Raw genomic sequence first — 111,415 nt, 5'->3', positions numbered from 1 at the left:
CATTCTTATAATTTGTTTATTTTATGTAATTGTATTTTTGCACAACTCTGTTGCTTGTGAAGCTCGCACACAAGAATTTCACTCGCATGTACTGTACCAGTGTACCTGCACATGTGACGTGACAATAAAAGTGATTTGATTTGATTTTAGATAATAAGTCATAAAGTAAGTGTGACCTATCTGTCATGCTGTTATTATTGCCAAACTACCTAAATGTTCACAGACCAGAGAAGCTGCACACATGTGGCAATAGTTGATGAGGGTTATTGATAAGGCTGATTGGGTTCAGTCTCTGTAGTTCATTGATCAGTTTATTGTGGACACGCAGGGGAAAACCCTCCACTATCCTATGTGCTGATAGGCTCTTGCTGTGAGTGGGGGAGGTCATTGCAGCTAGCATACACAGAGGCTCTCCAAACACACCCGAGGAAGTCAATAAAGTTGCAAATGAGCATCACTTTCACTTTGATTTCTGCACGGGAACCTTGAAACAACGCCATGAGTTCCTCTAACCCTGCGGTAAGCTCCAAATTATCTACTAGCTTCCGACACATCACCCTGTGTAGCACCAAAATATCAGCCTGCTAGCCCGTTCAGCTAACGGTTAGCTCATGCTAACGCTGTTGTTGACAGACCTCCAAATACCAACATACTTAGCATTAGCTCTGGGCTAAGCTTGCTAGCTACTGTTTTAAGTTTAAATTTGCAGTTTCGATTGTGAGTCGATGTCTTTCACTCGGACATGGAATAAAATTTCCTACTGTAAACTTTGCGAACTAATGTTTAACTCAGAATTGGAGGGTTTTAAGGGGAAACGGATAATAAATAATTATGGAAATTACCCTTGTGAGTTGCAGCCCACACTGCAACACAGACAATGGTACTGATGTATAATGTCTGTACGTGTTAGGTTTACCGACAACAATTTAATAACACTATAACACCCACTTCTAGGGCCCTTATTTGGGACATATGGTAAAGTTTTTACGGTTTTATTATGCTATCAAAGACGAATGAGAAGAGTAGCTCTATTTTAGTATTGAAACAGTTTATAAGGGCTGCATTAGGCAATAAAATATGATCACTTCTTAGCATTATGGGAATGCCAATATAACAGGTAATTACTAGTTCGCATAGCTGATGTTGTTATGGAGTAAATGGTTAATATTTCATCTGCAAATTTACTGTAATTGTTTTTTTTCCTCAAACATTTTGTGTCCAAAGCACACCAAAGGGCAAACCTTAAGGCACGCATGCATTCGTATACGCAGGAAGTTCTCTTGATGTCTTCTGCAGTGTCATCAGTTCTTTTTAGTTGCACTGGACTTTACCTCCTTGCTGTCAATCAGACTTTTTATTCTACAGTGATACAATAAATTTAACGCTCATTCAAGGGTTTTTGGGCCGACATGCATTAATGCACACGATTTGGGAACTACCAGTGATCTGCAAACACTAAAGCCGCCTTTGGTTAACTTAATCAGTATTATTAAACCACTGAAGAAGAAAAATACTGGCTATTGTGCCTTTATTTATGTTCGTCTTTTTTCAGTTCCGTTTTATTTATATAGCACCAGTACACAGCAACAGATGCTTTATAGTGTAGGGATATTAGAAAGACACCCAGCAATCAGATGACCATCTCTGAGTAAGCACTTGGCAATAGTGGTAAGGAAAATCCCTATTTAATAGGAAAAAAACAGTTGAAACTAGGCTCAGGGAGGGGCAGCCTTCTGCCATTACCAGTTGGGGGTGAGGGGAATAAGAAACAGGACAAAACTATATGAGAGAGTAGAGTTTAATAATTACTAATGATTAAATGCAGTAGTGGTGTGTAAAAATACAGGGAGATGAGTGAAGAAGAAATGCACAGTGCACCATGGGAATCCCCAAGCAGCTAGAGCCTATTACAGCATAACTAAGGGATGATTCAAGGTCACCTGATACAGCCCACACACTAACCTTTATCAAAAAGGGAAGTCGTAAGCCTAATCTTAAAAGTAGAGAGGGTGTCTGTCTCCTGAATCAAAACTAGGAGCTGGCTCCACAGAAGAGGGGCCTGAAAACTGAAGGCTCGGCCTCCCATTTGACTTTTAGAAACTCTAGGAACCACAAGTAAACCAGCAGTCTGAGAATGAACTTCTCTGTTAGGACAGTGAGGTACTATTAGCTCTTTAAGATAAGATAAGAAGAGAAGGATTTTCAGTTCACGTCTAGGTTTAACAGCTAATATGGAAGAAATGCGCTCCCTCTTTCTAGTCCCTGTTAGTACTCTCGCATCAGCATTTTGGATCAACTGAAGGCTTTTCAGGGAGCTTTTAGAGCTAACTTCTAATAATGAATTACAAAAGTTGAACCTAGAAGTAATTAATGCATCAACTAGCTTTATTGTTCTCTCAGTTTATGCCAAATAGAACATAAGAGCGTAATTTGTAGCTCCTCTGAACACTTACCCTGCCCAAACCTGATGTGACCCAGCTAAACGCCATGTTTTTTTCCATACCTGATATCAGCTGGTTCAATATATGGCTATATTTGTGTATGGTTAATCATACATCACAAATTGCTAATAGCATGCACATTATATACCAATAAAACACTAATAAAATGAGAGAGACCATATTAAATCACTTTTTACACGTTCTTTCACACATGACGACATTATGAGTCAGATAAACAGTATCTTAGTAGCCATTGTTTGAGCAGTGACCGATAAGGAGGGAAAACAGCCAAAAAAAAAGCTGCTTTGTCAGCATTTGTTTGATCCTTTCTTGCAGACTATCGGGGAGTTATTCCTCGTCCTTAGCGAGATGGGATTCACAGAAGAGCAGATACAAGCGGCTATGCAGGCGGGGCATTTTTCTGTGGCTGAGGCAGCTGATTGGTGAGTAATCAGCCCTCTGTTTTGTTTTTTGTTTTTTTTTAATCTGTGGAGCTAGCTAGCTATGATCTTTCTGTATAATAGACCACTTCTTTCAGCCACTTACTTCTGTGTCTCGCTCTTGCATGTTGAAAGGCTTGTACAGGGTCAATACCTGCGACACACGTTGGTCCCGCAGCCTTCACAGCCAGCTGGGACAGCTTTTTCTGCATTCAACCCACCCAAAGAGGCAGCACATGCTTCAGAGTCTCGCACATCTCCCACTGACAGCAGAGGTAATACCCCACTCCAAGCTATATAAAAACTGTTTCTTACTGTTGTTACTGCTCTTAATCCATCGGTTGGACTTCGAGTAAAGTTTTCTTTTATTATAATATCCTAAAATTGATGATTGTAATCATTCATTTAAGTATAACTTAAGGAATTGGATAGTGTAGTGTGCATCATGAGATTTTCTTTTTCTGTCTTTAACAGCGGATCCTTCATTGGTGCTAAGGTCACCGCAATCATGCTCCCAGGACCCACCACCGCCAGTCGAGTCGCGGATCAAATCAGACAAAAGTGACTTTGAGGAGAAAGAGAGACAACGCGTCGCTCAGGAAGTCAGAGCAGAGAGAAGGCAGAAGAAACAGGTGAGCATTGCTGAAAAGACTTCTGGTGCTTAATCTATCTGACTGGCAGTTGTCTTATTATCACACAAGGAAGAAAGTCAAGTGTTCGGCAGATTTATAAGGCTCTCGATAATAATGGCTTAAGCTTTAGCTCAATCCCTGTAGCTCTCATTTCACTTTTATGCTCACTGCTTACCCTATCGCATGGCGGCGTGTGACAAATTTGACGTCACATGTGCTGGGGTGTGCCTCCATGCTGGTGTCGCTTTGGCCAGTTGTGCATATCTTAATTTGTATAACCTGTCACATTGTAGCTCTGCCAACATAGAATGTGATGCTTATTTGCATCGAGTGTACGATTAAACAAACATCGGTAATTGATCATCTGCACCTTTTATTGTCCACCTCTGCCTCCTTTTTTTCGTCTTGTCTACGTTTAGATATTTTTCCTGCTGTTTTCCTCTTTTCTGTTGTTTTCTGTTTTTTACTTGAGCCATATTTCTTGTTTGCATTTGCCACCTTACTAACCTACTGCAGCACGTCTGTTTTTTCCCATCACTCCTGAGGAAACACTTTGGAAAGGTGCTTTTCTCAAACACTGTTGTTTCAGTTTTTTCAGCTGGAAATTCCCCTGCTTTTGCTTTAGATGTGCCGCCTCTGTTTTTTGAAGATCACTACTTCCTCCTTTACATCTTGAAGTTAATGTGTTTCCAGATAAAGACAAAAGGGAGTGTGGAGGTATGTGAATAAGCAGATAGTAATACAAGCCTGTGGATTAAGAATGAGTCTCATTCACTGACGTTACACGTGGTGGTAAGAACAAAACTGGCCTGTGGGCACATTTCACAAAATGGTAAATTTGCCAGTGCACTTATTTTTTTGGAGCTTTTCACATATTAGTGAATGAGGCCAATTGCATCTCACTTTACATGCGGTCCAGAAACTTTGTTTGGGTGATGCTGGTGCTGGCTGAACACTACACGGGGAAGTATGCTGCTCTATGAGCTAGAATAGGAGCGTCCATACATTTTTCTCTGGGTGCACATTTAAAAAAAACAGATGTGTACTACAGTGTGGTTGAACTGAAGCATGATGGTCACTGTGGGGAGTAAAAGAGGTGTCACGTGCTCAAGCTGAGTTTGTTGTTGTTGTTTTTTATACATGAATAATACATTTGAAAATTAATATTTGAGTATAGACCTCCTGTTTTATTGTTCTTAGAACATTTTGTGTTCTTCTGCATTCGCAGGAGCGTGAGTTGGTGCTGAAGCGGATCGCTGAGGATCGGAGGAGCCTGCAGGATAAGAAACAGACCAATGCTGCTGCAGACGCGTCTCCTCCCAGCAGTGAAGGGCAGAAGCTTGGAGGAAAGATTCAGACAAATGTGGACAACAACTGCATTCTCATGGTGGGCCTGTGAAGAACCTTAATCATGATAGATTCAGAATTTTAGTTTTCAGTTTAGTCTCAGTCATTTTGCAGAGTGTATTATATTCTTTTATTTTACTTTTTATTGTTTGAAAATGTTTAATTGAAGTATACTACTTATTAGTTTCAGTGTCAGTTCAAAGATGGTGTTACAATACAAACAAACCACTTGTGAAGACAGTTATTCTTTGCACAAAGGCCTTTGTTGGTGATGACAGCTTCAAGACACAAACTAGTTGGATGCATCGCTGAGGTTTGATTTTGGCCCGTTCTTCCAAATGAACAGTTGTCAAATCCTGAAGGTTCTGTGGGCCTCTTCTATGAACTCTGACCTTAAGTTCTTTTCATATATTTTCAACTGGATTTAGGTCAGGTGATTGGCTGGGTCATTCTAGCAGCTTTATTTTCTTTCTCTCAAACCAACTGAGAGTTTCCTTGGCTGTGTTCAGGATCTTTGACTTGCTGTCCACTCTCGTTTCATTTTCGTAGATGGCAGCAGAGTTTTATCAAGAATGTCTCAGTACATTTTTCCATTCATATGTCCTCCAATTATATGAAGCCCCCCCAGTACCATATACTGAAAAAAAGCCCCACACCATGATGAACCCACCTCCAAACTTCACTGTTGGTATGGTGTTTTTGTGGTGATATGCAGTGCCTTTGACCTCCAAACATGGTGTGCACTAGGGCTGCTCAATTAATCGAATTTTAATCACGATTACGATCTGGGCTTTCAACGATCATTAAAAATGACTGAGCCGATTATTAGCCCCTCCCTCATTTATCCGCGACACCTTAAAGGTCGTCTGTGAAAATATTGTCGGGCATAAACCGGTCCGTGGCGCAAAAAAGGGTGGAGACCGCTGATTAAGAGGACCCGAGGGAAGCTCGGAAAGCTAAGCAGAAGTTATTTGGAGAGGAGAGTGACTGCCGCTGGTTGAAAAGAGTTTAAAAAAAAAAAAAACTTCAGTGGTGTTGCACACCATTTTATATTATTTTTTTAAAGTCATTGTTAACCCTTTAAAGCCGGTCAGAGCAGCACGCTCCGTTTTGCGTAACTATTTTTAAATCCCTGTAGAACCTGAACCGTGTAAGCTAGCGCAATAATTTGTTTTGCATATGAAACCGGAGGAGTTGTACTTACATCTGATGCCATCAGCTTGTCCTCGGTCACGGTTTCGTTCCACATATAGCTTTGCAAAAATTGCATAAAAAGCGCTTGCAGGAACAAAAACATAATATTCCAGAAACACGCTTTGCCGTTCCTATCAGCTGTTCGTAACACTTCCCACAGTAAAATGATGCACCTGCTGTTTTCTTTGCAAATTTGCATCATAGGATTGTTTTTTGTTTTTCCTGCAGTATATAAAAATTGGTGTATCTCCAAAATAAAACTATGAAGACACTCAAAATAAATTTCCTGTGGTGGGAAACTATTTTTTTGCAACTTTATTGTATTTAAAGTTTTGAGGGATAAACCTCTTAAATTTCTCCAAGTAGAAATATATGTAAACAAAACAAAAGCGATTTTCAATTTTTTTTGTAGTTTATTGCACTTTTTTGCAATTTATGTAATTACTATGGACTTAATACATACATATTATTAAAATATGGGCTATAACAGTTGTATTGATGTATAGCAACTTGAAATGCTCCCACAAATGGCACTACAGCATGTAAAAAAATAATATAAGCTCTGGTGGACTTGGTTCTATGGTAGGTCTTAAAGGGTTAAATAAATATCGTCAAATAATCGTGATCTCAATTTCAGTGAAAATAATCGTGATTATCATTTTTGCCATAATCGAGCAGTCCTAGTGTGCACTAGGGCATCCTGTTTAATAGGCTTGTCTAAATGTTGTTCAGCAACATGTTTTTTCTTCAGCAATGGAGTCTTGCTTGTTGAGTGTGCATACAGGCCATGGTGGTTGAGCGCATTACTTTTCTTCGAAACAACTGTACCTGTCTCTTCTACCACTTTCTGTGGCTCACCACAAGTGGTCCTTGGCTCATACGCGACACTTCTGATAACTCTTTTCAGTTGTCTGTCTGAAATCTTGCATGGAGCACATGGTCAAGGGTGGTTTATGGTGAAATGATGTACATTCTACTTCCAGATTATGGCCCCAACAGTGCTCACTGGAACCTTCAGTAGTTTAGAAATTCTGCTGCAACTAATGCCTTCAGTATGGTTTGCTAAGTTGTTGAGAGAGCTCATTTACCCATCATGAGATGTTCTTTTTTAGGCCATCAGTTGGAACTGAACCAGCTGATATTAATTTGCACTGAGTGTCAGGATTGCTTTCTAAATACTGACGGATTTCAGGTGGCGTCATGACTTTAATGATTTTTGCACGTCCCTTTCGTCATGTGTTTTTTCCCTGTGTCATTTCTCTATTACGCATAACTTAGTTTATGGACATCTATGGTTTAATTTCTTTGCATGTGTGGATTGGATGGGTTGTAACCGATATCTGGTGAGAACTTCATGGCAATAGTGCCTTTTTAAATACATTTACCTAGAAAACTGGTGATGTGTTCAGTACTTATTTTACCTGCTGTATGAGTTAATACTAATATATTAATGTGTTGAAAGCGTGACATTATATTGGCAAAAACTAAAAATATTTCCTCTTTATATATGTGTGTGTGTGTGTGTGTGTGTGTGTGTGTGTGTGTGTGTGTGTGTGTGTGTGTGTGTGTGTGTGTGTGTGTGTATATATATATATATATATATATATATATATATATATATATATATATATATATATATATATATATATATATATATATATATATATATAATTTTTATTTTCATTTTGATTCCGTTTTTAAGGACACAGTATCGTTTCTAGTTTTAGAAATGAAGTTGACTGTAATAACCTTGTCATGTATATTTGTGTTTTGCTGCAGATTCGACTGCCGTCTGGTGAGTCCATGCGTGAGCGCTTCCCAGCTGATGCCCCTCTGCGCAGCGTTGTGGAGCACATCACCGGACGTCACCCCTCCCTACCCTCCTTTTCTCTCCTTCAGGGTTTCCCACGGAAGCGCTTTGGGGAGGCTGAGCTTGCCTGCTCCCTCCGCTCTCTCGGCCTTACGCCTAACGCTGCACTGTGTATTCAGACCACTCCTCCAGAGACGCCTCAGGAAACAAGTCCAGCAGGCCACAGTGCTGAGCCGCCTCCTTGTGTTGCGCCTCCTCAGCCTCCTCCTGGCCAGGACATGGTGGGAGATCAGGTCCCTGTTATACCTCCTCCACTACCTAACCAGCTGTGGGAAGAGGCAGTGAATTATGCAGGGATTCCTGGAGTTCCTCCTTTACGGCGTGGATCCCATGACTGGGGTAAGTATGATTTACTTTATTTAAACCTAATATAAAAAGCAATAAAAATAAACGTACTAAATGGAATAAAACAAGTAGAGATTTGCTTTTTTCCAAACTTTTTTTATTGAACGGTTTACTAAATGTTGGGACTCTTCATGATGATGTTAGAATCCTACAGGACTACAGTCACAATCATTACTTGCAGTAACATTTACGCTTTACTTGGCAAATCATGTTTCAAAGGTTAGTTTGTCAGATAAATAACAGAGCAGTGAGTCTCTCATCCAGCTACACGATCGGTGGAGTCTTTGTTCGCCTCTGCAACCTCGGTGTGTGGTTAGAACGACCCTAAAGTTTGTAGTGGACGTTCAGAGAGGAGTGACGTAATTGTTCTGCTCTTAGTCAGTGGAGTCCATCTGTGGAAGCAGCTGGCTGGGACCGTCGAAATGGTCGAACGAGGGGATTGTCCACCATACATTTATCTTGTCCCATGGACAGCTTTAATTATTACACATAATTGACAAATATACTTTGACAGCCGTTTCCCACCACATGTATAGTGTTCCGAAGGTACATGCTCATATTGAACATTTAAAATAATGAAGTCAGTAAATGTACAAGTATGAGGTAAAAGTTCATTTATTTATTTTCTTGGATCAGGTCTGAGTCAGCTAGAGGGGATTTCCTTATATGGCCATTATCTGTGCTCTAAGCCAATCCACCTGCTCCCTTTGACTTGTATTACAACTACTCTGTTTGACAGATTTTTCTACCTCTATTGTGCTGTATGATGTCTGAGAGAGGGCATATACTTAGTATTACTTCATATGCACAGCTTTGACTGTGAACACGGAAGTCCCACCCACCTGCTGTTGGCTGGGAGGGGCAGACAATCAGTTGGTTTAAAGGAGCTAAAACTGCTTAAGAGTGGGTGAACTGAGGGGGCTGCACGAGGCCCAGGATAGGTCGTCGTGCAAGTAGAGTCCAAAAATAAAAGTAAGGAGTATGAAAAAGAGTATAATAGGTCACGTTTAATACACTTGGGTGGCCTGATCAGATGACACATTGTATATCAGCCAATGGGATTCTTTACACCTGTAACATCGCACCTCTTCATGGTTGTTTGGGCTCAGTTATTTGATCAGCTGAATGTGTTAAATGTTACTTAAATGGCTATGGAGTCATTGGATGACATTCTGGGGGTTCGACAGGTCAAGGCCAGAGATTGGTTCCTGGTGATGCTGAAGATCCTCCCATAGATGTTGATATGGACCAAGAAGGAGAGGAAGAACCGCTTCACATGCCGAACGGTACTGCTCCAGAGTGTGGATACTTCATCCCTCCTTTGATCTACATTTTTCTTGCTTCCCTCCTCTCCCTGTTCCTCTATTACTGTTTCCATATGTTTCCATTATTCATCCGCTGTGAACAGAAACAGCTGACCCTGGCCTCTTCCTTTGAGCTTGATTTTTTTTTACTATTACACTATATAGTGGCCTAGTGTACAGATTGGCCTGCTAATGTGTGTCACGCTGTAAGAGAGATTAGTATTAGAAAATATGTAGGTTAATTCCCCTTTCTGCCAAACGTACAGCACACAAGTCAGAACTGCTGAGTTTACTAAGAACCTACAGGTGGGGTCAGCCAATCAGTGTGTGGTTGTGGTATTGTATTCTGAATGTGAACCAGACACAGAGAAGAGCTAGTTCAAGGAGAATCAGAGATGTTAATCAGAGGTGTGTGGTATAAAGTTTTTTTCTCAGCATCTGTAGCTTCAGCTCAGTGGCATTAGAGTATTTTTGGATGGATTACAGTTTTCGTTTGTGTAACTTTCACAGGAATGCCCAGGCTGCCTTTCTTTCCAGAGAACAGGATGCGAGGAGGATTTGAGCCCTGGCAGCGCTGGCCAGGGCAAGGAAATCGACTCAGGCAAGTGTTTAAAAAGAATGGCACTAGAATGGTATTATAGGACCAAGGACTACGATCATACTGCTTTGTAATACAAAATAGTGTTAGGGGCCACATTAAGAGAAAAATTTTTTTTTTTAAATTTTGCTTTTTGAAAGAAATGCTGTGTTGAGAATCTTTTTAAGCTAGAAAGACATTATCTTTCTTTTAGGACCCAAAATCCAGTGTGAATAATACAGTTACAAACCCACTATTACTTGGTGGACAGAGTGAGATGACCTTACTCTTGAAATTTACACTCCATTCTCAAATGACTGTTTCAAAATATTGTTTTTGTTAATGTGGCCCTAACACACATTACACACATTAATCATGCAATCTGAAGTGTTTTGCAAGTAGATGCATTTAATTAGTTTGAAAGTGCATGCACATTTCAGCACTCCAACTTCTGTTGCATCCAGAATGATCCGTTTTATAATAACACCCTGTTAACAAAAGAAAAAAAAAGATTAATATTATTTTGGAGCTCCAGCTCAATCTGTGTCTGGGTATAGTCTGAAAGAAACTCTTTACTGTTGTGGAGATAGGGAAAGATGCTTTAAAGCTTCTACCAACATTTTAAAAAGATAAAGTTTGTATGAGCTGCACAGCAGGAAGAAAAGAGCCAGAGAGAAAAGTGGATACAGAAAATAATATGTGAGAATCAGCAAGAAAAATGGATGCTTATGTCTCATTGTGCAGCAATGGTCAGTAATAAGCTAACCATCCAAATATTAGTTTTGGTTTTTAAAAACAATTTAAGTTAAGCTAAATCAATTTGACTGTATGCATCTTATACAAAAGTAAATGTGGATATTTCAGCTCATCAGAGCCTTTCCACTTATTGTTTATTGTATTGCACAGAAATACAGCAGGGGGTGCTCTGGAGATCTGCTTTATCTGTACATTAAAATACAACACGTGGACACAACTTGTGTTTGTGTGTCTCAGAGAGGGCCCAGAAGAGGAAGCGGCAGACCCTGAGAATGCAGGAGGGCCGCTGGCGCCCGCAGCTGCAGGTCAGGCTGCTGTTGAGCGTCTTCAACGAGCCGCACAGCAAGAAGACCGCCACGCCAACCAAGGACAGCCATCACCCCCTAAAAGACCCTTCAGAGCACCCAGCGTGCCCTCACTATGTGCCTTGGCTATCCGCGCAACGGTCCACCTCATGACTGGTAAGAGTCACAAAACTTCACAGAACTGTGCCTCACAGCTTTGTTTGCTCGCTGCTGTTTGCTCACTCTTGACTCTGTGTCTCACAGCTCCCAGCATGCAGTACAGCAGCAGTCTAGCAGGTCTGACCCCAGAGCTAGCAGAACTTCTGCTCAACCACATGTCTCATGAGAGGCTGCTACATCCACGCACCCTGGAGCTGTTCTTCGGCTGCCCGATCCAGAAGTTTGTCTTAAACAGCTACCCGTACTCCACCAATGAGCTCCTACGGCAGTTGCGGGCCTTCACTGCCCTGAAGCACCTGAGTTTAGTCAACTCATCTCTCATCACTGGTAAAACATTTTATATCTGGTAGTTTTTAGGCTTTTTATCAATTTAGTTGTCAAATTTCTGCAAAGTCTGCTCTTCAGTTTGTCCCTGTCTTTGTATTTATTTATTTATTTTTATTCCCAGACTCTGGCCTCTGTATCTTGTCCACCCTGGTCAAACTCCAGTACCTCAATCTGGCCTCCTGTAGTAAGCTGACTGACTCCTGCCTGCAGCATATCACAGGTTGGACACACACAAACATCACTGTTGACAACATTTACAAAACTGGATCTCAGAATAAGCTGTTCTTATTTAAGTAGTTTTATTCAACATACATATTTCCCTTCTGCTGATGCCTTTAAGGTTTGAAGAACTTGTGTTTCCTGTCCCTGGACCAGACCAAAGTGACAGATGCTGGGATGGTACTGTACCTCCAGTCAGTGCCGTCCTGCCTCTCTCAGCTAAGCCTGAACCAGACAGCAGTGACTGAAACCACACTAGCTGTGCTCCCCACCTCTGTGCCACAGCTGCGACTTCTCAGCATCAAACAGACTAAAGTACTTTATCTCTGTTAGCAAGGTCTATTCAGCTGGTGACACTGCTCTGATCTTCAGTGATATTTACTCGACTTGCTGTGCGTTTTTCTTTCAGGTTAAGGATTTGACGGCTCTAGCAGCGATGTCCAGCCTGCAGACGCTCAACTTGGATGGGACAGGTGTGACTGAGGCATCTCTGGAGCACCTTGCTACCCACCCTGCCCTGACTTCCCTCACTTTGGTGGGAATCCCTGTAGCAGATGGCAGTCATGCCCTTCAGATCATCTCAGGTTTGTAGAGCATAAAGCAAAAGAATTAAAAGAATGAGGGTAGGCATGGAGTGAGCTTGCAGTATGAAAGTCTGTGGTGAATCTGTGAGGTGTCTACTTTACTTCTAGGTCTGAAGTTGACTCGCATCACCCTCCCTGGACGCCACTCTGTGACAGACAGTGGGCTGTCATTCCTCTCCGGACTGACTCTGCTCTCAGAGCTGGACCTGACAGACTACACACAGGTTACAGACCAGGGAGTCAGCCACCTCTCCACCTTGACCAGGTCCTTTCCACACTCACTGACACCATCATATCAGGTGTTTCCTTGCGATTAAAATGCTGACAGGAGTTTTGTGTTTACTTTGTGTAGATTGAAGAAGCTGTCACTTAGCAACACTCAGGTGACAGATGCAGGGCTTCCCTCCCTGCGATGCATGCAGGAGCTGCAGGAGCTCTGTTTGGATCGGACTGCAGTCACCAGCCGAGGAGTGGCCGACCTCATAACCTGTCTGCCGCACCTTCAGGTGACTATCCCAATAAGTACTATCCAGGTGTTGCTTTATCCTTGTGCGAGTGCAAGTGTAAATAGTAGCCCTGTGATAGATTGGTGACTTGTGCCTGTGACAACTAGGATAGACTGACTCTGAATTAGATAAAGAGAATGGATTTACAAAATAGACTCAATATTTTATTTAGTGTGACTTAAAATGAGTGTCTGATCTCATAAACTTACCAGGTAGGTGATTGTTGAGGTCAAGTCAGAGAGCTGTTTTGTTTCCTTTTGTAACCACAATTATGATCATCTGGTGGGCATTAAAAAAACAGGCATTTCTGAACTGGATTCACTCTTCAAACACAGAAGCTACATCTGTCTTTATACTGTCTATGATTGAATGTGACATCGATCTATGGTACATACATGTTTGATTAAATTAAACCATGTTAGTAAAGTCTGTGTGTCTGATCATCGATGTGATTCTCATTTCACCGTTTGACACCCAAGCTGTCTGACCAGATAACCTGCTTATTTTATACTAGCTGGGCTTCAATTTATTATTTTAGCATCACAGTTAAACTCTTTTGCAGAATGAAATCGATCATTGGGCATTCAGAGTAGGCCGAAATCAAAATGTAAAGACCAGTTTATGATAAAAAATATTTGATGCAGAGGTTTTAATATTTTGCTATTTTTCTATTTTTTTTTCCAGGTGTTGGGGTTAGCCAGCACTCAGGTGGGGGACAACGTGGTGAGGAAAGGTCTGATCCGCTGCAGTCAGCTTGTTAAACTTAATCTCAGCCGCACGCGGATTACAGATCACGGTAACGTCCAGCTCTAAGGTGGTCTTTTTTTTTTTTTTTTTTTTTAAGTTAACATGTTCTTTATTTCTTTTCTTTTTTTTTGGCCTGTCCCGTTTGGCTCTTTTGCCATCAGAATTGTTGTCTAAAGGCAAAGGTGGTCTTTGATTTTATAGTTTTGTTTGCTCAGATGAACAGACCCAGTATATGTTCTTCTCTTCCTTTCAGGTCTAAAGTTCCTGAAACAAATCCACCTGGCTCAGGTGAACCTGGACGGGACCGGGGTGAGTCTGATGGGAATTGCTAGTCTCGTCTCCTGCACCAACATCAACAGTATTCGGGCCAGTAACACTCGCATCCTTTCCCCTGACGACGTCTCAGACGAGGAGTTGGAAGCCCAGTGAGCATCACGAGTTTCGGCTGCCGCTCTGAGATGCTGCCTCCAGGATCATCTGGGCAAAGCATAATTGATGAAACACTCCTCCTACTTGCACTGTTTCAACCGCAGCTAGTGCCACTAATCTGTCAATCATGCGCGCTGAGTTGAAACCTTAAACAGGAGCGTTGTGTTCAACAGCTGTTTTTTCCAACATTTACATATACAGAATTAATCACTATTTAATACTCTGCAGCCCCAAACGCCACCTGAAAGACTTTATAGCTTTATGCGCAGCTTTACAGGTTGGAGCAACCTGTGTTTCTCCAGGGGCCTGTACTACGAAGCAGCTTCAACATACCCCCGGAGATCTTTTCCTTATCTGGCTTCACTTTGCGCCAGCAGTCAGGCTAAATGATCACAAGAAGGTGGTTGTTAACTGGAGAAGTCCACCCAGGATGTGTCTGTCTCGACATAAGCACGTTCACGTGGCTGTGAAATATGGATGGGTGTCCTGGCAGCAGAGTGACATGTTTTATGAAGATGGTAAAAATGTAATGCTAGAAGAATGTGAAGGAAAAAAAACAACCACACAGCGTCTCCAGCCAAAGCAACACTACTATATTACTGTAGTTTAGCCCCTCTTAACCCAGGATGAAAAAAATGGCTGTAAGTTATTAAACTTTTTAGTATTATAGCTCTGTCAGGTAAGGCCTGCATCATGTCACCCCAGTAAGAAGGAAGCATCTTTGTAACCCTGAAGCTTCGCATTACAGACATCAGGTTGGAGCCAAGTGGCAGAAATATACTTTATGCTGGGAATGTACAACAGCATGCGATGACTAACAGACTTTATCTAAGGTATTAAATGAGAATCTAAACAACAAATAGCCAGTTAAACCAAACACGGTTCAAATGTTTTAGAGGGACATGAAGGCAGATAAATGTCTTCCACTGATTATCTGCGTTGAAATTAACTTTCTTTAATTTTGAAGCTGTATTCAAGTCATACTGGATGTACCAGTAGAAGTAATTGAGTTTTTTTTATTTTTTTTTTATTTTTTTATCTTGACCGTTTGAAAGTAGTATTTGTATTGTTAGTTGTGATTAGGCAAGAGTTTAATAAAAATGAGCCACCATACAGTGTAGAATACTGGAATTAGCCTAAAAATTGGATGGCTAAATTTGATGTGAATGCAGCTTTAAGCTAAAAACAAACAAACAAACAAACAAAAAAAACAACCCACATTTAAAAAGGTAAAAACACTGAAGTCAAGGTTTTTATAACTCAGCCTGCATGGATGTTAGCTCTCATCACCTGAAACTAGTTATTTTAGCTGCATCCTGGTAATGCACTGACCTCCGCTTTCTTTTATAAGTAGCCCTCTTATTATCAATTATGCCAATGTTTTAGGGTTTGTTTGTTTTTTGGAAAGTTTAGCCATTTTCTGCTACATCAGTGAGCCTCATTCAGTGCAGTGTAATGGCTGTAATATAACATATCTATGCAGCCATGGGGCTCACTCAGGACCCAAAGCAACTTTAATCCCTTCCAAGCTTTTTTTCCCCCGTTTACACATATGTAAAATAGTTTATTTTCCTTAAAAGCTTTTGGTTTTTTTGGATACAAACACTGTATTCGTTACAATTAACAATAAAGTCTTCTCAAAGGAAGTTGCTGTTTTTTAATGTTCCGTTTATTCAGACAAACTTATTGCATTACATTGTTAAATAAGGCAGAACTGTAATTTTACATGGGGGGAGAAAGAAGTCAATTTTTTAAATATAAAATATGACCTAAAAGCTGCTGCATACATGTTGGGATAAACAGAACGTGGAAAAATAAAACTTTCCTATGAAGACAGCACAATGGAATGCATTCCAAAATGCACCGAGATGCTTCGGGTGAATCAGCCAATCAGAGAACAGCGGAGGGGGTTTGGGTCATGTTCAGCACGGTGCAGCACTGTCAAACCGATGGAAATACAGTACAACATGTACAAGAGACCGTTTTAGTTCTGGCTTGGACGTTTCCTGCTCATCCCTTCAGGAGTTCGCAGGTCAAATCTGTGATGAGATAAAGGAGTGGCTCAGCATGAAGCTCCTCTAGATGTCATGTGCCTGCTGTTTTTCGATCTTTGATTTCAGATGCTCTTTGTATGCCAGGATGTCTCTGTTCCACTTTGTGATGGTCTGCTTCTCACAGACCCAGATCTCTTGAGCCACCTGCAGGAAGGGAGACCATTAGTATAGCGACACTTCTAATCAAGGTCTAATTGATTGCTTTAAGTGATCAGTCCATACCTGCTGAATTAGCCTGAAGTCGTGGCTGACTAGCATCATACCACCCTCGAACTCGTTGATCGCTTCTGCCAATGCATCAATAGTCTCGATATCCAGGTGATTAGTAGGCTCGTCAAGGAACAGCATATGAGGGTTCTGCCAGGCCAGCCAAGCAAAACACACTCTGCACTTCTGACCATCTGACAAATTTCTGATCGGACTGACCTGGAAGATGTTTCAAATGTTAGAATGGTAGAGAGGAGACAAAATTAATAGTAGTTCTGGGAAAGTATCCCCTTCCTACCTGCTGTTTCCCAGTTAGACCATAGCGACCGATGATCTTCCGCATCTCCTCCTTTTCTTTGATCTCAGGGAAACACTTCATCATGTACTCCAAAGGAGACAAGTCCAGCTCAAGCTGCTCAGTCAGGTGCTATAGAGAAAATTTTAAAAACCCACACGTTTATCTTTAACTGTACCAGCCACCACCAGTGTCTAACGCCATGAATCAGATGGAGCCTGTGCAGTATGTTCAAAAGATTTGTTTTACCTGGTGATATCTGCCAATCTTGACATGAGAATGTTTGCGGATCATACCATCAGTAGGTAGGAGCTACAGAGACAAGAGAATAAACCTCATCACTCTGAAATCAACTGGGAGTAGATCTAAGCTGATGATAAAGATGCCTTACCTCTCCCATAAGCAGCTTCAGAAGTGTAGATTTCCCAGCTCCATTGGGTCCCACCAGAGCCACTCGCGTGTCCAAGTCAATACCAAACTCCAGGTCTTTATATATGTACGGCTAAAGGAAACAAAAATCACTAAGTGTGCCAAATAAATCCATATTTTAAAAGGAGGGGAAAATATAAATGCATTATACTCACTGTATTCTCACTGTACTTGAAGCTCACATTCTGAACCATGATAACAGGAGGAGGAATCTTCCCACAGGGAGGAAAATAAAATGACAGAGTCTGTGGGAAACAGGAAGGGTTACTGCTAAGTTGGTAGGTTTCACCACTAACCACAGTCCCTAAAAAACACATACATTACTGATCCAGAAGTTGGAAAAACAACTGCCTGGCTGCAAGCTGAGCAACAGTTTCAAAGGTTGTAGAATAGGAGGCAAAACATTCCCTCTTGTCAAATCAGCTCTCATATTAGATTCAGGAAACCTGTTAAAGGGAACTTCTTCCTTCCCACTGTCACCAATTGGAGCTCCAAGAATAATCTGATTGACTGGGTTCTCTCCCCGATATTTCAGGCTCTTTACAGTTTAAACTGGCTTGTGACAACCATTGTTGTGAACTGATACTATTAAGTTAAAAAAAGAGAAAAAAAAAAAGAGATGAAATTTAATAGGCCACAGTTACTGTACCTTGTCATTCACGACTCTTTCAGTCAAGCCTGATGCAACCATCTTCTGCAGAGTCTTCTCTTTGCTCTGTGCTTGTCGTGCCAGTTTTGCAGAGCCGTGACCAAACCTGGCTATGTAGTTCTAGAAAATTGGGATACAAAAAAGATAATTGAGTGCAAATGTTACTGTGTGGCTATAGCAACAGTAACTGCTTCATAAAAGGATGCCTAAGTCTCTGTACCAATCAGGCAGTGACACGTGGCCACATGATGTCCCTTTTTTACCTTCATGTGTGCTATCTGGTCCTGTTCCCAGTTAAAGCGCTTCATCTGGTTCTCTTCCAGTTCCTGTCTGGTCTTCACATACTGGTCATAGTTACCCTTATAATGAAAATAGATTTGCACTGTCATCCAACAGGGTGGCACACATATATTTAGTAATAGCCTGCCTCTGGTTTCCTTATTCAGCATTATGTGATTACATGTATAGCAATCTATTCATGATACTTGGAAGCCTACAAAGCATGCTCAGGGTGTTTTCTTTTCTGGCAGTCACTTCAGCTGCATGCCCTTACCGTGTAGTACTTCAGTTTCTTCTGATGCAGGTGGATGATATTGGTACACACACCGTTCAGGAAGTCTTGAGAGTGTGAGATGAGCACGAGGATTCGCTTAAACCTGACAAAAACCATCAAGTTGATCAAAAATGAGTCTTAATCCATATCCGACTTAAATGAAGGAAGCAGAGGGAAAACTTACGACTTAAGCTCCTCCTCCAACCACACGCAAGCATCCAGGTCCAAGTGGTTAGTGGGCTCATCCAGCAGCAGCATGAAGGGCTTGATGAACAAAGCCCTACAAAGATGTCAAACAGCTGAATTTAAAGCAATACTGATAGTTTGTTTAGATTAACTCCTCAAATCTAAAGCTCAGAACTAGTCTTGAATGCTTGTGCTTTCACATTTTAAAATTACAAAAATCCCTGTGCTTTGTGTGCGATGGATGAAGATCTTCAGGATCAAAGATCTTTAATTGGTCTTTCTGTACTTTGAGATTTACACCAGGACATATATCCAACTCCAGCAACTGTGTCTGAGTGCACACACAAGTAATATGAAATGTGTTCTTGAAGCACCTTTATTATGAAATGAGCAAAACAATAGGATTGTTTGTTTTGGTTCAATATTATAGTGAATTTGAATATCAATTTCACACTAGTTTATCTCCTCTCCACATTATAACACAATATTGTATAGGCAGGGCACAATGAAGATCGAGAGACAGGAGAGATATTTTACACAAAACAGACTGAAATGTTAGGACTTAATACCACTCTGGCTATCATGCCAATACCCTATTAGTCATCCAAATGATTCCATTGTCAAACCGGAGATGCTAGAAACATGATAGTCCCCAGTCTGTGTCACTCACACCAGATCTACTGAGACCACTGTTGCGTTTCTTGTATTAGGGCAACACGTTACACATCACAAAGGGTTCATACTGCTACCTTAATGGATACATTATCACCTCATTCCCCTCCCTGTATTGGTTATCGTGACTACACAGAGGAAATTATAACTTATGCCCACTTTAGTTTCCTGTATCTACCATACAGGAAACTAAAGTGGGAAGTCAGGACACAATGCTACAGTTTGCTTTTATCGTGTGCGTTTTTCTGTCATTTGGACAAGGGACACAGGATCAGTCGAAAGCTGGAGAGACGAGGATGACCGTAACTCAGTGGTACAGTACTATACGAGCTGTGTCTACCTGGCCAGAGCAACACGCATCCTCCACCCTCCACTGAAGTCCTTCAGTTTCTTCTGCTGCATCGCAGTGCTGAAACCCAAACCGTGGAGGATCCGAGAGGCTCGCATCTCCGCCTTGTCTGCATCCAGCTCCTCCAGACGCTCATACAGCTCCATCAGCTTCTCACACTCAGCTGTTTACAAAAAAAAAAAAAAAAAAAAAAAAGGCATTTATAATATAGCTAAAGCAAAATTAGAGAGATTTTTCAACTTCCTGCAGTTTATTTGAACACTCACAGTCTTCATGGGCAAGTCTTTCTGCCTCCTTCTCCAACATGATCCTCTGTTCATCCACCTCCATGACACACTGCAGAGCAGTCTTTTCGCTCGGGGCCATCTCTCGGGTCAAGTGGTAAATATCTATGTGCTCTGGAATGGGAATCTCACGATGTCCGATGGCTGACAACAGCATGGATTTTCCTGGCAGAAAACGGGAAAATAAATAAATAAATAAATAATAGAGAGAAAAATGTTTTGTGGGATGTGATATAAGAACATTTGACAAATGCAAGCTACACAAGGAAGTGTAGCAGAACCAGTGTTGATAAGAGATTCCCTACTGGCCACTCCCATGGGCCTCAGGTGGGCCATAAAGCTGCCAAGATTTCTGCTTCAACTTTCTAATGCTTTTACACCCTTCCATCTGAGGTGTCAGTCACCAGCATCTTTCTCTCATTGGTACTTGCTTCAAATCCTTAAAACTCAGGAAGGTTTAATTTGGGTTCCAACCATTTCATGTTGTCATTTCCCTGTCATTGGTTGAAGCCTAATGTCAACTTTATATAATTCCTGTAATATGAACCCTTTAATATCATCAGTTATTCAGGTTTTTCCCTTTGGCCTAAAGGGCCAGATGGCCAAATGAAATACTAGGTTTTGAAACAGCTGGGGGGGGGGGGGGGTTTCCTTTTGGTTTCTAATGTCTGTGTGTTTAAAGTCTTAATAGAAACATACTGCTCCAGGATAAATTAGTTACCTGTGCCATTAAGACCAATGAGGCCATAGCGTCTGCCTGAGTTCAGCTCCAGGCTGGTGTCTGCAAGCAGCTCTTGACCATGGAAGGTGAGCGACAGGCTGCTTATATGGACATCAGTGCTGTTAGGGTGGGAGGCAAGAACACCCGTCACTGCCCGGGCCTCCGTTTTCCGCAGCTCAAACTCATCCAGCTCCTTTGTCAAATTTTCAACACCTATCAAATATATTTAAAGAAAACAAGAGAGCTTCAGTTAGAAAATTTACCACAGGCTGACAAATCCAGTGAGCAATCAGTGCTTTTCCTCAGTCATCTTCTCACCATTGCTCTCTGCTCCATTAAGCTGGGCCTCTTGTTGTTCACTCTCCCCATTTACTTCTTCAGTTTTCTTGGTGCGCTGGCGAGCTTTGGCAGCCTCCTTCTTCTTTGCTGCTTTCTTCTTAGCCAGGTCAGACGGCATGGTTGTGCAGTGCTACATTATAGGAAAAGAAAAACACAGAAATGATATGGATGAAGAAGAAACTAAGACCAAAATAGAATCGCAGTGTGTCAGGAGAATCGTGATCATAGGTTGTTTAACGGTTTCTCAATTTTCCAATTGGTCTTAGTCTACCAGTTAAATGTCAGAATATAAATAAGGGTAAAAATGACTAATCGCTTACATAATGAGGCGCCAGGACCAACCTCGGTACACTTGCCTGTTTACCATAATGTTAAAAATGTGCCGGTAATTGAACTCACCGTATAACACCATTTTACAGATTACATTAAAAAGTAGGCTAACTTTGAGTATAAAGGCCTAAAATGTCTAAGGACAACTAAATGACAGTAATAGCGGGGATAATGCTCCCTCCCCAAACCCGCATTTTGTTTCCTTTCAGTCCCACCTGCCCGCACGTTGGGCTTTTTGCGGTATAACGCATGATAGCATAGCTGTTAGCAGCCTACACGTCACACTTTGTCATTTCACAGTTAACCAACCATAATAAATATCATGGTCTAAGGAGCCCAGAGTGTCAAACATAAAAAGTAAATCGTAATAGTTTTTATAAGCCGGCTATTTAGCGCGTTAGCCCCTTAGCTAAGCTAACAACGGTAGCCAGGCCTGAGCAGCTAAAGCTAACTTGACGCAGGGCCCCAAGTAGCTTCGAAAAACTCTCAAATCGGCTAACTAGAGCTCACCCCCACATCTGTGTTTATCTTAAAATAAAACAGCTTACATGTCATACAACCGTGGCAGCTCTCATACAGTGTTATTCCCTCTCTTACCTAAATAATGAACCACTGTTCTCCTGAACACACCGACAGTCTCGTGTCCACTTTCGCCGGGTGGATGTAGCCGCTCGCCAAGCCGCCAGACGGACCATATATGGTCAAGGAGGGCGGTGAAGATGTAAGTTCCCTCCTCTTCTCGTGGGACTGCAGTAAAAATGTCCCTTTACCCATCAACTGAACCTTAAATTAACTACTAAATAAGCCAAATTTATATATTTTTTAGGTAGAACTAAAGAGACGGCTTATGAGTTGAAAACTGGCACTGACTAATGGGTAGATATTGTATTTATGAGGTTTTGCCATCCTAGTAAGGCTTCTTTTGCCCTCTTATCACTAAGATGTTGTGTTGATACGTATCTAACACATTCGTGCGTTCAATGTGATTTTCTAGGAGGAATTTATTTTTAAGTACTGTTTTCACTAAGAAGAGATCTGCCGGTAGCTGCTCAGTCGGGGGGTGATGCTGCGGCAGCACTCGGCGGTCGGTGATGAGGTTGAAGAGGGACGCTGTTTCAGCGCTGTCTGTGTGGCACTCGGATTTTTTGAGGAAGTCAGGAAACTGACGGAGATGGGCGACAATGTGCACGGCTGTGCTTCGTAGCTTTCCCCCCCGGTATGAGCTGTGTTACATGGGATCTCCTTCGAGTCAGCATTCGTGGAGATGGATCGTCGTTTGTGTACGGAAACAACGGACTCGACGCTAGCTCGCTAGCTCGGCTCCCTAATGCTTTCCTCTGGTGGAAAACGATACTGTGGAGTTCATACTTCCGAGTATTCTCGCTTCGGGTTGTCTTTTATTACTGGTAACCAGATAAACGGTTAACTTTACTAGTTCATCGTCTAGCTGCATTAGTTAGCTGACTTTGGCTTCTAGCTAACGCCATCCCAAACTAGTTAAGCTAATTAAGGTAACGGTTAAAAAACCACCAGAGTAACGTTACACAATTTTTATGACAACGACATTTCTGAGTTTTTCTTCCCTTTTTGTTATCTTAAAATTTTGACTCGCAATGACTGTTAATCATGCGAAAATATCTGTATGCATTTCATCTTTCAGATGAACAAAGTGCTTCATTCCGGTAGCTTTACAGTTTGGTCATCTTCCGTTGTGACGTTGGATTAAAAACGACATTTCTTGCATTTGTCAAACAAAAAAAACATTTAAAAAGTGCTGTAACATGTAACGTTTAGATTTAATCATTCGTTATAGGCTGAGTAGAAACTTCACTACCTCGCTGAAAGGGACTGGGAACAGACTTTAATTTTAAGCCAGTTTTCTGTCATTTTCTTTACTCATTTCGGTTCAGATTTATCAAAGACGTGTTAACATATGGCAGGAGTGTTGGCACTATCAGTGCTCTAGTTTTTTGTTGTTGGGATTTTTTTTAAAAAATTTTCCCAGCACAGCCACAATAAGTGTAGCTCATAACTGCCAGGGATGCGTCTCTCCTCATTTTTGGCCCTGTTCAGGCCTGCTTTACCCCTTATCCTGGGGCTGTCTCTTGGATGCAGTCTGAGCCTTTTGATGGTGTCCTGGACCCAAGGAGACACGGAGGACTCCTGTGGAGATGAGCTGGGCAATGGCAGGCGGTTTTTGGGTGGGGGAGAGGGCCACAGAGATTCAAGAGATGGAGCTGGAGACGCAGACTTTCAGCCACGCATAGTGCCCTATCACAAGGACCCAAACAAGCCGCACAAGAAGGTCCTCAGGTAAGTGCGGGAGGTATGGTCCCTGTTTCCAGGTGCTTAAAGAAGGATCACAGGAAGCATTGCTCGACTTTTAATTGAAAGAAGCTGGAGACTTTTTCCACACAGTGTGGATTTGCATTTAGTTAATTCCCCATTTTACATTCTTACATTTAATTCCCCCCTGCAATGCTCTCATTGCACTGAGGGGGGTACAGAGAATAAGTGGCCTGTAGATTACAGATTATGCCACAAATTCCTTCAGAAAACTCACTGATGCAAAAGATTGCATCCATTTTCTTTTTTCAATTTTATTTCTTATCTTTTTTATTTATTTCTACTGGCTCTGATAGTCATCCCATAAGGATGATCAGGTTTTCTCTGTCAGTACAACCATTCCTTGGAATAATCTCCCAGATGAGATCTGATTGGCCAGCTCACTGTGGTCTTACAAATGCTTCTTACAGACATATTTTTAAAAGCAGGCCTCTCCTGTGCTTACACTTTTTATTTCTATCAATCCTCTTTAATTATTGATATTTACGTTCAATTTGATGTTTCATTTGCTTTTTTCCTTTTTTCTGTTGTGAAGCACTGTAATTATTATTGTCATTATTTAGCAGGGTTGCCAATTTTGGAGGGGGGAGATATAATAGAACACCTCATCGATGGGATTTTGTGTACAAATTTAATCCTACTATCATTGAATTTGTTCTTTTTACAGAGATGATGAATTTCAAGCAAATTCAAACTTTTAGAATTTTATGTGGAACTTTAGCTACTCTTTTGAAACTCCTTAAAGTAGCAGGACCTCAAAACTTAACTGACATAGCTTAAGTAGTTCTCTAGATATAGTTGTGTGTAAATGCCCCCACAGAAAATACTGCCCACAAAAGGCTTAAAAATACCACTGACATCATTGCAAAAATATATATTTTATATAGTGTTATTTCAGCTCATTTACTGGTTCTTTTGAAAACATCATGCATGCTCATTTTTACTACTTAATAAAATGTATGATTTACCAAGCCATTCCTAGAAGTGAAGGAGTCAAGGATGCTTTCCAGGGATCATCTGCATACATTTGGATATTAACATTTTGGGATACAATAGGTAGATTATTGCTATAAAGTGATAATAAAAGGGGACTTGGTACGGAGAAGTGTGGGACTCCTGTAGAACACGCAAAAAAAAGGAGATTTGATAACATCCATAGCATAGATTAACATTTTCTGCAGAAAAATTATATATATATATATATATAGTGCCAATTCAGATAAAATAACTTGGTATCAAATTCCTTCTTTAAATCCAAAAAGACACCACCTACACAAACATTTCTATCCAATTATCTTTTATTTCACAGCCACTTAGTATCTGCATCACATTAGTATCTTGTGATGGAAACAAGTTCACGCTTATGAGAAGATACTTTTTATGCATCGGTGTTCTTGCTGTTTGCTGTAATTGCTCCCTCTTTGCCCTCTTTCTTCAGAACACGATACATCCACACTGAACTGGGCATCAGAGAGCGACTCCTGGTGGGCGTGCTCACTTCTCGGGCCACCCTCAACACGCTGGCCGTAGCGGTGAACCGCACAGTTGCCCACCACTTCCACCGGACCTTCTTCTTCACAGGCCTGCGCAGCCCCAAGGTGCCTCACGGGATGACTGTGGTTGCCCATGGCGACGATCGCCCGGTGTGGCTGATGTATGAGACGGTACGCCACCTCCACCAGCACTACGGCTCGGAATACGACTGGTTCCTATTAGCCCAGGATGACACGTACATGCAGGCGGATCGGCTGTCGGAGCTGGTGGGCCACCTCAGCGCAGGTCAGGACCTGTATATGGGCAGGGCAGAGGAGTTCATCGGTGGTGAGGAGAAGGCACGTTACTGCCACGGAGGCTATGGCTACCTGCTGTCCCGCAGTCTGCTGGCCCGTCTGCAGCCCCATCTCGACACCTGCCGCAATGACATCCTCAGCGTGAGGCCTGATGAGTGGCTGGGCCGCTGTATTATCGACTACCTGGGTATGAGTTGTGTGGAAGTGCACCAGGTAAAAACACAGACTTTGAAATAAGTAGCTTAATCAGTAGGAGGATTGTCCGCTATATTAATATTTATATGTGCATGTTTTTCGCAGGAGATGACCTACCGTTATTTTGAGCTTGGGAAAAATGCAGACCCAGAGCGTGAAGATAGCCCAGAGTTTAAAAATGCCTTCACAGTGCATCCTGTGTCTGACCCAAATCTCATGTATCGACTGCACAAACGCTTCAGCCACATTGAGCTAGAATGGACTTACCTGCAGATCCAGCAGCTGCAGGTTTGTAATACAGGTTTTGTTTTTCGCTCCTATAAACATTTTTTTCTGCCTGACTCATCACTTCTTAGTCAAAATTTAGTATACAGTTTGTTCTTATTTCACCACACCCTCTTCAGGACCTGAGTCAGTAATTCCTGACTGAAACAATATTTATATGCCAGAAAACCAAGAGAAGGGATGTGGTGTTGTGCCGAGTATGATCTGCCTGAGAAACCTTATGTAACTAAAGTAGCTGCTAATGACAGTTCATTAGAGTTGTTTTGACTTAAGGTTAAATATAGCTTACCGCACCACAGAGCTATAAAATAAGTCATGACTTTATTAGACATAACTTATTGTTATAGCTAATTTTTGTGTATACTGGTTAAAGCGCAAGGAACACTTGATACAGTACAGTACTGTGCAAACGTTTTAAGCCACCATTCATTTACTTACAGTTTACTACAAAAGTGGGAAATACTGCAGCATGCAAACATACATGGAAATATAGTATAAGGCAAAAACAGAGTTTGTACAATTCTAATGGCTTTTAATGCTTTTAATTCAATTACAGTGTGGTTGGAATCATGGTCATGCTGAAAAACACAAACTGCTGCCAATTAGATATTTTCCACATGATACTGTATGGTGGATCAAAACCTGATGGTACTTTTTTGTGTTCATGATTTGACAAGATCTCCAACACCACTGGCTGAAATGCAGTCTGTATATATTGACAATGATTTAAACCAAAAATGTCAAATTTGGATTCATCACTCCATAAACTGTTTTCAGTTCGGTTAATGTGTAATTTGGCATTTCCTCCCTGTTTCTCTTCCTTAATCAGATGGATAATCAAAAAAATGACCTGTGACATCCTTTTCCAAATCAACTTCGCTCGACTGTGATGGAAAAAACTGTGAGGGAAGGGCCGTAAAAAGACTTGGCTTAGACAAGGCTATTTAATAATTTCATGATGGATGTTGATGACAAGTGTCTGCCCATCTTAGATACTTTGCCCAACATGTTCTTACCATCTTCTTTTCTGCAGGTCATATAAAAGAACCACGGGGGAAAGGGGCTGCATTTTCAAAGGACATAAATAGATGTTAGTTGCTCATCTTGTCAACTCGTGTTTTCTCTTTTGCTGGAGAAATGATCCAGTCTAACTCCCTACATTCCTCACGCAAGACAACAACTTTATAGGAAGCAGGTTTTATCACAACAATACAGCGTTCCCCTGTGGGTTTAACAGCCTGTCACTGAGGATGTTAAACATATCAGGTTATGTCATGAAGCACACTTTTAATTAACATTTACATGATCTGTGTCACCTGTCAGTTATGTTGATTATCTTTAGTGATAGTTGGGTTGCTGTGAATTCTTTTCCTGTATGCTCTGCTAATAAAGGAAGAATGTTTCATTTATATTTTGAGAATTTTGAAGCTCTTATCTCCTGCATTTTGGCTGTAGGTGACATATTGCTAGACACCTCTGATGCATTTCAAATTTTTGTGTGCACTCATCAGATGCAGATCAGTAACCTGAGTGACCTGACACCAGAGGGCAAGGCTGGAGTGACGTGGCCGATAGGAATCAACCCTCCCTTCAAACCCAGGACGCGTTTTGAGGTCATAAACTGGGAGTACTTTACGGAAGAGCACATTTACTCCTGCGTCGATGGCTCCCCCAAATGTGAGTTGAGAGGTGTCAACCGCGCAGACGTCAATGCAATTCTAGAGATTGCGGTCGAGCGTCTCAACGAGCGCTACCAGCCACAGCTACGGTTCCGCAAGAGGCGTCTGCTTAATGGGTACCGTCGCTTTGATCCCACACGTGGTATGGAGTATATACTGGACCTCGCGCTGGAGGCCTACACCCAGAAAGGCCACAGCCAGGTCATTGCCAAACGAGTCAACCTGCTGCGACCTCTAAGTTCAGTTGAGATTATTCCCATGCCTTATGTGACAGAAGCGACACGGGTGCAGGTCATCCTGCCTGTCACCGCCCAGGATCAGGACTATGTTGGGAACTTCCTGGACATGTACGTGATGAACACTCTGGACACCCATGACAATGTTTTACTCACGTTCTTGTTCATCTACGATCCTTTCGATGCGCAGAGAGTCAGTCAGACTGACGTGTTTGCTGGCGTCAAGGCTATGATTGGGGAAGTGGAGAAACGCTACGGAGACGTGAAGATCCCCTGGATCAGTGTGAAGACCGAGGTGCCCTCGCAGGTCAAGCTAATGGACATCATCTCCAAGAAGCACCCGGTGGACACACTATTTTTCCTGGCCAGTGTTTGGACAGAGGTCAACGCTGACTTCCTGAACCGCTGCAGAATGAATTCCATCAGCAATTGGCAAGTCTTCTTCCCCATCCACTTCCAGGAGTACAACCCAGCCGTCCTCTACCGTGACCAGCAGCCCTCCGCTGCCTCCTCCTCCGCTGCTTCGGAGTCACTGCGAGACGGCCACTTTGACCGGCACGTCTTCGACGAGGCCTGCTTTTACAACGCCGACTACATGACCGCACGGACGAAGATGGCTGCCGACATCCTGGATAACGAGGAGCTCCTGGAAAGCATGGACGTGTACGACATCTTTGTCCGTTACTCGGGCCTGCATGTGTTCAGAGCAGTAGAGCCGGCGCTGATTCAGAAATACGTGCGGCGGACGTGCAATCCCCGCTTCAGCGAGGACATCTACCACCGCTGTGTTCTCAGCAACCTGGAGGGTCTGGGGTCACGCTCGCATCTAGCCATGGCTCTGTTTGAGCAAGAGCAGGCCAACAGCACATAGAGCACATAGAGCTTGGACTGAAGGACACTGAATGTGATTTTTGTTTCCTTTCTTTCTTTCTTTTTTTAAACGTGGTACTTCTTGCATCCACACACTGAAATTCTCACCCCTGAACAAGGTGGAAAGAAGTCAGGACTGTTTTTGACACTCCAGCAGCTGCAAATAAACCCTCTGACTTATGACTGTGTAACTTTAAACCTGTCTTGTCCAGACCTGTTGAACCATTACTGATGTTAACGTCACTTTGAGAAGCCGTTACTTGTATTCCGGTCGAACAACAATATTTATAGCCCCCCCTTTTTTTTCTTTTGTTTTTTTTAAAGACAATAATAAATTAACACAAGCCTTTATTGTTAGAAATGAATAAGAGGGGGAAAAAACTTGAGCCATAAGTCTTCCTTTTGTGAGGATTTTTTAAGTAATACTGAAACAAGCTGCCTTTTCTTTAAACTTTGTGCTCTTTAAGAGGTATTAAAGAGTGATACTTCTGCTCAGAGTTGTTGCTTCATTCATTCAAGCTCACAGTGTAAAAGGCTCAGTCTCATTAGTCAAAACGCAGCGTGCTTGGACAGTTATTCCTGGAGGTATCTGTTGTCTGCTTGGCAGAGCTGAAGAAAAGCCAGAAAAGATTCTGTGGTCAGTAAAGATGGTGTGTTCACATTCACAATAATGCGTCTTGTAGTGTTCTCAGTTTTCCCAAAAGCTGCGTTACAGAGAGCCCCAGAGGCAGTGAACAGTTTGTTCCAAAGCTGCCTGCTCGTCGCATTAAGTCAGTGAATCTCCACCCCTGCCCGGGCCTCCTTGAGTTTTGGCAAGCGTTCTGCATGCACATCTTTTTTTTTTTTTGGGGGGGGTGAACTCAGTGCCCGGAGGGAGGGTCGGGGTCTGCAGCGGCTGAGGTGGTTAACCTTGACATGGCGGTGGTTAAACGGTCTGAAAGGCTTACTTCATTCACCTTTCTCCTGTCGGCTCGGGAGAACAGAGAAGCAGCAGAGTTAAAGGAGCTCTTTCTGAGACGGGAGCAAAGCTGCAGTCAGCATTACAGCCACTGCTGCAGCTCCCCGTTGGAAGCGCCTCCACCTGCTTCCTCGTGGTGAGGCCAGTGAACAATAAAAGGCCTGTGTGCCACCTCTGAGGAGCGCCTGGCTCATGGAAGAAACGAAACCCACCAATGAGGCAGGGCACAAAGCCAGAGTGTACGGCAGGGCTGTGCATTCCTCCCCCCCCCCCCCCCACCCCGCTTTATTCTGCAGCTAATTGAAGAAACTGAAAAATTCAAAAGGCTTTTACAATGACAGAGCTCACGGAGACTGGATTCCCTGTGATCACGTGTGCATTAGCTAGTGTTTGATTGCAGGGGTGAAAAGCAAAGGAGTTCACACAATACAGAATCACTCTGCTGTTCACTAAGCCAGTATTAAAAGGACACTTAACCCTAACATATAATCCATGCCTTTCTCCTCTGCCCTGTAGTTTAGAGTTCTTTCCATTTTGGATGTATCACCTGTAGAGATGTCAGCCTTCTATTGAATATAATAGAACTTAATGGCACTCAGCTTGAGTTGCTCAAAGGGCCAAAAATTACATTTAAATAACTCAGCAGCTAAACCTGATCATTGGAAAAAAAAGTCACAAACCCAGCGGAAGGCACTTTCTTCAACTGCAAGCTGGGAAATTAATAAAATTTTGAATTCAGGTGAAATTTGGTCTTCTACCCATCAACAAAATGACTACAGTGCAATGTTTTGTTTTGCCTCTCAGCCCATCTTTGTCATGTAGTCACATCCCTCCTCACCAGGCTGTGGCAGCTTTGCGTCGCTTCATATTTACCCATTAGCTTTTAAAAATGTTAATAATAATGATTAAAGTTTAAGGAAAGTCCAGATGATTAAAAGGCAAGTTTTGTCTTTTATACAAACTCTTTGCCTAATCATCTTCTTCCTGATGTTTACCTCTGGGAGTCGCCACGGCAGATCTTCTGCCTCCATCTCACTGTAGCCCGCAGCTCTCTCCATGTCCTTTCACTACATCCGTGAACCTTCTCTGTGGTCTTCCTATTTTCTTCCCACTTGGTAGCTCCATATTCAACATCCTTTCTCTGATATATCCACTATCCCTCTCCTCATGCCCAAAACATCTCAGCCTTTGTCTCCAAACCAATGAGTCTGAGTTTCTACGCAGTGTAACCGATACGGTTTCACGTATCTTTGAGCCAAAAAACTGCAGATGGACCACAGAGTTGAAGACTTTTCTTCTAACTCCAAAAAGCTATTTCTATAATTAAACGTTTAAGTAAAACCCTAAAGTCTGAGAGCTTTACAGAGTCACATGCTAAACTCATCTCACTAAGTAACTTTTGTTTCACTGCACTCAAATGAGCTCTAGTCACCAGATCAAGGATGTGGTGGGGTCAGGAGATTCTGATCATGGCCGTGCAGCACCTGTGTGATGCTGTCATGTAACCATGGACCAAACTCTGAGGAAGGTTTCCAGCACCTTTCAGTGTGGAGTTTCCCTGCTCTCCTGGTACTCCGTCTTCCTCCTTCAGTCCAAAGACATCCATGTTAGGTTAAGTGTCAACTGAGTGTGAATGAAGTTGTTAAAAAAAAAGACACATTAGATCTCATGTCATTTACAAACTTTGGCAAGCGCTTCTTTATTTACATCCAGGCTGTCTCGCAGTGTCACAGCTGTTTTCCCTTTTTTTTTCTGTAGTATGTAATCACCAAACAAGATTTGCTCTTTACAGATATACAGCATTATGTATACTATAACCTTCCTGTCGGCGACCCTCTGACAACAGTGTAAACAGAGAAAAAGAGCAGCTCCCGCTCTTCGGGAACACATGCACGGATCGAGACAGACATGTCAACAGCACACCAGGGTTTAGTGACAGAAGACACAGCAGTTTGTTAACACTTTTATCAGACGCCGCTTGAAGCCGAGGAGCTGCAGCTCGTAGATTCCTCCACAAGAGGGTGCTAGTGAACAGCAACGTGAAGGCCTCGGCCATCCATACAAAGAAAAACAAAATCATAATAATAATAAAATAAAATAAAAAAATCACTGGGTCAGACACAGGACCGAGATACTACCTATGACTACTTTTTCTCCTCTAAAGAGTGCAGTTAATATAATTTAGTCCTAGTAACAAAAACACGCTCAGAAAAGTCACACCTACAGTTAGTTGCTGGTAGGGTATGTTGGATTTTTTTGTAGTTTTTTTTTTGGCAAAAAAGGTTTTCAGAAGGCATTTCAACAAATGTGACGGGTCTCGCTCTCGTCACACACACTCTCACACACACACACACTGGTATGCCAGCTTTTCATATTTACACAGACCGTCTCGCAAGGTGTGATAGTGATAGTGAACGTCCATGGAGCATGCATAGGTCATCGTGAAATCGTCCAATTGCCTTTTTGAGTACGCTGGGATGATAAAAGGGGTCTCAACCGTGACGAAGAGAGTCCCGACAAAGAGTTACAGCACAGTGCAAAGAAGTCCCCCCCCCCCCAACCCACCCAATCTAGAAACTGCAGAGAAGAAAATCCTCCATCCTGACATTACAACATATACATACAACTCATGTGTCATTTAAAAAAACAATAACAAAACAAAACAGGTGTAACATGAGAACGGTGCAGATTATATCACGAGTTACAGCTACTGAGACTCAGCGCAAGGGAGGGCTCTCTCTCTGTTGCAGCTTCCAGCTCCCACGATGCACACGGGATAGACCTAAAATAAATCATCCCGAACCCAAGATAGTACACAGAAGAACACTAACATTCCTGCCCTACTAACTCAAAACTCATGGAGCTCCCATACTGCAACACCCCCTCCCGAAATCCTCCAAAACAAACACACACACACGCTCGCACACACACGCGCACACACAGATAGTCTGTCGTATACTGTACAGCTGGCCCTCTTAAGGGGAAGAAAAAAAAAACATATTTACATTCACATCTGTAGAAAAGAAATTCATTTCTCTCTTTTTTTTTTAAATGCGTGTGTTTGTAACATAAAAAAATGCAGAAATAGACAAAAATCCACAGAGCTGAGCTTAAAAGTTCACTGATGCAAGAGTTCAAGAGTTAAGGAAAGCTTTTGGGAGCACTTTTTTTTAAAATACTCTGGCGTGTTTGGATTTATTCAGTCGTTTCTGTTAAACCCAGGTCTGGGATTTTGCCAACGTCTGTTTCAGTGATCGCTCTCTCTTCTCGCTGCAACCTTTGGTAAAACCTTCGGGACGCTAACGGGCAAAAAGTACGACGCGACAAAGAGGCAGTGAGTGACGGAACATTTAGAGGCGTATCTGTTTCTCTATGATTATTATGTTCAGGATCAATACTGTTTGTTTTTTTTCCCTTCATCGAAACACTTATTCTTACTACAGTATAAACAGATGGAGCTGATAATGTCATAATACTTCAGTTTGGTTAATTTACTGTAAAAAGAAGTCTTTTTTTTTTTCTATTCTTTTTTTTCTATCCACACCTCTGGTTTACGTGCAGCATCCTGTGCAACCACCCGGTGCGTCACGCTGCCGTCGCGACTTTGCTGGTGTAATTAATCGACAATTGGAGCACGCTCTCCCCCTAACGAGGACAAAGGAAAAGCACTCTCTCCAAAAAGAATACGAAAACAAAATAAAGACTCATCCAGAGCAGCCGCGGGGCTCTGACTGTGTCAGCGGGTTACGTCATGAGCGTTTGTCACTGCACAGTCTTGAGACGAGAATCCGAAAACACAGTGGCGTGCGAGCAGCTGGTCGAGAAGGAGCTTTTCTAGTGACGTTTATTTACAGAGCGGAAACTGGCGTCGTCCTCCGAGGGGATGAATCCACGCTTTCAACCGCGATGCCTTCGCAGTCCTGCGCTAACACGGGACGTGGAGGAGATGGGGGACCACAGTACGCTGCTGCTGTCTGGTGAACCCCTCCTCTGATTACACTTCAAAACACAGCTATGAAATTGATTAGTCACCTCTGAGATGAAGCCTCCTTTAGACTGTAGAGGTTTAAGGAATCACCAGACATCAGCAATGACCTCACACACACACACACACACACACTCTCTCTGAAATCAGACTCAGGAATCCAGGAGGGCCTCTTTTGTTTAGGTGTTGCGGACCGCTAAGGCCTGTTCCAGCTCCTGTCTCCTCTGCTGGATCTGTCACGGGGAAGAGCAGAAGGAGGTAAATCTGACTGCTGTCATGCGAACATATGGAAGCAGAGCTTGCAGGTAAAGGTGTCCGCAAGTCACCTTGCAGTAGAAATAGCGGCTGACGGCCTCTTGGGACCAGGGTTCGTGGTAGAACGCCGCCCTCCGCTCCTCTTCAGGGTTCCCCACCACGTCTGTCATTAACTGCGGCCGAAGAGACGACGAAGCCGTTACAAGCAGGTCTATTTTTAGCATTAATTAACAAAATAATCTATGAAGTCTGCAGCGGGCAGCGATCGAGCCGCTTGTTCTCCCGATAGTTCATCTCAAAAACTGCCAAACTGAAGCCTTGAGGGCACTCCAGCTGGGTTTGGGCTTTTAGTTTGTGCATTTATTGCTAAACAGTAATTATAGTTATTAATTGAATAAAGCAAATGAATACTCATTAGTGCAATTAAAATGTCAGCCAAAGACAAATCATCACTATTAAATGACCCCCCGCCCCCTTTAGTTTCTTTAATTTTCATTAATGAATTCTTCTGCTTTTTATTTTCCACTTTCATTCAACATCCACAGGACGTCTGTCGGCTAACATGCAGGCTTGATAGATATGAAAAGAAGTGTGCAACCTTAAAGTCTCGGCTCTGGGATTTGAGCCAGTCCTGGATGTAGCCCTTGGGATCTCTGGAGAAACTCAGCATGAAATCCCTCTGGATCTTCAGCTGATTGATGGACTCGATGGTCTCATGGATCTGAACGGAAACACACACATCACACACGTCACAGCGCTGTTGCTGTTTGTTCATTTGACGCTGCAATTATCCTGTGAAAATGATACAATATCTAGCAGGAAAAGCAAAATATCTCAGGAAAACTGACTTTATCTAACAGTGGGAGGAGGACGGAGACTTCTGATCCGAAGCTGCCGACCTCAGCAGCACAGAGGCTAACAGCAGACCTCTGTGTCAAATCTACGCCGTAGGCTGGAAATGTTATAGAGCCTGTACTCTACTGTGATTGGCTTATTCAGTCAATTCCTCCTGTGCGTTTCTGGCTACTTTTTTTGTCGCAATTTTTGAATTTTTCAGTGATTTATCATCTCCTCGTTGCAAGAACTCACAGATGACAGCAATGTCCTGGGAATAAATGTGAAGGACCATAAAATGTGGGGGAAAGTTGAGAACAAATAAGTTTGCCTGAGAAAAAAAAAAATCTGACCATGACAAAGAGCGGGAGGGAACAAAATCCCAGCATTTGTTTCTGTCGTGGCAGGCTCTGCATATAAAGATCCCGAAGTCTAACCCACCTGGAAAAGCGAGTAGGGTAAATTTTCACTGATCTGCCTCAACTGACTCGTGACATGCTGACAGGTATTCTCTTGTATTACAAGTTTTCTTGAATTTTATTGATCAAATATAAAACCGAGGGAATCTAAACACCCGATAAAGGCGAAGGATTTTACACATTTTCTTATCTTTTTAAAATTCACCATTTTAACCAAATTTCTGGTGAGTTTAAAGGTACTTTGGTGTATGAAGGTGGCTCGTGATGTAAGAAAAAATACACACTGTATATAAAGGATGGAGGTAGTGTTCATTTGTTAAGTCTCAAGTTGAGTGTTCCTAGCGTTAACCATCTTTCCGAACACTGCACGCTCTGGACTCACAGGGTCCCAAGTTAGTCGTCGTTTCACTCTGATGGGACCGTAGTTTTTCAAAATAAAACCACACCAAGTTCAATCTGGTCTGCAACCTGCGATTGAGCCCATAAACTTGTGTGGAAGGTGTTTACTGAGACCACAGATCAAGTGGGAAATAACACTGACTTCTCTGCAATAGCCAGAGGAGTCGCCCCCTGCTGCTCATTAGGAAGAATGAAGATTTAAGCACCTTCACTTTTCACACCCAGAAGCTTCATCCATCTTTTCAGACTTTTTGGGGAAACGTGAGTAGTTTTTAATGTGTGTCAGTGGGGATGGTTTTTCTATTCATTTCCCCAAATTTATTGTTGCCTATATTTGGAGTTATGGTTAGCTTTCGAGCCATCACAGACAAACGTGAGAGTATTTTTACGCTTTAAAGGTCAAAATGTTAAGTAAGGTAAAATGAGAACCATAACTCTGAAAACAAAGCAGGTTTTAAATGTTGATAAAAGTGTTGAATTTTAATATCAAGGTCATAAATATTTATATTTTCTTCCTGCTACAGAAACATGTGACACCAGGGAGTTAACTCATTATTCATGATTATCCATCCTTCAGTGCTTTTACAGGTCACTTTAATTGATTATTTTACATAAAAACATACTGACTCGTGCTGACTCGGGCCTGTATTTGATCATTCTCTCACTGGTATGTCTTCTGACACTCTACTTGGTATTAGAAAAATGGCGAATTTAATTAGGTGAACACGGAAATTGATCCATCCATCCATCCACCCATCCATCCATCTCATTAATAGCTTGTCTGTTTCAGGGTCGCTGAGGAGCGGGAGAGTATCGTAACAGCTGTCACTGAGCAGGAAGTTAGATACACCGTGGACAGGTGACCAATCCACACGGCCAGTTTAGAAAAATCATTTTACCTAAAGTATGCGTTTGGACTGTAGGAGGAAGCTTGAACACAAGAAATCAACTGTGTTAATGGAAATGCCGTTTGCAAGACTTGCATCATGTAGTATCAAGAGTATTCTCAGAAGTTCAGAAATAGGTTCTCTGCTATTATTAAGATACAACAACTGTGCAAAAGACTTGACTCACCTATAATTTCTTGGTACTTTACTTCTAAGGAGCCAGACTTTCTTATAATGTTTAAAGTAGTCTCGAGGAAAAGCTCTCCAGCTTTCAAGTCTTTCAAAGGTTTTTCTTCAGGCATTTACTGCCATTTCACCCAGTTTCAGTCCAGTTCTTGTACCTGAGCTTTTTCATAGGAATTTCTTTCCCTTGTTCAGCCACTTAACACCGACTTATGAACCATTCAAGCACAAAAAGGCACCAAAATTTACTGATTTTGTGTCTACCCATAACAGACAACTGAGCAAAAAGTCCATTTTAAATGAGCGGCTTGTCATAAAAAGACATATTTTGTTTCCATTTCTTGAGCTGCATCTACAAAAATGCCAGAGATACCACAGCTTGACAGGCATAAAATAGGATTAGCTGAAAATATAAAGAAAATTTAAGAAACTGGACAAGTGGAGGACAAAAGAAGAAGCTGTAAGAATAAAAAAGTGTGTGCACGTTTCAATAAATCCCTGCACAAATTTCCATTTTTCAAAATAAAGGAAACGAGGGGTGACTCAAGGCTTTTGCACAGTAATATATAAAATGGCTTTAAGCTGGACAAAATATTGTAAAAGACAAAGAAAACTGGGTCTCGAGCAGCAGTACATGTTCTCAGTGTGTTTTCTGTCACGTGTATTTCTGGTTATTTGTCCCACCCTTCCTTCCTGCTCAGCTCCAACAACAATGTCGGCTATAAAGTTAAAATCTGTCAGAAAAATATAAATAACAGCCTTCGCGCTTATCACAGCTGGGTGAGAAGTCCACAGCAAACAAACTACTGCAACAATAAAACCGTTCTCTTTGTTAGCTTAAAAGTGAATTATTCCCAAACTTCAACCACAGTGTGTAACACGAAAGAAGACGTGTGCTATACAGAGAAAGAGTATTCTGCGACGATGGTGATCTCACCTTGTTGTCGAGTGAGGCAATTTCCTGCTGGTTGGCGGTGGAGAGGAGGAAGCTGCTCATCTGGCTCTTCAGGGGGTCGTCCACCTCCACGTCAATGTCGTAGCAGGCCGTCTTCTTCTGGTCGTTGGGATCCACGCTGAAAGAAAATGTGAAGTGAGACACATCTTTAAAAAGAGGAAGCTTTCAATAAATCCACTTGGGAGTCCTCAAGTCCGTTCAACACATTTCCCAAATTAAGAGTTTATTTTCTTATTTTTCTTTTGTGTAGAAAACAATAACCTCCCATAATAAGCTTGCATCACACATCCCATTACTCTGGTGTGAACTCACCCAGTAATGGTTCAACATTGTTTGGCCTTAAAATATTCTTTTTTAAAAAATGGTAAATGATGCCGTGCTTAATTTATTTATAATGAAAAAGCCAGTAGAAGGTTTCAAGGTAAACACATTTTCATACTATAAAGCTATTTGAATTTAATATCTCTTTAAATAGCATCTTTCCTGTACTAATGCAAGGATAAATATGCAAAGCCTGGTGTAAAGATGCTTCTCAGTTAGTACTTGGTTGTGTTATTTATCTTCTGTGATGCATATTTCATACAGGGGGAAAATCTACCTGATAACGTGGTTGATGACGATGGGGTCAGGGGGCAGGAGGAGGTTGGTGAGGCGCTGAGGGATCTCAGAGAACTTCAGCCGAGGGCAGTCAAAAATCTAAAAATAAAAATAACTTTCCTTTTAAAGTGAACCGGTTATGCTTCTTCCTTATTTTCTGACATACACGAGACAGACCGAAGCGTTGGACCACCTACACATTACACATACAGGAACTTTTATGACATCTCGCTCTAAATTGGTGCTCCCTTTGCAGCTATATCTGTCAGTACATGTGTCCACTCTTTTAGGAAGCCGGTGGAAATTTCATCCAGAAGAGCATTTGTGAGGTCAGACAGTGGTGTTGGACCAGAGAGCCTGGCTTCCAGACTCCATTCTAATTCATCTCAAAGGTGGGCTCTGTGCAGGCCAGTCAAGTATTTCTACACCAAACTCATCCAACCGTACCTTTACGGACTTTGTGCACCGTCTCAGTGATGCTGGAACAGACAGGGACCTTTCTCAAACTGTTCCCACAAAGCTGGAAGCACAGAGTTGTCCAAAATATGTAGGTGAGGTGAAACAATAAGATTTCCCTTCACTGGAGCTTAATTGATTTATTAGTCGGCTACTGGGTCTCCAGCTTTCTGTGTCCGCAATGGAGTTGCGGACACAGAAAGCTGTGTCCAGGAGGTCTGGAACCTTGTTTTGAAAATTTTATGCCAACCAGAAGGGAAAATTCGGGGTTACTATTACAAACCTATAAGAAAATAACATGAAATTGAGGAAGTAACTTGAAATGTTGAGTTACTAAGTTGAAATCAGGCTGCCAGAAAAAAAAGTAGAACATATTATGATGAGGGCAGGAAAACCTATGCCATGAAGCGCTCGGCACACAGTTCTTGTGCTGATGTTAATGCTGTGGTTCCTAAATTTTTCCACTTTGCAACAAAGCTACTACTTTTTTCTACTCTTGGCTCTGTATGATGTCATAGCTCGTGATACTCCACCGACAGACATAGAGCTAACATGGAACAGACTAAATATGAGCCTTATTAAAAGAACCAACAAATCCAAAGTCTAGAGTTAGTCCAGAACAACTGGAAAAAAAGCCCAAACCATAAAACAAAGCGCAGGAATGCATGGTTGGAAAACACATGATCCCACAAAAGGGAAAAAAGGAAAACCAGAAGTAAAACAGGAACAGGAAGTAAAAGCAACATAAGACACATGAGGAAAACTAGCTTTAAAAGCAAACCAGAATAACCCTACCTATGACAGAGACATGAAAGCTAACACTAAACATAATGTCAGAGAAAGGGGAACACATGGAAAAGCTACTTTCGTAGTATCTAAGAATAAAAATATGGAGCGCTCATTTGTTCCTCTGCCAAAGCGAGAGCTGAGGTGGAGGTATGTGATCGCTGCTGTTTGACTACCCAGAAGCTACTGAGCCAGATTTTATGAAACTATGAGAGCGCACGCAGAGGAGGAAGCAGTTCAATTATGGTGCTGATCCAAATCCCTTTCTGCAAAACTGTAAGATAAGACTCCTGCTTTGGTGGAGTTTATATACATACTGCTCATCTTGCCCTGGTGCGATCATATTTTCAGCAACAGCAGGAGTCCACACCTGTTGGAAATACTTGTCACAGTTGATGTACTCCTTGTCATGCGAGTCCTGCAGCTTGTTGGTCTTCACGTACTGCCAGAGGGCCTGGATGATGCAGGAGCGAGTCTGAGTGTGAATACCGAGCAGGCGAGCCAGGCGAGGGTCCAGCTTAAACTGGGGAGGCTGCGGAGACAACATAATCACATTACAGCACTTTCTACAGCCGCCCACATCAGGGGCTTTACATCAGCTCCATCACATCATTCACCCTTATCGTATTTCTCCGGCTTGGAAACAGATGTCAGGTTTAAATGGCGTCTTACATGGACTGTAATGTTTGTGCAGGCCGGTGTTTATCGGCAATGTGAGGCCTGCAGGTTGTCACTACAACAGCTGATTTCAAGGCACGGATTAGTCACGGCGTAGTAACGGACTATTTATGGGCATCGAAGCGAGACGGCGTGCCGCCCTCACCTGGTATTCCAGCATCAGCAGCAGAGTGCAGCGCACGCTCACGTCTCCTGGCCGCTTCACCTGGAAGCCGTCCGTCTCCTGGGTGGTGGGCGTGCGGTGCCACTGAAAGAGCAAAGAGAAGGCCACAGTTTGACCAAACCAAACTCAGCTGGTCTATTAATCATCGGCAGCCTTATGAAATTTCCCCTTGTGGGACTAATAAAGGTATATCAAAACAAATCAAACTACCAGACGACTGAAGTATTCCCCCGACTTCTACTATAGAGCCATCATGAAGTTGAAATAACAATAGCAGATTTTAGTAGGCATAAGAAATGAAAATAATGTAGTTTAAAAAAAAGAATTAAGTTAACATGTGCAATGCCAATTAATGGTCCAGATTTCATGAAAATCGTTAAAGGATGGCTGTGAGAAGCGGTGGAAAGAATCTCTCGTTGGCTTTGGTTTAAGAGAGGACACGAGCTGTGCTGCAGTAAGGCTGGAGATCACCTGATGACCTTTAAATCTATTTAAATGAATTAAATGTTATGAAAATTACACCTAAGCACTTTTACTGTAACACGCACATACTGATGAATGTGTCAGGGGCAACCTGGGGTTCAGTATCTTGCCCACGGATGGTTTTACTAGAGGAGCCGAGGACCGAACCACCAACCCTCAGATTAGCAGACATACTCTACCTAAGCCACAGCTCTTGTAAGCCACATCCTCAGGCATGATTTTGTGGGGTAGTGAAAACTGAAAACTGAAGAGCCATAAACTGCAGTTCCTCTAGTGACCACTTGAGGGTGTCTCCAAAAGTTTCTTGTGCCACAAAAGAAGAAATAAACACGTTTCCATGTTTACCGTTTTGGCCTCTACAGACAGTTTCCCCCTCACAACAAGGTAAAGGTGAATTTTTTTTTTTTTTGCAACTCATCGATGCTGATAGTGGAGTGGAGGGTTTTCTTTGGCCAGGCCACAGATTTCCCTCTTGGGGGTCCAAAAAGGCAAAGCTATGCCGTGGGTCAAACATGGGCTAGCATACACGGGCCTCATATAAGTTTTCTATGGGTAGTGCACACTGGGTTTGCCCATAGAAAACTCATTTCGGGGCCCCCAAGGGCAAAACTGCTGTCGGCCCTGTGTGGGTGCATGCAATTGGGGCCCAAATGCAAATGTGCAGAAAACAAGGATGTTTTCAGCGTTTAGGTCATCTAACAGCAAGTTGTTGTTTTTTTTTAACAGAAGCACTAACTTAGTAGGTTAGTAGGTTAGCTTAAATATCTGCAAACTAACCACGCACAAGACAGAAAGGGTGAATATTATCAACCTCTGGAGACAGTAACATCTATCGCTAGCAGAAAAATTCCATAAGCACCTGGTCACATGCAACTATCTCAATATTATTCTGTCTTTAAGTCGTTTTTGCATTTCAGAAGCTCTTACGCATCTAACCTCTGATGGTATTTACATCTCTGTTTTACTTTAACCACTCAGAAAAGAAAAACACTTTAACACTCAGTCTTGCAGTACCCTGGCAAGCAATCCAAAGTGATGTTTTCCTGCAACCACTGGCTGATTCAGAACACATTACGTGCTTATTGTACCTCAAGGTAGAAACAAAATTCTTTTGATGGAAAGTCATTCAAACAGAAGCACCTGGGCGCCTGGGTAAAACACCCTCTTAAAAAGAGGAACCTTGAGAAGTCATAATTTTCACTTTGAAAGTCCTGAAGTGTTTTTTTTTACGTTTTTTAAGTTATGTGAGGACACAAAGTGAAGGGCAGCTAATGGTTGTTTTTAATAAGTAAGCAGTTGTTTTCTCCGGCTCTCGCATGTTTAAACAACCTTGTGTGTTGGAAAATTTAAAAACCCATCTCCTTTCTGCTGTTACACAAAAGAAGAAGAGAGAGGGCAATCCACTCTGCCACTCTGTTTTAGTTTGAATGCACCCAACGGGAATATGAAAAGCAGCAGGTCAGCTGGGCTTATTGTACCACGAGATTTAACCAGACGTGACAAGATAAAAATTTTCACTGAACATCTCTGGACTGCACGACCAAGAGGTCGTTACTGACCCTGACTGCACGGCTGAACGGGGAAGGTTCAATGATTTCTGCTACGCATACAAAAGCCTCACACAAATCAGTGGAGCTTCCAAGACTAATGGACAGCAAAGACCTTCCTTTGTTCTGCTGTGAACGTTGTCCAAACTGGCTGAGAAGATTAAACAGCATTAGAGTTCACTTCAGAAAACTGCCTCAGCTTTGAATTAGCTGTCTTGCCAACAGTTAGACTGATGCTTTTCTCACATTAAGCCTCTTATAAAGGTAAAAACAAGCCGTTCTAATGATACGTGGTCCGGCACATGAAAAGTCGGTCAAAGATGCCAACCACAAAAAACCCAAGCCCATTTCTAATTTGGATTTCAAATTTTTGCAGTGTTTGCTATCTTTGCTTCACTGTCTATAAATATAGCGTCTGATGCAATTGCTCACTTTTTACCGTAAACCCTCGTCCAGCAAGCCTCTCGGCTATGAAGAGAAAACCCCCACTTAGTGTAGCCACACATGCCTGGGGGTGTGACCTGGCCTGTCAGCCAATCAAATGTGCTGCTTTAATGATGCTGGCAACTTCTCCATCTTTAGCCCGAAGCAAAAGCACTGTGTAATCATTATTAATCAACGGGTTCTTGTAGTCCTTGTGGAGTTTCATCGGAAATTGAATCTACACTGTGACTGATATATCAGCAGGCCGATATTAGTTATAAATGCTGATAGATATATCAGTATCAGCATTTATAACATAAATTCCAAAAAGACGAGAGAAACATCCTTCAACCGTGTTTTGAGTGTTGATGTTGCATAGTTTGCCCACCAGAGTGCCCTCAGGCTCTAGTTTCATCATTTACAAATGTGCTACAAGGGAGTATTTATCTATTTGCATTGTTACTAAACCAGAATAATTTAATGAACGTGCATATTTGGACAACTTCAACTTAAAAACCAATAAAAAATGAATAAAGAAAAACTAATTTGTTGCATTTTATTGACTTTCCAATGCCGTCACGTTCAAAGGAGTAATTAGTGGAATCCTTTGAATGCATTTCATTGCATTTTAAGGGACAAAAACCCCTGAATTTTTCCCACATAAGGAAATTAAAATTAAGTCTTACATGAAAAAAAGTGATTTATTGTTACAGGCGGTCGTGAAAACAGGATCCAAAGAAGTTTGTGTTCATAATCCAAGCTTACGCTTATTTGTCAGACAGCACGCTGAACAAATCTGTTTTCTTATCGACACACTGCGCTGCAGCTAAGAAACTCTGAGCTGTGGTTTTCAGGGGTTGTGCACTGGACTATTTCTTGACTTCCTGGTTGCCTCATAGGTACAAACTGACCATCCTTTTCTGTGCGTTTTCATTTCAGCTACTGAACGTAAATGAGCTGGGTTCACTAACAGCTTAACTATATTACAGAAAGTCAAAAAATCATTAGGTTTTTATTAGAGGTGCTCTTTAACCTATAAAATAAAAAACCCTCCAAGCTACAAATCACTGTGTAGCGAATTCACTGTGAGTGTGAATTAGAATATTATTTTGACACACAAGGAATCATGGCTATAAGAAAAGCCTGCTATCCTTTAGTTTGATTTCACTCGTATTGATCAGACACCTATCCCACATGATCATATGACCCTTTAAATTTTGCTCAGAAAGCAAATTTTGAAGTTTTCTCCAGTGAAAACAGATCAAACATCAAGGGTACCAATGCTTGATTCTGCTCCTCCATCATAGACATTAAATCGGTGCAGTTTTTGCATTGAAATTATGATGTATCCCACCGTACTGATGCACAAAGTTGGTTGTAGAAGGAAAATTGTGAGAACTGTGCAAATTGTGTGAACAAAAGTAAGATTTTGTTGTTTTTGGATAGTGACACTGTGAGTAAATGTCTTTTGTGTTTGTTTTGTATCGTCTGTACTCGTGAAATTATGAGGGCTCAAATATGCTGAAAGCAATGAAGCTAATTAAAAGCACTGACTTTTAAATGAACTCCGAGGGCCTTTAACTTGGAAAATCTCATCATAAAAAGGTAAAATTTTGCATTTCATCATTAAATTGATGTTATTGTCAGGTGGGCAACACCGATTGACCGACTGACTGATTGATTTGTAATAACTATACAGGGTTGAGTTATTACTACAAGTTTTGTAGTGTTACCCACCACGGTCAGGTGTTTATTTTTGGTAGCTGCCACATTTGACGTAGATTCATCATAGCAGTGCTCGACATTTTTAGTTAGCCTTTTATAACTCGAAGTGTGTGTGAATAACACGTTAAATACACCTGTGCTTACCCTGCTATGACATGTCAAACAGCCTCCAGCAGAAAGGAGTGTATTAGGGCAGACTGAGGAGGTTCAGTTAACAGAACGTTTTCACAGCAGATGTTATCAGATATCTTCTGGTTTGGATTTGCTGCCATTTATCCAGATTACATCGCTCAAATTGAATTAATCAATCAGTTTAAAATCTGCAGGATTTATTTAAAGTGTCAGTACATTATATGTCTGTTATTTTTGTCCTTGTGGCTATAAACAGATGCTTGCTGTGCTGTTTGGGGGTAAAAAGCTAAAATGGCTTCTTAAAGCCCCTTTTTGGTAACAAGCTACTTGGTGAGCTGCAGGTCACCTGAACGCAGCGAGTAACAGCGGCGAAACAGTGCATACGTTTTTAAGGACTGCAATTACTCTTCACACACATTCGAAGAGAAGCACTTATGCTCGTTTTTGTGTGTTTTAAGTGACACGCTGTCTGCCAAGGGGTGCGAGAAACAACAGCTAAGACAGGAAGCGAATTCGTTCAACATCCGAATGGTCTGCCACAAAGAGAAGCTGCACACATGCACTCCATAAATCAGGCGGCAGGGACAGACCGTTTCGAAGTGTAAGGACTGTGAGTGTGGGGGTTGTGTGTAATGCTGCAGGTAGTGTTAACATCAAGCAAAGCATGCAAAACTTGTAGATCTTTGCATGGCAAATACTTTTAAAATTTAAAAGTTAGGAAAATTACTTTCCAAAGAGATAGATGTGAAAAACTGAACTGTGTCTGGCCGATGTGGGTGCAAGAACAGTGGCTTTTCTTAAAGGAGCCGTTTTAGTCCAAAATCATATGTGCACATTTTTCTTCTGGCCTTTTTGTGCCGTTTGTTTGTCTTTACCGTTCTGGTGCTCAGCATTGGTCTGGAAGCTTGTTTCCTCCACTGAAAAACACTTTTTCCCCATCTATGAGTCAAAATGTTCGGGCGTCTTCTTTATAGGTCAAATTTTCAACTTCTTTCTCTGCAAGTTTGAATTAGTACGTTGAAATTTTGAGATACTTAACCCCAAATTTACACTTACAGATGGCACAAAAATGTGTTTTTCCGTTGAGGAAATATGCTTCGATAGCTTTGGAGATACCTCCACACACATATTACGTATTCATCTTTGTCTTCATTTGTATTTTCTGTTTTCATTTTTGCACTCTCACGGTATAAGGCCCTCACACTGAGCTTCTGGCACTTTTATTTTAAATATGTTGTTTAAAAAGTATTCTAGACTGCATAATTTTTATGCAGTAATAAAGTACCTATATACCAATTTAATTTCCTGCTTTATTTTGAAATTCCTTTTCTTGTTTTATTGCTGCTCCTTCCTTCCTGTGTCCCAACAGCTAATTACTCAGCGAATGTATGCATAACCTTACAGCTCAAGCTTTAAAGTTTCAGTGATTCTGTTGTGCACGCTGACCTCTGTTTTCTCCTTTGCTGAATTTTTTTCAGACCCTCTGTGCAACCGCAACCCTGATCAACAAAACTGAGATGTGGACTTTTATCCTGTGTACCTTTAAATCCAGTTTCCAGTCCATTATTTGGTTCAGCCACTACGCTGCAGAAAAGTCTGCCTTGTCTTGAATATAATGGAACTAAAAGCCTGCTACCTTGTGGTTTAAAAGTGCCAGAAAAACGTATTTTAAAAACTCAGCAGCAGTAATGTTCCCACACAAACTCTGCAACACTTTCGTAGGCAGGCACAGAGACACTTTCTCCAGCATGTGTTTCAGCCCTGAGGTCACAAGGACCGAGACATAAAGACCTGCTTCACAGCCTTTGTTACATTTTTACACGTTTATCTCCTTTTTGTAACAAATATTCCATTTGCATAACTTTCTAAATTGTGTAACACATTAATATAACAACTTCTGGGTTTTCGCCTGCGTCCACACTATCGTTTCAGTCGTCCACATTTAAACGGCCGAAAACGCCTACGTTCCAGTCCTGCGCAAGACGATTCGACCTGCCTCATTTCTGTCTGCCGTTTATAATGCCCTTCGCTATCTTAGTTTGATTGGTCACATGACTGCATCACATGACTAAAATGTGTCATAGTTTTCGAAAAAGCTCCGGGTTTGCTGTCCACACCGCGACACAAAAACGGCGTTTTCAAATGTATCCGCTGTGGAGAGCGTTTTCAAAACGCAGCGTTTTCCTTGACCGAAAACGCCGTCTCAGTGTGGACGGACGAAAACGTATTAGTGTGGACATGGCCTCAGGGTTCAGTATCCTAGCCAAGGATACTTCAACATGCAGACTTGACCTCTGACTTCGATCTCGAGTTCACTGAAATAGACACTAATACTACCTGTGATTACAAAAAATACATAAAAATCATAATAATAATAATAAAGGCGTAACCATGTTTATTTTATCATTATTAATATATGTTTTACAATGTTACTGGTACAGCGATGTTACCGTGAGCGCTGCCAGGTGATTTCTGGAAACCGGCCCTGACTCTGAGTTTTTCTAATAGACTTTTTAGGTGATTTGATGACCACAAGGTGAGTACCATCTAGTTTCATTATATTCAAGTGAAGCTCGATATGACTACAAAACTCACACCAAAACCATGCAGGTGGATACATTTCGATACAAGCCAAAGGGAAACACGTATATGTGATTTCAGGGTGAACTTCTACACGAAAGCGGACACGATCGTGGCTCAAGAGTTGGGAGTTCGCCTTGTAATCGGAAGGTTGCCGGTTCGAGCCCCGGCTTGGACAGTCTCGGTCGTTGTGTCCTTGGGCAAGACACTTCACCCGTTGCCTACTGGTGGTGGTCAGAGGGCCCGGTGGCGCCAGTGTTCGGCAGCCTCGCCTCTGTCAGTGCGCCCCAGGGTGGCTGTGGCTACAATGTAGCTTGCCATCATCAGTGTGTGAATGTGTGTGTGAATGGGTGGATGACTGGATATGTAAAGCGCTTTGGGGTCCTTAGGGACTAGTAAAGCGCTATATAAATACAGGCCATTTACCATTTACCACACACTTTTAGAAAATCAGCTTTCAGGTTTGCAAGGTTGAGTATTTTGCACTTGAAAGACACTGGGGACCCTTTTGAAGGTGAACATCTGTTACATTTAAAATCCACTGCAGTAGAGCAAAAAGTGTGTTTTTACTTTCGTGTTTTGTGCAGGTAAAAGTGTAAAATTAAAGCTGCTGTTCATCCATTTATTGATCTGAAAAATGGATGATTTCTGAGATCAATGCAAATTCCGCAGGTGAGTGTGTGGTTCCTCCTCTGTGTTTTGAGCTGACCTCGACCAGGTGGTTGTCAGGACCGTACAGGTCTTTATCCAGCTCGATCACCAGGCTCTTGAAAAACGAAGAGAATTTCTTCTTCTGCTTCCCCGGCTGCAGAGCAAACAGATAGCAATCAGAAAGACGTCGGTTAAGACCCATAATCAGTCACACACATGCATGAAACACTCATAAGCAGATTCACAAACGCAAACTACTGTTGCCATGTCTTTGCTTATAGCAACATTACTCATCAAAAACCCACGAGAGGCGGGGTGAGATCAGAAAAAAAGAAAAAGAAAAAGAAAGACGCAAGACATTCTCAGAGTCCACTTCCTCCGAGCTCAACCAGAAATATTTGTGGTCTGTGAAACCTAAATGCTTTGTGCCGCTGCTCTGAGAACATCAGAGCTTTTTGCAGTCAAGCTCACGGCACAAGAAAAATGCAAAAACCTTCTGCTTTTAAGACACTCACGGTCCCTCAAGACGCTCTTCTCAACATCAGTCGTTCATTTCATATTCTGAGCCAGACGATACTTTTCTGTCCGTAGTCGTTTGAGCGCATCATTACCGAGCCGAAGACGACCGAGAGCAACTACGAGATCAAAGAGCGGCACACTTTAATACCAACCGGGATGATTTAGATGTGTTATTATTTTAGAGGACAAGCAGTTATTTGACTCATGCTGAATTCATCTACACCCAGCCGCGACAGCTCAGTATTCAGTTATTTTCCTTAAAAAAAAAAAAAAAGGACTGTATTAAAACTAAACCCATGCATGACTATGAATAAAACAAACTCACATCATCCAGCAACTTCCCCTCTACTCGCAGTTCCCATGACGCAATGCTGCCATCAGAGTCATCTGCGTCAGGTCTGGCAGGGTTGAAGGTGTTGGAAATGTAAAGCCTCAGTTTACGCTTCTGCTGCTGGGACAAGGCCATGACAATAACACAGTTTAAAGGGAGATCTCTGTCTGTTTCTCTTTGAACTGCAAAACTATCCTTAAACAGCATTTTCTCGTTTGTCCTGAGTCCTGATTTCTTTTCGATACCTTCATTGGCCTCTTCAGGGCCTCCTGGATGTCCACGCGTTTGCGCATGATGGTCTGGTCCAGTTTGCGCTCAAATGCAAGCAGGTCCATGTAGGCCTGAGACTCAGGGACCAGCTCACGGATCTGCTCAGAGGGAGGACAGGCTTAGGTTAAAATCAGATAAAGTTTCACACCCTGGATTAAGAAGTAAGATTTTCTTTGCATATCTAAATAGCACTAAAGAATTTAAGCTGATAAGCTGTCTATTCTGGTGCGGGTGCTGGTAGGGGGTCTGTTGTCTACTTTAGCCCCTTACATTCAGTATCCTGTAATTTAACCTTTAAGAAGCTTTAAGGTTAGAGAAAAAAACCCATATTATTCCACTCTAACTTTAAATATGGAGAAACTATGGCTATATGGCTAACTGCTAGCATAGAACAACACTACAAAAATGAGAACTTTAAACAAAGCCTCCAGAAAATACAGCTAACTGCTAGCGTAAAACAATACTGCAGCTTATCATATAAGGTGATAAAAAACACACACACACACACACACACACACACACACACACACACACACACAAATGAAGATAAGAATAGGTGGGAAAGAAATAAAGTTACCAGATTATGAAAAACAGCAATAATGCACTGAAGCTAGTTAGCTAAGCGAGTGAGCCCACTTGCAGCTAACGCTAATGCACGGTCATTCTAAGGCTTTAAGTATCAGGACAATCATCTGGTCTTTATCAGTTCTTAAGATTGAAAAAATACAACCTTAGATGACCAACACATGACTTGTGATACCTTTTAATTATTTATTTAACAAAAACCCAAAATGGAGAAGCAATGTGTGAAAAACTAAGTACATCCCATAAGTCAGTATCTTGTAGAATCAATGTTAGCAGTGATAACTTGAAGTAACTGTTTTCTATATAACAGTTATCAGTCCATCATATCCTTGTGGTTGAATTTTGGGCCACTCCTCTTTACAGTGTTGCTTCATTTTAATGAGGTTTGCGGGCATTTGTTTATGCACAGCTCTCTTAGCATCCCTCCAGGACATTTTAGGCAAGTTGGGGTCTGAACTTTGACTTTTACAGCACCTTGAGTGATGATGTTAAATTTGGCTTTGCAAATGTAACATACACAGAGCACACATCCTAACTGTCTGAACCTCTAAATTATTTAAAAAGTATTTTACATTTTTAAAAGGTTTGTGCACTATAGGGCTCTTTTATATGAAAATTAGCAAGTACGATTTTTTATTATCTGACTGTATTTGTACATAAAGTTGGCATTTTTTAGAGTACCTAATGTGTTTTATAAGCGTTTCTTTTGCAAACGAACTGAAGCTGAAGTTCATTATCCCCGCTGAATTTGAATTGAGGAGTGGCATGACAATGAAATATTCAAACAAAGCACAACTATCCTGAATGCACTCCACCACTGCTCCACAGTCTCTCATTATCGTGGTGGTCCACACCAGCCTCGTGACACCAGGGGATCAAAATTAGATGCAGGCCGTGCAGCCAAGCAGCCAGGAGTCTCAGGCATTACCATACTGATGAAAGTCCTCGGAGCATCAAGGGCTGCTGCTCACCAAGCTGGGCACACATGCTCCTACAGTTCCTCCCTCCCTCTTCGTTCACGTTTCTTTCTAAAAGGCTGCCTTCATTGTGCTTCTCATTCCTCCTCTATCTCCATCTCGCTCCCTTTCACTGGGCCGAGGTGCCGAGCTGACGGAGGAGTGTGGCAGACATTCCCCGTGCCTGACTCATTATTGTGTAGTGGCTCCCCAGCTGTGCCTGCAGCTATCTCCCCGTCTGGGCTATGTCAGGGGATAAGACCTAACCTCTCAGTCTCCAGATCTGTAAAGCGCTCTGTGTGCTGGCCAGGACGTGGTGTGGCACGGGGCCGAAAACCGAGAGCACGGGATGCAAACCACAGCCGGCACGGACTCTCACCTGTGGCAGCATGGTGTTTCTGCTGCCTCCTTCAGTTTTACTTGTGGTTGCGTCTTTTCAACATCCCGCTGACTACGCCGATTCAAAAAAGAAAATCAATGAGCAGCTGTCCAAGCAGCAAAATGAAACCCTAAAAAAAAAAAAGCCCCAAAACCTTCAGATCTGTTCCCCTCATCCTCCCTCATCTCATTTGGAAATAACAAATAATCACCTGGCCCTCTGCGCCTCCCAAGAACCCCAAACATCAAAAAAACGACCGGGATTTTTTCTGTGCAGCGCACAAAGGATAAAAAACACACACAGAGAAAAACACACAGCAACAAAGGTAAAAATATGCAGCCTCACCCTTTGCGGAAGAATCTTGTCTGCCATTTTCCTTCTCTTAGCACTAGAGAGAGAGGGAGAGAAAGACAGGGAGAAAGAGGGAAAAGAGAGCATGTTACTATGGTGACTGATAGCGTAGCACCCAGGCCATCTGCTAAAATGCTGGGCCATATCCAGCACCCCAGCGTCCCAGCTGTGTGTGTGTGTGCGTGTGTGTATCATGTGTTTGTGTGTTCCCTGAGATGGAGCGGTACACCTGGAGAGCGAGAGCCTCTAACAGCCAAAAAAGTGTCACATCTCTTCCCTGACATGTATTCACTGCACACACACACACACACACACACCTTCTGCAGAATCGCTGAGGCCGCCGCTGCAGGACTCGGATGGTGACAGGATGTGTACCCATGACTTTTCAGGATTTATGCGTGTGTGTGTGTGTGTGCAGCTCATTAGATTCATTAATTCCTTGCAGCGTGAACACACTTCATATATTTTACTTACCAAGAAAGGGCTAAGAGCAACAAGAACATCTGTGCCAAGTTGTCAGAACTTTCTTTCCAGGTGACGCTGATTGCAAAAACATCACTACACCTTCCTACACCCCCCCAAGATTTCCTTAAATATTTAATCATCTCCCCGTGTAAAGTGCTCTGTCGTTGATGCCTGCAGGAGGACGCTGCCTAAAAACAACAAGACGGCACTACACTGCAAAAAGAGCATAAAAAGAAAAATAAAGAAATAAACTCGTCTCATGAGGACGGATCATTTCAACTCACTTTTCTCATTAAAGATAATAAATAATCTTGCCTTTAGGGTGATACGTCCTTGGGGCGATTTGATTAATTTGTAATCTTGTTTTAGGATATCGAGAGCTAAACTGAGCTTTTTTAAAGCTGAATATTTTGATTTGCTTCCTTGCTAAGAGTTACATTAGAAGATGGAGTGGTAAATATAGACAGCCGGGCTTTGGCTGAGATTAGAAACAAGAAAGGTTCACTAATTAACCACACTGTGGTTTTATCTCTCATAATCAGCTGTTTTCTGTTTATTTAAAGGCCTTTAAAGTGCACTATTGACCCCTCAATGACCCCTCAAGTTCATAAGTAAAGGAGGTATCAACCTGAAATGTTGAAAAATGGATTTAAACAGTTAAAACCAGCAACTAAATCAATTTTACTAGATTGTAGATTTATTAGATACTTTATTAGGTAGCAGGAGCGGCCGACATGAATTCAATTTATTTACACTGATCAGCCACAACATTAAAATCACCAGCCAAAACCGGTTCGGCCCACCAGGTTACACACAGTTGGTGTCCTGTGGGGGTTTGGCACCGGGATCCATCGGGTCCTGTCAGTTACTGGGTGGAGGCCGCTGCCGTTGGGGAGTGCCCACGTCAGGTTTGAGTTTCATGGCGTTAATGTTGTGGTTGATTAGTTTACACTGTGATGACATTTGAGTTTCAAGGAAACAGTCCAGTAAGGAATCAATTTAACAGATTAAATGATTAACTGATCACACAAATCTAAGTACAGATTGATTTTTCCATAATTACATGAAACTTTAAGAGTTTAAACACTACAGGATCTCTGGAACTTTGCAGTGTGTTTTGAGTTCTCGCCCAGCTCTCTCTGTGGGTGGAAATTTCTCTAGTTAGTTAGATTACTTTTTGTATCTAGAAAAGATTTTTTGCAGTGTAGTGAATTTTTCTGTCACAGTGCACTACAACGGTCTGTGAAGCAGTATGTTACATCAGCATGCCAACTACTGAAACAAGCCTGCTGCAAGGAGAATTGAAGGATCCGGGAGTGCATTGGAAAGGGGAAAAAACAAAAGAAACACAAAACAACCCGCCATTTTACACTCTCTTAAAATGGTTTGAGACTGGATTTCTATTCTATTTATTTTTCTGCTCTAGCTGCACAAAACCGTTCCCATCATGCCATGCTCCAGCCCAAAGCATGCACCACTACATTTCAGGAGTCGGCTTCTACGACCTCTACGTTTGTTTTCTCATTCAGGAAGTGCTGGGCTCAGGTGAAAAGGCAAGAAGGAAAAAAAAATAGGCCAGAGTCATCAAACGAAAGAAAACGGACATGCAGCAGAATAAAATCCTACTTTGATCCGAGCGTGGGATCTGATTGGGGCTCTCTCATGTCCATCTGCCTCGCCGGCATCTCATTGGCTCCGGGGAATCCGACTGGCTTCCTAAGAATTGGTGAGGATTCGAAGGTTGTCCGATTAGAGTTGTGGCGAGACACACACTCAGTGGCAGCAAGTACGAGGGTAAACACCTGGTGGTTCTGTGTGTGTGTGTTGGATGTGTGTGTGAAGTTCAAGGGTCTGTTAGTAGGTGCAGACAAGGGCAGGCACTGGGGATGGGTAACGGTGTCCATGCATGCACAAAGTGCAGCAGGGGAGGACCTGGGAGGCGTCCTGCTCGTCTGAGGGACACGCTCATCCAACAGTTTCTCAGTGAACCAAAACAATCATGCTTCACACACAAAGACAGACAATACACTGATAATGAACACAATGGGAACAGACAAGCAGCGTGTGGTGGTTTTACCTCTTTGGGTTCAGCTCAGGATGGCCCTATGGTGCATACATGGTTGGTGATTTATGGATAAATAAGAGCTTTTTGTCATTTCCACAGCCAGAAAAGTAGCTCCTGACCACAAAACTCAGCCTTTTTTTAACTGCTGCATAAAACCTCACAATCCTCCTAAGCAACATGAAGTGTCCAAGGTAACCGTGCGTTATGAGCAGTGAGGAAAGTTTTACTTCAAGGACCAACATTAATAGCAAAAACCAAGGTTCGGGGGTTTATAAGTAATGTGGCACTCAGGGGAAATAAGAGATAAAATTGAAGACAAAAAAAAAAACCTAACCAAAATATAGCAGGGTGTGGATAAAGCTGGGGTCTGAAGAACAAAGAGGCAAAGCTAGAGGAGGGAACACGGCACGTAATCTTTAAATCTTCTATTTTACGGCTGCCGGCAGTGGTTTCAACTCTCCTGGGGCGGAGTTTGAGGTGCAACACTCTGAAATCAACTGGAAGCTGTCATTCATTCAGAGGATGTACAGAGACGATGCAGTTCTTCATCTTTGTGCTGCTTTAAAGTGGAAAATCTATTCCAGAATGAGGTTTGAGCCTATTTTTGAGGCAATGGTCAAAGCAGTAGTGGCCAGCCAATCGTACATTACGTCATGTTGCAATATGCGAAGTGTCTGTGGTGAGCAAACAAGGTTTTTTTCAGTTGTGGTACAACAAAACAAATGTTTCCCCTTTCTGAGAGAAACGGAGCAGAAACGCACTCGCAATACTCAAACGTAGGATTCTGTATGTTTTTCACACTATATCATTAATATACAGACCATAGACTGTATATAAAAGATGGACGTAGCCATCCATTGGATGACACTTCTACTCGAGAGCTATCATCCTGGACAAATGAGTGTTTTGAAGCCAGATGTTACGAGTGAGTGGCAGAGCTGACTTCTTTTCCACAAGCACCCACTCAGCTCAACTACACTCTACTGGACTCGGTTTTGATCATTTTCCATTATAACTGAGTTCCACCTCAATGTGGCTGTGGTCACAACAAGACAACAATGGAGGACATCGTGGCGCCATCATTGGCGGGTTTGACTCTTGTGAAGCAGTCAGTCTTATGACTCATGACTCATGAAGTGACGTCACTGCCTGGCCAATCAGTGGCATGCAGTCTGCTGGCGTCACATTTTCAGCTCAGAAACCCAGCTGCATAGGTTATAAAAAAGTACCAGTCGAGTCAAGTAGGTGAATGATGCAGTGACTTGTCAATCACGTAGTAGGCCCGCCCACATCCTGCATTTTGAGTCGACTGGAGACCACACTAAACATGCGATGAGTCCATAAACTCATCAGGAAGGTGTGTTTTTAGGTCATAGATTCAAGTGAGCTTTCTAATAGACTTTTATAAAACAATATTTCTTTTTGCAACCACATAAGTGGCTTTTTAAATGCTGGCATGGAGAATAAATCCAGGATTAATGCACTTCTGCTTTGACTTGACTTTTTAAGACCTACATCCAATTTTGGGGGGGAGAGCCCACCAAAAATACATCAACAGAGTCACAACGTTAGCTTATGGTGTGTGTGTGTGTGTGTGTGTGTGTGTGTGTGTGTGTGAGTTAAATTGTTCCTTTCTGGGTCCAGGAATTTCCAAAAATATGGCATCTAGTGTGCAGTCACCATGTTTAATTTAAGACAGATTTACGCTTTTGAACTTCATGCACCATATAAGTGAGAAGTTTACACCTACATGCTAGTTGAAGTACCTGAATTGAGACATGCGTGTGAGTTACATATAAAGATAATCTGTCCTGTGGTGCTTCTTCACGAACTTTTTAGGAAAATATATACAGACTTTCTAGGACAAAGGGTTGAGTATTTGTACCAATTAATGCAAAGTATTTGTAGCAGGACAGCGTAAGCTCTGCAGAGCACGTGTAGCTGGGACCATAAGGTCTCAATGACACTGCAAACACAGGTGGCCCGCCCTCGGCTGGCAGCAGCAGCAGCGTGGAGTCTGAGCTGGATGGAGGCGCCGGACCATCAAAGCGTTTGCCAGAGGACGCGCACTCCAACAGAGCAACAGGGAGCGAAAAAGACAAAGACACCTGAACAGGTCACCCTGCACCATTGATCAGAGCCTCCACAGCCGGCTGGGCTGCTGTGGGGGTTGAGGCCTCGATGCAGTGCAACATTTCCCCTGACCTGTTCGACAAGCCTGCTAAATTATAAGTGGATCAATCGTGCTGCACGTAGCAGGAGAATGAAACAGAGGTCCACAGAGTGTGCATATTGATCCCCTTTCTAATGACCAAACCTGGCACGCACTCGTCTCCTTGTAGTCATGAAGCTACTCTGTGAGCCTCTGTGTGTGTGTTTGTGTAGCCTTGAACTTTTCTGGACATTTCCTGGAAGGATCTGTATGTGAGATCATAAATGTCTGAATCATTCGGACCAGAGGCGATCCGTGCTAACTCACTAACGGAGATTTGCCGCGTTAATGCGGTTATGGCGTTAACGTCATTTTAATGAGATTAACGCTGACAGCACTAATCCAAATATATCTAGATTGAAAGTATATCACTTTAATTTGCAGCAGTGGGTTTATTTATTAGAATTTCTATATAGTAAAACGACGTCTATGCAAATTAGTAAGTAATGGTTTCAAATAAACAGTATAGAATACAAAGTGCTACAATTGCACCCAAAACAAAGTGGATTAAAAGCAGGTGCGACCTGTGGTTAACAGGACTAAGCTAAACAAAGCATTTCCAGTAGTAAGTAAGTAGTAAGTGTGAACAATTTCCTGTTGTCTGCTACATGTGCGAAAGGGCAACGACAAACAAAGTGTGAAAACGAACCCGTCCTCTATTTCATTTGATGGCAACTTCCACTACAGTTGTGGAAGAGGGGGAAGCACGAAATTCGACCTGTTTCGGAAAGTAGAGAAAACGAGCCATACGTGGATATTCAGCGTATCGCTGTAGCACAAAGCGTTTGCATGGACAGATCAGCTCCGTTTAGATTTAACCATGTGCGCGTCAAATTACCGTAACTCGTCACTATTTTGGGAAAGAGAGAAAATTAAAATTGAAGCAGAGAGAATGCTGCTTAGGTTTTAAACAGAAGGTCATAGGAAGTAATGCACAACTACTCCCGGAGGGTGCTGGTAACGCACCTGGAAGCTATTTGCAAACTGACATCAAACAAAAAAATAGAGCAAGAACAACTTAGCTAGCAGAGGGCGGACTTAGAAAACGAATAGAATAGTTAATGCTAGTTAAATTTTCCTACTCTAATCACTTTGTTTTATGAATACATGCGTTAAAAGCATGACAAGACACAGAATACATGTTTCTCATACAACTAATTAGAAAAAGCAACAATATGCGAATAAATTCTCCCAAAGCACTTGACGTCCTGCTTAGTCTCCTGCACGTGGCTCTCTCTCATCACCGTCTCCTTCACTGTGGGTATGTCTGCATGAAGCCTCGAGGAACATTAATGTAAAAGTGACCTATGTGTGAATGTCAAATGAAGCCTGCAATGTTACGTATCCCGGTTTGACAGTAGATAGCGTAAGGATAAGCCAAAGAGACTACCAGAGCCTGAACGTCTGCAGACAGCTGTGAGGATGCCACGTTTATGCGATGGTAAAAATTTACACTACAAAGACGCTGAAGACAGCTAGAGGTCGAACCGAGAGCCAACATTCAGTCGTGGCAGCGACTGTGATGGTGAGAGTGGATGTATACAGCAATGAGCGAGGCGAAGGATGCAAAACGAGGCGAGCAGCAAGAGAAGGGGAAACGACATGAAATGGAAGCTGAAAAGTGACAAACACGCACAAAGGTCATGGTTTCACTCGTCACCGGTGGGATTTTTTAAGCTGGATTTGAAAGATTTTAGGAGATCACAGTGCGCAAATGTTGACGTACACGTTGGAGGTACTTCGCTAACATTTTTTAAAATGATTTCACAACTGTTAAACTATGTCGGCGTTAAAAAAAGTAAAGAAAAAAAAACTAAACAAAGAAATCACATGATTCATGTCTGATCTCCAGTCAAATAGTTTCAATTTACAATGAAATTAAAGAGAAAAGCAGCAAATGATACATTTCATGATGGCGGAGCTAGCAGTTATGTGGTGTTTTTTTGGTTAGTTGCACTAGCAGTGCAAGTCTGCGGCGTGGCTCAGTCCCCCCACTTTTTATCAAGAGCATTTCTACAGTTTTTATAAGGAATGCAATGAAATTTCGTGCAGTCATGAATCGTGATCACTTTAAGCAGCTACGGTAGCCAACATTTGCCCAAAGGTTGAGCATTCAACACCCTCAACCTGTTGGCAACAACTTTTAATCACAACATGAATGAAAGGGTCGTCTAGTGGGAGGCAACCTGTGTTCAAAGCAGGTCAGACTCGGACTGACTGCATTTACTTTCAGACAGACTGGCAAAGTTTTGCAAATCATTGCTAATTGCACCCTTTGGTTGCAACTCGTCTGCAATATACGTTTTGCAAAAAGGGACTCGACTCAACTGGTTGCCAACCAGTTGTATTCTGGTTATTCCTTTATAAAACTACTGTTGTTGAGTGCCAGTTTCACGTTACAGTTACACTGGTGTCCTGCAGCAGCTACGTCACTATTTATGTGGGAATTTCTGAAGTTCTTTTTCAAATCTCTGAGATGGACAAACCGGACTCTGAATGCAAGAAGTCAGTGCAAAATTAAATGGGATTTTTTGTGTACGCAGACTGTGACAGGTTTGTGATTTTCCATGTAATTTCTAACCTGACCTCATTGAAATGGAAGCTGATAGCACGCGGACTCTCTCTTATTGCCGTACTAACGGCACCAAAGTTGCTTTGAAAGCAGCATCTAGACTGCGAGTGGTCTCAGACCTGGTCCCCATCTCCAAAGCAACCACTTTAAAAGCAACAAGATTGAAAATTTATTGCATGTTGTTGCAATAACTTTTTTGTCAGTCCTAAAATATAAATAAAATAAATTTAAAATAGGTTACAAGTATAATATACATAATGTTACATAATACTAAGACATTTAATTTAAGATATACAGTTATATTTCAGATTTTTGTAGAAAAATCTCTCCTTCCCATTGTTAACGCATACTTTGATTATCATCAACATCTCAGGAGAATCAGCTTTTCCCAAATCTTCATCCAGATGAAAGTGTAACCACTGTTGAGCTCTTCGATCACATAAAAGCAGACACACAAAGGGTCATTCATTGCACACCATGCAGTGTTTTTGGCCGTTGTAGGTCACTTGGATTCAAACTCACTTTCTGGCACGGTTCTGGACGGCCTGCTGCTGCTGCTGCTGCTGTTGCTGCTGCTGCTGCTGCTGGACCTGCTGGGAGGGGGCAGGCCTCTTACGGCTGGGCTCCATCACTGGGGAGGGCAGGCCGGGCCGCACCGCCGGGCTCCCTCCGTACGGCGGGCCGGGGGGGCCCATGGGAGCTCCCTGGTGGGGCATTCTCGCTCCAGACGGCATGCCGGGACGCTGGAAGGAAAGAAGAAAGACAGAGAGCATGTATTATATAGAAAAGATTCTGAACGTGTTTTGTAATTCATTTTAAGCAAAAATGAGTCTTTCTAAAAATACAACAAAGACATAGCAGTGTTTGATTCCAGGTGGAGTGAAGGGGGGACTCTTCTTTGAACACGCCTGACAAAAACACGAATTAGAGCTCCAACAAAGAGCTTCACATCAGCTTCTAATCCAGACGCCACAGACCTGACCCAAAACCCAAACAGCACGCTCACAGAAATAAATATTTTGACTTTCTTCCTCTCTTTGGCAACCTTTGATAACCTTTCAACAATCAAACAGCAGCGGCTTTTACGCAATTTATTGACGTCAATTTGCACCATTTCTGTTTGTGTGTGTCTCCATCCTGGGCAGCGAACATGAAGATCAAACCCAGCTGTGAAGCTTTAACTGCAGCGCCGTCTAATATTGGATTTGTTAGACGGCAACAACAAATACAACAGCGAAAACGTCAGATAACCACAGATCAGTCACCTTATAAAGGAACCTGTTATGCTCATTTCCAAATGTTGATTCTTGGACGTTGCTAGAGTAGCTTTGCATGATTCAAAGCTAAAACTAATCCTTCTTTATCTTAAACTGCACATTGGTGCAGCCCATCAGTTCATCCTCTATGAGCCAACTTTCTTCTGATTGGCTGGCCCTTGCAAACAGAAGGGTTTGAAGGTGGGGCTGTGTGCTTGAGATTACCATATTAATAATAACAGGAGGCCGTCTTGACCCCATCTAAGTGCCTAAATGTATCGAGCAGTTGAACAGGTGTACCTAACGAAGTGGCCACGAGCGTATATGACAGCATATACGAAAAACAGAACAAGTCCGCTTTAAGAAAACAACTCTGATTACCAGAAAATACCAGAAACGAGAGCAGCTGCAGTGGAAGAATCACCAATATCTTGTTCTTTCCGCCTTATCTTTTCTCCTCTAAACAAAAATCAGGGTTGGCAGCTGGAAATGAGAATGCACAGAGGTTTTTTCACAGCAGTCAAACTCTGTGACATGCACACTGGAGCGCTAACACACACACACACACACACACACACACACACACACACACACACACACACACACACACACGTCTCCGAAACAATGCAAGCAGTGTCGGAGACCACACTCCCGTTCTGACGCCTGCGAACAACTGGGCACCTCTCACCTGCGCCTGTCACTCCCATGGCAACAGCTGCCTCCCGCCTCGGTTTATTGTCTGAAACCGAACAGGGCAAAAGAAAGCGAGCGAGAAAAGAAAACGCCTGACTTCATCCAGACCTCCGACTGTCTGTGAAGGGCTCCACCAGAACACATCCACAGAGAATAACCAGTCCTCTAATTAAAAATTCTATTAATTGAAATCATCAGAGAGGAAGAGCGGAAGAGGAAGACTGATGCTGGAATGGAAAATATCACAGCAGCAGCATTTTTAATAGCCGGGAGATGCTTTTCTTTATGTGCGTGTACTAAAGCCACCATAGAAATAAAAGCAGTAGTTCCTGTAATGCAGCGGTCCCCAACCTTTTTTGCGCCACGGACCGGTTTATGCCTGACAATATTTTCATGGACCGGCCTTTAAGGTGTCGCGGATAAATACAACAAAATAAAACTAGTACCGGTACTGAAAAAAAGAAAATTTATTCATAACACACGTGAAAAGACCCAGGAAAACCGAGTAAACGATAAAAATGATAACAAAATAACGCTGAAAACCGATAAAAACCCTGAAAACCACTCATTTCACACCTGAGCCTCAACTCTCGCGGCCCGGTACCAAACGACTCACGGACCGGTACCGGTCCGAGGCCCGGGGGTTGGGGACCGCTGCTCTAATGGCCATATGAGGCTTGGTCCAATGGGGGATGTTAAAACGCTCAACTTTAAAGCATTAAAAAGCATTTTCGCAGGGTGGGGGGCACAAGCCAATGTACTCCTGATAGGGATAGGGGGAGATGGAGGCAGATGGCCTGCTGTGGTGACCCCTAAAGGAAGCAGGAAGAAGACGAAGGTCAAGAACAAAAACAGTTTTGGTCTGCAGTTTCAAAGAGTTTTAATTATCTGACAATTTTTTCATGGTTCAGACTTCACATGGGGCCCCGATGACATTTTGTAGAGTCACCATTTTTATTTGTTTCTTTAATTTTGTCCGTAGCGTCATGGCCACTTCTACTGGACAATATTAAAACATCGAAGTGAAACATTCTTTATTTTAGGTTGAATTACAGTTAAAGTTCAAATGAATCCATTATGTTTTCCACAGTCTCTGAGTAATCATGTGAAATAATAATAACAAAAATAAACATGATTATAGGTTTTTCCCTAATCAGCCACAGCATCTGTGTCCCAAAAAAGCTGCATGACTTTGTTCGCATTGCTTCCTTTATAATAAATGCTTAATAGTTTCACAGAGAGTGAGAAGTGATTCAGAATTGTCAAATAATCTTTGCATAACTGAGTTCCTATAATGAAAGATTGTTTTATTGATGTATTCTGAGGTGTCAAAATAAGCGATTAAGGGTACAGGGAAGGTCGTCAAACGTCGTGTTTATCAGGGAAACACTTGCTGCAATGGTTAGCAATGTGAGGCCAAAAATCTGTACTTTTATTTTATTTTAGGGAAAATAAATAACAGTTTTGAGGAGCGGTAAAGGTTCAGTTCGGCTTTTTTCCCCCCCTTCCCAGAACATCTAATAGGGTTCCTTATTGCATGATATTATTGGGCTGAAAACTGAGGACATCACTTCACCTTTTTACTAAAAATAATCTTCTGTGTGCTCGTAACAATAATTCAGTACTCCATGTGGACTCTCTTTTCTTTTCTTCAACGAGGTGCTGGAAATATTTCTCCGATTTTGGTGCATGTTGACATGACAGCATCACACAGCTGATCTATTGGACTGAGATCTGGTGTCTGTGGAGGTCATGAGTGCAGTGACCTCATTGTCATGCTCAAGAAACCAGTTTGAATTGGTTTGAGCTTTGTAACATGGTGTGCTATCCTGCTGGGTACACTGTGGTCATACATGGATGGACACGATTAACAACAATACTCAGGTAGTGACAAAGTGTGCTAAGAAAATAGTTCCCGCCGATCACACCAGCAGCAGCAGTGTAAACTGTTGATACAAGGCAGGATGGAGCCCTGCTTTTACATTGTCACCAGATTTTGACCCAAAAGTCCAGTTTTGGTGAGACTTTGCAAAATGTAGCCTCGGTTTTCTCCTCCCAGCTGACACGAGAGCTAACCAGTGTGGTCTTCTGCTTCATCTGCTCTTCTGCGTACCTTGATTAGAATGAGTGGATATTTGAGTCACTGTCGCCTTCCTCTCAGGTCAAAGCAGTTCAGTCCATTCTCATCTGACATCAACAAAGCATTTTCACCCAGAGAACCGAGGCTCGCTGGGTGTTTTCTCTTTTCCACACTGGCTGTGTGGGAAAATCCACAGCAGATCGGCAGTTTCTCCAACCGGCACGAACAACCACGCCACCTTCAAAGTCACCTAAATCCCCTTTCCTCACTCCGACGCTCAGGTTGAACCTCAGCACGTCGTCTCGACCACGTCTACACCGAGTTGCTCCCATGTGGTCGTTAACAAGCAGGCGTACCTAATAAAATAACACGTGAATGTACACTTCACGTATTTGCTGACTTTAAATGAAAGCAGAGCGCGTTTCCACGCAGTGAAATGTGCTCTATAAATAAAGCTGCCTTGCCTTGAATGAATCTACTCGCAATGTGAGCATCAATCGAACCAGAAACTTTTTATTTTGGAAAACACTCACAGGATATTTTCAGTGTTTTTCTTCTCCACCTTCCTTTTACTCAAAAAAAAGCATATATACAATGTTACATACGCGCCTCATTACTGAGTGAATTTAATTACAGCAAACACGCCAACACATTTACAGAGCAAGAAGCAGACGTTTCCTTTTCTTTCTGTGCCTTAATTAAATTATTATTTTTTCAGTTATTTAAAAAGAAATCTCTCTGCGATAATTATGTTCATCTAAACCTCGCAAAGCGGTGAAATTTCTCCATCTGAATAGAAAAAAAGAAGAAGTCTGAGCACAGAAACTGCAGCTACATTTGGTAACATAGCGGGTAAATGTTGGAGGAGGAGGACAGCTGAAGGATACAGCTCGAGGGGGGGTTCATGACCTCACGCATGCTCGCATTTTTCTTAAGTTTGTCATCTCTACATGTAGATTACAGCGCGTTCGCACTTGCGCAGGTCTGAGGTGATCTTTAGACCGTTCACAAACACAAACAAAGAGCAGAGAGCGGAGGTAGTAAGCAGCAGGGAGGTTTAATAACTCCGCGCTGACTGTGGATTTTTATTTCCTGACGTATTGTGTGCCCTTTGAAATGGTGATCGAGCAGAGATCCTGTGATAAGAACGACCGAGCAGACGCTGCTGTCACTCCGGCCACTGAGGGGGGGAGGGGATGGGGGTCAGAGCAACTGAGAAGGGTCTGGGGATAAAACAACATATGGCGGAGGCCTCCTGCTCAAAAGCTGTTAAGAGAGAGGTCCTTCTCCCACTTCCTAGCTAAGCTGGAAAACAACACCCAGACAGGCAGACAGAGCTGCTGCTGCTGCTGCTACAACTCCGTCTGCAGAATGTGAGCCATCCAGATAACAGATACACAAAACCATCGCTGGATAATGTACACACACACACACACTCACAATGAGCTGCGCTCTATAATCTGACCTGCTGAACTGACTCCAGCACTCTGCCCGGAGCTCTGCCAGCCAGCCAGCCAGCAATCGAATCTGCCATGTGGATGGATATCTGAGAAGTGTGTTGGCATCTCTGGGAAGGCTGGAGGGATTTGAAGAGGCCAAACTTATCCCACACCGTACTAAACATATGAATCTGTGGGTTGTTACATGCACGGTCCCTGAAAGGCTTCGATTGGAGCTCTGAAACCTGCTAAAATCTGAGGATGAGGCTGCTTCCTTAAGACTTGCTTTAGAACAAATTCCCCATCTTTCATGTTATGTGCTGCTATATGTTTTGAAGCACTTACAGAGCGTGCTTTTATTTTAATGTCGTTCGTGTTTACAAAAGGTGATTAAAGGTGAATAAAGCTGCAGGAACTGATTAATCGATTGGCGGATAATTCATTCTCCGGCATAGCTGATTAACAGCTTGAGTCATTTTTATTAACTGTGCTTTAATTTCAGCATCTAGCATGTTGTCACCTTGCGGACACATTTTTTTTATCCAACTGATGAATATTTTTCTGAATTTCTCTTAGCTTAGTTTCGTCTGCAACAAACCCAAAAGCATGGACAGAAAAACCTCAAGTCTAACCCTAAAATGACCATTTTTACGTTATTGCTTGCAAATGTACTCAAACGAGTATGTGACTGGATTTATCAAACCCTTTCCGAGCCGAATTAAAGAGCATTTGCAGGTTCCTGTTTTATTTAGTTTAGCGGCGTGGAGGGCAGTGAGAGCGGCTGTCGTTCAGATTGTCATTAGTTTGAAGATTTCAGATCAGCTGCTAAAACTCTGCTTACAGTCTGGTGTTTACACGAAGCGACACACTTGATCACATTTGTCCTCCTCGCCGACTATCTCATCTCCGTCGTGTGTTTGATTCGCTCCCCGCGGGAGGGTTATCAGTCATCTCGTCTGTGCTGTAGTTACTGTAAGTACTTTAATACTTTCAGAGGGCCCCGGCAGATGGAGGGCAGGCGCAGGACGAGTAAGAAGTTAAATCGTTCTCACTGAGCGGTTCTTTGATTTTGGTGTTTATGTGGAGCATATTTATTGCGTTTGGGCTTTTTAAGCAATTATTTTTAACCTTCAAGACGTCACTCAAACAGCAGCAAGACATTTATATGTGCTGTTGTGACATTTTTCTATTTTAAAAACGTTTCCCACCATGATTTTCTTTTTAAATTAGCCCGTTGGGGTGGCGAGTATTTATTGAATTTATCCACTTATAATCACCGCATTCTAATGTTTTGCATTTCATTTTGACAATTTTACGTAAAAAAAATATATATATATTTTGAATGTTTCTGCAAAAAATAGCTCAACTATAACATATTTTTTTAAATTCTTGCCATTTTTCACTCTTTCTTTGACAGAGCGGTGCAGAGAGGAGGCAGGTAAGCAGGTAGTGAGCAGGTGTGGAACGACATGCATGGTCTGGGTTCGAACCCTGGTGCAACAAATATAGATGTGTAAACCCTCTGAGGTCATTTAAGATGACTCAAACCCTAAATATCCATGTAAAATACTGACCACAACAAAGAGCCAGGAGCCAGGAGGGCTGTTGCACCGCATATAAGCACACATTAATCTTACTATAACGGCAGTACTAAATGCATTTTTATACGTACACCATCTCCTCTTTACCGGGCGAGCAAACATCGTCGCACACACGATTATTAACATCAAATCCGAACTCTTTTCCTTTTTGTGTTCACATGTCACCTTCAACATGTCGCCCACAGAGATTCACTGAAGTGTAAACCGATTCAATTTGATTTACACAGCACCAAATCACAACAGCAGTCGCCTCCAGGTGCTTTATTTTGCAAGGTTAGGACCTATAGAGATAACCCCAACAATCACACAAGCCCCTATGAGCAAGCACTTGGTGATGGCGGGGAGGAAAAACTCCTTTTTTACAGGAAGAAACCTCAGGCAGAACCAGACTCGACCACGGGCAGGGGGAACTGTCTACCACGGCCGGGTGGAGGTGAGGGGAGGGAGACAGGACAAAAGACACGCATCAGGATTTTCATTCCTGCCTGTTTTTTGGACCGTGTCGGGTCTCCAGCTGTCCGTGTCTGCAACTGAGTATAATCCAAGCTTCAGACCTCAGAGACTTAAAAGCGGACATCTGAGCAAATGTGTTAACAGATACTTCTGTATTGTATCATCTCTGATTGATTCCTGAAACACAATCTTCAGGACATTATTTTGGTTACATAAAGCAGGATTACACTTCAGGGGCAGGCTAATTTGTCAGATTTTGAATTAGCTGGATTAGCCAAGATAGACTAACTCTGGAGTGTAGTGGTCAAGTCAAAGAGCCTCGGTTTGAAGGCCATCCGGTGTAAAAAATAAATAAATATTAATTACACATGCTTCTACCAGTTAAGACCTACTAGCTGATTATTTTATCCATCAACAGTTTTCAGTTGTCAGGAGAAAAGCTAACCGGGACGTTTTATTTGGTTTCTCACCCGTTAACAGTGAAACAGGATGCTCGACCTCTCGTAGCCTAAAGAGTCGGCTCACCAAAAACTGCACCGAAAGACGCTCTCGTTCACTTTTAGAGGTTTTCCAACCATGCAAATGGCTTTATGTGCTGACATTTTGCAGATATTAATAACCACCCATTGAAAAGATCTTTTCAGGCTGCGCGCTGAAAACCATTAAACTTCCTGATAGAGAGAAATTTCAGTGAAAATCAAGGTCTGCAGATTTTTACTTGGGTTACCTGGACATTGTGTTTGGAAAGTCAAGTAGTTGTTGAATTAGATTTTTTAAAATGTTTTTATTTTGCTTTTCAATACCGTGGCACCACAGAGGAAATGACTTTCACCTCTGCCGCATCACAGCGTGGAGGCACGCCGATATCTCACACCCCAAACAGCCTAACCCGAACCCCACTCGTCTTCCACTCGAGGTAACTGAGCTTAAACATTTTATTTGTGTAAATTTCTATGAAGGGAACAATGAAGGCAACCCAGCTGTGAGAGAAACTGAAGTTTACATTCGCTCTCAGTTACACAAACACGCTGTGAATCCACCGACGCCCGAGCCTACACTGTGTCATATTATGTTTTGGGTTTATCGGGGTTTTCCCACAGAGAGGGCTCGAAGGCTTCCTCGCCGACTTTCACGAGCAACAGAAGTCGCACAGCAGAAGGGAGGTGAGGGAGACAATGAGAGGAGAGGAGGAAGGGACTTCAGCCCACCCATCAGTCCTCGAACCGAAGCTCGGCCAAAGCCTGCTGCTGCTGCTGCGACCTTCAGGAACCGCAGCTATGACTGCATCCACAGTATTTATGTGTGTGTCTGTGTTTTTTGCATGTAAATCCATCTGCGCACGTGTGTCTTTGCTTTATTCGACCATGAAAGGAAAGGGAACGTCACCGCTCGCCACAAGCTCACAAACTGTGCCGAATCATCTCCCCCTCCTCATCCACCCCCCCAATCCGGTAGTGTAAATATTTCTCCATTCTGCAGTACACACGTCGAGGAACCTGCCACAAGTATTACAACAAGACTTTTCCATCTCATAATGTGGGGGAAGAGAAAGAGCAGAGGAGAGGAGAGGTATGGGAGGCGGGGGAAAAAGCAGAGGGAAATATTTGGCTTGGAGCAGCCAGAGCCTCATCAAGGTTAATTGGTCTGTTGAGAGGACACACTCATCTGGCTCATCAATCACCTGGTCCATTGTTTCCTAAAGTCGGTCTCCGGGCGCAGGGCTTCGGCTCCGCAGCCCCTCTAATGACCGCTCCTGTCAAAAAGACAATACCTCATCTTGTTTCATGTATAAATCTCGCCATGTCGCTAAGCCTGACACCGGCCCTGATTAAAATGGAGTCAGGTCTAAAACCCAGGACTTAAAAGGGTTTCACAAACATGCTTTATCGAGTCATTTTGACCTTCCCGGTGTACTTGAGGCTTTGGAAGAGGTGAGAGTCAGTTCAGCTGGATGATGATGCAGATATTTAGGACGATGGCACCCCAGCTCGTCTTTAAGGAGCATATAAACACTTCTGATCAACTTTGCCTACAGACATGACGAACAGTCCAGCTTCCCACCACACGTGCCTGCGTCTGTGGACAAGCACTCATTGGTGTGACACGAGTTTCGAGTCTGCTTGTGGTCCACGAACAGACCCTAACTGAACACACACTTAAAAAGTCCCTATTTACTCAAATCCCCAAACATGAAGACAAATATTGTCTGGAAAGCCTCAAAATGTTTCTCAGCGCACTCACGTTGTCATCCAAACATTCATTTTAAAGCTTTTCTCGAGTAAAAGACTCAAATATCTAAATACTTTTAAATCACAGACAACCGGCCCATTTACTACAAATCACCAGAGGCCTCCAGGTAACACTAGACCCACGTGAAGGGCACACAGGGTGCTCCACAGTGAAGAGTTTAAAGGAAGGAGTGGCGCCAATGCAGAGTTCGTCCAGCAGCAGCACATGCAGCAGAGTAGCATCACAGTGACCCAGTCACCTCTTTTCCACATGCATGCACCTCAAGCAATCCTGGGTCCTCACTCATGCTCTAGTTATCAAGTATTAAACTGTACAGCTATTAAAAGTCAAGCATCATTTCATCTGTCGGGGTTTCTCCAACTCACAGTCGGGCTAATTTTGGTGATTTCTTTAGTGAAAAGTCTGCGAGTTCTCCACTTTCTCAACAACGTAAAGATTATGATTAGAAAATGTAAAAACACTCTTGAGATGAACATGAACTATCACAAAGTCTTGTCACCTTCTTAAAAAGCTGTGCCCCGTTTCAGAATCTGAGTAAAGGTGAAGCTTAATTCATCTTTTTCAGGAAGTTAAAACCACAACGCAGCTCCAGAGTTAGACACTCTGCAAACTATGGGTTGTGACGTCCTGAGAGGAATGTAAGAGATGGCGAGATGATTAAAAATGATTCTTTTTCTCTCTTTGCTGTCATTTTTATTTTTGTGTATGTCACAGCTACAGTTTGGCTGCATGTTTGTAGCTAATCTTTCGCCTCGTTTCCGGTCGTCTTCTGTTGACCGTATGAGAAAAAATGACAAAAGCTGATACTATTAGGCGGACAGCACAATTGTAACATGGTTTGATGATTTACTGATTTTAATCACCACAACATGAGTCGAATTCATAAAAAAACGATGCCTCGCGCTTTGGGAAGTCATGGTCGGTCGTTTTCCTGTGAAATTCTGCACCGATACAAATTTTTTCTTGGTTCATTCATTTTTATTGTTGCTATTTTTTCTCTTATGGGTCAGTAAACCACAGAAATCTTTTGTTTGGAAGTCTTTGAGCGCTTCACTGCGCTATTTCTGAACACTTCAGCGCAGGGTGGATGCGGCACAACGAGATAAAGGTCAGATAATGCTATCTGTAAAAGCCACCTTATTCCCCTAAAAGGCCGATATCAACAGATACATCAGTGTTAGCTGCTTAACTGGAACAAGAATTGATGACAGGTAGATTTAAAAGGTCGAGTCACTGGCACAAACTGTATCCACACTCGAATCAAAGTTCTAACTACAAAGTGACGCTTACAGATTTGTTTTTTCACCGCTCTCAACCCTCGAAATGCATTCGTCTCCTCACCAAAACAAACCACTACTGAAGCAGACTTTGTGTGCTGCGTGTGGTTAATGGCAATAGTTGCTTAACCTCTAAACCATGAGCAACACTTCACTTGACATTTCATGCTAGCTTTTGCATGAATGGGCTGATTGTACCCCCGCATCATTTCCGGCATGGCCGCCTGCCTCGGCTCCGTCTACGATACTACATCGGTTTGTCTCGTGACCTCACAGGTTCAAATTGTTTCACGCCGCCTGGAAGGCTGCTCCGGCTTCGCTGTTTTGAGCGGACTCGTCATTTCCCCCCCTTTTTCTGTCTGTTACTCCCAGGGAAGCATGCTCAGTGAGCGCCTCTGTTAGCCAAAGGGGGAGCTGGCTGCTTTTCGCTTCTACTGCTGCTGCTGAGCTTCTATTTCTTTTCTCTCGCTCTCTCTCCTTTTTTTTTATTTATTTATTTTTTATTAGGGGGGTAAGAAACCCTCTTCTCCACATCCTCCTCCTGCTACAGCCCCATCCATCCATCCACGCTGCTCCACTTCTCGCTCTCTCAAGCCATCTCCTCACAGGCTGGGATCCAGGGGGCTGGAAATAACCTTCACATGGCCAGCTTTACCCAGCTATCTCTCACACACAGACCGCCGCTGCTGCTGCTGCTGCACCGACTCATACACACACACAGACACACACATATACACACACACACACACACACACACACACATGCATGCCAGAGCCCAGCTCCCTTCACGGGAATGACGGACAGCGCCACTCACCACTCCATGGACCAGGAACTCAAACAGTTTGCTCTTGGTGGCTTTCCTGGCTCCCCCCGCCGTCTCCTCCATAGCCATTTGCTCAGTCCCCTCCGTTCACCCTGCTATGTCTCCCCTCTCCTTCTTTTGTCTTTCCCTCTCCCTTCACCCAGCCTCCTGTTCCCCTCCCCTGCTCCACTTTCCTTCTCTTTGTGCTCTCCTTTTCAGCACTGCCTGTCCCTGACTCTCCTTCTCTCTCTCTCTCTCTCACTGCCTCGCTAGCTCTCTCTCTCTCTCCCTCTTCCCTCCCTCTCCCTCTATTTTGAATGTGCAGCAGCCCTGCCAGCCTCTCACTGTGTCTAGCTCACTTTTTAGTTGAGCTGCCTTTCAGGAGCCCAGCTTCGCTTGGAGGTGGAGGGGAGGGGGGAGAGAGAGAGAGAAAGAGAGAGAGAGAGAGAAGCTGTGTGGGGGTCTGGCAGGGGGGTTTCAGCCAGCCCACTCTGCCGCTCCCCCGCACAGCTGTTGCATTCCAATGGTAGATAAGGGCATGCGGCGTGGCCAGGCTGCCGTTTGGGGGGTGGGGGGTAAACTCAGTTAGCCATTTCTCTGCTGCAGCACCCCCCCCCCGTCCTCCCCTCCGGTGACCAACCGAGAGGCCATGGTCAGCACACGCAGAGCTCCGACTCTGGGCTCATTCTCAAAAAAGGACATTGGGCTCTTAAAGGGGCCACGCTTGCATATCATTACCACATGTGCGCACTACCATATATGACGTGCTGGTGATGAATATAGGAGTAGGTCGATGCCATTTCCTGAACTCAAAGCAAGACCACTCAAGACACACTTGAGTATTTCTGAGCGAGCCAACGGGCTCTGGAGCCACTTCACAAAAGGGGAAAAAGGCCACGTCAAGATCACCTTCATTTCCTGCCTCCCTCTGCCGGCCCTCGTCAGGGTGCATTCACAGGTTACAAGTGTTTCCTTCAACTCGCCTCATTAGCGTTTACCTTTTACCCAGTGGTGTAGCCAGAGGCTACGCTTAGGCTGTAACAAACAAAACAAGGCCGGCCTGCACAGCAAGGTGACTGTGTCTCCCCGCACGTGTAATAAGGTTGTGCTGTGATTTCTTCCAGGTCGCTTTCTGAAGCTTCCTCAGCAAAAAAATGCAGGGGAAGGCGACAACGCATTCGTCCACTGAAGGTCACAGAGAGAAAGAGTAACACACAGACGGCTGCTTTGATTTCAACATGACATGCTGACACACACACACACATTAAAACGCCACACAGGTCATTACTCTGACGCAAACCACGCCACGCTGAAGATTATGAGTCTTTCAAGTCAGCTTCAGCTCCCCCCCCCCCCCTCATTCTCACACTCCCCTTCACCCGGCCGTCAGATCAGAGGAGTGAAATATTCATGAGGTTATCTGACTGACAAAGGGGGCAAAGTGGGGCATGTTCAAAAAGGCGGCTTGGCTTTGTGACAAAGGACGGCAAACTGTCACCCTCCTTTTCCTCTGTTCTGCTGAAAAGAGCTGAACGGCATGTAAGCAGCCAATTAGCACGCAACGTGCCGGTTAATCATCACCGTAAAGCGACGAGCTCGTTCTTTAAAAAAGGAGCAAAAACTCTTTGGTTAATGCGGGAGCTCAGAGGTCGTGACCTTCTCGAGGATGCGCCATGCCTCAGGACCCAGGCATGTTTTAGTCATCTGCATTAGCTCTTATGTGACTTAAAGCCACCGTTACTGAGGGTTAGTTAAGCAGCAGCAATCCATTAAAGAAATAAAAATAAATTCAAACACATACCCCTCGAACTTTCTCAAGTCTCTGATTACTGGGTTATTGACAGATAAATGTTGGCCCTCGCATCGGCCGCTGACAGCTTGGTGGTGACACCTGCTGCTGAGATGAGTGTACTGCCGCAGCCATTATTTCTGTCTGGGAAGGTTTAGAGGAGCGAAAACCTTCCTTGAATTATATATTTTTTCCTTTTAAAGAAGCATCAATCGACTTGCATTCTTGCATCCCGTCAGATTAACCTTTAATCACCTGTGTGGACTTTAAATATAATAATCGCACTGGCGTACGAGGTGTACGTCTCAATTTCCTGCAAGGTCAAAAGCTCAAACCCGCTTATCCGTGCAGATCCAGGGATTGTGCCAATCTCCCGTTTCTCCAGCAACAACACGTGGGCGTTGAACGATAACAAAGAGATCTAGCAGCTCGGGCGATGCGAAAGGAAGCCTCGAGCGCAGGAGTACCCCCTGCTGGCCCCCCATCAGCTCCCTCACCAAAGCCAGTCAGTCTCACCAAATGGTAATGTCCCAGTGTGTAGCGGGGGTGGGGGGGGGATTACAGGGGGTAAGGGAGCCACAGTAGTGCAATTAATGCCCAACAGGGGGAGCAAACAAGCAGGCAGGGAGGAGCTGGCTGTTTGAATGGGAAGGAGGGCTCCATATTGAGGGTCTGGCTGCACTGAGGATAAAAACCCAATGATGGCAATCAAGGGACATTAGGGAGAGCAAAATAACTTTTCTGATAATCTGTAATGTCTGGAGCCAGCTTCCAAAAGAGGATTTCATTCCCAAAGCATCTCTTCAGAGGTTTTAATCATTCTTCACTTCCTCATTCGGCCACACGAGGGCATCAAAGAGCTCACCGTATAGACAGTGCAACAGAAAGCAACAACAATGGCCTGTTTCTGCTCCTGCAAAGCCAACTGCACCCCTGTGCTGCAGTACGTTCTCCTCAAAGACGGCCTGGGAGAAGAAAAATATTAGAAAATTATCTCGGTGTATAAAACAGGATGCGTTTAACCCTGCAACCCGTTTAACCCTGTATATATCTTTCTACGTAGCACTCTTAATTCTTATCCCTACTTTTATTTTTTCATGTCTATTTAAGTGCTATTTATGACACTATGTTTGCACTGAAGCACCGCAGCAATTTCCTAATGTTGTAAACCTGCTCAACATTTGGCAATAAACCCCCTTTCTGATTCTGATTCTGATTCTGCAAGCTTTTACAAAACTTTCCAAGTTGTTCGATTTACCCATCTTTCTCTTTATAAACTCTTTAAACTCTCATCAGTAAGTGTGAGCGCCTCTTTAAAAGCTAAGGTTGTGGCAGCTTGTTAGTCTGGTGCATTCAGGTGTGTTAATAAAATGACACAATCTTCCCAGCAAATTCACCCATATGTCAAACTGCGCAATACTCAGAGTAAGTGCAAAAACAGCACAATTAGAAAACTTCCAAGAGAGTCAAATGTGAGGCCATCTCTGCCACAGCTAAAGCCCAAATTTGATCATACAACAGGACAGTGATCCCAAGCACAGCAGCAAATCTACAGTCAGAAAAGAATCAAGGTGCTGCAACGACCCAGTCAAAGCCCAGACCTCAACCTGATTGAAAAGTGCCGACGGGACCTGAAGAGAGCGGAACATAAATGAATGTCCCCAAACTCAATAAACAATGAGGGTTTTAAAGAAGAGTGGCCCAGAAAAACTTTAATAGGTCTGTGAAACCTTCCTTTGTGACATGACTGTACAGCATCTTAGTGATGATAAAAAAAAAAAAAAAGGGTTGTCATTAGTGTATTGATGGAATTTCCAGCTTTATAAATGTATTTTTTGACTCTACTAGAGCAGTTTCCATGATTCAGAATTAAAAGAGTTATCTTATAGCCCTGAGCCTGGTTCTGCTAGAGGTGTCTTCCTGTTAAAAGGGAGTTTTTCCTTCCCACTGTTGCCAAAGTGCTTGTTCATAAGGGGTCGTCTGATTGTTGGGGTTTCTCTGTCTTTAACTTACAGAAAAAGTGCCTTGAGGCGACTCTTGTTGTGATTCAAATGCTATAGATGAAAACTGAACTGAATTGAATACTGGGTCTTGATTAAGGCCCCCAGTTTGTCCTCTATATAAAAACAAGCTTCTTTAGCTCCTCCCCCTCTTTAAGCCAAATGCCTTCTGATTAGCTGACCCTTGCAAACAGCAAGTGGGCGGGGCTTCTTCTCTTACAGTCACAGCATGTTAGGAATATCCACTCTAGCTGACATCACGCAGATCAAAGAGCAGAAAAAAATGTCTTAAATGGAGCGTTCAGAGCCATGTTTTTGTTATTATGTTTTCACCCGTTCAAAAGAAAAATCTAAAACTATCTATAGTCAAAAATTCAGGTATTAACATAAAATTCTGTCTTGCTAATTCTGACGTCTGAGAACGATTTAATTTTCACAAGTATATTTACAGTGGTGGAAACAAGCTTTCTTAAGGAGCGGCCTATCACTTCCTCACACCCTGACCTCAGTATGTCATGCAGGATAAGCTTATTATAGGCATCCATCACCATTAGAGTAGATGAAAACTACAACAGGTCACCTTTAGTAAGAGAAAAATAATAAAATACTGAAACATTGGCTTTTTCTCGCTACACCGACGGCTAAAACGTGTAGCATGTGACGCCACCTTTTCTCAACTCAGTCTCACCCACTTTAAACCAATGAGACGAGAGAATACAGAAAAGAAACACAGAGAGAAGGATCTCCCTGAACTATATCTGAACTAACATGGCTTATAGTTTTATGTAAATACAGGACAGCATCGCTCAGAGTGATTCAGGAAACCGTGTCAGGGCTTTTAAGGCTCTCAGTGTGAAAAGGCTGGCAGCTGTGGGTGCTTATGATCAAGGCTACAAAAGTTTGAACGCAGAACAAGTGGATTAGATATGAATGTAGTCACATTTTTCTTTCTTTGTCTTTCGTGAAGTTCATAACGGGTAAGAAAAGCTTGCCGAAGCTACATATACTTGATTTCTTTGCGCTTTTTAACCAATGATGTGAAGCAAAAGGCAGAGAGAAAGAAATACAGAAAAGAAAAGGGGCGATTTTGCTGCTATGTGCAGAAAAAGCAAAGAGTGAAATTGGCACCGCCACTGAGGTATAACGCACAGCTCCCAGTGGCAAGGTTTACATACCAGAAGCCACGAACCTGCCCTCGTCAACATTATTGCCACAGACAGATGGGGCGCACTAGGGGGAATATGGACCGGGCACGAAGAAAAGTCTCACTCCCTCCCACCACTGGGCCCCTCTCCTCTCTTTCTTCAGTTTAATAGCTGCAGACAAAACCCAGCTCAAGCCGCTTAAAGGCCAGAGCTCTCGGAAAGCCACTCAACAGTCATCAGCCGCCATCAAAGGGACTGTACAAAAGCTCGCAGCGCTGCACCTTCGCTGAAGGGGGGATTAGAGAGAAGGGAAGTACGTTTTGGTACCGAGTCCTTGCAGCTCGGCATATGTAATGAACAGGAACCTGCAGAGAAAGAGAGAAAAGTCTCCCATGACGGCTGAAAATAATGGAGCATCTGCTGATATTTTTGTGATCAAAGTAGATCGGCACAATACACTGTGAGGTAAAAAACGTCGGCACAAAGCAGCAGCGTTCCCATGGATATTTTTTGCCACTAAGGCATGTTAAGCACCGAACCTTAGAAGCCGCAGATAAGAAGTTTAGGGTCGACCTTGGCTTTCGGGGGTTGTTTGGGACAAAGCATCTTTATCCAGACAGCGTTTATGCTTCGGCTGCTGAAGAGACGCCGTGGGAGCAGATGGGAAGAGGACGCAACAGTAATGAGCCAAGTTTCCCCGCAAGCGACAAGCTCCACACTGGGACGAGCCTGCGGCGTTACCTGCCTCGGGGTATTTCCTGTTTGCTGTAGCCATGACAACGGGATAATCTGCCTTGTGTTCAGAGCTAACAGCCAATCCGGTGAAAGAGACTTCGCTGACTTCAAAAGTGGAGCAGCAGCTGGTGAAGCGCGAGAGGAACCATTTCAGATCTTAAGCTGTGAAACTGAAAAGAAAGCTGAGTTTTAGAGAGAGAGAGAAGACTTCGGCTCGTGTTAGTCAGCGGCGAGGTCAGCACGATCAGCTCTGACACAAGCATACAGTGAAAAACAGCCGCTCAGTATGAATAAACCTCGCCAGCTCCCATATAAAATTCTACAGGATGAAAAATAAAGCTGGCAGGATAATTCCCCCCCCTACTCCAAACTCTCCCTCTCTCACTGCTCCCCTTCCTCTTCTTTCCTTCTCTGCATCCAAGCTAAGTGTTAGCCCTGATCTTTCAACACCACTCCGCCCGTGCCGGACGGGACACGGAGACGACAGAACGAGGGCAGGATCGTTACGTGCAGGGCAGAGTTAAAAATCATGGATGAAGAGCAGAGCCACATCTTTAAAACTGGACGCACTCCTTCAGTGGTAGTTTGTACCTCCAATATGCAGAAATACAGCTCGAATTTCTAAGCCAGCTTCAATAAAAAGTATTATCTAATGTGAATACAGTGCAAAAAAAAGTATGATTTGTGAAAAGGCAATTGCCTGCTAAACCCTAATAACCGGTTGTTCCACCCTTGGCAGTGAGAACTGCAGTCAAGCATTTGCGATAACTGTTAATGAGTCTTTCACATCGCTGTGGAGGAATTTAGTTCCACTTGTCTTTGCAGTACTGTTTTAATTCAGCCACATTAGAAGCTTTTCCAGCACGAGCAGCCCGTTTAAAGTCGTGCCAAAGCATCTAAGTCAGATTTAAGGCTGTACTTTGACCAGGCCACTCCAAAACCTTCAGTTTGTTTTGTTTGTTGAGCGATCAGAGGTGGACTTACTGGGGTGCTTTGAGTGCTCTTGAGCTTCGAGGCACAAACTGATGTTCAGATATTCTCCTTCAGGACTTCGGGCAGAGATACGAACTCATGGTTCCCTTAATATTGACAGCTCTTCCAGTAATTGAAGGAATTTTGATAGGCTGGCCACCTTTGGAAAGGTTTCTTGCTGTTCCAAATTACTCCATTTGTGTTTAATGGTTCTCACTGTGGTTCACTGGATGGTTTACATCCAGACTAATAGCTGCTTCACTTTGTCAGACAGGTTATATTTAAGTGATTTCTTGATTCAGCTGTGCCGGCAGTAATCAGGCCTGATAAACTGAAATCAGCCTTCCAAACAACTTGATCGTTCACAGTTAATCTATGATTTAATAATTACCTGTTCACATAGGTCCAGGTAGGGCTGCATAGCTTTTTTCCATTCATAAATTCAATCATCATTTGGAAACTGCATTGTGCTCAGGTAATCTTTGTCTAATATTAAAATTTCTTTGATGATCTAAAACATGTAAGCATGACAAATATGCAAAAACCAAGAAATCAGGAAGCAGAAAATGCTTTTTTTCATAGAACTGTATCTCTGAAAAACCAACACATTTGTTTAAACCTTAAAGCTGTTCTTAGGTCATTTCCAAGGCCTGAAAATAATTCAAACTTTAATCATAACCTAAGCTTTTAGTAATTATTTTTTTCATAGTTGAATGATAATAAAAAAGTTCAAGGAAATTCTCTTTTTCCCCACAGACAGTGAGTAGATATTTTTAATAATCACAATCTCAGTAATAACCAAAGTAAAAAACTGATAAATCTATTTAATATTTCAGTTCAGCTTGTATAAACTGAAGCAGAATATTGAAAATAAATAGAATAATAAGAATAATAGAATAAGAAATCAAAATGAAATACATTATAATCAGTTATTTTCACTCGGACGGTTAGGAGTTTGTGGTAAGTGACCTTCTGGGTTTTAAAAGATTGACAGGTTTTTATTTTTAGAAGAAAAAAAATCAATGTTTAGCTCTGTGACTCGAGTGCAGTGGTGACACACGAGACGACGCACACTGGAGTTGATGTGCTGTACGGTTACATAAAAAGCAGCTAACACAGTTGTGTTACTTTGGGCCTTGTCATCCATAGAAACAGCTCCTCGGAGGTCAGGTGATTTACTGTTGTGGTGTGAGTGAAGATGAAGTCTGGGTCATATTTTACAAAAACTTGCACGTTCCTCTCGGAGGATTAAATCAGTGTTTTGGTGCCTTCAAATCCACATGGCTTACTGTGGCTCATGTCACTGTGACAGTTTCCAGGTGATGCAGGATAATCAAAATACGCCTTAAGAAAAACACAAGTTCAACACAGCCAGGCTTTCTTTGTGTTAGATGGCTAACAGTAGGACAGTATGACGGTGGTTAGCAACGTTCTCTGTTAAGCCAGGCTCTCTGTTTTTTGGGTGCTCGCATAAAAATGGAGCATTTCAGGCATTATCCATATCTTTCTGCCCCACAAAATGATCCCCGTGAGTGCCACCCCCTCCATTTAGAGGTCCTATCAGATGATGACGATAAAATGGTGAATATAACAGCATAAAACATGTAAAAGTTAAAAGCAAAACTGTTGCAAATAAGACATTAATGCTGCAGAAAATAATCTATCTGGCCATTTAGCCTACAGAACAATTAATATTTTAAATCTGAGTTAATTATTTTAAGGCTGCGTGCGCTCCCAACGCTGCTGTTTGTTTCTAACATGATGGCTGCACGTTAAAGCTTTGAAACTTTAAACTGGATACATTTAAACATTAAAGCTTACAGTTCCATAGCCTGATAGAGAAGACGGGGATATGATATGTTAGTTTGTCAGCAGATCAAAGGGAAATTATTTTATTGACTGAACAGTAGGGCTGCACGATTTTGCATAAAATGAGAATCACGATTTTTTTGGCTTAGAATTGAGATCACGATTCTCTCACGATTTTCTTTTCCAGTATAAATATTTATTGCACTTATTAACTGCACATCAACTTCGTAACAGTTGAGACTGAACATAAAAACAATAAATAAACATAAAAACAACAAATGTCTCACATTTTGTCTTTGGCGCAAAATGTTGTACTGCTTGAAATTCCGTCTCCACCGTTGCTCGACACTGCGTGTATAGAGCAGGTAGTGCAACAATAGAAAAATAGTTGCGGGACGGCACTGTGTAGCGTTTGTCTAGGGTGTTGATCATTTTCCTAAATCCCTCGTTTTGCACAGTGTTGATGGGAGCCATATCTTTGGTCAGGTGATAAGTGATAGCCTCCGTAATTTCTTTGAGTTCGACGTGTATAGGGAAGCGCTGTATAAGGTTCCCATTATTGGTGTTTGGGTGGTTGACCGGAACGGATTTCCTCCTGTCACTTTCTCCTCATCCCTGACGTGCTCTCCGTTGTTTTTTCCCTGCTAATATTAGCATCACACGGCACAGCTTCTGTATCACGTGGTATAAGGCTCCGCCCTTGTCATTTGTTGAGCAGGAAGAGTGAGCGCTTGTTTTCATGCAGAGTACGTCCCGGATCAAAATGCGGTACAATCGTCGTCGTCGTCTTTTTTCTTTTTTTTAAAAAAATCGTTGTCATTTGGAAATGAGATCGCGCATAAGTATGAATCGAGATCGCGATTTTCTAACGATTAATCGTGCAGCCCTACTGAACAGGTATTCTTGGTGTGTGTTCTGTGTTGTAGCAGTTAAAAGGCTTGCGGATGTAAAACATATTTGCCCAGCAAATAAATTATATTGTGCTTCAAACATGCTGGAAATAAATGAATCGCTTCCAGATGATTTTACCTGAAACTTGAAACGTACCCTGAGGTTATGTGTTCATCATAAGTTACCATGGTGATTTTGCCAGGTAAAAAGAAAGCCGCTTTCATGTCATGAAAAACTTACTTTAAGCTCAACACAGCTGGCTAAACCATTAATCTGGCTTTATAGCATACCTCTCTGGACTATGAAGCCGAACTAGGAGCTTACTGGTAGCCTGGCTCAGGTGTTCTCTCCTCAATACAAACACAAAAAAGCAGTAATAATATAAATATGTACTTTTATATATATTCTTTCTTTAGCATTCTTTAGGTTTAGGTTTTTCCTCCATAAGCATTAAAATATGATACAAACAAAGAGAGCTTATTTGATTTTTACTTTGTGACCTTACATTACATGAACCTTGCACAAAATCTATGTTTGAATCATGTTTTTATATTTATTCTTCACTTTTTCTCAGGCTTTTAAAAAATAAACTGTCATATGCATGTCTACACATGAATTAAATGCAATTTCAATTGTAATCCATCAGAATCTCATGTCTTAGTGGCAGAGCTGTGACACTGATACATCTGTTAACCTTTTTTTTTTTTTGCCTGTCCCATTTGGTTCTTTACCTATCAGAATTGTTGTCTGAAGACCAACAAGGATACCCAATGGATTTACTTTGCCAAATGGATCATCGTGGCATTGCTGTATTGGTCCATTTGATCGACCTTTGTTTTTATTATTTATTATATTTTATTTTCAGATGTCACAGACGGGACAGACATGAGTGAGGGGTAGGAAAGGGAGAAAGAAAGAGGAAGGAAAAGAAAAACAGAAGGGGAGAGGGACAGTGAGAAAGGGGGGGAGAAAAAAAATCTTGTTAACTTAAATGAGCTTAATTTCATTAATTACAGCAGCTAAAAAAATGTTGCTCTCAGCTCATACTTTGTGATCTAAGTTTTTAAAATCAGCCACTCTGCTGCAGGCGGGCGTATCCATCACCGGTTTTTGCATGTGCTCATAGCTAGATCGGTAAACCTTGAGTTGACTCATCCAGCTGATAACCACCTTAGTCTGATTGATGTTGATGTCAGGATAAGTGAAGCCAGACAAGAAAAAAGACACCCTGGGTAAACTTGTATCCAGTTGCCTTTCCCCTCTCAGGCTGGTTTGAGCATAAACTTATAAAATATTTTTAAAAATCGCTTTAGTTTCACCAGCATCACAAATGTTCCTCACTGCAATTTCCAAAATACCAAAACTTGCACCATCAACCTATCAGCAAACTGGGAGGAAGCGATGGTCCATGCCAATGGCTATATAAAAGGTCAGTCACAGTCTGGATCTCCTCTCAGCAATCCTACTTTAAATGCAATTCCCGAACAGAGATACACAAGTTTCTCTGCGACTGGCATTGCCAATCACAGCTGTCATTGCGACATTACACCGCACTGTTACAGCTTTACGTTAGTAATTAAAATCAGCAGAAAGATGACCCCTTAAACCCAAATCAGTGTGATAAGACCTACTTAGAATGGAAGAAAGCATCTCTGAGAAAAATGTGTCTGCTTTAGTTTGAGCACCTGAAATGATATACCGTATTTCCCGGACTACAAAGCGCACCTGAATATTAGCCGCACAAGCTAAAATCAGGGGAAAATCCTGTTTTGTACATACATTAGCCGCACCTGACTAAAAGCCGCAGGTGTTTCAATGTTGACTTATCATATGTAAGAGAATATGCACAAAGGGAATTGTCAGGAAAGAGATGGCTGTTTGGAGACATCACTTTTATTAATATTTTGAAAAACAAGTTATGGGTACATACTTGCAAATGTAGTACATAACAATAACCTACAGCACACCAGAAAATAGATTCGGCCTACCTTTTAGGCTCAGGTGCAGTGACACGGCTTTAACAAGAAGAAAAGTCAGTCATTCACCATCTTTCTCTTCTTTCTGCGCACTAAAACCACCAAAGTCCTCTCCTCCAGTGTCGGATACAAACAGGCTCAGGATGGCTTCGTCATCCACTCTCCGCTTCTCTCCTTCGTTGTCACTTTCAAAACCAAAGAAATCCTCGTTGTCAGTGTCAGAGTCGAACACCCTCAGAAGGGCCGTGGCGGTGTCCTCCTCTCCATCATGCAGCAGTCCAGCCCTTCAAAATCCGTTGGTGATCGTGGATGCTTTCACACTTTTCCACGCTGTCAGATTCCACCGGTGGAGTTGAGCATAACTTGCTTTTCGCAAGTTTATCGCCGCTCATCATCCACGCCTCCCGCTGAACGCGTAGCGCTACTTTGAAGTTTGTTTTTCGCGCTACTTCGTACGGCACTACGTTGCCTGGCGGACGGACATGTGACTAACATACCACTCTTGAACCCCGATCCTTCCGCCAGGCAACGTAGTGCCGTACAACAGCGGAACAAACAAAACAAATCGTCTTACGATATCACAAAAATCATGGAAAATCCATAGAAAAGCCGCACCTGACTAAAAGCCGCAGGGTTCAAAGCTTGTGCAAAAAGTAGCGGCTTATAGCCCGACAATTACGGTAATTTAGTGCTAATGACTTGAAGCTTGAACATGAAAAACATGAGCATCAGCAAGGATTTCGACTGAGAAAATATACAGTCGATGAAAAACGATGAAACTTGATCCCAGATACTGATGAGACGCACAAGAGAACAGTTCACGCTCACTTTTGTCTGACAATAATCGCTACAAAGAATTCCAGTCTGGTTTCCACCAGCTTTACAACTACACCTTTAACAATTCTCCTCTTCTTTGATCCAAATTTACACTAAATTTCATAACATTCTCCTGCACATTGTCTCATTTACCATTAACCTCCTAAGACCCAAACTCTTCCACGGCATGCATTTTTAATTTCTCTTTGATATTTGGGCATATTGGGGCCCGATGAATGTAAAAACAAAGAATTACCAGATTTTTTTTTTTACGTTATTTTCGTTTTTAAGAAAAACAAGAGCCACATATGAGGATATTCGTTTAAAATTTTGATAGAATAGTAGCAGTATAATGTCCTCGTAAGTGGATATCAGGCCCTTGTAGAGCAGAATTGAGTATTTTAGTCTAAATCAGCGGTCCCCAACCGCTGATTTTTGCGCCATGGACCGGTTTATGCTCAACAATATTTTCACGGACCGGCCTTTAAGGTGTCGCGGATAAATACAACAAAATAAAACTAGTACCGGTACCGAAAAAAAGAATATTTATTCATAACACACGTGAAAAGACCCAGGAAAACCGAGTTAACGATAAAAACGATAACAAAATAACGCTGAAAACCGATAAAAACCCTGAAAACCATACATTTCACACCTGAGCCTCAACTCTCGCAGCCCGGTACCAAACGACTCACGGACCGGTACCGGTCCGAGGCCCGGGGGTTGGGGACCGCTGGTCTAAATAACCCAAAATGTGATGTCCACATATACGGACGCCAGGTCCTAGGAGGTTAATACATTTATTTAACTGGTTTCCTCCCAACTGACCATCATCAGGTAACTATTATATACTGTAATATATATTGTAATTTAAATTGTAAATTGTATCGTAACTGTTTTGTTCATTTTATTGAGATTTTTGAGAATCTCGAGAAGGTGGTGTTCCCAAAAACACCTAAAAATAAATAACATGTATTATTATTATTGTCATCTTAACATTGTTGACTGACATCAGCTCATCAGCAAATATTATAACATTATGATGAAGATTGCCTTTTGCCTGGCACAAAATACCATCAGGCGCAAACCCAAACTGTGTTGATCTAATTATTTTTAATAGTGACATTTCTATTAAATTTTCACAAGCACTGCATGCCTGCTAGACACCAAACGAATCATCATTTATCTAAGTAAAAATGCCAAAATTCCCAAGGTTTAGCCTTCCAAATGCAAGTAAAATTATTCAATTATGCTAGTGACTGAATATGTTTGGCTTTGGTCAGATAACACCCTTTTGTTAGGAACATTGCTAGAGGCTGAAGTGCAGTTCTGCTATTTTCTAACTGTGGGAGTAGAAAAAGCATCAATTGATTGAGAAAATAATCAACAGACTAAATGATTACAAAGACAATAACAAGCTCAGTCTGTCTGCGTAAAACAAATACAAGTTTTTCTTATTTATTTTTATAAAATAATTGCTCATGCACCTTTTATAAGAATTAAAAGCTTTTGCAGCTTCATTGTGAAGATGCACACGTATTGCAGCTACTTTTAAACCAAACTCTACAACAAAGAGTGCTGCAGTATTGAGCGTTAACATCTAAATGGGTCAACCAAGCGCTCGGCGAACTGTAGCACCATTAGGACCAAGACAGTTTGTCTCACAGCCGAGTGCACAATCTCATTATCTGCATTATAAATGGGTTTAATATACAACCGAAAAAGTAATATACAACTGAAAAAACACAGTACGAAACCAAGCTATGGCTTTAGGTAAGATGACTATGATTAAATAACACTGTTATAATCTGTTGGTTGGTATGGAAGTGCAATGTGAAATCAGGTTACAAAGCGCTCTACTTAAAACGCAAAAATCTATAATCTGTGAAAATGACACAGTGGAGGTTTACAGGATTATTTGAAAATGGTGTTTATGGGTTCAGTGTTGTGGCTGCAGACATACGGCGTGTTTGTGTGTCTGCTACAGTGCAGTACTGCAGATATTATCACAGTACTAGTGGCAAAAAAGTGCTACATTTTTATCAAATCTATGCAAATATTAACACACATGATTTTATATGCTTAAGTTTGTTTTCTCAACTTAAAATTGACCTATTGAGCTCTTATTTTCCATCATTAATATATAGTTACGGTCACTTTGGTAGGTGCATCCGCTCAACTGCTCATTAATGCAAAAATCTAATCAACGCATTAAACATGTAGACACAGTCAAGATGACCTGCTGAAGATCAAAGAAAAGTGATGATCTCCAGGGTTTACAGAGAATGATCTGAAAAAGGGAAAATATCCAGCAGCTGTCTGGGAGATCAGAGATCAAAGGAGAATGACCATACTGGTTCAAGCTGATAGGAAGGGAACAGTAGCTCAGATAACCACTTGTTCCAATCGAGGTATGCAGAAGAGCATCTCTGAATGAACAACATGTAGAACCTTAAAGCAGATGGACTACAGCAGCAGAAGACCACACCAGGTAGGAACAGAAGGTGGCGTCACTGACATGAAGCATGGATCCATCCTGTTTTGTATCAGCAGTTCATGCTACTGGTGGTGTAACGGTGTGTGGGTTACTTCCCTGGCACACTTTGGGCCCCTTAGAACCAAATGACCATAATTTAACCACCATGTCCTGCCCGACTGTTGTTGCTGATCATGTCAGTCCCTTTATGACGACAGTGTACCCATTTTCCGATTGCTGCCTTCAGCTATGTCACACAGCTCAAAGACTCTCAAACTGTTTTTTTGATCATGACAACGAGTTCACTGTACGCAAATGACCTCGACAGTCAAGAGATCTCAATCCAATATTGCACCTTTGGGATGAAGTGGAACAGAAGATTCTAATTATGTATGTGCAGCTGACAAATCTACATCTATATGAACCAAAATCTCTGAGGAAAACTTTCAGCACGTTGTTGAATCTGTCCCTCGAAGCATTATGGCAGTTCTGAATGTAAAAGGGGTCCAATTGAGTATCGGCAAGGGGTACGTAATGAAATGCCAAGCAAGCATAAGTAAATGGCCGTGTTTTATATAATGAACGCAGCATGTGCACAAGTAATCACTCTGAACCCAAAGTCCTTTAAATCGATGTAAATGCTGTGTTTCAAGCAGAGCCGATATGCCTAACATGCACATCTAGCCTTCATTGCTATGGCTGTCTGCGAGGAGCAGCCAATCAGAGGAAAGCTGACTGAAATGAGAGGAAGTGAACAGCTTGTTTCAGACAAAGGATGCATTAAGGGGCTACACCAAGATCCTGTATGGGATTAATAGGGTTGTTTTGAACTATAAATCATGCAAAGCTATTATCGTAGAGTCAGAGAAGAAAAATATGGAGCTGAGGATGACACGACGCCTTTAAACTGCTGGAATACACAAAAGAGTTGTTTTCCAGAAGCAAAGATATTCAAATTGTTATCAGATAAAACCATTAAAAGAAGCAAATCTTCATATTTCATCTGAATCTTTGTTTTTTTGTTACATTTTTCTTTGAAAACCTGATCGAATAATCATTACAAAAGTACTATTGAATGAAATCAATCACATTTCTAGGTTTTAGTTTAAGCGGACTTGAGTCCAGGGCAACAAACACCCATTGAACCAGCACATTCCTCTCCAGCCCAAAAAAACAGAAAGAAAAAAAAGGAAGTGCTCTATTGTTAATTTATCCCTACAAACAACACAAAACACAAAGCCAGGGAACATTTAATTGGGTGACCTACTATTTGGGAAACAAAGCCAAATGTGTGTGGCTTCCAGTCTGCCTAATCAATCTCACGGCTGGTGGAAAAACAGCGTGATAAATAAGATTGAGAAACTCTGGAGGTGAATCCACTCAGCGAAACATTGATTGACCTCGATGAGCGTCCCAAACTAAATTTCAAACATCGCTGAACAAAGTGACTGGGGTGTAAACGTGCGCGTGTCCGAGGTGGGGGTGGAGGAGAGGGGGAGTCCTCCCGTACAACTTTCCTTAAAAAGCCACGTGAAGCATTCAGCAGACTGTAAAAGGAGCCGATCCTCTGATCCCCTATCAGACCTCAGAAGCTGTGACGGCACCTTGCATACTAATAGGACTGTTCTCCGTTCTTTATACTGAAGGGAATATCTGTGCCAGCAGCTGGGTCAGGGAAGACTGCAGTTTGAAACTGAGCTATTTTAGTCCGTTTTTTCATATACCGGGCGCTGACAAGGACCAGCCGTTTCGAGAGAGAGTAGCTCAAAAGCTTCCTATACCATCTCGAATAAGAACGAATGGGTAGGACATTCTTCCTCAGCCACATGGAAACCTAATGTATATGCCATATGGAAAAAGTCTGCTGGAAATATGAATGGGATCACTTCCAAGAGACTAAACCTATGGAAAATGAACACGCAGGCAGCCGCTTTCCTAAATAACAGCCGTTATGCAATATTCTTTGTTGTCTAATTGCACCCAAATGCCTGCGTCTGTGTGGTTTTTTTCATACAGAGCATCAAAATGAAGAGCATCTGATATCAGCAAGCAGCTGAGTCACCAAGTCCTTCATAACTCCAGAGAGTGTATGTGAAATCAGAGTGGAGCGGCATAAATCAACACATTTACAGCTATTATGCAAACCGCTTAAAACCAAGTTTTAAGGCTCTTCTGAGCTTTTTCGCTTTATTGCCTCCCAAAGCATCCAGTCGAAGGAAAAATGGCGAGGGCGATGATGTGATAGGGAAACTGATCAAATGGCTTAGTTTGCTTTTTCAATTAAGGGTTGCGAGACCTCGAGAAACTGAAACGAAATGATACGCAAAAAGAGCAGCGTAGTCAACAGCCCATGTGCAATTCATAAGGTTGGAATTAAAATGTGGTGACTAGACAGTCAGCCCATTTTTAAAAGACATTTCACAGAAGGACAGAAGTTCAATTCATCTTCTACATTTCTCTGGTAAAAATAAAGCTACAGCTTAGCTTAGCATAAACAGGGAAACATTAGAAAATGGCTACCTAGGATCTATCCAAAGATAAATCCATTTAGTAGACTGATACACTGTGGTCATAAAGGGATGGACGTGGTCAGCAAAAACACTCAGTTGGTACTAAAAGGCCCAAAATGTGCTAAGAAAATATCCCCAACTCCAAAACACCACCGCCATCAACCCGAACCAGTGGTTCAAGGCGGGATGGATCCAGTCTTCCATGCTAATGAATCCAAATTGAGACCCTCCCATCCGAATATCACAGCTGGAATCAAAACTCATCAGACCAGTCAATATTTTCCCAGTTTTCTATTGTCTATTTTTGGAGAGCTCAATTTAAATTTTATTGTATTTATATAGCACCAAATCACAACAACAGCTGCCTCAAGGCGCTTTATATGTTAAGGTAAAGACACTACAATAATACAGAGGAAACCCCAGCAATCGCATGACTCTTTATGAGCTTTGGCGACAGCTGGGAAGAATAAACTCCCTTTTAACAGGACGAAGCCTCCAGCAGAACCAGGTTAAGGGAGGGGCAGCTGTGTGCCACGACCAGCTGTTCATAGCTAACAGTGGGGGGCACTCAGAGCGGTCTTCTGCTGCTATAGCCCATCTGCTTCAAGGTTCAGAGATGCTCTTCTGCCATAAACATAAACCACCTTTCTCCCTCATGCTCAGTGTGAACTTCCTCTTGACTGTGGCTGCCATGTGATTGGCTAATTAAATCTCTGCGTTAACAAGCAGCTCAACACGTTTATCCAAAGATTTTGCCAGTGACTGTATGCTTGGCTATTAATCCATAAAACTACAACTTCAGCCAAAACTGATGCTGCATTGCTGCTCGATACGTACTAGAGATGGACCGATCCGATATTACATATCGGTATCGGTCCGATACTGACCTAAATTACTGGATCGGATATCGGAGAAAAATAAAAAATGTAATCCGATCCATTAAATATCACGAAAGCACCTCACAAAACTTGCAACAGGCCGTAACTCACCTCAGAACGTTAGCGGAGCAGTATGCATCACGTGATAGAGCGGCTGTGGCATGCGGGACCTGTCGGTGGTCTGGATAGCATGTGGAGCTTCGCTAGCAACCCGGCATTTCATCTCCGACAAAGTTATCCCGAGAGAAGTAAAGCAAGTGTGTAAGTCCATCTCTGAATGTTTGTAAAGCATTCCTGCGTTAAGCTTACCAAACGATATATGGAGCGACTGCTTCTTCTGGCTGCTACTTCAATCATGAAACTGCTTAACGATCAGCTGATCGGCTTTTCTGTCGCGAGTCCGTCTCTCTGGTTTGTTTTTGGCCCACTTTGCACCAGAAAGAGGAAACCATCGGCTGAACAACAGCAGCACGTTTAAGCTTGATCAGCTGTTGTTAGAATTTATTTATTATTACTTTCTACACCAGGATCTTTTTCTACGTAGCTGACGGCTGGTAACTGTGCAGGGGCGGATCTAGCAAAGTTTAGCCAGGGGGGCCGATAGGGCATGAACAGGGAAAAGAGGGCACAAAGACATACTTTTCTTTCTTATTCTCATTTAAAATGTCGAGCTTTTAATAAATAATTATCCGAATCTTACACCCAAAGTTTTAATTTGATGTAAAATGAATAGAAGTCCATTACTGTATATAGTGACTATTAAGTCTAATATATATACCCTAGTAAGCTATAGTACTTTTTCCTTTGGGAAGGTACCATCTGTGCAGTCTGCAATTTTGTTGAAGAAAGATGTTGAATCTATTTAATATTTCTTGAAAAATAATTGATTTCTGTGCATTTTTTTTTCACACTGCATCAAATTAAGGTTGATTACGTTGATTAAGCATCATGAGGTGGAGCGTGAGGGGTGGTTCCCTATTTTTTATTTATTTATTTTTGTTGTTGCTGGGAGTTGGAACCCTATTAGTTAGGTTGCTTAATATTTACGCTAAGTACTCTTTAAAATACCAGAATAGGGAGGATGGTGTAGGTTTAAGTTTATTAGATTGATCAGTATTGCTGAACTATGAAATTTTTTTTTTTGCATATAGGTATAACAGAATAGCTTTAGTGTAGTTGTTGTTTTAAACTTGAGTATGAACTTATACAAAATGCAGCAAGATATTTAAAAAACAGTTTTGTTGATTAAAAAACATTATATCGGATTCATATCGGTATCGGCAGATATCCAAATTTATGATATCGGTATCGGTATCGGACATAAAAAAGTGGTATCGTGCCATCTCTAATACGTACTCAATTTTCTCTAAGCACATGCAAAAAGGACTACGCTGCTTCCTTTCACAATAAAAGTCTTGACAAATACACTGCATAACTGCTGCAGATAAAAGGGTTTGTAGAAGTGTTTCAAAGAAATTTATATTTAAATATATATTTAATTTAACTAGTTATTACATAGAAGATGAGCTTTTTTCTGTATAAAAAAGGCACATTGTTTTCTGGTTTTGGTTAATATATGGATCTAATTAAGCAAATAAAGAATTTCTATGAAGCTGGTTTTGTGCTCCATGAACAAGAATGTTGGCTTTAAAAAAAAACAAAACACAAAGTATGAAAAATTAATTACATCTGTGTAAGTATTCATCAAACTGTAAAAAAAAAAAAAAACTAAATAAATAAAACATACTAACAGAGAAAAATCTACTTAAAAAGATACGCGAAAAAAGCAAAAATATGAAGTATAGAGCGTTACAGCATTGATATAGATGAGAACACAGACATCTGGCAACAGCAGGAGACTAATTTTAACCCAACACCTTCAAGAAAACCAGTCTTTCTAATGTGTTGCAATCTGCTGTGATGACAGGAAGTACATAAAGTTTTGCACATGTGTAAAACAAATCAGGTAGTGACAGACCTTTTAGAAGCAAGTCGCAGCCAGAAAAACATGCAAACTTTGGCCCCAAAATATGTTTTTCCAAGCGTTTTCCTCTTGGATGTTATACTTTGTGTACCCTGTCTCCTCCTTATATAATGTCTCTGGCTAAGATTAGCTTGAAGCCTGAGGGCAGGTGGAAACAGCAGCATGCACCTTGAAATCTGTACAGCTTAAAAAGAAAAAAATAACATGTATGTAAAATCTTTTTGGAATAGAATAAAGTGGCATTTACACCCATTTTTGCTCTCTCATTGATCCCTCCAATTAATCTACACTACCCACCACATTAACCTTTGTAACGTGTGCTACACTGACCACACCTACAGCCAATGTAGAATCACCAATTACCCCAGTATTTTCAAACTAATTCTGACAGGCCAGCTGCTACTGAGGCTAAAAATAACAGAGCATGCAACATTTTTATCAATTATTAAAATAAAGATCCCAGATAAATTTTAGTGATACAGAGGACAAACTCTTTCTTTATATAGGTTCACCCTGCAATATATATCACCTGGCCATCCACGTCTACCTGCAGTGCCTTGGGGCCCGCCCCACAGTTTGAGAACCACTGAGATAAACAAAGGCACAGCGAGAATGTGCAAACTTCTCAAAGAAAAGCGGTCAGAAGATTCAGGAACAGTTCGATATTTTAGGACATTTCCAGCATCCATATTAAGACAGGCCAACAGGCTTCCTGTTAAATGGGAGTTTTTCCTCCCCACAGTCGCCAAGTGCTTGCTCATAAAGAATCATCTGACAGTTTGGGTTTTTATCTTTACTTTGCAATATAAACCACCTTCAGGTAACTTGAATCACATTTAAGAGACAAACATGGGAGTGGTAACTGTCCTAAGCCAGATAGCATCAATTATTTCACTCTAAGCTGCATAGAGGTGAATGCCTTAACTATGTTGGCAGACTCTCCTCAAAAAATAGAGAATTTATTTTTCCTCCAGATGAAATGTTGCTGACTGCAGCTTTAATATAAAAATTAGATTTTCCTTGGGATCAGCAGAAGCAGATCTGGCTTCAGGAGCTGTACACCCCCAAATCCCCCCCTGCTCCTGAGTGCACCGCAGACTGCCAGCAGATTAACACAGTGAAACTGAAACTTTCTTCTTTCTCCCCCCTGCACCGGACACACTTAGAGAAGCAACAGCACATTATATTGTTGTTTCAAAACTGGGTGACGGGGGGGACGGAGGAGGGAGGGGTAATGGATTAAAGGCATGCGTAAAAAAGAAGAAGAAGGCGAGAGGATGGCAGGGGCTTCGCCGTGCATCCCATCTATTACTCCTCAAGTGTCTGTTTCTCACACCAGTCAAGGTTAACAAGCCGAGCTGCCTGGTGTCTGCGTGTGCTGCAAAAAAAACGAAAAAAAAAAAAACAAGGGAGGGGGTGGGAGGTGGAGGTGGAGGAGGGTGAGGTGCTGCAACTACACACTGTGCCTTGTGATGATGCAGACAGGCTGAGAGAGAGCCTACAGTGCCCCCCTTAAATATTGCCAACCACATCACGCTACATTTGTACACCGAGGCTAAAATCACCACGAGGTGGAAATTGCAGTTTCCCCTGTTTTTTTCTCTTCTCTCTGTTTTTTGAGGCTCACAATAAATTGAAGCGAGACGAGGTAAAAAACTCCGGTGCGCACTAATCCGACTGCGCCTACAGGATGAAGCCTAAACGCATAAAGAGTAGTTTTAATGGTGGATGCGGCTGGCAGAGCAGCGGAGACTCACTGTGGGAATAAAACAAACCGCGCTAACGTATCGCGAGGTAGCATAAGCGTCATCCATACCTTTCTCTCCATCACTGTGCGCTTTTTTTCTCTTCCCTTTTTTCTTTTCTTTTCTCTTTTTTTAAGGGCTACTCAACAACGGCAACTGTAGGATGTGTTTCTGTGGAGCTGTCCGGTCCGGCGCGGCGTGGAGCTGCTTTTCTCCCCTCAACTTCCTCACGGGCTTTCACACAGCAGCAAGCGTCTCCCCCCTCGATCACTCCCCCATTACTGGACAGCTAGGCGACTTATTAGCGCTGGCCTGTGGGACGCCGAGCCGGGGATGGAGCCAGAGCCAGGATTGGTGAAGCCTTGTTCGGAAGGGAGCAGGAGCGCAGGCGCGGTCTCTGCTGGAGAGTCGATATAATGAAAAATTACCAGTGGCAGGGAGTGTCATCAAATTATCCTCATCTCTCGCTCTCTCTCTTTTTTCATTTTTTATTTTAAGGGAGGAAGGGAAGATTTTTATTTAACCCAAAGCGCACAGTGAAATGATTTCAGGTTATCCTGCTCCAAACACATGCTGTACATGTAAATGCAGTGCAGGAACAAAAGGGAGGGAGGCGGGATGAGGGGGGGGGATAAACCCGGTGCACTACAGCAACAAAGGAGCAGCAGCACCACCAGCTCCCTAACCGAGAGATCTGTTCCACTTTCTAATGAGGAGCCGTCGATAAAGAGGCTGTTAAGTTGTGGCTAATTGCTGCTTTAATGGATAATTTACTAATGCTTCACGCGGCAGTTACAAGTTATCACTTCACACATTTTTTTTAGTGCCAGAGTGAAGATTTATGAATGAAATGAGCCAGATTTATAACACGTGGTGGATATACTGTGGCAGCTCATTGTCCGGCTCTTACCTCTGACTTTTGAACTTGATTCTTTATAATATTGGACTTTCTGTGTAATTATTACCAAACGTTTTGTTCTACTAGCTTCATTTGAGCTGTAAAATATTCATGAAAAATGATTTAAACAAAACTAGAAATGCGTGCAAAAATCAGAATTGTGTCTGCAGATTGGGGACTGTCTGTGTAAATATGCACTCGTTTGCATAAAGTGGATAAAGCCAGCATAAATAATATAGTTTTATATTTAGCAGCAGTTCTGCCTGAGTCCTGGTTATTATGGAGCAGGGTAAAGAAAATCATCTGTGACCTGAATCCGCAGCCTCTCCCATAGCTACTGGTGTCAGTGGTTTTAACTATGTGGCCCAGCAGTCTGCTGGTGCCAGGTTTCTGGCACTGGTAATGGTCCTTTTAAGGCTAAGGATGCATGGAACCAGTTCTAGATTGAACACTGGCACTTATGTGGAAAAGGGGTATTTGCTGACATATTAGGAATATCTTTTTATCACTTCATGAATCACGAAATACAGACAACTGCCAGAAAAAGTCTATTCCTGCTGTGTTTCTATTCTGGAACTCAGGATGGGGAAAAGAAAAAAAAGAAACCTTCAGGATTGAAAGGAATCACTTTGGTCAACAACTGTTGTTTTTAAAAGTGCAATATAAATGAATAACCTTGAAACTTGAAAAAATAATTGAATAGTTTGGTGTATGCAGGTGCTGCTGAAGTGGACAAGTGAAAAATGTAAAGAGCAACATCATGAAACCAGACTCCACTTGTTCAAATATCTAAATGTTGAATTTTGTCAGTGAATGAGTACTAATTTGACTCAAGAGTAGTAAAGTTAACACATAAATTACCCGTTATCACCCATTGGCCAATTTCGAACCAGTTAGGTCCAGTTAATGAAACATGGATGTTTCTGGACTGTGGGAGGAAGCTGGACTGCACAGAGCCAGGCGGTGGATTCAAACCCAGGACAGTCTTGCTCTGACCACTTCATTAAAAATCTCTCATCAGTAAATATACCATTGTACATTAATATTACGCACTGGGGTTATTTATTTATTTTGACATGTGCAACTCAAAATTTCAGGTCATTTTCACAAAACTTAATAACGCTAACTCGTGGTTGGTCTGAGACAAATTTAAAACGCTGAGAAGATAACTTGAAACTGACAACAACAAAAAAAGGACAAAAACAACTTTCAGTTAATAATCTGAGATCTTGATTTAAAGATTTTGTTGGATAAGCATAAATTTACAAAAAAACTAGAGTATAAATTATAAACAACAGCAACAAATCTTCTCCCACTTGCTTACTAACATTAAAGGAACATTTATTCATCTCGTGAGCTTCCTTCATTTCTAAATGTGTTAAAAGTCATTGTTTATGCACCAATTTGACAACATGTGTAGAAGTAAACACGTAAATGTGTATTTTCCAAATGTCATTGATGCAAAAAAATCTTGAAAAGCCCTTACAAGAAAAAAAGATATTATTGAATTTAAACAAATATAGTTATGGAGAAAATGTGAGTTGTCATGTTATCCATCATGTTGTGTTTATTTATGCGGCTGCCAGGTCTCCACTGTGGAAGAGATTTGACCTCAGTGGGATTTCCTGCTTAAATAAAGGTGATAAAATAAAATGAGAACATCTGTACAGAAAGCTGGTTAGTATCCTGAAATCCATTAGCATGTACCTATAGAGAGGAGAGGCCTTAATCAATGAGAACCTTTAAGTCGGCAAACACAGAGTGTGCGAGTAGCTGTCCATCCTGTAGTGTCCACTCAGTGCTGGAGTCTGCCTGACTCAGCATCCTAACCTCACAGGCCGCAGCAGTGGGTGAAACAGTCCATTAGCTGGAGAACAGGATCTACGCTCTCATCTCATCTACGACACACATCCTGCTGCATCAGCTCGACCTCCGAGTGCCTTCACGTTTTACCCAGGAAGAGTTTTCACAAAGTGCAGCGCCACATCTGGGTCATAGTTGTGTTTGGAGCAAAGCTTTCTTTATGCAATGCAGCCCACTGACTCTTACCCACCCGCCCTCATGAAGCCTTGCAGAAAGAACAACAACACATCCCTGCCATACAGACTTAACCCTGAGTAAGCGATAGAGCACCTAATGTGGACATCGGAGATATTCTGGAGCCGATGTATTAAATTTCATATCAACATCTGCACCCATTAAATAGGGAAGAATTCGCTTTTTATTAAAACGCATACCAGGGAGGCAAAGAAAACACGCAGGAGCTTTTCAAACAGGGAAAGTCTTCATGGACTTTAATGTCAAAATTCAAGGGCTCAATTCATCCTCCCACATATAACAAGAGTGAGAGTTCCCCAGAGACCATTGCAGCTTTGAAATATTTCCAAACATTTATTTTTTATCAACAAGAAGCCAGAGAAATTATGATTATTGGTCTCAGATGAATGCAAATGAAACGAGTTTTGGACTTTTTGGCAGAAGATTTGTTTTTACTTTCAGTCCTGGACGTCAAAATAATCGATCGCGGGCTCTTCTTTAACCATCTTCGACCAGGTGCTTCCACCGGCAGACCTGGCAGGAGATTAATTGATGAGAAAACACAAAAAGAAGAATCACAAGCAGGCAGCGAAAGACACTAACAAACAGCAGCATGAAAGTAAGACAGTCCGTCTCCGAGTGTTGTTTAAGGACATTTTTGGAGTCGTATAGAAGAGTCTCTCTAACCACAGATTAACACTTACTTGCTGCTGTGCTGTTTGATATGAGCGATGGGAGGAGGAGCCCGTGCAGCTGTCTCTCGCTCTATCAGTGAAGTCAGGGTTGAGTTCGGGCAGGCCGACTTCCCCCTGGGCGAGAAAAACAAAACAAAACAAGATACACAGGCACATCCTCGACTCCACGATTACCGCATTTCTCATCTATGATAACGGCGCTCATATATTTAGTCGCGCTCTCACTTGTGAGCCGTGATGACCACGTTGCGTTTGGGCTCGTTATCGTAGCTCACGCTCTCCACGCCGTAGACCTCGGCCAGCTCGTGGATGATCTTCCGATGCTCTCGGTTCATCGGCGGGAAACAGTGGCTCCTCTTCGACTGCTTTCCCTGCAGAAACGGATGCTTCATAAGGCTACGGTCATGCTCGCTTTTCGCATGTTTAGTTGCATTTCAGCTACAAAGCCGCATTCGTGGTGATGTCGGGCACCTCTAAAAGGTCGCAGCTCAAGTCTGCAGTCACAAGATGACAGGGAAGAATCACAAATACAGATTTTTTTTATTTTACCAGACTTTCTTTGATTGTTGTTTTGGTTTCTTATCTCTTCTTCAGGCCTTAAATAACACTGCTTTGTTTTAAGTGTCACAAGACAGAAACGAGGCAAACAAAGAAAAGTCTAATCTGGCGCTTAATTTAGTTTTGGGGTTTATTTTTAGTGGTATGTCTGTGTATGTTAGTCCTTATATCGACCCCCTCACCGTCATTATTACCAATAGCAGTAAAGAGCAGGTCTGCGACCACTTATAACTCACTTCTGTGTGACGTTTTTGTTGTGTTCCTGTACATATTTGTTCACTGAAGTCTGATCTGACCTGGGCTGGGAGCAGTTTTGCTTCAGTCTAGCCCGTTCACATCTTATAGTTTCTGATGTCCATTAACAGGCGCTATCCCTGTTAATTAAAGAAATATATCTCCTGCTAAGAACCTTGGTAGCATTTGAATTTTTAAAATCTCACATTTCGAAGCTTCTTTCATTCACTGCAAAAATCAAACATTTATTGTGAGACTAGAAAAAGTTGCATTTCCTGGGAAAATGCCGTGTAGTGGAAATCATGAGTTGAAAACAGGTGAAAAAGTTGAACTGTCTGCTGAAGACGGCCGAGAAAATAGAGAGAGCGAGTGTGAGTAGTTAAGCGGCAAAGAGTAAAGAAACAGGAAAACAGCAGGTTTCACAAAGGATATAGTCTTCTTTAAAGCATGATGGTGTTTGCTGGTGCTGATGGCTGAAGCTAAAACTCTTAGCCACCGCCTTCAGCACCTGGTCGTAATGCCACAGATAGCGGCTGTCTGTCAGAGCCTTTGGGCAGCTGCAGAGAAGACGGAAACTTGTCCAGAGCCAAGTTGGACAGGAAGTGTGCCCAGGTGACCCTGCGCTGGAGGGTCCCCTCCCATCTTGTCCATGCTCCTTGCTATCAGAGCTCCACCACTGCTCACGTTCTCCACCTCTACACCTGCTTGGACTTTATTTCATGGCTCTGTTGCATTGGACCTTTCTGACCAGACCTGGCTCTTTGGGAACAAGCCCAGACCTTGTGTACCCATCACCACGGTGACCACCAGTGCCTTTTGTCTCAAGTGCGTTTCCACCACCTCCACCGCTTTTCTCCACCCTCCATTTCCTGCCTCTTCTAACCTCAGTGCCAGCTGATGACCTGCTGAGACCTTACCACAGCAGTCAGCCTCTCTAATCATGTGATTTTATTAATTGCATATAAAGCCCTACACAACTAGCTACATAATGGACCCGCTGTGACCTTATAATAGCAGTCTATAATAGCCTGGTCTGATCATGTGATCAGGGTCTTTTAAATGCTCCACACTCTTCTTTGAAATCCAGGGGTGATGGTGCTTTTGGAGCAGGCTCTCTCAGGCTCATCCGGTCGGCTCAATCTGTTTTTTAACGACTGTGGAAAATTCCCCCCCAATATTTTCATCTATAGTGCATAACCAAACGCTGCTATGAAAGTATGCATTTATGAACAGAGAGATGCCTGCATGTTTCAGTGTACTACATGTACAAAACTGAGAATTAATAAGCAGGGAGTCTGTGTTTCAGGAGCAAAATGCAAGTGCTTCAGGTATAAGAGTCCAGACACAGTGAAGGCAGCTGACTCACAGTCCCACAGACACACTAGTCTCAACAAACATGATGTTCACATGCACCACAGTCTCCTCGGGCTGGTTGTGTTTAGTTAAGGACATTTCCTGCACAGGCTGTACACAAGAAGGGGATTAACAGGCTCCATTTCATAACGATTGTGGGGAGCTCAGCGTACTTTGCTGTGGTCTACTGATATCACGAGCAGACTGAATTAACTGATCGGGAAGGCTGGCTCTGCGATTGGCTGCAAGCTGTTGAATCAGAGGTGGCGAGGATGTCGCTGAACAAACCGTCATCTATCATCGATAACCCCGACTACTCTCTGCACCGCTTACCGGACAGGCAGTGGAGCAGCTTCGCTAACAGGGTAGCACATCATTAACACATCTGTCCAGCTGCGAAACATCCTGCGCTTGGATTTTTCATGTTTTCTTGGCTTTTAAATGGCCCCAATTCAGTCACTCTAGCAGGTAAAGCTGCAACCACAAGGGGAGCATTTAATGAGATTGTATGTTACCAAATGTAAAAGAACATTTGGTCGGTCCTCTTTTAAAATTAAAGGTCCACAAATTTGAAACACTTTGCCACCGGGAATAAAAACACATCTGATCATTGGAATGGGTCTTATTACTATCATCATCCTTCAATGTTTCCATTTTACTGTACATGCCGTTTTCTGTTTTATTTCTGTTTTTTATATTTGTGTTGATATAATGCATCTTAAAAACAATGCTAACTTTTAATGTCTGTTTTTGTATAAATAAATAAAATCACAAAATAAAAATACTTGTTTTGCTTTTTTTAAAATCACTTTTTCAAGTATTATCTCATTGTTATTTTATTTTTTTTAGCAAACACTACTTTTTATTTTATTTGCTGATTTAAGGACAACAAACTTTTTATTTTGTTTTAATATAACTTTACTATAATAACTTTGCTCCAAACTACAAACGTGAGTACAAATCACGTTTTGTGAGCTGACCTCTGGTATGAAGTGATACAAATCTATCACTTTCATAAATACTTTCAGCCTTGTCCTCACTGTTTGGGATCCTCCTGGTTCAACGTGACTGTTTCACGCCCAAAAGTCACATCCATAAAGAAATGTGTTTGTTTTCTTTTAAATTTGGTGGGGGGCTTAGATCCAAAACCTTTGGGATGAACTGGCCTGTGATCCAGTTCATGTCTGTCAACATCTGTGCTGCCCTATCTGATGTTTCTGTGGCTGAATGGGAGCAAATCCCTGCAGGCAGGTCCCAAAAAAATCATGTGAAAGGTTTAGGGAGAAGAGTGGAGGCTGTTACAGCAGCAGCTTAATGTCTATACATACGAGTTGAAGCGTCCATGTACTTTTGAGCTTGTAGTGCACGCGTGGCCTATTTTATATAGACGGGTCAGTAGGCACATTTGACCTGACTTTTCAGAGTAAAAGAGAACAACAGCTGGTACAAAACTGAATCCCTTTCTTTGCCAGAGGGCTGTTGGAGGGGATTTTAGCAAAATTTAAGCAGAGGAGTAGATTTAATAACTCGTTTTTTTAGGGAAGAAAGAGCCCAAAAAATGAAATCAGTGAAGTCAGCACAACATGCCTTGAGAAAATAAGATAAAACATTTCACTAAGCTGACTCCCGGGCAGAAAAAGGTTTCATTCATGACCCGTCGTTCCAAAAAGAGGCTCAGCTAAGTAATAAACAAGTCCTTTGGAAAAGAAATCAAAGCAGTAATGTCGGTCTCTCAGAGAGCCTCGGTGAATCACAGAGGACTGGAAGAAATAAATAAATACGTGGAGACGTTTCCATCTGCCCGAGAAGTCTCCTACTCGCTTATTTGAGCTTGGAAACTGTGACAAAAGAGCTGAAAATACAACAACTGGGGCACAAAATAATGAAGCTAAATAAGCTGTTAGTGACACAGCCGTAAAGGGCCACTGTCTCCACCTCGGGCTGACACCAAGTTTAATGACTCCATGCGGATCAGAAATGATAGTAATAAAAGTAATAATCAATCATTTGTAATAAATAAAAGAAAAGTTTTTTGTTTTGCTCCTTAACAAACCAGAGCCATTCATCCATCACTCGTGATAAAGCCGTTTAAACACCGGCTGCAGCTCTGGATGGAGCGCGCTCAGTGCTCAGCTTATTTAGCAAGTCACAAATACACAAACACTGTGATAGTACACATTACCTACTACTGCCTCCTAGGTTTTACACTTTTACTGATATTTACACACTGCTGCCATCTTGGATTGTGAAGTCGGGGTTGGTGGGGGTTCTCCAACTTCCTGAGTTGGAAATCCGACTTGAGGAGCCATTCCATAAAAATCCAGACTTTCCGCTTCAAATGGCAAGCAACAATACTGAGCTCGTGTGCTCAACAGAGCCACTTTAAACATAACATATTTTTGTATTTTAATAGTTTTACTTTTTAAACCTTCATTTTCTTTTAATTTTTTTAATACTAAGCCCCCTACTGTATTTTACGAAACTTTTTATATAGCATGTCACTGAATTTTATTGAGATTCTTCCTAATTTTGACCTTTTCTTGCATTTTATTTACATGTTTATTTTAAATCATCATATATTATTTTTAGACTTATTGTACTTAATCCATTTATTGATTTCTTTTATTATTATTATGTTTTTATGTTTAACCTTCATTAAAGGTTTACTTATTAAGTGCTCCATATGCATTATACAGTGTTTTACTCTATTTTATACATTTTACCTTATCAAATTAAAACTTCTATTTTTAAATTTCATATTATCTTTTCCCTTTTCTTAAATTTATCTCCTCTCTTCTCTGTAGTTTGTACATTGAGGTATTTTGTTACATCATGCCATTTTATTTTATTCGTCTACTCCACTTTATTTAAGCTAGAGTCTGTGTTTAATGTTTTGGCTGCTCTAACAGCTTTTTACCAAAGTTTGGGATAAATAAGGTATTTCTCACATTAAGCTTAAAGCCCAGCTGTTTTACTAATTATATCCCTTAGCAGTAAACAACAAAAATATAAAGAAATCGTGGCTAAACGGAGCAAATGACATTAACTAACTAGAAAGAACATGATATACATGTTATATTAATGATCATTAAAGTTTCAAAAATTTAAAAACTTAGGGTTAAAGTTCAGTTTAAAACAAAATATTTTATGGGGTAATTATGTACAAATGCTGCACTGACTTGAATGCAAATATACTGACTAATGCGAGTGACTCAGTAAAATGCTTCACCACTAAAAACTTGGGACTACAGCAGTCTCCCAGATTCTCCACCAGATGGAGCATTACATCACATTAGAGCTCTTAAATAACACCTCACCCCTAAACAGGAAAAGGAGACTCAAATACAGATCGTACCTTATTAGCAAGCTCTACAAGATTGTTGATCTCCTCTTCCACCTCTGTGACAAACTTCAGGTCTTTTCTGAAACGCAAGCAGAGCAGAGTTGCAGTTTCAGTGCAGCGCTCCCTCTGACTTTGAATATTAACCCAAACATGGCGTCACATAACCGTCACCGTGGAGTAAAACAGATATCAGACCTGGCGTCGTCTTTGAGGCTGTCGCTGTACGCAGAGGTGGAGCGAACGTTGAAGGGGTCAGAAGACGAGTCGATCTGCAACGCCTCCGCCAAGCGCCTGTTCCTCTCCAAAGTGGCGCACTCTTGATCGCACTCGAGCCTGAGAAAGCATCGCATTTCTAGGATGACTGCTTTTCACACCTCAGCTGCAGTTCAAAGTAATCCACTGAATGGATTAAAGAACGAAATCTGGCCCTCTCCAGGAAATTATTTACATAATTACTTTCAAACAAGAGCTGCATCTTGGCCATCACACATAAGGACTCGCCTGTTGTTCAAATAATCTTGAAATAATTAAGCTCGAACATCCTGTTCAGCAAATGTTTCACATCTTGAGTTTGACACCTCTGGTTCGAGCTTTAAATCATTAATTCCCTGCACCACTCTACCTCGTCTGTTTCAGCTCTTTCTTAGAGATCAGCGGGCCGATATCCATGGAGTCACCGAGCTGCATGTCCGAAAGCTTACTGGCCATGGCAATGGCAGCATACCTGCACAACAAAACCAAAAATATCGGATAAATGTTGCTCGTTTCAAATTCTAATTTTATTCCTAGATGCTACATTAGTAGCTTTGCATCATTCACAGTCTAATATAATCTTTACTTATTATTAAACTGGGCCATGGTGGTGCCCTTCAGCTCATCCACTGTCTGAAACGAGCTCTTTAACACTCCTCTGACTTTAAGCCAGCTTTCTTCTGATTGGCTGCTCCTCAAAAAACACTGAACTCCTTGAATCTGAGCTTTTACAGGAGCCTGAAGACTGAGGGGTTTTTTCACAGCTATAACAGAATATATATGTCGCCAAAAAGAGAAATGCCAAACGAGGTCTAGAATAAAACACAAAAAAAAAGCTGAACACATGGGAGCAGAGCTGACCTCTGGTATGAATTGGCTGCTTCTGCACAGGCCACGGTTTCCTTTCTACGACCGCACTCACACTGTACCGCAACCTGCGAACGACACAAAGGATTAGATTTCTCCTCCCTGGAGAAGAAGTGTTTCTGTAAGAGCACAAATACGCAAATTAAAAAAGGTCAGGTCAGTTCACACGAAGAATTCGTGCAGCTGTGAATGGCCTCCCTCTGGAGTCTGAAGCCTGCCACTGATGTGTTATTATTTGTTCCAAGTTAACCATTTATGACAGTTACACAGCACCGCGCCACATGTCCTCAGCCTTCATGCAAAAACAGCGGGTTCACAGCTGGACTATTGAGCAGATGTGACACTGAATTTATTCACTAAACATTTGCATGAGGGAAATAAGTTATTAGAGAGAGGAGGGACTTTTGATGGTGGGAAAATGTGCTGAAAAACCCAAGCCCTGATGTGACAGAGAACATCTGTACAAACTCTGTAACCTGTTTTTGAGCCACTGGAAGTCCAGCTGTTCTCAGTGGCACTGCTCTGTACCTTGGCAGTGCAGGTGGTGCGTGGACAGCTGCTGCCTTTATGACAGGGAGCAGCGCACGGGTGGCCGCAGTCTGGACGAGGCAGCGTGCAGGGCTGCTGGCAGCTGCCTTCTGGCAGGCACTCTCCCCGGTGACAGATGCGTTTGCAGCGGTGCGTCTCGCAGGGCAACGTTTTATTACACATTAGGCCACAAGAAATGTCTTGGAGATGACACGGGATGTTGCTGCGTTGCTGTGAGTCAGAGAAAAGGGTGTCGCTTCAGTTGCAAGAACAAAAACAGGAAACAAGTCGTGCCATCAGTGGGCTCGGGGAACATTACCTCGTGCTTTCCCATGCACCATTTCTGCGTGAGGTAAGTGCAGGGAGGACATTTCTCCTCACTGTGGCAGTTGTGAAACACTAAATCAGAGGCAAATGTCAGGAGCATATTAACAGTTATTCGATACAGCTGCTGTGTGAACCGAGGTTATCTAAACTAAAACTATCTAAAACATACAAATGAGTCTTTGATGGCCATGTTTACTGAGACTGAGTCACTGAAACTAAAGAAAACTGAACTAAAACTGAACATTTTCAAATCTAACTGGGAAGCACACAAACTACAATAACCCTGATGTAAGGAGCTACAGCTAAATCCCACCTGGGTGGTCACACTCGTGTCTTCTCGTGCACACGTTTTTGCACTCGGGTGGCTTCGTTCCACAGGGGATGGGTGGATACAGCACCGTGGACCCGCAGTGACACGTCAGCTCATCAAAACCTAAAAACCCAGTGGGACTCGTGACACACTCGTGGCATCTTAACGCCAAGCAAAATACAGCTAAAGCTTCAAATTAGTGAGACAGAATAAATCTGTGGTACTTCAGAGACTTGGCTCGTGAACTCGATACTCACTGGACTGCCAGCAGGGTTCACAGTTTCCACGGTGACAAGGCTCCTGGCAGCGGTGGAGGCCACAGTTGAGCTTGTAGCCGCAGATCATGGAGCACTTGTGCTCCACGCTCTGAAAACACACGGACAAAAACATTAACATCACCTCACGCGCTTCAAAAAACACTCTTATCAGAAGGCTGCTGCAAGCTGAAATTTAAACGTAGAGTCACCCCCGCATGATGCAAAGTAATTAAGAGCTACAAAGCAAGTCAGCTTTCAAATTTAGTCATATCCCAACCCAGTAACATATCCTCACTATTCTTTCCTTCTTACTAATGTCCACCCATTTCCTTTATTACTGTTTATTCTGGCTGTTTCTCCTCACTGCTCGTCTGTCAGCTGGATGTTGTTGGACAATTACACAGTAAGTCATTCCTGTAGTGCTTGCCGTGACTGTATAAAGGCAGCGAGTGTGTCGAGATGTTTCCTGCCGGCTTTGCATTTGCCAGACCCTCAATCTAATTAAGAATTGTTAACTAAAAAGCTAAATTATGCATAAATCAAATACAGACTGGCTGCTATCAGCTGACGATTGCAGTCAGTGTGAAATTAATATGCATTTAATGACTCCCTAGGGCACGAGTGTCAAACATTAGGACCCGGGAGTCAGAATCTGCCCGCCTAAGATTAAAACATGGCCCGCTTGGCACCATTTGCAGTTTTGAAATTGGCTTCTTTTTCTGATATTAAAAATATCTCAGGGATTAAATTTGTCGTTAAAGTTCTTTACACTGACAAAAAGGAGGTTTCACTGGTGCAGCCCACTTAAGATATAAGTGGGGCCACACCGCTGTTCACATGTGGTAAAAAAAACAAAACAAAAAAACATTACAATTACTAATAATGTTGATTGGCTAATTTATACTTAATTAAGGCAACACAGCAATAACAATATAGAAGATAAGAGAAGACATACTCTTTATCCCAAAGTTGGGTTGGGCTGGTTGTTATAGCAGGTAAAACCATTAAGTTGAACAGACCAAACATTACAAATACGTTGGTTAAGTAAGTACTCACTTTAAAGCAAAATATGCTCCATGCAGGTCTCTTTGGGTCTAGAGCTATTTAAAAATAACTCTTCTGGTGGTATGGTTTGCCCACCGCTGAGACAAACCTTGTTTCTACAGATGGCACAAAGTCAGACTAACATCCGTAACATCCCTGCTGCACCTGTCACATAATCCTGCTGGTTTACAATGATTCTGTGTCACATACACACCTCTGTGTGTAAGGAGAGCTGAATGGGTGCAGCTCTGACTTAGGACGAGATGGGGAATTCACTGACCATCTCACTTAAACCAGCCATGTGTGTCACATGGTTGCATTTCATTGAGATAACAGCTATTATGTTTAACACACACTTTCTTCTGGACAATAACAATGGTTAGTTGGTTCGGGTGAGACAAAAATATTGGGGTCAGAACCAGTCAGGGAAAGAGAAAAATAAATGTATATGTGTGTGTGAGAACAGAGAGCATAAAGTCGAAAACACTGACCCAGATTCAATGAACACTCACCACACAACAAAGCTCCCCACACTTGTGTCGGCCACAGGAGCGCTTCTTGTTGCAGCGCTTCTCGCAAGTGAAGACGAGCTCCTCTGGAGAGACAAAAGTCAGGATTTAAACACAGGACGGCAGCTCAGGGTGGGCTATACTCATATTTATTAAAACCTCACCTTCTTTTTGGATTTTCTCACATGGGACCTCCTGGAAAGTAAAGGAGAAATCTTTCAAATCTTCAGTGTCTTCAAAATAAAAAAAAAAAAAAATATGGAACTGAGAAAAAACACAGCTGCTGATATTTCTGCAAACCTTAGTCTTGGAGCCACATCTGCACCTGATAGTTGAGGTCAGAGAGCAGGGCCCACAGCTGCCCTCGTGGCACAGCTTCTCGCACAGATGGATGATGTCTGAAATAACACAAGTTCATTATCTCACGTCAGGCTGGAAGAACAAAAACAGGCCTAACATGATGTACATCCTGTTTGCACAACCACAACAGGCCACAGAGAAGAAAGCAGTTGCTTTCTTTTAGAAACAAAAGTCAGTTGAAGATTGAGAATAAAAAGAAAAAACAGGATGTTTTACAGGGGAAAGATCAAGGAATTCATTCAGCTTTAGTGACATGATGTTTGCCGTTTTCTCATTGAACTTCCTCTGGCTTTCTTCTGGATTTTAAAAGCTTCATCGCCATTTTATCAATATTACTTTAAAACAGATGACAGAAAAGAACCTGTTTTCTCCTGCCACAGCACATATTGTTGAAAAGCGTCACCTGTCACACATTTTCAGATCCTGTTTTTGCAATCTTAATGAGGCTCGAATCATTTCCTAATTCTAACTGATGCTATGAGTATTTCGACATGACAGAACAGCACTTCTTCTCACCACTCGAGCCGCAGGCCAGGGGTTTGTTGCAGGTCTTCCCGCAGGAGGGGATGGGATCGGAGCAGCTCCGTCGCTCAGAGTAACCCAGCTCCAGGAGTTTTGTCAGCGGCGTCTGACCGCAGGGACACGTATTCACCAGGCTTGGTGAGCGCGGGCACGACTTGCACGGGCCACGATGGCATGCCTGCTGACACCGGTGGGCTTCACAGTTTAGCATCCTGAAAAGAGCAGTTAAATACACGCGGCTGTGATAGGAGCAAAATAAAAGCTTTAGATGGGCAGAATTAGTGCTGAAGAGTTGGACTTACTTCCCACATATTTTTCCACAGGAGAAATGTCCCGAACCATCAAATCCTGCTTTATCTGTGCCACACGAGACTTCCCGTGCGGTCACGCCACAAAAGCAAACTGCCCATAAAAACAGCAAAAGAGTTCATTACATTTAAAATGTTCCATAAGCTAAATTCAGCTATTCATCTGCACCAAAGTGAGACTCACCCTGCTGAACTTGCAGCTGGCATGGCTGACAGGTCCCGCTGTGGCACACCTGCACACAGGTGTGTTCAGCACAGTTGAGTACAGCACCACACACTTTGTCACATTGGAGCACAGTGGCCTGACCGCAGCGCACTGGTTGACTTGAGAGACATAATTTAATTAGAATTAAGAAATATTTAAAGTAAAATCCAAAAGGATAAAAAGACAGATTCACATGTGATCAGAGGTCGAGTACCTCGTCTTCCCGCAGATGCAGGATTTCGTTGCAAAGGCAGGACACTGAGGACAAGGTCCAGGGTGGCATAAGCTGAGAAGACAAAGAACATATTAACGTACGGGTTTGAAGTATAAATGTGAACAGCAGGTGTGCGAGTTACTCTAACCAAACCTGGTAAGACAGGATTCTTACCAGCCTTGTAATACATTAATAAGTCCAAGTAATGAATCATATTTAAAATATGGCTCAGTCCCCATTAAAATATATATATATATATATATATATATATATATATATATATATATATATATATATATATAAATAATAAATGTCCACAAGCATTAACAACATGGCTGCAAAGTGAGAGTTACTAGTTTATGAAGCCACTGAAGTCATCTATAAAATCTGTCTGCAATTGAATTCCATTTTATTTTACATCTGCTACCAAGGACCCCAACCCCAAATGCAGATAAAATACATTTATTGGCAATGAAATAACAAGCTCAGTCAGAAACTACAGTCTGTCAAAGGCTTCACGAGTCTGTGGGGCGAGTAAGAGTATTTTTAGAGATATGACCACAAAGGGAGTGTTTGGGGTGAACTTTAAATAAAATATCTCCCATACATGCAATCTGTCTCTTAAAATATAACAGCTTATGCTCCCACAGTGTACCATCAAGTAGACCTAAAAATTGCATCAAATAAAAACAGTTTCACAGCAAACCTCACAAAGAAATACATTCTTAAAAGTTATCGATGAACTTCTGAAGCCCTACCGTCTTTTAATAACGTAATTTGAAGCTAGAAGCAGCTTTCTTGTGTTTTTAAGGCTCACATATTGCAGGGGTGGTTGCAGTCCACTCCACTTCTCTTCTTCCCACACATGTCACCGCAGCTGTGGGGAATCTCAGTACGCTGCCACTCAGGGTTTGTCACTTTACCTGCCAATGAAACAAACGGAACAACTCTTCCCATCACTCTCTGTGGCAAACTTAACGTAACGAAGCTTTGGGAAGGAGTCAGTGGGATATGATAACAATTTCATTAAATCGTCAAACCCGAGAGCAAGTTCATCACCATTTCTCAGCAGTGGTGTATATCTATGCTTGAATTAAACAAATACTCACCACAGAAGCAAGTGTAGGAGGTCGGGTGTTTCATTGAAACATTCTGGCAGGCTGGACAGCGCCAACCTTCAGCTGAATCTGATACAAAAAAGCTGAACTTTAACATACATGCATCCATTTTTCCTTTCTGCATAACGCTGAATGAAAGGGTCACCCTCTGGGAAGGATGTGCTTTCCCAGTACACACATTTTCAGATCCTGTTTTCATCTGTGGCACTAAAGTAAAAATCACTTAGCCTTAAATGTAGCTTAAAACATTTTTTCTATATTTTTTTCCTATGATGAAGGACAGAAGGTGACGTGTTGTATTGTATAGCGCAGATTCATAATGGGAACAATAACAGAAATCCACTTGGCCTCTCCGTTTTCAATGTAACACAATGCACTGCAGAAGCAGCAGGAATTTCACTGCACGAGTTACCGTCACAGTGACCATCCCTGAACACCGAGTACCAGCCACTGTTAGGAGCTCGCTATGCTGAGTACACAGACTACACTAAAATGCTCCCACACAGAGTAAACACTGTGTTCACACGCCGCACCGTCTGCCTGTGAGGCTGGCGATCGAGCCCATTTCTTGATGCAGTTGAGGTGGAAGACGTGGAAGCAGCTCTGACAGCTCCACACCGGCGCCATGACCCGGATCACGTCACAGCACACCATGCACTCGTATTTCTCCTCCGACAGCTGTTCAATCAGACACCCTGCGGAGGAAGAGATCAGAGGTTCAGAAGATGGCAACAAATACTTCGTTTCCACCCACAGAGCTTTATCCAAAACTTTCTGCTCGTATGTCCTTTAGTTCACTGACAGACTCATCAATAATTCAGGTTGCTTCCAACCAAACATCCTAAGATTTTTACACTAAGTAAGCACTATAAAACATGGACTTGGGCTTTTTTTGAGCTTGATTTGCATTTTTAATTATTTTCTGGCCTTTTTACAAACAAAATAATCAATAAAACATAACATTAAACATTGGTTTCAGGCCCAATATTAAAACTAACTGAACTAGAGTTACTAAAAAGGGACAAAAAAAATCCTCCAAAAACAACCAAAAAGGAATGTTTTCTGCAAATATAGTGAATATGAAATACTTAACAGCAAAATACGGGGAAATTTGAACTAACTTATGTTAGTTTGTTAGGAAACCAGGTTTCCTAAAAAAAAAAAAAAATCAATAAATTCTGATTAAACATTTTGTGTCTGACAAAACTGTAACAATATAAAAATGTAAAACGTTGATAGAAATGTAAAATAAGTTGGGGAATTTGATCGCCAGACAACATTTTACAGAAGTAAGAGTCAAACCTGTCTGCGTCTCTTTGCTCTTTGGCATCTTGTTCCAGCTCCTCTGACCAGGTTTGTAGTTTTGATAGTTTGCTCTTCTCCCCCCTCTGGCCTGAAGGGGAGCATTCCCTCCTGAGCCTCTTCCACCTTTGCCTGCAGAATCCTGAGATGCTCGCCCCTGATCAGAGTCATCTTGGCCACTGGCTCCCTTCTCTGAGCCTGGCTCCTCTTGTGATGGTTGTTTGGGTGGTTTGATTGGTCCTTGCCGTCGCTTTGGGTCAGTGTGTTTCCTCTGATTATTGTCATGTTGGGACTCTGAGTCTTCTCTCTTCCTTTGATCCTCCACTGTGGTGTTGTTCTCCTTCCAACTGCCATTATGTTCTCCCTTTCGCTGCTCCTGACTAAACTTCCTTGGTTTTTTAGCCTGGGCATCCTGGTCCTCATTAGTTTGTTCCGTATCCCTGTTTGCACTTCCTCGCCGCCAGTTGGGTCCATCAGCACCACCCATGGGATGTGCAAAAGCATGGACACCACTCATGTATCTGTTGCTGCCACCGTATGGATCACCTCCAGGTCTTTGCCGCCATGGCACAGAACCTCCTCTGTTCCCTTCTCTCCATCCTCTTCCTCTGCCTCGCCTTCTGCCTTCATCTCCTCCTTGGTAAGGAGGACGATGATGATCTTCATAATTTGATCTATGGCTAAAAGGGGGATTAGTGCCCTGATTAAAGGGTCCATACTGATGACAGGTCTCATTACTGTTGTTACTGAGGTGTCTGTCATTGCTGTGTCTGGGTCGGCCTCTTCTGGGTTTGTGCTGATGTGACGTTTGATGTTGCGTCAGATCTGGATTGAGGTCAGGTGGGTCTGCAACAAGAAAACAGAACCAAGTTATGAGCAACATCAAATATATTTAGAGCAAAAACACTTAAAACTTTAAACTAGGCAGGACAACATCATTTATTGTCATTTTGCAAGAATTTCGGGGATCGTTGTGATCTATTTACTTATGAGATGACATTTTAAATTGCATAGGACAAATAAAGAGTGCAATAACATTTTGCCATGAGCAAATAATGTTATAGACAGATTTTTTTTTCCTGCATGTGGAAAAATGTTTGCACCCGCCGGTGTAAAATTATCATGACCATTTTTTGTGGTTTGCAATACCGTTTTGTTTACGAAACCCTAAAATACATTTCGGTATGTCAAATGGCCAAAATCAAGAGTTCTGTTGAGTAGAGTAAACCCAGACTCTATGCCTTAACTATATGGGGACGATCTGTTCTTGTGTTTAATTTAAAACCTTAAGGTCAGTATATGTACAAGTAATGAAACTATGGAGTTTGAAATTAGCATGACAGCTCTCGATTTTATGGATAGCAACGCGTACCATCATCTGGCGTGCTATTGCCTTTCAAAGTTCCCCGGCTGTCACGTGTCGTTACCTCATTCACGAACTGCACGATCACTCGGAGATGCTAAGCTAACATTAGCAACCCAGAGCAAGTGAACAGAAAACTGCGTCAGCTAAAAGTTTATGTTTAGGCTGCTTAAGGTTGTCCAGCTAACACAACTAGCAAGAGAGTGTGTAACTGTTAGCGAAGCTGCTAAAGTCAGTACTTCAGAGTGATTTAAGAGTCGGTTTAGGCTGCTTCAGGTTCCTGTGAGTCACTGTTATTAAAACTGCACATTAGTTACCTGAGAAGCCCTCGGCCATTCAGTCTGAGCACAGCTTGTTGCTTGTTCCGCAGCACGTAAAGGGCAGCTTTAAGAGAAATGACACGCGTGTCCACGCCCTCCGGGACCGTATCCACCCTGTTTCCTGTCTTCTGGTTCTTAAAAATGATCCGAAACCCCTTAAAAGCGACAGTAATCTTCCCTTGCCTGCCTCGCACCTTATTATTATGAGCTAGCTAGTTAGCTAACGTTTTCCGCAGATGTCACAAACAGAACTTCCGGTCAGCGGTTAAAAAAATAAAACCAAAATAAAACGTTTTCAGTAAACTTTCAGTTTAAGTTGATATTACTACTGCATGGCGCACACACCAAGAAATAAACGGAGGGATTACAACAAAGTAAAAAATAAGACAGTCGTGATAAAAATACATAAGGAATGAAGTATTTCATTTCTAAGACTTTACACATTATGACATAATATAAAAA

General features: G+C 42.3%; 5 protein-coding genes across 11 annotated transcripts; 2 read left to right on the top strand and 3 right to left on the bottom strand.

The window, feature by feature from the left end:
• The first annotated feature begins 357 nt into the window (after positions 1 to 357).
• On the top strand, positions 358 to 15,828 carry si:ch73-173p19.1 (uncharacterized). Its single transcript, XM_014414113.4, has 17 exons — positions 358 to 519; positions 2,778 to 2,884; positions 3,017 to 3,156; positions 3,356 to 3,513; positions 4,742 to 4,900; positions 7,834 to 8,263; positions 9,457 to 9,555; positions 10,084 to 10,174; positions 11,144 to 11,367; positions 11,455 to 11,697; positions 11,819 to 11,917; positions 12,038 to 12,231; positions 12,326 to 12,500; positions 12,609 to 12,765; positions 12,853 to 13,006; positions 13,691 to 13,802; positions 14,007 to 15,828. The coding sequence occupies exons 1-17, from the start codon at positions 499 to 501 to the stop codon at positions 14,180 to 14,182; spliced, it is 2,739 nt and encodes a 912-aa protein (XP_014269599.1). The 5' UTR covers positions 358 to 498; the 3' UTR covers positions 14,183 to 15,828.
• A 5-nt stretch (positions 15,829 to 15,833) lies between these two features.
• abcf2b (ATP-binding cassette, sub-family F (GCN20), member 2b) lies at positions 15,834 to 21,994 on the bottom strand. Of its 2 annotated transcripts, none has more exons than XM_004551973.4 (15): positions 21,848 to 21,994; positions 20,900 to 21,050; positions 20,582 to 20,794; positions 19,843 to 20,025; positions 19,568 to 19,739; positions 18,554 to 18,649; positions 18,370 to 18,472; positions 18,080 to 18,175; positions 17,817 to 17,936; positions 17,323 to 17,412; positions 17,130 to 17,240; positions 16,988 to 17,050; positions 16,742 to 16,870; positions 16,459 to 16,662; positions 15,834 to 16,380 (listed from the first exon to the last, which is right to left on the bottom strand). In XM_004551973.4, exons 2-15 carry the CDS (start codon positions 21,036 to 21,038, stop codon positions 16,261 to 16,263), a joined length of 1,839 nt encoding a protein of 612 aa, XP_004552030.1. In that variant the 5' UTR covers positions 21,039 to 21,050; positions 21,848 to 21,994; the 3' UTR covers positions 15,834 to 16,260. The 2 variants fall into 2 exon arrangements, with proteins under 2 accessions (XP_004552030.1, XP_004552031.1); XM_004551974.3 differs by having other exon boundaries at positions 21,799 to 21,893.
• A 158-nt stretch (positions 21,995 to 22,152) lies between these two features.
• On the top strand, positions 22,153 to 29,148 carry chpf2 (chondroitin polymerizing factor 2). Its single transcript, XM_004551975.3, has 4 exons — positions 22,153 to 23,563; positions 25,035 to 25,599; positions 25,687 to 25,869; positions 27,378 to 29,148. The coding sequence occupies exons 1-4, from the start codon at positions 23,292 to 23,294 to the stop codon at positions 28,650 to 28,652; spliced, it is 2,295 nt and encodes a 764-aa protein (XP_004552032.1). The 5' UTR covers positions 22,153 to 23,291; the 3' UTR covers positions 28,653 to 29,148.
• Positions 29,149 to 31,280: 2,132 nt separating this feature from the next.
• On the bottom strand, positions 31,281 to 92,529 carry smarcd3b (SWI/SNF related BAF chromatin remodeling complex subunit D3b). 5 transcript variants are annotated; one of them, XM_004551978.6, is made up of 14 exons: positions 92,101 to 92,529; positions 58,975 to 59,195; positions 53,230 to 53,319; positions 51,133 to 51,175; positions 48,843 to 48,965; positions 48,592 to 48,717; positions 47,806 to 47,901; positions 40,189 to 40,290; positions 39,736 to 39,897; positions 38,125 to 38,222; positions 37,509 to 37,644; positions 34,448 to 34,570; positions 33,921 to 34,022; positions 31,281 to 33,827 (listed from the first exon to the last, which is right to left on the bottom strand). In XM_004551978.6, exons 1-14 carry the CDS (start codon positions 92,110 to 92,112, stop codon positions 33,774 to 33,776), a joined length of 1,488 nt encoding a protein of 495 aa, XP_004552035.1. In that variant the 5' UTR covers positions 92,113 to 92,529; the 3' UTR covers positions 31,281 to 33,773. The 5 variants fall into 5 exon arrangements, with proteins under 5 accessions (XP_004552035.1, XP_004552033.1, XP_004552034.1 ...); XM_004551976.5 differs by lacking the exon at positions 92,101 to 92,529 and adding an exon at positions 70,316 to 70,669; XM_004551977.5 differs by lacking the exon at positions 92,101 to 92,529 and adding an exon at positions 70,316 to 70,669 and having other exon boundaries at positions 48,592 to 48,714.
• Positions 92,530 to 95,192: 2,663 nt separating this feature from the next.
• Positions 95,193 to 111,204, bottom strand: nfx1 (nuclear transcription factor, X-box binding 1). 2 transcript variants are annotated; one of them, XM_012919327.4, is made up of 23 exons: positions 110,951 to 111,204; positions 109,271 to 110,116; positions 108,502 to 108,663; positions 107,960 to 108,037; positions 107,668 to 107,773; positions 106,851 to 106,922; positions 106,616 to 106,755; positions 106,426 to 106,525; positions 106,118 to 106,335; positions 105,542 to 105,639; positions 105,406 to 105,436; positions 105,245 to 105,327; positions 103,689 to 103,797; positions 103,435 to 103,554; positions 103,114 to 103,193; positions 102,795 to 103,025; positions 102,261 to 102,334; positions 101,770 to 101,871; positions 101,343 to 101,480; positions 101,160 to 101,226; positions 95,885 to 96,030; positions 95,669 to 95,773; positions 95,193 to 95,498 (listed from the first exon to the last, which is right to left on the bottom strand). In XM_012919327.4, exons 1-23 carry the CDS (start codon positions 110,967 to 110,969, stop codon positions 95,423 to 95,425), a joined length of 3,201 nt encoding a protein of 1,066 aa, XP_012774781.1. In that variant the 5' UTR covers positions 110,970 to 111,204; the 3' UTR covers positions 95,193 to 95,422. The 2 variants fall into 2 exon arrangements, with proteins under 2 accessions (XP_012774781.1, XP_004552038.1); XM_004551981.4 differs by lacking the exon at positions 95,193 to 95,498 and having other exon boundaries at positions 95,665 to 95,773.
• Positions 111,205 to 111,415: the final 211 nt, after the last annotated feature.

The sequence above is a fragment of the Maylandia zebra genome, linkage group LG9 (genome assembly GCF_041146795.1).
Source record: "Maylandia zebra isolate NMK-2024a linkage group LG9, Mzebra_GT3a, whole genome shotgun sequence".
NCBI lineage: Eukaryota > Metazoa > Chordata > Actinopteri > Cichliformes > Cichlidae > Maylandia > Maylandia zebra.
This window is presented reverse-complemented; position numbering and strand designations above follow the sequence as displayed.

Coding starts and splice junctions, on each gene's coding strand:
- si:ch73-173p19.1 (XM_014414113.4), top strand. CDS start 499: ATGAGTTCCTCTAACCCTGCG. Junction 520..2,777: donor TGAGTTCCTCTAACCCTGCG/GTAAGCTCCAAA, acceptor CCTTTCTTGCAG/ACTATCGGGGAGTTATTCCT. Junction 4,901..7,833: donor ACAACAACTGCATTCTCATG/GTGGGCCTGTGA, acceptor GTTTTGCTGCAG/ATTCGACTGCCGTCTGGTGA.
- abcf2b (XM_004551973.4), bottom strand. CDS start 21,038: ATGCCGTCTGACCTGGCTAAGAAGAAAGCAGCAAAGAAGAAGGAGGCT. Junction 17,051..17,129: donor TGAAGCTGCTTATGGGAGAG/GTAAGGCATCTT, acceptor TTGTCTCTGTAG/CTCCTACCTACTGATGGTAT. Junction 16,381..16,458: donor ACTTCAGGCTAATTCAGCAG/GTATGGACTGAT, acceptor CCCTTCCTGCAG/GTGGCTCAAGAGATCTGGGT.
- chpf2 (XM_004551975.3), top strand. CDS start 23,292: ATGCGTCTCTCCTCATTTTTGGCCCTGTTCAGGCCTGCTTTACCCCTT. Junction 23,564..25,034: donor CCGCACAAGAAGGTCCTCAG/GTAAGTGCGGGA, acceptor CTCTTTCTTCAG/AACACGATACATCCACACTG. Junction 25,600..25,686: donor GTTGTGTGGAAGTGCACCAG/GTAAAAACACAG, acceptor TGTTTTTCGCAG/GAGATGACCTACCGTTATTT.
- smarcd3b (XM_004551976.5), bottom strand. CDS start 70,393: ATGGCTATGGAGGAGACGGCGGGGGGAGCCAGGAAAGCCACCAAGAGC. Junction 34,023..34,447: donor CCCAGAGCCGAGACTTTAAG/GTTGCACACTTC, acceptor CTTCGGCCGCAG/TTAATGACAGACGTGGTGGG. Junction 33,828..33,920: donor GCCGCTATTTCTACTGCAAG/GTGACTTGCGGA, acceptor TCCCCGTGACAG/ATCCAGCAGAGGAGACAGGA.
- nfx1 (XM_012919327.4), bottom strand. Junction 106,756..106,850: donor TGCATCTGCGGGAAGACGAG/GTACTCGACCTC, acceptor ATGTCTCTCAAG/TCAACCAGTGCGCTGCGGTC. Junction 95,499..95,668: donor ATCAAACAGCACAGCAGCAA/GTAAGTGTTAAT, acceptor ATCTCCTGCCAG/GTCTGCCGGTGGAAGCACCT.